General features: G+C 39.0%; 1 protein-coding gene across 2 annotated transcripts; it reads right to left on the reverse strand.

Annotated features, from left to right (window-relative positions):
* Positions 1-40,470: 40,470 nt before the first annotated feature.
* TRIQK (triple QxxK/R motif containing) lies at positions 40,471-98,060 on the reverse strand. 2 transcript variants are annotated; one of them, XM_054295963.1, is made up of 5 exons: positions 97,985-98,028; positions 95,949-96,044; positions 80,043-80,123; positions 52,704-52,789; positions 40,471-42,771 (listed from the first exon to the last, which is right to left on the reverse strand). In XM_054295963.1, the coding sequence occupies exons 3-5, from the start codon at positions 80,101-80,103 to the stop codon at positions 42,658-42,660; spliced, it is 261 nt and encodes an 86-aa protein (XP_054151938.1). In that variant the 5' UTR covers positions 80,104-80,123; positions 95,949-96,044; positions 97,985-98,028; the 3' UTR covers positions 40,471-42,657. The 2 variants fall into 2 exon arrangements, with proteins under 2 accessions (XP_054151938.1, XP_054151930.1); XM_054295955.1 differs by lacking the exon at positions 95,949-96,044 and having other exon boundaries at positions 97,985-98,060.
* Positions 98,061-144,179: the final 46,119 nt, after the last annotated feature.

Consider the following 144,179-nt stretch of genomic DNA (forward strand, 5'->3'; position numbering starts at 1 on the left):
TACAAAATCCAGGGTTTTCATTATTGTCCCTAGAAAACAGTGAGTAATACCACCATTGTCCTCCAGATCAAGCTGAAAGATGAAAGTAGTTTTGCAGTTCACTCATCATTAAATTTTTTTATGTCATGGAAAGATAGGTTGCTCTATTTAGCTCAACATGCAGAGCAAGCCTCTCACAAACCCTGCTGTAGGTAGAAGTTGAAGTCTAAAGAATACAAAATGCTTTAGATTTGTATCTATTTTGCAATATATAGTATTTTTTTTCCTAAGGACTGTGTTAGAGAGACATGCTGTAAAAATCCAGAGATGCTGCCAGCAATTAGGCAGTTGGGCGACCTAGAAATCTTCTCTGTTACACTTGTGTTTGCTTGCCAGTTCTTCATGTTCTGTCCTGAAAGACTGTTTTGTTTTTGTTTACACAGCTCTTGTAGGCAGAATGAGTAAACCTTTTTTCCCTGCATTTGCCAGGTTTCACTGATACAGTATTGGCTTCTCAGTTTAGAGGCTTTGGATGGGCATTTCAGAATATTTGGTTTGACCAGAAATCAATTTTCATGTCACCTAAAAGAAAATGTCTTTTTAGTGCTGAAAGTATTTGGAACCATCAGTCGGGTAAAGCTGACGATGAAGTTTACATGTGGTTTAGAAAAGAGATCCAGATGTAAACCTCAGTTAATCTGAGTCAGGATCAGTAAGGCACCTGCTGAAAGGAAACTCCCTGTGGAAAAAAAAAACACCTTTCCCAAAAATATCCCAAATTTCCCATCTCCCTCCTTCCTTCTCCCACTACCTTTTCACTGTAGGTGTTATGTCTGTTCTGCTGAGATATTTATAATCTCCCCGTTCAAAGCCCTCCTTTGGGGTTCTCAGGCTGAGCAAGGAAACAAGGCAATGGGAGCTCTCAAAGGAGAAGCAATTTTATTTGCTGCCTGAAATATTTTGGCAGAGACTCATTAAGCATGCATGGGAAGAGCTTAGGCAACTGCCTGAGATGTTTGTGTTATCTTCTGCTGACACTGTCCTAGTATGTGGTCCTCAGTGAAGACAACAGTTCAAAATTCAATAATTTTTCTTACTTCTTGGAGTAGCAATGATTAAAATTGTACATTTTTGACATATGGAGCACTTTCTCACTTGCTATTGTCTGAAATGATAAGAAAACAAAAGGGAAATGATTATGGGCTTTATTTCTAATTTCTAATTCCAGAATAACTATTCTGGAAATTTCTATTTCTAATTTCCAGAATAACAGTGTGTTCAGAGTAAGGGGAGGAAGTTTCAGAAACTTACAAATTCCAAACATATATTTAAAAAATACATTAATTTTTCTCTCAATCAACAAATATTAAAGCAAAATGTAAAAAGAAATAGTTACTAAAAGTATACATATAAGTATAGCAGAGGAAGTATAAATTTAAACAATTATAAAAAGCAGAACTCATATAGCAAGTTTCACTGGAAGATCCTCAAAATATATTAAAGATTAAAAAGCTTAAGACTTCAGTTGCAGTATGTTCTTACACTGAATATTCAGAAAACTTAGTTCTACTATTTAGAATAATATACACAATAAAAATAATGTGATGCTGCTACAGAAATGTTAACACTTTCCTTATCAGAGCTTGTAATTTAACATACTCTGCTAAAGAGTACATTTTTATAGCCACCTAGAGCTATCACCAGAATTAACAGAAGGATCAGAACAGGTTTTTTGACATTAGATGTTTCATTTCATATCACTTCTTACAGATTCTGTCCACTATTGAACATTTTTAGACATTTCCAGCTCCAAAATGCTCTGAACTTCCTTCTCTACTCTGAAAATTTCTGCAAGTCTGAAAACAAATGAAAATAAACTATTTCACATTTTTAAAGTGGAATAGATTTTATTTTGTAGCAGATTAAAATTAAATACTCCAAAGATAGTACTTAATTTGCCACAAGCAACCTACATGACTATATTCAAGACACTGAGTCTATTTCTCTGTGTTCCTATAGATAGCAAAAGATACTTCTATATTTGCCAACTGCAGTGCTTTATGCATATACTTAGCTGTCATCTCACAGTTCTTCTGAAACCCATGAAAACCTGGAAAGACACTGAATGCATAAATGCTAACTCTCCATTTCCTTTTGCAACCATTTTCAAAATGCACACAATCCATATCCAAAAAACTTAAGGCTGGAAAGAGGACATGCTCTAGGCACTAGTTTTAGAGGAACTTGCCAAGTGGGCCATAAATTTTACAGCATATAAGAAGCAGAAGCCTGCAAATAGCAGGCAAATGCTTGCTCAGTTTAAGACCAAATTTATTTTTTTTATTTCCAGATGTAATCTTTCACACTGCTGTGTGTACCTCCAAGACATATGAGTACAACCCTTGCACCCAGCACAACTGAGGCTTCCCTCATACTGCAGTCATCCATCCATCCATCCATCCATCCATCCATCCATCCATCCATCCCTACCAGCAGGACCCAATCTGTGCAAGCTGCCTTCTTCCACACAAGGATGTGCACTGCTTTGAAGCAGTTCATCACCTGGGTAAATAATGCAGCTGTTTGTTTTGACAGCTAAAAGCCGTCACTGTATCACTGACATGCCACTGAAGATGTCAGAAGCCAGGCCATTTCACTGTGCTGAAGTGCTTTTCCTTTTATTGCCAGGCCTATAACGAGATTATTGAAATGATTCAACAATAGTCAAGCTGCAGTTATAGATACTTGTTGAAAGTAAATAATAAAAGCATTTTATCAGAATTGCTGTCATTTTCCTGTTGAGGGATACATCTGTTTCATAAGTACATTTTTATGTGTGCCTGCCTTATGTGAACCTGCTCTAATTTAGTTACACTGATAGGTACAGTTGTAGCTTTCTTTCTAACAATATTAACAGATGAATAGGGCAGTCATTTTCAGACAGCAATTTGCACAGCTACAGTCAAAGTGGATTGCATTGAGACTGCAACCTAGCAAGAACTACAATTTTATTATTATTGTTGTTGTTACTTTGCTGTTAGGTTGGTTTTTTCTTTTTTTTTCCCCTTCTTTTTTCCTTCTTTTTTTTTCTTTTTAAGCAGGCTACTTGTTTGGTATGCATTAATTTTAGACAAAAATCCATTGCAAGGAAAACTAAATGGGGATCAAAAACAGTCTTCTGAGACCACCAGTGGTAAAGTGCAGCCTATGGATAGGAAAAGGTACAGACAATATCACCTTTCCTAGTCCCAAATAATGTCCAGAAATGCAAGTCCTGATCACTCAGTGCAGCTGTCTGAAAGACATGGAAACAGTCAGGGACATTCTTAGCAGATGACAGCTAAGGAGAACTGCAAAGCAAGTGGATGCAACATTGCATTTCTAAGGAGAGGAATCTGTACCTGTACTTGGAGATACAGGGAAAACACATGCAGTTTTGAAAAGCAAGTGCTTTTGTACTCAGATCTAAACCTCTGAGCTATCCACTTGATAAGTCTAGGTGCTGCTGTTCAAAATAGCAATCCTACAAATCCTGCCCAAGCACCTAAAGGCAACTAACCTTCTACCCAGAAGCATCTGTCCACATTTGCTGCCAAGAATCAACTTGACTACTTCCAATCAGTTTTAACTGACAACAGTCTGAAACCTACGAAGTTCCACCCAGAGTCAGTGACCCTACAGGAGAAAGACACCTGAACCAACATTTCCCCTACCTAAAGAAGTGGGGTTCAAGAGCATGGGTTCCCCTTTCTGCTTGACTTCCTGGCTAACTTGCCAAAACACTGCCAAGTGTCCTGGGCACGGGTGGCCTGGGGCTGCCAGGATCTCTTACCTCAACTTTCTAGATCCTTTAAGCATCGAACCTGTGGTCCTGCAAACATAAAGATAACTCTATCTAATTCCATGTTTATGTACTATAGGTTTTCAGACCTCTCCCTTCCAGGGCAAGTAGGAAAGCCTTGTTCTTTGAACACACACAAGGAAGGCCCATAGAGCTTTTCTCCCTGTGCTTTCCTCACAGTAAGCTTGTCAGGGAAGAAGACATTTCACCCAAGTCTTCACCTACACACATTACTCCATCGTGCAATGTTGCATCAGGCAGCAGCATCCACCTTGCATCTCCTTCCAATGGTGAACAAGGCAATGAGTGATAATGAACAGCTCTAGGAGATTATCTGCCTCTCCTCTTCAGTGAAGGAGTGGTTACAGTGACACCCCTGCCCCACCACCCCACCCCTCCTGTGTGATGAGGCACAAGGAGAAAGATGGGCATAAAAAACCTATTTTTTATTGTTAAACAAATAATTACTTCTTCCTGAGTTCAGAGGCTCTAAAGGCTAAATTCATTGGAAATTAAAATGAGTCAATGAGCCAATAAACAGTAAGATAAAACAAACACTGAATTAACAGCTTTTCAGCATACAAATTTCCACTGCTATGAGTTTATAGACATCAGTGTTTAACTTTCTTCTCTCTAATTTTCTAGATGCCTATTCTTAGCTAGCAAAATCTGTGAAGTGGGGAATTCTGTTGAAGCCCTCTTTCCTTTAATTTGCAAGGAAAGAAGAACAAGAGCCCAGTCAGCCTCCAGAGACAGTGGATTCTGAACAATATTGCAACTTGGCAATAATTAAATCCTTTCATCCTCTTTAATGTTTGCACCTGACAGTTAAATTCAGAAACTCTCAATTACTGGAACCTAGAAATATCAAAGAGTGCTTCAATATTGATTGCTACTACTACTCCAAGAATATCTATTGGGAGAAACATGGGCATAGGCTACCCATCTTCTCCTCTGCTCCCAAGAGATATGGGGCAGTAAAATCTTACAGGGTGAAGGAAATTGCATCATTGCAAAGCCAGCTTGAACTGTGTCAGAAAAGTTTCTTTTATCAACTTTTATTTTTCAATATGCTTTGTTTTGCTTAGAAAAATACTGCTTTCCCTCACATTTATCTCCATCCTCTTCTCATTTTAAATAATTTCAGAAGAAGAAGGTTAAGCAATCAACAGCCCTGAGGGACCACCTAAGTCAAAGGTTACCTTCAGGGGTATTTTCCTTAAATTTATTTCTATAAAAATATGCAATGGAAACAAGTTATCTATTCCACAACAGAGAGGAAGGGAGAGCTGCAGCTGCATGAGCTCAGAGACCTGGCATGATGCAGGCTCTAGAGGAAACCCCCCCACAAACCCCACTCCAGAGCATGGAGGAAGAAATGAGCTCCTCCCTGCTCCTGGGAGTCCTGCCTCTGCTTGACTTCACAGGAGCTGGCAGGAGCACTGATGGGAGCTTCCACAGAGACAGAACTTCTCCCCAGGATATGAGAATCAGCACAGTGCTGTTAAACACATCCTGAAAATCTGCCACGTCTCATGAAAAAAAAAAAAAATTGGAGGTGGTTTTCCCTTCTCCTCTGCAGAGGGAAGCTCCTCACACTGTTTGTATTACATCCAAATACCTTCTTCAAACAAAATATTTCCCTTGTGAAGCAGTGCAGCCAAAAACCTGGAGGAAACCTTGGTACAACTTTTCCTCTGAGATGACAGTCCTTACTGGGAAAAATAAGAGCACAGTTCTGTGACTGGGGAAGACACTGACATCAGCAATGTGGGGTGTTCGATTAAGAAAGGGAAAATATAGTTGAAATCCTATTGTTTCTAAATTAAAATATGATCTTTTTGCTGCTTGGCCTATTTTAAAGAACTGAAGTCACACTCAAATTTTTTATGTACACACATGTATAGATAAATAGTTAATTTATATAAATATATTATATATGTTAAGCATTAAAAGCCTGACTTATTGTGGAAGTTTGTTTATTTTACCCAGAAAAAAACCAGATAAAGATACTTGAGGATCTTTGCCCTTGAGGGCATTTTTCTTCTCAGTCATACAAGGATCAGCACAAGGAATCTTGGATAATACCAGAGGTTCCTGGACTGCACAGTTGCATAAAAGGTAGGTTACCTTTCTTGTTTCATTGCATTATTTGTTGTCACTTGTGTTGATAAAGATACCCCCATCTTTTTCTTCCTAGTTACTTCTCAAAGCTTTGCTCCTCAGCATTTAAAAAGAAAATTTCAGTAAGCCAATAAAGATAATTTGCTGTGCTTTAGAAATCCAGCTTAATTGGGGTCCCTGTTTACAATTGTTGTACAGACAGCTGCTTGTTGTCCTTTTCTAACTAAAGTGATAAGACTGAAAAGACAAATTTGGAAGCTTTCTACCCTTCTTTTAAGTCATCTGGCCTGTGAGCTGCAGAACCAGCAAAGCCCTAAATATTACTTCCCAGCAACCCACACTTACATTCACATCCAGCACAGATCTTCCCACTATACCTTCAGCTCCTCCTTCAAGTCCTCCCACTTGCTGGGTCTCATCCCCATCAGAGGGACAAATCAGTAGCAGCTTGTGTGGTGGCTTTTTGTGGAACAGGCATCCAGCAGTGTGCGGAGGAAAACGCATCTGTTCCTCCACTGGTGCAGCTACACAGCACACAGCTGCTGGACTCATCCTGCAGACACACTCTCAGTTGAGGAATTAATTTTGGCTATCCACTTCTATCCACTTAGTAAATGTTCATTGTTCTGGTATATTTACATCTTTGAAGTCAGTTTTGGTAGAAAGTAGTAAATAGGCTCAAAAAGATAGGAAAGATGAGAGGACTAAGATTTTGTGATTGCTTAAATCTTTTCACATAGAGCTAAAAATGACTACTCTCAAAAAACATCCTTTAAAATATATTTCATCCACCAAGCATTCCATGCAAGTGGTTAATGTGCCACAAGGAACAGAAAATCTGGAAAAAGATGTTTTCAGACTAGTTTTCTTGGGCCCAGCGTCTATTTTTTTCATTTCCACATTAAACAAAAAAGCCAGTCATATGTAGGTTAATAAAGTGAACACAAGGGAGATGTACCTCTAAATTGGAGCCAGACGGTGAATAACAGAGCAGGAATGTACTTAAACCTCGGTACCAGCTCGTGACAAGGTCTGCTCTCTGTCTTAGCCCGTGGATTTTGGAAAAAAGCTTCAGGAGCTAAGAGAAAAACTTTCAAGCTGACAAATACTCCTTGGCTGGAAAAGGCTCCTGTTTTAATTCAGCACAGATGTGACTTTTAATGAAAGCATTATGGCTTTGCAGCTGCATGGATGATACAAACCTTTTTAAAGGAATAAATGACTCAAAATGCTTTATTTTCACTGCACCATTATGCTTGACCTTTTGCTGGGGTACAACCCTAAAAACAGCTACAATGCTGTTTATGCTTACCTGCCTGTCATCCAGCCTAATCTTGGGAGAAATGGGGCAGCCTGACTCCTGCTAGATGAGAAAAGAGAACAGCCCCTACCTCCCATGTGGGATTTAACACTTTGCAGGATTAGGTGTCTGGTGAGTATAGACACCAAAGGTAAACAAAAAGGAAAAAATCTAAAGGCACCAGACAGGGAACTGCAAAGAAATACTGGGTCACATTAGCACAGAGTCACCAGATAACTGAAAACTAGGTCAATGTGAGGAACACTGGGAGCTTTTGCTGCAGCAGTCATTCTCCAGAAATTAAGCTGGATCCAAGGGCTGGCTATTTGGCTCGTATTCAGACACCTGCTTCACACAGGCACAGGGGTAAATTGTAAACCTAATTTCTTTCCTTTGTTTCATGTCTTAATTCTGCTGGGCAAGAGACAAGACAGACACCTGTGTAATAAACTTTTTTTTCTATTTAGTCAGGTAGCATCTTCTTTATCTCACCTAGCTTCTGTCTGATTAGAGTCCAGTAGTTTCCTTGCACGCAGCAGCATCTCTGGGGGTAAATTAACCACACACCTTACAACAGGATAAATCAGCTCCTAGAGAGAGGCTGTCTCTCTCCACCTATAGAAGCTCAGACCAGACAGCTTTCAGATAGCCATTAAGGTGCAGCAAATCCCACCCTTATTATATACAACCCCACTGTGTAATTAAAAAAATAATACTGAAGTCAAGCATATCTTTCCATCTCACAGAGCAAGCGCTGTTGCTCTGAACATACAATCTAAGGTTAATTTTAGGTAAAACCTTTCAGTCCATCTTCTTTCCTGCTACTATTTCGGTACATTTATTTCAGATTTGTTCCCCTACAAGGAAGAAATCAACCCCCTGTGGTCAACATTTTCTTTCACCCAAAATGCCCTATATTGACACTGCACTAGTCTGGCCCTGAATCACCAGAGCACTTATCCTTTTATTTAAAGACTGCTGAATCAAGGCCAGAGGTACCATCCTGTGCTCAGCAGTGAACTAATAAGCCAAATATTGTGGACTCAAGTTCAACATGCTGAAAAATTCACATTTATCAACTTGGATTCCTGGAAGTCTCCACATTTCTGAAAAAAATTTGGACTTTCACTGATTATACTCTCTGGAGGTTATACTGATTATACTCTCATACTGGAGGTACAATATGTTGCATCTTCTTACCTACTCAGTAAAGTTTTAAAAGTATTTACCAATGCTCCAGTAAATCATTGGTACAACAGCCTCCAATAATTGACCCATAAAATGTGTGTAATATGCAGAGCATATGGAAATAAAGAAAGCATTGTAAGAGACCAGTTCATTTTTAGGGTAGCTAGAAAAGGAAATAAGGAAACCCTGGACAGCTGATGAGAGAGCCTAAACAATTCTGTTTAAAGGGAGAAAGTTAAAAGTTATTATTCTTTAGCAAATCATCCTGAATGAATTTCATCATTCTTGATTCAAATGTGGTTTTTTGACACTTTAATTATAAAGAAACCATTCCTGAACTATACAATATGAACAGAGATGCCATAAGTTTAAGTAAAATGCTATTACCAGCTCATTTTGCAAAATTCACAACCTCATTCAAATTAAACAGCATTTCTCTACAACAGATGAAATGAATATTACAAAAATGAAATTGTATGCATGGGTTCAGGAATATTTTAACTATTTTATACTTTCTATACATATGCATGCATGCGTGTGTGTGTGTGTATGTGGCTGTCAAGAGTGGCATGCTGGCAACTTGCAGTTTAATAAGTATATTTTTTTCCCCACAGTAAGATATACTCTTATGTTCTTGTAAATTAGAAACATTCATTACAGCAGTATAATGAAGCAATGTTCATTAAAACAGGATATGTAGGTAACACATTTCTATTACCACATTACAGCATCCACTTAACTAAAATACAGACGACTCTATGAATTCACCTAATTTTTTCTGCTTGTATTCTCCTGCTCTTCATTTATTATTGAGCTACCACATTTATATACATTTGGACAAATTTGCTCCAGAATAAAGCACAACCAATCTGCACAATACAATGTTTACCTCTCACCCCTTGTCTTTTTTTTCCTTCTCTTCCCTTTTCTAGTCACAAATCATTTTCACGAGCTCTGACTGATTAGTTGTCAGTTTTCTCCCCATTTAAAATTCAACAAAAAACCGAAGTTGAGGTCAGTTTGTTTTTCTTTAATAAACACATGCTTCTAAATAATGCAGGGTAAGCAGTTACTTCAGATATTACATAACACTGTAGCTCAATTGATAATATTTTCAGCCTGTAAATCACTTTCTAAATTTGTATGACAAGCACAGTTCATATGACATTTAAGCTAGTGACTTGCTTTACAAATTTATGGACTCTTCTCTTCCTGTAATGCTAGAAAAACAGGAAGCTTTAGTGCTAAAGTATTTTGATTCCCAAATGTTGCAAATTCTGTTCACACTTGCAGGATCTCTGTCCCTCTGCCATGCAGTGAATATTCAGGCAGCAAAAGGGCAGGCAGAGGGTACAAAACATAAGAGGAGGCAAACTCTAAGAAGCCCTTTTCAACACTAGCCAGAAGTGAATTGGAGGCCTTTGCTCTACCACATATAAAGAAAAAAAAAAAAAAAGAAAAACAAAAGCAAAAACCTTAAAAAAAGTCTTTCCTTAGGGAACAGAGCAGACATTTGTAGAACCTCTTTTCTTATAAGGTGTCCTCAACTCAATATTAGCTGAGGGAGAAAAGCAAGACGATAGCTGCAAACAGAAGCAAAAGCACAGCAACAAATCTAATGTCCCATATTACCTCATTTCTCCATTTTCACACTCAGGGTTGACAAACATGCAAATTTTAAAAACTTGTCTGGTTACACTGAAGGTAAATATGGTGATATTTTTGTCCCATTGGCATTAAGGCAGCTTAGGCTTTCCCTGAGTTACTCAATTCCTTACTGTACCTCCTTTGTCCAGCTCTATTAAAATACAGCACATGCAGAAGCATATTAATTCAAATTGCACAGTTGTATATACACAGACTGACCTGATTTATAAGAACAGTCTTCAGTAAGTACTTAACACCTTGAATCTCCAGCTCAGCTGCACTCAAATAACATATATTGGACTCAATTCTCACCTCAGCTTGCTCAAATACAAAACTCCCTGTGGTTTGGGGGGCTGGTGGCTAATCAAATGCCAACCAATTAATGAAAAATAAGAGGTAAGATATTAGCTACACTGAAAACCACCAGCCAGCACAACAGGAAACAGGGCTGAGTGAAATTATAATTTCAGAATGCTGTTAATTATTTGCAACTGAAGAAGGAAAACCAGTCTTGTGGTTATGAACCTGTAATAGGACTTGGGACCAGACAAGTGACTTGCTTCTTGGTTGTGTAGAAGTTTCTCTGAATAACTTTGTGTTGGCCAATTTCTCTCCCATATCATTTTCTTATATGTGACATGATAATACCTTTCTGCTTCTCTGTCCTCTTTCCTCACCTTCACCCATAGAAACAGTGGCATGGGAGGTACCCTCTCCTAAGTGCCTCTTACATTTTTTTTGTAAAAAAATACCCCATGGGGTTTAGGTTAAAGGAATATGAAGTGCAAAATTTTACAGTAAGATTTTTTTTTTTAATGTCTGTTAGACTCACTAGAGAAAAATGCTGAGGTCTCAGTGAAACTATATCTATATGCTATTCATAAAACACAAATTTTATGCATATTAAGATAGTACATATTTCAACACTATTCAACCTTACCATATCACAAGTCCTAAGCTTGATTGAAGAAATGCTATTTTTCAGCAACATTGAACTGCACAAAACCTTCTGCAAAATAAATAGAATCAGCTATGAATTAAACATTATTCAACCTTAAACAAGTCTGCATATAAAATTTTACTATTAAATCAATAAAAATTTCCATTTTTTATTAAACAATATAGTCAGCATTTTTCTCTAAGCAAGACTGTCTTTTGGTGAGGTTCTAGGGCTTATATTATGCAAAACATCAAAGTCCAGGGCCCATGTCATGAATATATATACCTTTTCTTCCAGAAACCTCAGCAATTATAAAACTTGCCTAATTTTTTTTTTTATTCTGCACTGAAATACATTAATTGAATGGATGATAAGCATGCTTGTTAAACCACAGGGGGTTGAGTGACCAGATAAAAGCCTTTTTTTACCCTTATCAGGAGGCCATACCAATTGATTGAAAGACTTAGTTATCTGCCCACAAATATAATCAATGAAGTTTAAATTTAATATTACATAAGACAAAAAAATGCAGAACTGCTAGAGTACACAGGAAAAATAAAAGGTTTTTAAATAGTTTTCCTCTTTTTCAGCAGTCTGTACAGTGTGACACATCCCAACACATTGACTACATTAATGCATGTATGCCTTAATAGATCAATACCCAGAACACACTTGCTCATAATTCATTACAGATGGTTCTCTGCTAATTATTTACATTTTGCTGTATGGAGGCTATGCTGCTTACTGCTTTGATGATACTTTGAGTTACTGTTTTGATGACTCCAAATAACTTTGAAGACTTCAAGGTGATGCTGTGTTCCACTTACAAGGCTTGTCTTGCTCTTATATATGTGCTTTGCATGCAAATTGGAAGATTTCTATTTACAGGCCAGACACTAAGTGAAAAACAATCTGTATCAGATAATCTAAAGAAGATAGTAACCTATGCTTCTCATCCATTGCTTCTATACTTGACCAGTCAATAATTAAAAATCTAAAAATTATTTCTCTTCTTGCAATGTTTGTGTTGCTTTCTTAAGTCTTGTGAATAACTATATTCAATATCTATTCCAAGTTTTTCAGGAATAAATCTCACTTATTGTCATCCTCTGTCAATTAGTTTTCTCCATTTTATTAAAATATTTATTATAAAAATCTTATTTTTAATAAGAAAAGATACTTTTGAGGGAGAAAATTATATTATTTAATGTAATTGAAGAGAGCAATGCTATATTTCTGATTCCAAGCATGTACATTTTTTAATATACCATTTTCATTGTTTAGCTAGAAATATGAAGTCAATTTGAATTTACACATTCTTTTCTGATAATGATGAATTATATAAATCAGAAGAGCAAAACACTTCAGAAGCGGTCTTGTAGGAATGAAAGAAAATACTTTTTTAGTTTAAAGGTGGAAAAAGGCTTCTGCAAAAACTTCCAAATTACTTTGTTCCTCTGAGTCACTTTAATCCTTTGCAGAGAATATCTTCTGGAGTGACCTCCTTGAACCTTTGTGACCAAGGCAATAAAACACCAAAAGACCTAGAGATTAGAAAAGAGAGTCTTGAAACTAAAAAGGGTGTTCCTCAGGGCTATAAGTTACACCAACAGAGTGAGAATGAATCCCAGTGGGAAGGGAAGATCCTGTATCCCTATCATTAATTATCTGCTTCGTAATCTACTCCCATCATAATTGCAATACTTTCCAAATGCAGCTCTCCTTTCTCATGCCTGCAGCAATGCACATTGTTCCCTGTCTGACAAAACCAGTCTTTGTTTGGGAATCACAAGCTATGTAAACTGCAGACTTGTATTTAGGAAAAGAATCAGATCTTTGTGGTGTTTACACTACACATTTCTCTTCAGTGTTTTATCCACATGATTTGCCCACAGAACCTCACTGATATTCCGATAGCATAATTTAAGAAATATTGATTTACATGTCTAAAGGCTGCTTTGTTCTTTGCACAGCTTTACTCACCCCATGTGTCTTCATTATTTGCTCGTTCTTCTCTATTATGCTTGTTCTTTCCTGTTATTTAAAAGTATTATTCTGGGGTACAACTGAGGACACCAAAACCTTGCTCAGAAGAAGCCAGGAGAATGATTTGGACCACAGACAAGCACAGTGCATGTGTTTAAGAGGAGGAATGTGTTTAATCCTGCAGCTCATACAAGCCGCCTGCACCGCGCACTCGGAGCACTGTCCACCCGTCTGGCACGAGCTGCACTCCTGCACAAACCTGGCAGAGGCACCACAGCCTGGCCCCCACCCACTGCCGACCACCCCACGCCTCGCTGCCCCTGGAGGCACCCAGTGCTGTGCCCGCATTTGCAGGAGACCACCCTGGTCTTGCCAGGGCTGCTCTGGCTCTGTTACTGCTCGTGCGCTGATAACAGAGCATCTCTCCCAGACGTGGTCCTGGGCCTTGAGAAATACAGGAAAGAAAGCTCTCAATGAAGACAATAAGATATGAAAGGCATGCCTGCAATTTCACAACAATGTCAAATTTAATATTTATGCCAATATTCTATATGGCCATATATAGTGTAGACAAATTTGAGACGCTTTCATAATTTTTTTCTCATGTTTTTTTCCTTTCCCAAAGAGTGCAAAATTACTGGAACATACACACTCCTTCAGTTGGCAATGCTATTTTTGCTAAGGCTAACTATCAAGTATAATTCAGCAATGGCTCAGCTGTTAATGAAATATAAGAAAGAACATTTAAAAAAAGAACAAGGCCTATGGTTTATGAAAGGATTTGTGGGAATTGGGGAACAATTACTATTCACTAAGACACTTGTTTTGCCAGCTGTATACATATATTGTATCTCCAAGAAGACCCCTAATCCACAAAACTGAAACAGTCTTTCAGGAAAGGCAATTGTTTTGTGAGGTACATTGTTACAAAGGCAAGCAAGATAATCAAGAACTGATCATTTATAATTGTATCTTTTAGTAATAGATATACTGGCTTGAATCTGGAATGTTTCTAAATTATATTTTAGTTATTCAATGTCCTTTTTGCTTCTTTGTTTTGAATTTTTTTTAATAACTTGGGACATATTTTATCTTTAAAGTTTGCTGTTTAATTTTCTAATACTTTTAAAACACAGAAGAGAGGTGGCAATAAAGTAATCATTTTACATTAAGCATCAGGAGAGGAGTAATGAAGTGGAATCACAGTGTTCAAGTCCTTCATTTACAAAACACTCTTTTATCCCAAGCACCTGCATCTGTCCCCAGGCTAAGGGAGTATTTTGACTTAGAATGTTAGAAGCTGTAGTACATTATCACTTCAGATCACCTACAGCCAACTGATTCTGGGTGCCAATTAATGTTATTACCACCTAATCAAATGCTACTTAATGCAAACTGTGGGCTATACCCTTGGCTTTGTGTACAGCCTGAGATTCACAGCTGAAAAGAAACCATTTGCCAAGGGCAGTTTACAACAACTGCAAATATTACACTAATTTCTAAACCAAGACAAAGAATTAGAAAAAATTATATGTATTTCAAGAGGGACATCTTATTATAATTACTTTCAAAATATTATATGCAAAGGTCATATTGTCAAGAGTATCACAGGTTTAGAGGTTTCAAAAGCATAAAGCTAAGTAGGACTCACTCCCTGTTCTGTAGGAATATTCCCAAAACTGGAGTGGGGGAAGGGTGGACTAGGTAATCTCCAGAGACACCTTCCAACCTCAGCTGTTCTGTGATTCTCTAATAATTAACCTTCCAGGTGGTGGGCATGCAACTGTGATATACAACCAGCTATGGTACACAGCCTTGTGCCCTCTCACAGCCATGTGAATGGCTGCTCGCATACCAAATCCAAGGCATCTCCCTTTTCACCTTCATCTTCCTGAGAAAACATCTTAATCAGCAGCTTGTAGTCTAAGGTGGCATTTTCTGAATTTCTCCTATCTTCTCTGCAGGTGTTACTACAGTATAAATGGTAAATGAATGACACAGCAAGCTTGGGCTTCCTGTGCTCAGGAGAAAGCCCAAACACAAAAGGATTAGCTGTAGCTTTGCTACACTCATGTTATCATATGAAACACCAAAATATGCACTGCAACATGTTTTGGAACTCAGGAACTGAGGAAAAACTTTCCTGGGTGATGCCAGAACCACCGAATCTCCTTGTTTTTTTGTCCCAGGAACTGCCAACAGCTCGCCTCCAGATCCCATAAGGTCCTCAGACACTTGCAGCTGTCTCCTGGGAGTTTGCTGGCAGAGTGTCATATCCCTGCAAATGAACAAAGAGGAAACTAAACACAATACAATATTTCCTTGCAGTTATTCTCCAACTCCTGACGCTGACAAAGAAAACAGCAGCACCAACTCTCTCCACAAGTATAAGCACTGGTTAGCATGGTCTTTTCCACCAGATCAAAGTTCACAAAACAGAACATGTACAAGCCTCCTCCTATAAATTCTGATGTGGCAAAACCTGCAGTAGTATATGACAAAAAGAGCTAGTCAAGCTTTCACTTTCCCAGTACAAATTCATGCAAAAGTTCTGACAAAACTTTCTGACAGCCTTTGTCCTATTCTTTGTCCTGACAAGGAATGACATAAAAACACAAGATCTAAACCCTAGTGCATGTTTGGCTAATTTATCAGGATTGCTCACATACTCGGTTTTGATCCAGATCAAATGTGTACTGTGCAGCCACCACCTTCCTGCAAAGGGGAGTAAGTGCTCCTCACATTCCCAGCAAAGACCATCCTATCAACATGCTTTCAGGATTTTGTGTGTCAGAAGAAACAGCACACTTCTCCTCTTCTGACTCAATTTCAGAAAATCTTGCACACAGATTGAAATTTTCTGATATCTTCCCAGAATGCCATTCAATTTGCATGGGAGCTGGGCTTCAGTAGCTGGGCCTGTAAAATGTGTTGGGTTAGCTGCAATCCATTCACAGAATATGTGATCACTGTCTGATACATTATTTGAAACCCTGCCAAAACATACTTGAGAAATAAGTTATCTCACAAATTATTTCTGAAGAATGTCTTTTCTATTATAATTAAAAGCCCACTTTATATACACTAGGCATCTTATTTCCTTAATTATTATCAAACAGTTCCTGAATGGTTTATGCATTCATCCTCAAACACCCCAGCCCGTTATTCCCCACTGGAACTTAACATATGCTGAATAATAATTATATGAATATCTAAATGACAAATATTCTTTTCCAATATCTGTTTGCTGACCAAACTTTTCATTATCAATTAGGCAAGACTAAAGAAGGCAGAAAAGAGCAGTGTCATCCAGCAGATATGCTCTATGTGCTCTGTGATGCCTTGAGTATAGGCACACTTTGAACAATCCTGTAGCTGATTTACACTTGACATCATTGCCAAGGGTTCTCCAGCTGGAAGGGCAAAGTGCACCAGTAGACCACATTGGGTCCCCAGGCCTTGCAGAATTCATTCTTCAAGTTGTGTTTGATTCAAGTTCATCATGCCCAGACCTTAACTGCTGCCACCCTCTTAGTCTGTGTGATCATCTTTGCTTGCCTTTCAGATCCAGAGTGAGAAATTTCTCTCAGAGTTGATCACAACTCAGTTTTGATGCCTACTGCTTTTATTCTTCTCTTTACAACTATTTTCTAGTGAAATATACACACAACCATATGCATTCAAACAAAATTATCATTATTCTCTTTTGACGAAATGCCAAAAAACTTTAAAATTAATGGCATCCAATCCCTTAATAACACGTTTCTGCAATCCCTTAATAACACTTTTCTGCAAACTTGAATATGGCAAAGAAACACTCTGAGTTTTCTGGTTTAAGTATTTGAATTTTATTACTGTATCACACATGACAACAATCTTAACAGACCAGGAAAACAATATTTTATTATATAATAACTTTGTTTATTAACAAATTAAATTATTTTTTGTAAAGCTTCATGCATCTATCAGAAATCCTAAGATTCTGTGCTTGAAATGGCATAGAAATATCGGAATTATAGTCTTAACAAAAGAGAAAGGCAATAAAAGTCTGGGATCTCTGTGTACTCCAAACTCATATCTAATTCTCAGTCTAACTTCATGAGGTCAGTGCCTTGATTCTAATTCTCAAAGAAGATAGCAGGTAAAGTCATTGCCATATTAATAGCTGTTTCCAACTCAGACACCACCAAAGTAGCTGCAACTCCATGTGCTAAAGTTTACTGTAAATGGTTGCAACCATAATGAAGGCTATTGAAATTTGGAAGTAGAATATTTTAAGAGGTGGAATCTGTGAAACTAACTCCTGGAAATAGGTCAGAAAAATGCAAAGTGCAACTATTTTGGAATGGGATTTCATATTCAAGGTCCTTTTGACTTAAGCCTGCTTTTGCTGCAATGCTTCCCAATAATTTAAGTGGTATAATTGTAAAATATTTGTACCAGTAAAACACAGTCAAACTGAGAAAAATGTGAAAGTAAAAAAGGGGTTTTATCTGGCCAGTTTTTGAACAAACAATAAGTTTGTTAATGCAAATTGCAGACTGAAGTGTAAAGATTTCTGTAGTTTTGGCTTTTAGTCATCGGGGCTTTTTTAAATTTTGTTTGTTTCTTATTGAATTTTTTTAGGCTCTTTTTCTAGCCTATTAAAGAAGTGTGGTCTTGCTGTAATTACAAATGAAATTTTAACTCTCACTTTGATGAAAGAGCACAGCCAGTTCTTTTTGAAGTGATATAAAAGACAAGTCCCTGTAAAAGAAAGGAGTCGTATTTTGATGTAAGAAAAATGTTGGCTACAGAGTTTCTTCAGAGAATGCTCAAAAGCAAACAAAAGTTGCTTGGGAGTTAGATTAATTTTAATGAGCTTCTAGGAACATTTATGACATATCTACCCCAGTGACCACAGGTGGATATCCCTGCTGGGTAACACTTGGCTGCTCCTGAATAAAACAGCAGAGAGCAAACAAACAGAAGAGACAAAGGAAAAAGGAAGATATTTGTGTCAGGCTACACTTAATGAACACCTGCACTTCACAGGCATGGGTAACTATTTACCACCTTCTTCTCTCCAGATAAATATCTACTAAGAAATTAGTCCTCTTTCTGTATCAGTGACAAATTAAATGAAATCCTTGAAGACTGCTTGAAGGCAAACTGCGCATAGGTTAATTTTCCTTTTTTGTATGCCAGGAAAATAATCATCAAGGGAGCACGTAATTAAAAAGGACTCAACCCTTTGAGCACAGTCATGCTTGTTTCTTCATAACAGAATGACTATTGACCTGGACATGAAGAATGAAATTAAACAGAGCTTCCAACCTTAGTGGTCCAGCTGCTTGGCATCAGAGCACCCTAGCAGGTATCCATCAGAAAATCACCTGTGTAAACTTCGAACTAGCCACAGTAAGAGAAACCACAAGGTGTTATTACATATGGAAGAAAGGTCTCAACATCCTTTGCATCACTGCCAGTTTGGGAACTTTGCCCATTTGTCTGGGTCCGCCTCCCTCCCTCTCATTTGCAATGGTGACTTATGCACTGGGGGACTGGGCTTGTGCAACATATTTATGAGCCCCAGACAAGTCACCCAAACAGGGCAGCAGCCTGAATGCAAGCTGTGTATGTGGTCCATGTGCCACAGCTAACAGGGGAAAACAGCTAACAAACACCAAGAATGCCCAAAAGCTAATTTCACAGATAGTGTAGAAGGGCAGCAAAAAAAGCAGTACATTCTAGATAGTGCTAAATAAAAGTCCTGATCAAAGAATGGGAAGCAACCACTCTCCACTGTATACTGCAAGCAAACTAGTGGCAATTCAACAAGGGGAAGCCGTAAGTTCCTCCAAAGCTGCCCAGAGCAGAAGCTGAAATGCTGGCATGTCCAGCACACTATTGTTCACAGACTGACATCCGTCCCCAGCTGCATGCGCCATCCTGCCCATCAGGAGTGTCTGTAAAACACCAGTGTCCTTGTGGTGTGACAAATGTGTATGCCAATACAGGACAGCGTGTTTTTCAAAGATGCTCAAGGACTGACAGGAATCTTGAATAGCTGAAGAGTTAATTTTAAAGGCTAGATGTAGAAGTCATCTTATTGAAATTTACTTAGGTATCCAATACAAATTAGCCACCTGAGCACATCCAGAAATTTTATTCCCACTTAGTTTGAAATCCTGACCACTGATTGGATGTCATTTCCTCTGGAGAGGACTGTTCATGTTCAATGAGCATAAATGGAAATTAAACATTGCCCAGAATAGCCATGGAGGGCCAGATGGTTTAGACTTGTTTTTGATTTAGACACTTGCATTTAGGTACTCAAGTATGGATGTCTTAATATCAGACTGAACAGTCCTGAACTTCTGGCCTGGCCCAGGACAATATTGTCTTCATGGGTTGAGGAAAAGGCACGTCCACAATAAACTTCTTCAAGATCTGCAATATCAAGCAGAAGTGTGTGCAGGAGTTTTTTGGCTCCTGACTAATCCAAATGGGTCATTTTCAGACTTTCTACTTTGTGGGCAAAGAGCAGCTCACAGCAAAATCATAGAGCAGTTCTTCCTCAGGTATTAATCCCTTATTACTTTTTGTTTTGCCTTTAAAATATTCTAGAGGAAATAATTTCATTTAAGTAATATTAGCACTTCTTTCCTTCTATTTATCTCGGTCCCCTCTTTATTTCTGCTACACCATAAATGATAGTATTTTTGCATCACCTTCTCTCTCTTCTTGTTTCATGGCCTCAAATAATTCTTTTTATAAGTGGTTACACAATCTTCTGCTGCACTGACCTAGATCTGAAGAAAACAGACTTTGTATTCCATATTTTAAATGCTAAACAAGGAGAAAAAGGATGAAAGTTCCATTGGCAAAAGATTTTTCACTCAGATCCTATATTGTATGTACTGAGGGTTTTGCATTCAAAAATTTTGGATACACAGTAAGAAAAAAATACTTAGAGAAAGTAGCAGTACTGGTATTATTGCATTAATGTCAAAACAAATGTTCCACGCTCTGATAGCAAGCAAGTCAATCCATCATCAAGGGTCAATTGCTTTTGCTAAAGGTGGCTTAGTTGTCATTAAAACAAATACACTGTTGTGACAAAAGCATCATAGGAATTATGCTCTGTGCCCCTTACAAAAGGAGCCTTGACATCCTACAACAAAACTGGACCTTTGGTACAAAAGGCCAAAAGCTTCAAATACTCTGTGTATGACAGAAGAGAACAGGAGAGGTCAAAGTGCACCTCCTGGTGTCTTATGTCCTCATAATAGCTGCTAGTGAAAAAATGGATTATCCTAGGAAATTGGCCATATCTACAAAGGCAGAGAAAGTACTCTCAGTGTTCTTTGCCAGCCTGTCAAGGGAAATCCTGACCACAAGTCCTCAGTGATTGAACAGCCAGGTACCCAAACTGCTTCACAGTCAACTTGGGACACCCCCTGTGCCTTGCCCAGTGTCCCAATTCTGACCGTGGCCAAACTCCAGTGCTACTGGGAAGTATATTACAGAATTTGAGATTCTGCCTCATTTGGGAGGTGTGGATTTGCAGATTCTTTCAAAAATATTGCAAGATGTTTATCTTACAGTGTGTTGATACCAAAAAGATCCCTGCCATACTGTAGTCTTCATAAACAAAACATATATTGTCTCAAACTAAAATAAGACAGTAATTCAATGCAGAAATTTATAGACAACATGTGACACTTGAATTAATCTTAAAGACTGCACTTACAGTCCCCCTTGGATTAAAGCTTTTCTAACACATCAGGAGAATCAAGCAAACAAAGTCTATGTTTCTGCACAGAGTATTTTATGTTCAATACTTCAATATTTATGTACAGCATTATTTACCCTACACAAAAATTCAGGTTTTGTGCTTTTCATTTATTCAACACTTTAGAATTGCTAATACCCATGGGTATATCACACCCACAGGTTTATTCCTCTGACAATGCTAACCTCAAGAAAACGAAATTTTACATTTTAAATTAAAGGTAGCTCTAATTTGCAATCGTAATGCACTGTAAGAGATTATTATACAGTATGTGTGCCAAAGGACTACCTTACGCTGGTAAGGTACACCATGGTGTATGCTGCTGTGAATGAATGTGACCCATGAGAATGAGGGAAAAGATACATCAAGTAGCTCCAGCTTCTGACTATAACAACTCCACACTGCTAAAGTAATTTTAGATGTGGTTGATAATCTGCCAGAACCCACCAATCTCTCCAGCCTGGCAAAAAAACATCACTCACACACTACTCACCTGCAAAAACAAACTATGTCTTTGTAACTATGCAGAAAAAGTGATGCCCCCAGAGTATCTCCCTTTTTGAATGGCCTTGGTGTTAACTCTTCTGTCGATGAACATTTTGTCAAGAGATCTTTCTGATTATATTGCATGAGCAGAAAATTCTCAGTGTACTAGTTATTCATATTCCTACTTAGCCTAGATCTATGCTGGGTGTCCATGTCAGTGATCCCTATTCAAAGAAGCCATTCTGAAACAAAGTTGCTAAGGGTCTTCCCAGACAATTAACAACTGAAATGCTAGCCTGCTAAACTACCATTGTTTAATTCTACACCCACACCAGGGAAGCTCCTGGTTCATCACTATCCTCTTCCTTCAGAGCTAGGAGCAAGAGACCCCCAAAGAAGATGGTTGTACCATCTCCTGTACAGACTCGTGTACTGCCAGAGGTGTAAAAAGGCAAGGTTCACTCAGGATGATGCTGCACTATCTTATTTAGAGTTGCCTAATATATATCAAGCCTAAATTGCTCCCTGAATCCCAAAGATCACTCCCACAACCCTGCTACAGCACACAGTAGTTAATAAATCTTCAGAGTGCTACCATTTCTCAAGGTGTCGTTTGTTGTCCTTAACGCAGCAGGAATAACAGAGTTCATGTTCCTTGACAGCCTTAAGTGTCCTGCAGGAAGAGACTGCCCATCCCTCATAAACAACCACAAGGGTTCACAGGATTTGCGGCCTGAAACGGGCCAGATGCTCCCTCTGAGCACTTCCAGAGGTCAGAGCCAGCGGTGCCAAGGGTCCTCTTACACTCGTTATGTGTATTGGCTGGTCTTATATCAGAAGAGTGTCTTAAAAAGCCTGTATGAAAACAGACCCCTTTGCCTTCGGGCATTGTTTGCTGCCAGTGATCGCAGCATCAGAGTTACTCTCCCTGATGTGGTCTATCGAGTATTTCCTGCTTAAAACTAATAAGCTGTGAGAGTGTTATTTGTGCCCCCACCTCCCACTTTTTCTAATTTTCACTGCAAACACAGCTTATTTACACTCTGTCTCTTTTAAAAATCAAGTGTCAACCAAGTGCTAAACTGCTGCTATTTGCCAACGTTTCATTAACACCTTATTAACTTCCAACAGCTGAAGGTGACTGGACCCTCACCTCTGTTTATTTCCTCAAAGTAACAGTTAAGTGAAGCATCAGGATGGAGGCACCCCTGCAAATATGACTGAAAACAAATATGCGTGCGGAATATAATCAGGCACAACTTCAGCCAGATCTGCTAACTGACACATCTAGTTAATTTTATGCACCGTCACATACTATCAAGTTTGGAGCTCAGATTTTTATTAGAGATGATAATAAAGATCTCTGCTTTTCTCCCCTAGTCCATATCAGAAACGGGCTAAAACAGAAATACAAACTTTGCCCAAATTAGGCCACGAGTAGTTTGCTATTTCAGTTTAAATACCAGGTACAAAGGTGTGATCCTCTTGTCATGTAAATCAGCATAGCTCCACTGATTCCCATAAAAACGGTAGTGGTTTACACAGCTGAGCCTCCCCCCTGTGTATATTCTTCTATATTGAATTCCAGTCCATGTAGATATAACTGTAAAAGAAAGGAGGGGAGAAAAGAAAAGGCAAGCCCCAACAAACAGGACTCCCAGAACAGGAGGATGGGAAACATCCTCCTTCAGAGGTATATCTGAATAAAAGGAATTAAATCTTCAGCTTTCCCCAATTACTTTGCCCTAACCTTCCTCTCCTAACACCCACTTCTGTGTCCTTATTTAATTTTGAAAGGAAAGGGGCAGGAGAGCTTAGATATGTATGTTTGCTATATCTCTCTCTTTCTCTGTTTTTCAAACCACAAAAAAAATCTTTCCTACCGGTATTTTTTTTTTTTTTTTGATCTCACCCTTCTAGACTATAATTTTGCACACCTGGAAAAAGTAACTGATTTGCTGGAAAGCAATATAGATATTTTTGTTCCTCTGCCCAAACATGCAGGGTCACTGAGCTCCAGTGATGCTGGAGGAACTGGAGCAGTTATGGTTGCTCTCCAGTTCATACTTTTATTTTTGAACGGCATATTGTTTTCTACAACTGCATCACATAAATATTAACTCTGGGAGCTCAGCTGTCAGAGGGTTAGTTATCACTTTTCATTGTCCAAAGAGGAAGAATGCAGATGTTTGCAATAAACTAAAGAGGGGGAAGTCTCTTCTATGAATAAGCATTCAAGAACTTGAACTAATTGACAATAAAATTTTCATGCATATAGTAAAAAAAAAATCACTTTCTGAAATAATCACTGGAAAAGCTGGTAAATCACAAAGCAGCTAAGGTGAGAAGAGTAAAAGGAAAGGAACTGGCCAGTATTCAGTCAGAAGTCTAAAGTCCACAAGTACAAAGAATCATATGGGTGATTAATAAAACATGGATAAAATAAAATGGATAAAATGACATTTAAAAAAAAATGGATAAAATGGGATGCTGGTGTCACTAACAAAAGTAATGTATGTAGTTATTTCAAGGGTGGATCATTGAATTATAGTTCTCATCTCAAAATATTGTGTTAAACTAGAACATTTAAAAATATTTGCAAGCTCATAACATGAAAATTAATGTAGCTTATCTGATTTTTTTATTTTGCATCTATCCAGGAACACTCACAGGTTTTACTAGTTTTGGTATAAGCTAGTGGATAACTTTTAATCTTTTATTCTCTTAGTGTTCACTTTGTTTATGCTTAGTGTTACACAGAGACTTGTGTTCAAGGATTTCAAAAAGTCTGCAGGGTGGTATTTTTTACTTGAGGATTGAAATGAATGCTTTGCTCTCAGATCTCTGCAAGTACATTGGACCGAATTTTGGTCTCATTATCACCAATTTAAATCTGGAATAGTTCCACTACTCTCTCGAATGTTACTCCCAATACATGCTGATTTAACTGAGTTCACAAGCTGGTCCATTGACCTAAGTGGTGTCAGTGGGAATGTACTGTGAAGAAAATTTGATCTACTAAATTCAAATCCTCGAGGTGTTGTTCTAGCAGCCAAGTTGTTTAGAAAGAAAACACTGAACTTGAATGTTGACCCTTCATCCCAGCTGGATCTCCACGTAAACTGTGCTCCTGCTGTAGCCTTTTAAATAGATCAGCAATTTACATTTTAAATAGATCAGCAATTCAAATTAGTGAAATGCCAGAATGTAGGTGGTGTGTAGTGAGGAGATTTAGCACTACCTGAAATTTCACCAGTGTTCAGCAGCATAACTCTGCACATTTTCTGAGAGCAGGGACTGGATGGGCTGTGAGAATTTGGTGATTGCATGTCTGTATGCAGGGATGGCAGAGGTGGCTGTTAGATAAGGGGCAAGCAGAGATGGACATAGTGTCCCAGATTGTCACCAGACCTCGACTGGTGATAGCAGGTGGGATGAAGCATGTACCTTGCTGGGGAGAAACATGCTGAAGAAGCATTTTGGACAACTGTGGGAGGCACAACCATGTTCTGGCCTGGCATGATTTGCTTTTGTGGATGTGTTCCACAGGTATTAAGAGTGTGGGGAATGGAGTATATGGAGCAGGCATGCCACAAGATGATGGCTCTGTGCTCCAATTTGTACTCCTTCAAATGCCCAAATGTTTCCAAGAATAGGAAGCATTTGCTCCTGGGAGTTCTGGGATCTACTTAAACGGATGTGGGTGCCTCTAGGTTTAAATTACAGCGGCCTATAGGTTTTTATATCATATTCTTGAATTTTAGTGCCACAGTAGGTGGTCAAAATCACACCAAAGATAAATGACTGGTTGTGAGAGCACTACATAAACAGAAGTATATGGAAAGGCCAGCGTAAAAGTGTAGCTTTGCGCTGTTTTCTTCTGAAGGTCCCTGCCCACGTCAGTCTGTGTCACACAGTGGCTCATCAGGCCCTGCAGACAGAGATCTGCCTTCCCACAGAGCCACACACACAGCAACAGTCCGTGAAGGCCAAACATGCTCTCCGTACAGTAATCCTGTGAGATTGCTTTTAAGGTAGAAGCAGCCATTTCTTCTGAATTAGTGATGGGAAAAAATACAAGCATCACAGAATGAGATTTTAATGAGATGTTTTGTTTGCTTGCTTCTTTTTGCAGCGCTTCCTAATTTATTTGTCCCTCTCTTCTCATATTTAACCATTGCTGCTGGGCGGTGAAAAGCCTTGGAGCTACATTATGTGCACCTTTGACCTTCAGCACTAATCTTACTGTGAATGGGTCAGATGATTTGGGGCTGATGAAATGCTGCTGCAGTTCTCAAGCCCAAATAATTTTCCCCTCAAAGAAATGGTGAAGCTTCGGTACTTACGCTCATCTACATCCCTTCCTTCACACACACAAAGAGAGTTTAATTGCTGCCACCAATTAAAGGCTGCAGAGGCACGCAGCCCTCACGCCCCACTGCGCTAGGTCCGTCTGTCCTTGTGTCGAGGAATTCCACCGCATTCTATCGGCCTCCCTCACGGCCTGACACACGGGCAGAGCAGTGTCACACACCTCCGCGCCTGCCTCGAAAAGCATCTGCGCCAATCACAGCACAATTATTCTTAGTCCCTCCAGCTCTGGCATTTGTTCACCTCACACCAGGAGGAAGAATAGGGGGCATTTGCTTGGGATAAACACGAATGACTGTGGGAGATCCTCTCAGGAGCAGCTCTGTCAACGAGGACATTTGCCTCCTTGACAGCCCCACGCAGCCTGTCGGCTTGGCTGCTCTCTCCACAAGAGAAATGGCAGCATTTCAGGCTCTTAAGGGTGTGATTGATGGGTGTTGTCGGTCCCTACCTGTCAGCTCATTGCACTGACAGGAGTGAGATCCCCCAGGGGAGGCAGCCTTACACCATCCAGCCCAGCCGTCCTGCTCAGCAGGCCCCGCTGTCCCCGTGCAGCGCTTTGGCAGGTGGCAATCTGCCTGGCAGGACGGGGGAAGGGCAGATGAAGAGCTGGGAGCGCAGCTTTTGCTGGCAAGGGCAGTGACATCTCTCTCACAAGTACCTGGAGACGCTGGAGCGGGGCTGCCAGAGCAGCTGAGCAGGCTGGCTGCTGCAGAGCGCTGGTTCAGCCTGGGGTTAGGGCAGATCCTGCTGCTGCAGCTGCAGCTGAGGGGACGTCAGTGGGAGAAACTTGTGGGATGCTGGCACGACTCCATGGCTTTGCATGTGCAACATTAAACACGTGCAGAGGGTTTGCAGAATGTGCTCCTGAGCCCAAGGGATGACAGAGGTGATAGAACCATTTACCCCCGCCTGGAGGAATCCCCCACAGATGCCCGTGGCAGAGCTGGCACACGTAGGTGTGAATTCCTCACCCCTCAGGAGCGAGGCTCAATGTCATCTGACTGTTTCTCTGGTTTTGCATCTAACTACATAAAAGAGGCTGGTCAGAAAAATAACTCACCCTAGGAACCAGGAGCTTTTTTGTTTTTCTGTTTTGTGTTTGACAAGCAGGAGGTTTAGGGCTATTTTTCAACTTCGACGTTTAAAGAGGATCTTTTCATCCACAAGAATATACAAAACCTCAGACCATTCAGCCAGTGTTAACAGGAACAAAGCAACCGCAAGAAAATCCAGCTGCCTTTCAGCTGTCCATTCCCTTTCTAGCCGTCCCCTTCTCTTCCCCACCCTCTGCCCCTCCAAACCAGCAGTGGTTAACCTTGAGCAGCTTGACCTGCCTCTCCCTGCACCTGGCTCAATCAGCACCGATGCTCGGGCCAGGAAACCCCAGTGGGGCCATCCAAAGCCCAGTGAAGTCAGTGGAAATACTCCCACTGGCTTCAGGGGAGGCTGCAGCAAGCCCAGCTTGAAGCAGAGCCATCTTTCTTTAAACCTTTTGCTCGGCAGTTCGGAGCCCGCAATGTCTATGCATTAATACTTTTGGGGACTTGCTGTGGTGCCTGCAAGGCAAGCACTGACGTCACAGCTGGATTTCTCCTTTCAGCTGGTGCCTCGGATAACAGCCTCACAGCTTCCCTTTCCCCTCCAAATCAAAGGCAGCGGCTGCAGCTGCACAGACCAGCGAGTCTGTTTAGTTTCTGTGGGCCAACAGCCACCAGCTGTAGAGGCTGCTGTGCTTTTTGCTGGATGGGAGCTTTTAATTCCAATAGACAATGTGTACAAATATTTCCCATACCAAAATTGTTCCATATCTTCCTAAGTTAATTAAATGCTAATTTTCTAATGAGGTGGCAACAATGGCAACAACCTGTTATCAACATGCTAGCTAGTGCCCATACCCATCCGGTGCACACAGAACCCTTGTGCTGTTATTAAACTCATTCCTATATTAATTAATTACTTTTGCAGCTGTATTATTCTGAAGCTGGACACAAATGTGGATAGCAATTAAATGAAAAAGAACATTTACATCATTTGTAGATTCCAGGGTTGCTTTGTGGAATTTATTATTTCACAGTGTTGTTATAGAAACCCCTCATGTGTTTTCATGTCTGCTGTATGCTAGTTTAGCAAGAAATGGTGAAAGGAAAACTCAGGATGAAAATGCTATTTGTTGTGGTCTAAACCCAGCCAGCAGCCAAGTCCCACACAGCTGCTAGCTCACTCCCCCACCAGCAGGATCAGGGAAAGAATCCAAGGACAAAAGGTAGAAAACCCATGGGTTGAGATAAAGACAGTGTAACAGGGAAAGCAAAAGCCATGAACACAAGTAAAGTAAAGCAAGGAATTAATTCACTTCTTCCCATGGGCATGCAGGTGTTCAGCCATCTCCAGGAGAGCTGGGGCCCATCACATATAATAGTCACTTGGGAAGACAAATGCCATCAATCCCAACATCCCCCCTTCCTCCTTCTTCTGACTACTTTGTGTACTGAGCGTGATGCCACATGGTCTGGAACAACCCTTTGGTCATTTGGGGTCACCTGTCCTGGCTGTGTCTCCTCCCAGCCTCCCATGCACTCCCAACTTCCTCACCGTTATGGCAGTACAAGAAGCAGAAAAGGCTTTGGTTCTGGGTGAGCCCTGCTCAGCAATAACAAAAACATCTCTATATGATCAGCCCTGTGTTCAGCACAAATCCAAAACATAGCCCTATACCAGCCACTGTGAAGAAAATTAACTCTACCCCAGCCAAAACCAGCACGCTCTTCAATATACATTCAGCATAAATTAAGGTGTAGAAGTTTCCTGAGTTGTGCAACAAGAATGAAATCTTGGAGTTCAGATGGAAGAGTGTGGATGTATCTGTCACGGCTTTATACTCAGAGGACTTAGGTGCTTACAACCTGGCAGAGTTGGAATTTATGTGCTTACATCCAAAAGAGAGATTCTGCTGTCTGCTTCAGGAGGTTTCCAATCTCTAAGCTCAGCTGCCAGTACAAAAGCTTCCCAGGCATCTTGAATTTGGGTCATACTCAACAGCTTTTTGGTGTTAAAAAGATCAAATTGCCCAGCAACCACTTCAGGCAGACCACCTTAGTTCAGACACAAAAATATGTTCTTCTGTTTATCTTCCTTCAGGGCTGGTTTGAGCACTCCAAGAATTTCTACCAAGGAGCTCTGAAATTGGATTTTTCATAAAACACAATGGCAGCTATTGATTTCTTTTGAAATATGGCTGCTGGAGTCCTCCCCTGGTCTAAGCTACTGTAGTATTTAAATGGGATATCAGAGATGCAGCTCAATGCCTTACTATGCCCAGTCAGAACTCATAGAACCACAGAGGGTCCTGAGTTGAATGTGACCCTCAAGGATCATCAAGTCCAACTCCAGATCCTGCACAGGACCATCTCCAACAGTCACACTTTCTGCTCAACAGCATTGTCCAAACAATTCTTGAACTCTGTCAGGCTTGGTGCTGTGACCACTTTCCCAGGGAACCTGTTCCAGTGCCCAACCACTTTCTGGGTGAAGAATTTTTTCCTGATGTCCAACCCAATCTTCCCATGACACAAATTCAGGCCGTTCTCTCAGGTCCTGTCACTGGTCATGAGAGAGAGATCAGTGCCTGCCCCTCCTCTTCCTCTCACGAGGGAGTTGCAGACTGCAATGAGGTCTTCCCTCAGCCTCCTCTTCTCCAGGCTGAACAGACCAAGTGACCTCAGCTGCTCCTCATGCACCTTCCCCTCAAGACCCTTCACCATCCTTGCTGCCCTCCTTAGCAGCACCTCCTCCCTCTCTAATAGTTTATTATCTTTGTTCTCTTGTGGTACTCCAAACTGTCCCCAGGATTCAAGGTGAGGCCACCCCAGTGCAGTAGGACAATCCCTCCCTTGCCTGGCTGACGACGCTGTGCGTGATGCACCCCAGGACAGGGTTGGCCCTCCTGGATGCTGGGCCACTGTCAACTCATATTCAACTTTTCACTGACCAGGACTCCCAGAGGAACATACTCCTCTTGGGATATACTCTAGTGAGAGAAGATTTCATCTCCCTAGAAGTCATTGTGAGATTTTCATCCCTTCTCATAGAAAAAGATTGGTAATTTTCATCAGGACCACAATTAAGAGATCCAACAGGTGCTCCACTTTTGACAGACCTGGCACCTACCGCCATCAAGAGAGCATTCAGATGGTGGGGAAACGGACAAGTCCTCTTAATGGCATTGAAATTAAAAGCCTGTTGAAAATTCCAAAGTGGAGAAGGGCATGGGATTTCAGACAGAGTCCTGACTTCCACATATGTGTGTCCTGTCATCAAGTATGCTCCACACTCCAGCACTTCCATGTGCTGTTCATGGGCCCTGGACACCCAATCAAGGATCAGGGAGTGAGAAATTGCATATATCAGTGGTAGAGTGTTGTGATGGCTAAAACCTGCACTGGTTCTGAATCCTCTTAAATCCTGGAATTTGTATTTGGGAAGCTCCAAATATTTTTTTGCCAGTGCCCAGCATGCTACAAAAGTACAGAGGACAAACTTTTCACCCCCGGTTGCAAAACAGACTATGTTTATAATGACTAACAGATTTTATTAGGAATAAATTTTATGCACTATGTTTAGATAATGAGGTAATGCACTTCCACATAGAACATGTTACAGCCATTCTCTTAATGGTATGAATTTCATCACAATGAACAGCAGGTGAGATGCACCTGTAAAACATTTATTTGAGGGCTTCACACAGCCGGGAAAGTGCATGGGCTTCACAAAGCCGGTGTCCTACAAAGGAATAATAAAGTCTGCCAGGAAAATTAAGACATAATGTAAAATTCATGTTAAATCAGTTTAAAACAACTTGTTTGCTGAACTCAGACAAATACCTCTGAATTGTTTTCATTACATTTACTACTACCTAGTTAAGTAAAAAAAACCAGAAAGCTGATAGCAAACTGTGTTTACTATCTATCACACTAAGGAATAGGCAGACAATTGCCTCCTCTGTATTCCTGTGTGCTGTATTCTTTTCTACTCCTAACGTGGATAGAAAAATTCTTAGTATTCACCCTAGTAGTTGATGACAATGACAGTAATAATAATGATGATGATCATGATGATAATAGGGAAATAATTTACATTGAAATAAAATGTTTCCATTAAATAATTCCACAAACTTTGCAAAATGATGCAGTGGGACCACTTTACTCAGTTACTGAGATGCAGCCACCTCTGGAGTGAATCACAACATCTGCTCAAATATGGGTAAGGTCAATCCTCTATGACAGATCAGGAGAAGGAATAAGTACTATTATGTAACAATGAAAGGGAAAGTATTTGAGTTCAGGTTTGTAGGAAAACAACAGCTAAAATCCCTTTGCTTTTGCTTCAGAGAAAAGTCCTACAAGGTGTTTAGTAATTATTATGTTTTTGAGTTTTACTTCAACGTAACGGCAAAATCCGAAGCTGTGCAGTGATCCCTACACTATACTGGAGGAAGGAAAAAACCTGGCTGTGACATACCAGCAATGTAACTTCCCTGGCTGTCAAACATATCCTGAGGAGGTTTCAGGAGGAAGCCTGTTGGCATCATGCACTGAATGAAGTGAACTGCTTTTTAAGATGACTCCTTTCATCCCAACCTATCACTTTCATCTTAATGAATTTGGTATTATTCAGCACAGTGGATTTAATTAAAGATATTTAAAGTATTTAAATTATTAATGTTTTAATAATTAGAAATAAGTATTTTAATCAGTGACTGAATAATGTATATTATTAAATTCATATTTTTTTTGCAAATAATGGACTAGGTTTATTCATTTCTCTGTATTTTGCAATTCAGCACTATTCAGAAGTTGCAACTCCATTATACTGGCTTGTTGCAAAATATAGTGAGTGCAAAACATCTTATTTAATGCAGCCCAAGAAAACACACATATATGTGGGAAAAAGAATATGACACAGTCTACTAGAGCTCTGCTAAAATCTCAGTGGTGATTGGATACAGTGGTGTGAAAAACACTGGAAAAAAACAGATCACAAGTCATAAACAACAAGGTTATAATTATGCCAGAGAAAATTTACAACTTTTATACCATTAGAGATAGGACAAGATGTAATGACATTAAATTGGAAATGGATAGGTTTTGATATTAGAAAAAAAAATTCTTTACTGTGAGGGTGGCACTCTGAGATATTGGAACAGGTTTCCCAGAGAAGTTGTGGATGTCCCATCACTGGAGGTGTTCTAGGCCAGGTTGGATGGGGCTCTGAGCAACCTGGTCTAGTGGAAGGTGACCCTGCTTAGGTCAGGGGGATGTGATCTAGATGATCTTTAAGGTTCCTTACAGCCCAAATCACCCTATACTTCTATGTGCCCAGAGTCCTACTCAGGACATGCTTAACGTGTATTCATCCCTCATAGAAGCAACAAACATGGGCTGGCCTGGGAGCAGCCCTTCAGAGACCACACACCCAAGCACACCCACAAGTAAATTTAATATTGCCATGGCATGAAGTGGGTCAGACGGGTTGTTGCAAAAGTCGCCTGTGGTTCACCTGTGGTTCACTGTGGACTGGGAGCAGACATCCTGGGGGATGGTGGCCCTTTGGTGGCATATTCACATGTCTGCAACTCCAGACTGCCTTCTGCTCTACAGAGACTTCTGGTGTGCCCAGTTGTTCACTGCACACTCAGGATCAGCTGAGAATCAGCCTTTAACCAAACCAACCTCTAAATTCTCATCATTTCTGACCAGATTGGATTGGATTTAGACACCAACCTCCTGACAATTCAGCAAATCTAGGTTCTGTGTCCCCTGTGGCTTCTGCTCACCCTGCCATGAGCATTCCTGACTTGGTTTTGTCTCCAGGGTATTGCTTGCTCAGGTCCACTGCAGAGACCAGCCCTGCCAATACTAAAAGTGCCTGTAAGGCTGATGCAGCAGCAGGGAACACATCTGCTGCACTGGCCCTGCAGGGACTCTCATCTCCCAGAGCAGGCAATACCATTGGGAGAAGTGTGTCATGATGGCATAACCATGAACACACTTCTGCCTTCCCCAAAACAAGCTGCCCTGCCAGAGGCACTGCACCCATCTCTGTGCCAGCCACAGTGAATCAAGCCACTATCTGCGTGGGCTTTTTTCCCACTTTAATGCAGCTGCCGTATAGGCAAAAAACAAGTCATTAGGAACATAGCAGTATTAGTCAAATCAACTTTGTTTTTCAGAGGGATGAAAAGCAGTGATAAAGTTCACAAGTAGGGAGTGTCAGTGGGTGGGAGTATTACACAGTTTTCCAGGCTATTTTCTTCCCTGTGAGCAAATTTTCATTCTTGCAGAGACCTCCTGCATAATTGCTGCTGGAGGTCACACAAGGTTTGTTTTTCCCAAGCTCCCAAGCAGAGTGAACTGGCCAAAAGCTTGGGATTCAGATGGAGAGGAAGTGCTGCTCCTCCAGGCCATGGCACTGCTGTGGATTTGAGGCTCTGGAAGAAGAGCGTGCTCTGCTTGCTGGTTGCTTTCGTTTCAATACCATCTATTCAGCCACATCAATGATTATTCCTCCACTGGGACATAGATGGCCCAAAGCTTTTTCCACTGGACTTTTCATAGAGGAACAACAGTGTCTTTCCCGAAATACTTTATTCCAGTTCCACCTCCAAGGACAGCTGTGATATCTGCCTTCAAATAATTAAGACTAGCATAAAGTAGAGGTTTTTACAGACTATCCTATTTTTCCTCCTCATTAGCCTGCCAACTTCATCTCTCAGCCCATGCTGAGGTCAAGAAACACCTTGTGAGAGGACCAACATATTACAAAATCTCTCACAGAGTCTCTGTATTCCTCAAGATTTCTGAGACACAGAAGAACTTGACAGAGCATGAATATGTTGCTGGTGGATCTGATTTGATATTTGGCTGTGAGGGATGTAATGGTGGGGTATCTATATAAGGTATAATTTAATGAACTGAGAGCTTTATTTCTGCAGGTCTCTAAACCAGAGCACTGAGGTAGCCTGGTGTTTTGTAATCCTGTTTTACTCAATTAAAGTCTTCCTGTTGGCTGGGTGGAAAGATGTGTTACCCTATGACTACTACATGATGAAAGGAGACATCAGGAGCATACATGACTCTTTCCTCAGACTCCATCAGAGCTAGGGCCCCTTGTAGTTCCTCTGGAAGAGAATTAGCATACTTCTTATTGAAATATTTTTGGGGTTTGGTTGTTTGGTGGTTTTTTTTTGTTTTTTTGGGGGGTTTTTTTGGTTTTTTTTTTGTTTTGTTTTGTTTTTGTGGTGTGTGGTTTTTTTCTCTCATATCCAGCTGCATCAATTTCCTGACTTCAAGAATCAAATTGTTGAGTTACCTGTAATGTGCATAGGCTTCTGTGAAGCTTTACAAAGGAATCTTTGCTGTTAGGCTAAGAATGGTTTATCGTAGCACCTGCAGTTTCCTCTAATCCTGAATTGTTAATGAACTGAACAACTTTTCCTCCTTCTTAGTATGAGAAACACTTCTCATGATTTTACTCATCAAAAGACTGCATTGGGGTCCTCTCATAAGTTTTCTTGGGTTTCTGCCATTGGAGGAGGGAGTCCATAAGCAGCAGCATCTGGCAGAACATCTGCATCTAGTCCCTGCTGACATCTCAAGATCTGTCTGCCCAGGCTCTCTCCTCCCTTGATACAGAACTTGACACATCGTGTACCCCACTGCCAGAAAACCTCAGCAAATATTTCTCTCTCTAAGGGAGGCTGTGTCAGTTTTCCAGTGTGTTCATCCTGTGTTACCTCATTGCTCACCTGATGGAAGACTACTCAGACCCTTTTCAAACTGCTTAGGCTCTCTGGAAGGAACCTGATGAAGAACCTTGATCTGAGCAAGCTAGAAAGCCTGATCTAGGTGCAGAGATCAAATCTAGCCTTCTCCAGACCAATGATCAAGGAGTTTTAATTTTTCACAAATGATAGGAAACCTCAGAAACTAAGACAAATGTCAATGAGAGGATGTGACCAATCTGTTCCTCAAGGCTTTGCAAGGAAGCACAAGGAAGTGGTGAAGGTCCCCATGCCAGCTCTGTAGCTGTTTGGTTGAAATCCAGTTATATTTTTTCCCTGTTATTCTACATCACTTTGAGTTATACATTATTGTAAATACTCCCTGGTAGACCCTTTCAAAGCAATTGAATAACTCAATGTTTAACAAAGGTAGATTAATTTTCTTGTTTAAGTTTTGGGAAATACAAGATCATTTTTCATTCTGAGTTGGCAATGACAATCCTTAAACCAGTGGTGGAATAGGGGGAATAATAGCTTTGTGGAAATTATTCTAGAGATCTGTACTGTAAGGAATGGTGGATCAATGAAATCTTCCTTTCTATATTTGTTTTCTGTTTTAAATTGAACATGTTTGATGCCTATGCACAACTCCTGTGCTGCAGGAATGATTCCTATTTCTAAATGTCCTTGCTCATGGGGAATATTTTTTCTTTGTAAAGAGGTATAAAACAGAATCTATCTTTTTCTGTATATAGGAATTAACTTAGTAAAAGATATCTCTTCTGTGTACAGGAGCCTAATATAGTGTAGAAGAAATGCTTGCCACTGTGGCTTTGAGGGTGCTACATCCACAAGCCAAGTGGGCTGTCTCAGATGGGCTCCCTCTCCATCACCCCATAATACTGACATAAGTCCAGTCACAGCCTTGTGTACATGAGAGGTTGAATAATGCATGGCAACAGTCTCTTGAGCATTTATTTTAGTCCTTTCATTTGGCCTTCAGGCATTTCCCACTCCATCCTGATATCAACTTGAAAATTTCCTAGGACAGAAGGTAAAACCCACTGAAGGAAAAATTTCAAAGCCATTACTTTTATTGGAGTCATACATCTGATATTTCTGTGGAGAATTTACCAAATTTCATCATCACAGTCTCCGGAAAAAGTCATACATATTACAAATAATTCTTATTTTGAGGTAGCCCTTAACCAAAGGGATGTAATTACCACTCTGTAACATTTCAGATAAGAAGCTATATTTGACCAAACTGTATCACTGAAAAATAAAGGCCACTCTTCTATTAATTAAAGACAGCTGATTTATGAGAGGCAGTTAATGAGAAAATAAAAAATTCAGATGTATTCTCATGAATAACACAGTCATGTTTGCAACTTATTTTAATGTGAACTCAAAAACCTCCATGCATAAGTGCAAGGGCTGTCAAATATAATTCACAAGAACAGGCTGCTCTTCAAAATAAACATCTATACAGTGTACTGGGAGAATGCCTCCACGTATATTGACTAACTTTAAATTAATTTGTGGCTTTGGTAATGATCTTAAAAAGCACTCTACTCTCTTTTCTGTTTAGTGCATCCTGTTATTACTGGAGAAGCAGAGATTGAGTGGAACAAAGGCAAAGTACTGCCTGAGAAGAGCAGTTCAAGAAAGGCTATGATTAATGAACACATAAACATGAACATGGTCACCTGCTGTCATGAGCTCTTTAGGGCAGCAAAAACCCATGATAGTGTTGTTAAAACAGCCCTGCCTTAAGTAGACAAGCATAGCACCTTAGCTCATCTTGAAGGAAGTCATCAAAAGGGAAGCAGGGAAAAACCTGAGTTTCACCATGCTTGTGGCTCTAAAAGTTCCTCAGGCAGGAAAGACTAAATAAAGCTGCCCTGAATTCACAATTTGCTGTCCTCACCAAAACACAAAAAGTTTTACTACATTACACAGCAATAGTGACTTGAGGCCTCTTCAGCTCCAGCCAGGTGAGAGCAGGGGAGATGGCAGGTCACTCCCCAGCCCCTCCTTGCAAAAGGATAAGGGCTCATACTACCAAAGGGCAGTAGGCATCAGTGTGGCATTCTTTGACTGGAAACGAGTCCCACAGACAGTAAGCAAAACAACTATGCAGAACAGTTTCAAAAGAACAACAAATGACAATTTATCTGGCACCTTCCTGAGAACCTAATAAATAAAAGTGAATTTACTTGTGGTAACAAATCAGGCATCAGTAATTGTAGGAGATTCACCCTACAATGCTCTATTCTTTTTGTAGCCTGTCCAAAGCAACCCAGGACTGCAGTCCTATTCTAAACAACCAGCAGCTACCCACTGAGCAGGAGAGATGCTTTAGGAGTGCAGAATCAGCAAAAGGGCTCCCCTGCCATTTCCCTCCACATCCTCCCTCTCTGCTAATAGTCACAGGAGAAGGTGTCTCTAGAAAAATGTGGACATTGCCAGTATCAGAACATTCACATTTAACTCTGTAACAGACACACAAAGCTACTCTGTCTTAGCATAACACGACTTTTATACAAATGAAGGCAGCAGCAACTACTCTGACCTATGCTTTGTGTAAATCCCCAAACCCTGTTTCTTTCTTACTTAAATAAATGACCCATTGATCCAAGAAGAAGCTGCTTTGCTCCAGACACCTTTATCTCCTTGTAGCCCTTTTATCATCCTATGAAAAAGAAGAAGTTGTGGTAGCTCTGACTTAGCTCTTCTTGAGCAACATGAGTTGTGAGGTGGTTGGCTCCTGGAAGAACTGGCCATTTTGCTTTGATTTTCGTCCAGTCTTGTTTCTGGAGGACGTGCAATAGAACTATGACATCTTTTTGTCACCAAGCTCCATACTCACCTCCCGTGGCTGCACTATTTTATATTTCTACAGTATCTTTGTGAAATGGCAAAAAGAGTACTAAAGATCTTTATGCTGCTCAGTTTTTCCAGGGTACAGCAAAGCCCTTTGTAGCTCATATTTGTAACTGATGTGGACATACACTTTTTAGGGAGAGTTTGGGCAAGGCATGAACTGTGGTCCAGGGTGGACAGCTTTTCTATGCTGTGTGTAGCTATGGAGAATAAGACAACAGAATCAAGCCCATTGATTGACTAGTCAGGTATTTATTTGTTTTTAACATGCAAAACCAGTACGACAATCACAGAAGCTAGAAAAAATGTAGCACTGAAAAAAGTATTCATGCAGAATGAGTATTGTACTTGAACTATCCTCCACAATCATCAGTCAGTCTGTCCCAATATTTATAGTTCATCATTACAACTGCCAAAACTGGCAACCACAAGGATTGTTGTCTCAATTAAGGACAGTAAACAGATTGTCCCATTTTTTTTAATGAAAAAATCTAAAATGTAATACTTCACAGTTTAACATGTTTATTCATTTAAACGAGCTAAAAAATAGTGGTGTGACATCTGCTTGAGAGACACTGGTACCTAACATTTTGGCTGTCTCCCCACTAATTTGATTGTGATTAAGGGGAGATAAAAGGATGAGTAGAGGATTCTGTCAATTAAATGAATTGATGAATTGCAAAAAAAAAAAAAAAATCACTCTTGGAAATGTGTATAAAGAAATTAATCTACAAAAATGCATTACCACAAACTAAGAGGATGATGGAAAAAAGTACTGCAAAATATCTCCACTGGCTCTTTCAGGAAAAAATATTGTAAGCATAAGATCACAGATAATCTTTGCCAATTTATTCATCTCATGGCTTCACTTCCCAAAGTGCAGGCATAATCCACTGTAAAATCTTTTAGGATGCAGTTCCAACATCGCATTTCTGCTGTCTTATTGATGTGCCATACTGTTATTTTCTTAGTCATAAGCACCACTAATTACTATGCTACTGTAAGTAGAACTTGAAATGCAATCAAGATCTGTAGTATCTCTTTTGTTGGCACTCTAACTCGCCTACTCTGCTTTTCAAGTACAGTTCTCTACAGAGGATTGTCCTGAATGCATTTGACCTTCACAAGTGGCTCAGTTGTGCCTTATAGGGATGACAATCCCTTATCAATCATCACTCTGCTGGGAACTTCTAGCAGCATCTTCCTTCTGAAAATGGCAGCATACAAAACTTGGCCCTAAGTCAGCAGATGAGCCTTTTCCATGGTAGTAAGCTTCATGGAAGAGGCATGAACCGTTTTGTAGGGCTTTCACTGTGCTTTCCTTTAGTAGAATTGTTTAAAACCTGTGTTTTCAAACAAAACTTTTAGGTCAGCTGCTCTAGAGGACACCTAAGTAAACAGATGAGTTTGCTCTTGTTGTAGCTACTTGCAGTTATGTATTGCAGCACAATCTCCCAGTCTACATGTCCTGCTACAGCTGGTCTGATGCATGGAAGGAGCTGATTCTGAATCACATGGTGTCTGTATGATATGCAACAGAGAACATTAACTACCGCATTCTTCAAGAAAAGTTTAAATGTTTCTCTAGGGTCTATTAGGGAAATGCTTAACATGCCTCCTAAGCTTCCAGTAAAATATGTTTATGGACTCTAGCTAATAGAGCTAGAGCCTTTCCTTGGCAATGTTCACTAGAAGCACTAGTAGAAATACTAGACTGAGCTTTCTGTCCTGAGATGGTCTACATGCTGGTTCTGCTTTTGAAGAATCAAAGAGAAAAGGAAAACCACCTAGGAAGATTTACAGAACAAAATCACTTCTGGAAGACTGTTATGCCTTCCTAGGCAGAGATTATTCCAGACAGGACATCTGCTCCCACCCACAGCACAAAGACTCAGTATAGGCATCTCCTCCACAACCTCTGCTAGAAAGAAATTCAATTTACGACAGGATGTACTCCATTAATACTGATGTCTACCTTTTCCTTCAGGTGGATATTTTTGAAAAAACTCATTAAGCCAGGTGTGCTGTGTAAATGATTTGATCAGCAATCCTTCTTTGAAACAAGCATATAAAAATACTAATTTTATAATAAAAAAGTCTTGTACAACTGAAGTGATAGAGCTGCATGGATCAACTCCAGAAAGAGATCTGATCTATTAGTATTGGGTAGGATGTCAAAGGAAGTTCTCTTCATTGTCTTTTATGCATTCATAGGCCACATTTAGTTTTATATGAGTTTAGCGGCTAGAACTGCCTAAAGTAATCCAGATATTCTAAAACTGACATCAGTGCTTACTTTTGAACATTGTGCTGTTTAGATTGCTTTAATGTCCTTTCAAATGTATACATAGTTCAATGTGGTCAACATTAATAAGAGAACTAAATAAAAAAAAATCATTTATTAATAAAATAGACACCAAGCAACTCATACAACGATAGATGGTCCAAAATCCAAAAGGCATATTTCAATCTCAGATATAATTAAGGGCAAAATAAGCCAAATGTCCCATTAGGAATTATTGTACACTTAAGAGATGTGTATTTGCTGCAATATTTACCACATATTTCTACATACACTGAACAGAAACTCTACCTACAAAAAAGATGGACTTTTTACAAAAGCATGTAGTGACAGCACAAGAGAGAGTTGATTCATACTAAAAGGAAGTAAGTCTAGATTAGATATTAAGAAAAAATTATTTATTCTGAGGGTGGCGAGGCACTGGAACAGGTTGCTCAGGGAAGCTGTGGGTGCCCCATTCCTGGAGGTGTTTGACACCAGGACGGGGCTTTGAGCAATGTGCTCTAATGGAAGGTGTCTCTGTCCATGGCAGAGGTATTGAAAATAGATGATCTTTTTGCATTCCTTCTAACCCAAACCATTCAATGATTTCATGATTCTATGATCTTTCATGCAAATGAAAAGACCTAATCCAAACAAAGCAAATAGACAAACAGCAAACTGTGGGCAATAAGGACTCATAAGTCACACATCAGTGAAGCTGATAGAATCACATATACAAGCACTTCAGATTTGGTCTGATTCACAGTTTTAGGAAATGGAATATTCCTGTTGTAGGAACTTCATGTTCACAAATTTGGCAGTAAGTAAGTAACTGCTTGCCTTTTAACACAACCAATTGAGAGAGCAGGTTATGAGAGAAAGAGAGAGCAGATCATTGAGAAGGATGACCTGCATGAAGGAAATAACTACGTATCTTTCTCAGGCCATACATGACCCAGAGAGCTATGTGCTGACATTAAGGAAGCAATCCTTCCAGCATGTTATAGAACATGAAAACTGCTAGTGTAAAGTAACAGGAGAGGAGTAACAGGAGAGGTCTGCAGCTTCTGTGACATGTGGTTGGGTGCTGGTGGAGTGAAAGGCATGTCACATGCAAGGAGACAGCTTGTGATATGCTTTTCCCTTCACTGGAAGTTGGGCCATGTGTCAGATAACGCTTCACCATAAATTCAACATGTTGCAAGGTGTTTGGTCAAGTATGCGATTAGTAGCGGACTGTAAGTCATATGCATACAGAAATGTTAGGATTTTGTGTCTGTAAGAGTCATACATAGAAAATGAGATATATTTGCATATATAATTTTCTCTTTCATATATTCTTCGGGAGACTGTTGTACTCTGAATTTCTAGAGTCGTTGTTTTGCATGGCATAAAGTGAATGAACACTATGACACATATGATGTGGATCCTTGGGGACTCATAATGTATATGGTCATAGTTACTATATGGTTTAAAAATTAACTGTATTGATCCAAGTTTCTTAAGTGCTGATAATGAGACTGTGTCAATTTAAAAGAAATATATTTTCCATTATAATATTTGCGGTGATTTGTATCCCTTTGTATTCAAAATCACTATAAGAAATCTTAGCCAGGCATCTCAGGAACAAGACAGTAAATACCTCAGTTGCAATTAAATCTAACATTCAGCTCTGAAATTTATGTCAAAGGCAAAACCAAGCTTCAGAATTATGAAAACTTTTCTGAAAGTCAGCCTGTCTAAATTTCCTTGTGACATTCAGCACCAGTGGCTTTACACATTCTTGATATCAAACAGAATGGGAACTGAATCTCAGTCAGAGAAAGACTGACCACACTTTTAAGAGGATCAAAACTCAGTCTTTACATCCACAAGCTCAGTTATATGCCAAACTCAAAGCAGAACAGGATAAAGCCAGAATTTTAAAGCTCCCTGCAGCTGCTCTGACACACCAAATTCTTCAAGTGGCTTTTGGCTATGAAAAGAAAAAAATGCTATCTACAGCGCCTCATTTGAAAGGTACTTTGCAAGAACTGAAGGATGTAATGGAGCCAAGATTTACGAGTTATTAGTATGCCAGGAGAAAAAATGTTTTCTTATTACTTACAGCTTCTCACATTAGTTAGATGATTAAAATGATTGTATAGCTGGAAAGGAATGTTTTTATACAACATGCCCCTAATAGGTAGAGCAAGTTGATACCAAAACCATCAGGAAGAGCATAATTAAAACACAATTTTGACTTTATATTAATAGTAGACCAATACACTAATTAAAACCAATATCAACTAAACTTTCTATTTACACTAGTTCAGACAGCACAGGAGGCAAAGAACTGTGTTTCAAAAGCATATGTGAATGTTAGAGCTTCTGTCATCCAGGTGCCATTTCTAACAGAACACATGTGTGCTGAACAGTTGGCAAAAGAATGAAAAAGATTACTGCAGATATATGGGCACACAGAATCTGGAATGACAGAAAATTAAGTCCATATAGAAGGTGACAGACTGCTTGTAAGAAGATATTCTTTTCCTACAATTTCTTCCATCTTCATGCATGCGCACACATGCACAAGAAAGATTAAAAAGGAGAGAAAGGATGAGGGTGTTTTGATATATTATAAACACAAATGAAGAAAAGACTTTTTATTTGGTATTTCTGCTTTCTTTTCAGAAAGGAACAGAAAACTAATTTGGTTATTAGGAAGCTCTGATTCCTAAATTTGGTCAAGGCAGACACTCCTGTGAAGTCAGCATCAATACCCATGATAATAGTAGCACCTGTCTTTTGACATCAAAGTTTTCTGCCTGAGAAAAACATAATGTAAACAATAAACTTCATGTATTGTACTGTTGCTCCTGGCTTTGATGTTAGACAAATACACTTGGCCAGGCATAAGTGTTCTTATGTTGGAGACCTGGAATGTGACTGACGTAGTGCAAAACTTTCTTATGAATTTGGACTGAAGAAATGGCATCATTTACTGTCTTACAGTGAAGGGACTGTGTGTTCCTATGTAGACTTGTTGAAGCTGAGGAAATCTTGATGATAGATTCATTGCATCTGCTAGTTTTCATCTGGATCCAGATCAAGGTCCACTTCATTGGAAACATTAAGATAAAAAAAAGCATAGAAAGCCAACAAAAATACCAGTATAGCTGCAAGGACAAGGGCAACTTCCTGTAGAAATAAAAGAAAACAAAAACCTGTTAGAAATAATAACATATTTTCAGATTAATCAGGATTAAATGTTATTTCTCTTCTACAATGCACATCAAAATAACATCAGACATAATATAATTCCATAAGGCATTGATACTTTATTGATTTCTCTATTGTGGTTACCATTCCAAGTGTTGTAGAATCCATTCACTCACCATTTGGTGAGTCTGATACCATCAGAAAGAGGATATTTAGCTTAAAAATCTTTAGTCTTACCTAGAAATAGGAGCTTTATATTTTTTTATTATTCAGTTCCTTCTTTTTTAAGGAAAAGACAGAATTCACAAACCACAGTTTTGAACACAAATTTAAGTTATGAATTTACACTGTGAATTTTGATGTTTTCTAGCAATATGTTACTGCTTTTTGCCAACAAATTTGTAATTTTTTAATGAAGCAAACACAGTATGGTGGAAGTCAATGAAAATTGCTACCTCTACCTCCCAACCTCCTGGCATGCAGTACAACATGGAACTACATACTCCCTCAGAATTGGATGAAACTTTTAAGCTCTGCAATAAGGCAAAAGCACAACAATTTGCACTTGCCTCTCTTCCCATAAAATATTGCAACTTGCTGCATCTTCCTTAATTAACATAAAAGAGACTTCCAAAGTATACATGATTTATAGCAGCTTTCAGAAACAGAAAAATGTTTTTATACTACATATTATACTCATTATGTGACTGCCTATCATCTTAAGGCTGGACTCTGTAAAAATGCAATTATAGTACAATCATCCTCTTAATATTTCTTCTATTTCCTGTATTTCTTTCATTTTTATTTCATTCAAAGACACCATATTACTAATTTTTAATTTTTTATTTTTTGTAAGGCACAGCACACTTTCTATAGTTGACCCTCATTTTGCTAGACAATGAAAGATGAAAGATAAATTTGAGAAAAATCCTTATGTCCCTTTAGCTCTCAGGAAGTATGACTCTATAGCTAACAACTTCTACTGCTTGACTCCTGATCATCATGATGAACTTTTAAAATTGTGCACTCAAGATGCTCCAAAGGTTAGTTTGTACCTCCAAATCTCACTCTCTCTCTAAGGAAAGAAGCAGAACTTCCTCTCCAATTCTCAGCCTCACATTAAGCCACAAAACAATTACATTAGAATGATCCCAATGTACATTTAAAATGAGAGAAGAAAAAAAGTTCAGTGATTTTATAATAATTGATCTGAATTGGTACAGAACATGTCACATAAAACCTATTCTGTCAGTGAGACTGAAAGGAGATGCCTACACTGAACCAAGACAACAAGACACCCTTTACTGTCCAAGCGAAAAATCTGCCCATCTTGTGTCCTCTAAGAGAGGCCAGGTGAATTCTTCCCAAAAATTACCATTTCTTCCCTTAGACTAGAAGGGAGTGCAGATGGTACCTCTTGTGTGCACTGTGGGATTAATCCTACCCAGCATCTCTAGGTCGGTGGTGGCTTTGTGACCAGCATTGTGTTCACTGACATGAAGGAGTTAAAACTGTGCATTTCATTTTTTAAAGTCTAGCCCATAATCTGGCATTCTTCTATAGAGCAGCATTTAATTTGCATTTACATGAATGCATTATATAGTTTATCAGAATGTTGGATCAATAATTCAACATATGCCATCTAATAAATTTTGAAATACTACTGCCTAGTTGGCATATGTTCTATAGGAGCATATTCTTTATTCTATAGAAAACTTTGCTTTCTATTTTATATGGATGATTGAGATGTATTTTAAATTTGTTTTACCACATTAAAATTGCTCCTGCAAATTTGCTGAGGCTGTTGGCTACAGATTTCAACTACATTTCCCTCTTAGAATTGTACCATCCTCTGAACTTCATCCTCCTGATTTCATGATTTGATTTTTAAAGAGTACATCTAATTCACTCATATGTTAAAGGAAAGTGATTTTTGCTTTGTTGCAGTTGCAACACGTCAGTATCTCACAAAAGGGCATGGCAGCATCAGACAGGTTTCATTTATTTCCTTGTATCCACAGCTGTGCTCCCAGACCCATCTGGCCACACAGCTACTAATCTTAAGAGGATGTAATAAACAAGTGACATACAACTGCAGGCTCCATCTGCTCAGGAGAGTGGACAACAAAACCGCACAATGCAGGCACCGTTCACACTTGACACAGAGAGCAAATTCATTCCAATTTTAAAAAGTTTTTTCTGTGTTTGGATGCCACACTTCCCACGCTTTCTGCTTTACAATAGGTTTACCTTTCCCCTCCCTCCTCCCCAGTATCCCTTATGAAATGCTGTGAGTAGCAGCAGCAAATTTTCAGGAACCTTTGCATTAAAAATTTTTTTCAAAGGAAGTGGAATTGGGAAAATCTTGAGTTTTGCTTTCAGGCTGCCCAGTAACTGCTTGACAGAAGCTGTTCTTTAATTCCTCTGCCTAAGTTTCACAGTGAGTAACACTGTGATAACAGTACTATTTTCCCTGCACAGCCATCAGGAACTGTGTGGGTGCATCAGTATTTATTATCCCTGGGAATGAAAAGTCTTACTAAAACTCCAGGTTCGAGAGTTATGCAAGAACCTTAGTTTTGAATTGCTGAAAAAGGCAGAGTAACAAAAATATAAAATAAATGACCTTACAAAGGACATCTGGCACACAGCTAGGGATTTGCCGTCTCTTAAGAATTGCATCCAGGTTATGGACTTTTATAAACATAAATTTTGCAAGGTAAATAGCAAATGAGATGCTGCACCACTGTACTGTATTTGCAACAACAGATATATATTGTCATTTTAATTTGTTTTATACTTTTCAGGCTTTGCTATTTGTATTTTAAGTCATGCATAGAAATGAAATGTTAAAATACTCCCTGCTTGGCATATACAGCTCCCTTTCTCTTGCACTTTATGGATCATCCCCATCATCCTCTGCAAAATCCATTTACTCAAAGGATTTTACCATGAATAATTAAAGAATAGAGAAAAAGTTCTATAGAAACAAACTTAAAATGATCAGAGGGCATTTTCTCATTTTTTTTTTCTTTTATATCATGGTACAGAACACTAGGAAACAACATTACTACTCTCAAATCCCAAAGTACAGTCGTAGAAGCCTTTAAAAAGGAACAGAATTTTCTATTTTATTCTCTTACATGTAGAATAGCATATGTAGAACCCTACTGATTTCAGTTTGGTTAAGTTTTCCAGAAACTTTTCATAAAGGAAATGCATACCATTACAGCACGATGTAGATTTAATTCTCCTATCATTTTTTGTTAGTTTCATGTCTCTCAAGCCAAAATGCTTGGATTATGTCCTCAAATTCACCTAATGGAGCAAGTGGCAGAGCTGGGATCTAAACAAGATTAATCAGGAGAGGGGGTGAGGAAAAAATGTTGGCTATGATAACAAAAATCTGGACACTATGTATGGCAGCATCATATCCTACTCATATAGAGAAATATCATACTTCCAGGAAATGTCATGGGGGTTTTACATGTTTTTTAATTGTCCTTCAAATAGAATCAGACCATTTTTACCTGAAACCTGCTTAAAATTAAGTGAAAGAGTAGCACAAATTGTTCTCTTTGAATTGCTAAATTCTCCCTAGTTCTTTCTGAAGAGATGAAAAGAAGATCATGCTGACCAAGGACACTTGTGCAAATAAATGTATAGGAACTCACAATCTTTTTACCTCATATAGTTTTTAACTGAAGACTTTAGGTGGATATTCACTGCAACCATGTTTTAGAGTTTCAATAAAATTGTATTTATAAATGAATGTTTACTTCCTTAATGCAAGACATTCTACAGCTAACAGAAGGCAACAAAAGTAATTTATGAACTTTAATCCACACTTTTAGGTTCTAATTTTTTACTGTGAAAACTTCAGATGGAAGAAAGATCATTGTTGTCACAAATAATGAGAACAAGGTACTATTAGAAACTCATCAAAAACACCTGGCTCTATGCCTACAAAACAACAGGATTCATTTTAAAACAGCTGGATGCAAAATAGTGTGTACAGGTATCAAAGATGCATACAGTACTTTAAAGTGGAGTACTCTGCCTTGAAAAACTGTGATTCTAAGAAGGTCTTCAGATTTCATGGGTAACTACTCCCTCAGTGTGATTTCTGGATGCACAAAGGTGGAGGGATTTCCAGCAGGGAGATGACCAGTATTTATTTTACCACAGAGAAGAATGAGAGGTAGTTTGGTTACAGCATGTAATTATATACACCTTTAAGTAAAGCATCTTTTTAAGTAAAGCATTTCACTGTGTGGGGTCCTTTTATCCTGTTTACAAGAAACTTTCAAGGCCCAGCTGCAGTTAGGTAAGTTCAGTCTTGAACTAACATGCCATTTTCTAGGAGCACGAATGATTGAACATCCTTCAGGAAAATATGGACTTCCATATCTGTGAGTACTTAATCAGCTGATCTCCCTCAAAAAAATATGTTTTTATTTAGCAATTGGAAAGAATACTTCAACTTTGGCTTGTGTGAAAAGAAGGACTTGGCTGCCAGGAGTCGGCCGGCAAACTCAGCTCTCCTAGCTGCTCCTCTCCTTCAGGGCCCTAGGAAAACTCAGATTACTCCAATGGACAGTGCTACATTCTGAACCACACAAGTATCAGGTTATTAAAAGTAATAGCACCCTATGTTTAACTGCTCAGACTTTTTTATATAGCATCAAAAGTTTTCTGATGTTGACATTTTCCTCCAATTGTATTGATTTTGTTTCCAGGATTTGAGGTTTTGCTGTTGTTGATTATTCTTTGAAGTGCTACAGACTGGTCCTAAGCAGAGACATAAGAAGGTTTGAGAAAGATGGTCTACTGCTCCAAGCTGGTACAGAAAAATCCTCCTAAGATTTTGGTGGGTGCAACATCTTCACATCTCAAACCACCATGATTACAATACTTATGTGTTCAGGTGAGGTAAGGATCTGATTTTGTTCTTCTCTTTTTACTTGTTGTCTCCCCTCCCTTTGATTTCAAGGTCAGGGATCAAAGCCTGACTAAAGGGATAGCTGGGAATATCACACTTTATCCACTGCTGGCACATTAATCTGCTCTGCATTTTGTGAGACACATAAGTTGGTTTGAAGACCCAGTATTTTGGCCAATAAAAAGTGCTTGGACTTTGCAGAAAGCATTGGGATGAAATTTTATGATCTGTAACATACAAAAGGGCACATCAAATTATCTAATAGTCTCTTGTGGCCTTAATTTCTACAAAGCTATGAAACTGTATCTTGAAAAATGTAGTTCACTAATTTAGCAGATTATGAATAGCATGAAATTGGAGAATATCTTTTGCTAAAATACACCAGGAATGTGTTGTTATCTATTCCTATCTAACTTGTTCCAGATGAAAGAAACTCTCCATAGTGAGGTATCTAACTACACAACAGATTAAGCAGATATGCAAAAGAATAGACAGACAGTAACCTCTCACTCTGTTTAGGAAACATTTTTTCCTTAGCTGAATCGATGTACTGTGTTGCTAATAATTCTCTGTGGAGTGATATTCTGCAGTCAATAATGTCTTTACAGGTACATTGCAAATACTACTGTTAAGATTTGTGCCTACCTTTCAAGAAGAGAGAAAACTTCATCACTTGTTCCGTGGACTACTAATTTGTTCTTGCAGCCTGTGAAAAAAATCTCTCCCCAAGAACTCCCATAACTTTTGGTCTCTGCATACTAAACTCCAGCTATCTGGGGGTCAAGCTTCCACACTTCCCAAACCATTTTCTGCTTGTCACCCTCCTGCTGGCATGTTTTCCTCACCCAATGAGAGCAGATCTAGCACCAGTGGTGGAAAGGCCTTCCTGCTCCCCTTGGTAAGGATGAACAGCTGGGCTTCCAGCAGGACAAGCCCCATGCAGGGGGCTGACAAAATGACCCAGAGAAAGCTCAGAGGCTCCCTTTTTGGTACTGCTACAAAGGATTTTGTCTTATCCAAACACCAGGAGACATATAGCACATTGCTTTCTCTTGAAGCTGTTTCTTGAGACTGGGTCCTGCTTTTCCAAGTGACACAATATATTTTGGCACTGTCTACATTAGTGTCACACATACAAACAGAGCCAGTACAATAGCTCTGCTACAAAATTTAATCTTTAAACACGTTTAAAGAGCAAATATGACACACCAAGTACTAGCATGGTCACCCTGCTTGAACTAACTTTGGATAGTTATTAGTACTCAGCTGCTTCTCTGACATTATCAACACAGATAAAAATCCCTCATTGGGGAAATTAAAAAGTACTAAATGCCAGTGACTGAAAGAAACTTTGTTACTTTAAACCTTGCATTAAAATGACAAGGCAATCAAAGTTTGACAAGACAAGCTAATTAGTATGCCAGCGATGAAATGTGAAGAATCTCCAGGGGATTGGTTCTGAAAAGTTTTATGTCATTTATAGGGCCTTTTTTTAAGCTAATGTTGTCAGCTCTCGTGGTGAAATACACAACAGTTGAATTTCATTATCCTCATTGAAATTAAGGACTAAAATCCCTTCGCTATTTTCTAGTCCTCTTTTTTTTCTGCCCTAAATACTACATTAAGTCTTAGTTTACAGCCAGGCATGTAATTTCTTCAGGACACTAATGCAAAACAACCCTAGAGTTATCAATGACATAAAAGAGCCTATTGTTTTAAGTGGCTGTATGGTGCTTATTGTGTTAGCTTATTGTGTGTATGTATTTCACAGAACTACAAACATATTCCCCTTTCCCAGAAAGTTTATACTTTTAGATTTATCCTTCCTCTACAATATTTTTATTAGCTTGAACTTAGCTTTTTTTATAATAAAAGGTTAATTTATTTTGAAATGCTGCATACTGCATCATGTACTGAATAAATACGCATATAGACAAAGTACATGCCAAATACACATATGTGTCTGGTTTCTTCTCAAAGATTTACAAGAACTTTGGACATTTCTATTTACAGTGCCTACTTATTACAATGCATTGTAGTTATGTCACCTTTTTTTTTTCTCAACACAGATTTAAGTTAATCAATTGCTACATCACAGAATTAGGGCCTACATAATAAAAAAAGACTAAAATCTCAGCCTTTGGAAGGTGAGTCATGTTACTTATTAGCATTACTCATCCCAGGGAAAAGGAGGAGCTCTTAAGAGACAGTGGGGAGTAGAAATGGTTTTCTGCTTGGGGTGGCAGGTGAATTCCCTGCTGACCTACCTCACCTCTCCAGGTGCCCTTAAACAACAGATATGAGACCCTGGAATCTGAGGACCAGGGAGATGAGAATGTGGATGAAGATCCATCCAGGTTAGAGGGGTTGCCTAGGGCAGGGCGACCTACCCTGCACATCAAAACCTCCTCAATTAAGAAAAAAATAAGGGTAATAGTCATTGGTGACTCCCTTTTGAGAGGAATGGAGGGCCCAATATGCCAACTGGACCCAGCTCATAGGGACGTGTGTGAGCCTCTGGAAAATCACCAACAAACCTCCCAGCTTGGCATGGCCCACTGACCATTGCCCGCTGGTTTGCCAGGTGGACACATACAAAGTCCCAGCAAGACTAAGGATGATCAAGCGGGACCTCAAGGCATTGAGACAACTGGTCAAGGGATCTGAAGAACAAATTGTGTTCTCATCTGTTCTGCCAGCTGCTGTCACAGCAAACATAAGTTGTCAAGAATTATTTCAAAAATTATCCAGAAAACAAGAGAGGAGGATTTCGGATAGGTGTGGAGGATGGATGTAAAAAGATGGCACTTGGCAGCTGGAGGATCTTAACGCCGGACTGAGCAAAACAAGTCGTGCTCCAGAGAGGGGTTATGGGGCTTCACAATGAAGCAGCCTCTCCAGGGGTAAAGGAGATTTCCCTACAGATGCTCCAGGAGCATCTACTGCAAATGGTGAAGTTCTGCTTCTGGAGGGATTGAGCAGGGAGAAGAGCTGTCACTGTGAGGTGGGAAGAAGTGCACTTTTACCCCAAGACAATAAATACACTTCGCTTCCATGCTGAGCACTCTGGGCTCTGTAAGCAGAAGTGCAGAGTTTACAGAAATTGCCCACGTTCTGGTAGAAGTATTGTAACATTTACTAAGCCTGAAGTTGTTGGCATTAAGCAGGCTCAGTGAGAAGGATGCATTTAAAAGCCCTGCCTTCCTTCCCCTACAGGCAGATCCCCAAAGGGAAAGGTGCCCAACTTACCTTCCTTTTTGCTTCAGTTCTGTCAGTTTTTCTCAGCAATTTGGAAACAAAAGAAATTACTGTGATGTATTTGGGAATGATCCAGATTTTTTTTTAAGGTCCAGAAGCACAAAAAATATTACAGCCAGAAGAAAATATGTAATTTTTTTTTTTTTTTTTAAGGCAGAAGCAGAATTGTGAACCTCAGACATCACACAGTGCAACTAGCAGAACCCCAGAAACACATCCACTCAGGACCAGGAGAGCACATGTGCACCTTAATGGCAAAAGTCCTTTATTCGTTAATCCTCAATTCTTCATTATTTATATTATTACACATATGCTTTCCCATTCACCCTCATTTTTAGGAAAGAATTACTTAAGAAAATAAGGAAATGAAACAGGTTTTGAAGGACTAAATCTCATACTCTTCTCACTTGTGAAAGACATGCAAAAAATGTGTTCATTTTAAAAGAATTAGGCTGTACACTAAGCCTCCAAGTAGAACATCACTTTTAAAAGGTCATGCCATTGAAAGAAAAATGAAAAGAAAAAGGAAAATTTAATAAGAAAGGAAGGAAAAGGAACTCAAAAGGTTAATAATTTATCCTTTAAACAAAAAAGGCAATCTACTTTTTCTCATTAAAACCTGACACACAGCACTAACTGAGGAGATTATGTTGTGAAAACATACTGCATCACACGGTAATGCTTGATCGAGATCAGCAATCAGGAGCAAAAAGAAAGCACTGTTTCGTGATTATAATAGCAAATTCTGGAAGACAACCAAATACATCATCTGGCAGCCTAACAGCTGTTACAGCTTGGTAGTAATACCTTGGCATTTGCTATAAGCTATAACTTGAAAAAATTGATTTCTCATCTGCCAGAAACAAGAAAATGTTCTCCTTTTAACATTTCTGAAGTTTCTTTTACTAGAATACCCAGATAATGGATCTACTTTTTTATTTTCCTCAGGTTTTACTCTTGCTGTTAAGTTACTAGTGTATCAGTTAGATTAAAAAAAAAACAATTTGAGGAAAAAAATACTGGAGGCAACATAAATAATGTGTGTTCAGACAGATCCTGTTTTGATGACATACTGGGTAGTAGATAACAGAGAATATTTCTAATTGTCCTCCTTGCTCATATTCACAGCTGTGATCCAAAGTAATTGTTATACTTCATACCTGCCTGAAAAGGGAACACTTTCAAAATAAAATTTAGTACCTTTCCATATGCTTTCCTTTGCTCTTAGTTAAGCCTTCTTTTTCCAAGTCAGAAATACTTCACAAGGATGCAGACTGAGACAATAATGCTGAGAATTAACAATACTTAACAAACCCACTCTTTAATTACTACTAGCATAGGATGAGAAGAGGAACATGAGAAATGTTTTTTGTAATTTGTCTAACTATATGAAATAGTAAAGAATTTGTTCTGTGTGTAGACAGGCTCCCTGAAACCATCAGTTTTCTAACCACACAGTACTTTAAACCTTAAAGTAAACATGCATCATAACAAGGACACAGACTATGTAAAATCTTTCAGCACTTCAAATATTCAAGTCATTTTAGGGTTAAGTAAAAGCAGTTAATCATAAATATTTCAGATTCTAGTATTCTACTTAGATTTTCAAGTGTCATAAACAATATCTCTCAGAAATCAATATTCACACAGTACATCTATGGGGAAAAGAAACAAACACAAAGGTGGTTTGAGCTATCAAAGAAGTCTCTACCTTTACACCTAGTGCAGTTTTCTTGGCCTCTGCTTTTAATCTTGTAGCTCTTAACATAGGCCTGGTTTTCTTATAATCTTGCTTCCCTAGAGTAAAAAAGCATATTCAGTGAAAACAATGTAAAAACAATACAAAGAATATGAGCATTTATTGCAGTTGAAAAGTTAGATTCAACATATTAAAAACACCTCACAGTCCAGCATTTTAAACAACAGCTACTCTGTCACACAGGGATTCAATCTGTGCAACAGCCACACTTAACACAGACAGTGACAGAAACAAGATCTGACAAATCAGTGTAGAACCTGTTACTCCACAGTGACATCGAAATACATCTATGGATAGATATCCACTACTACAATGTTTAATAAATTGTTCCATAGGAATCAGTTAGCAAATAAGTTGATTAAAGGGAGATTATACTTTTCCCTCTCATTGAAATCAGAACAAAAATTTCCATTAGAATTTTTCTTGCTTAGTCATCTCTAATGCACATATAAATATGGAAGACAAGACATTCTGGTAAATGTAAAGGTTTGTAATTCTGAACTGGAACATTATTTGCAGGTATCAGAACTCAGAGATATGGAGATCAGTCTAAGTAAGTGATAATAAAATCATTGCTTGACAACATCTGCTTGTAGAAACAAGTTACACAAAATCTTCTAGATTAACTTTCTTCAAGTTACTGGAACTATCTCTTGAAGACACAAAGAGTGCAGCCCAGGGCTTGATCACACTGAGTCCATATGAACTGAGTTCAGAGGAGGACATGTAAGCATCCAGAAATGGTAGAAATGGTATAAATCATTTCTCTCAACTTAATAATAAAGCATAAAAAACCTGATATCTCTCAGGGATTTTTCTGCTGTCTGAAAGGCCTGTTAGTGTTCCATCATGAACTATTAACCATAGCTTCTTTAGGTTAACAGAAGTCAAGGTACAGATACAGTCACAAAAGGAGAAGAAAAAGAAGAATCTGTGAAGAAACTGCTTGCTCAGAGGCATACAGCCTCCGTACAACTGCTTTGGCTTTTTAAAAAAGTCCTTTTTATTTTTTCCCTCCTAATGCATACCTATCTTTTTTTCCTTTATGCCTAATTCCAAAGCTAAACCATAATGCTTAAAGTAGTGTTTGGCCTTTTTCAAATCACTAAGTTCACCTATTTGTACATTAGCTTTCATTACTGTTACAGTCAAATAGTTTAACCTTTCCTTTATAACTTTGTCCAGTGGTTTGTACACAAAAATCCCATTTATCCAAGCAGATGTGATTTTATATTCATAATCAATAATGCAAACTTCTCATTTTATGGCCACCTTGAAAACTGGGATATTATTGTGCAGTGATGAAATACTGAAATGTGTCTCTTTCTAGTAATATACTGGATTCATGGAAACCCACTTCTGGCTTTGTCTGCTCCTTGTATTACCCTGCTCATACTCAATACAGAGATGGTCTGTGTGCCATAACATGAATCCTGAACTCACATTACAAATTTGCCTTCATTATATCATCTCTCCTCAGCCCTACGGATTATATATTGGGAAGGTCTCCATACTGTTCTTTGGTCAGATATTATTCATTATAGACTTGAAATAACTTAAAAATACTCAATAACAAATGGAAAAATAACTGAAACCATATGTATTAGGAATTAAAAAAAGGCAGCATATATCCAAGCAAACTCAGAAGACAGAGTGAAGAAAGGATGACAGAAAGATGATTTATGTCATAGGCTCCAAAATATTCATCCAGTCAATACATCTTACTAGCAGGAAAGGACCACTGCACCATTATTTTTCAGAAGTCAGTAATATCTGATAATAGGATGCATCAGGAGTACAGTAATCTTTTAGAACAGCTGGAGAAAGACTTGCAGAAACCACAGAAATGGCTAAGTCATGAGATTACATCAGCCAAAGAAACAATGTTTTTCTTCTCCCTAAAGTCTCACATTCATACTTTTGCCATGAAATAGTTAAAAGATCTTTCAGAATTTCCATTACAAATGGCAGGAGTTTATTACTCATAAAAATACACTCCAGGCTGAAACTTGGCATAGACACACCCCAGCCTTGAATTTTTTGTTTGTTTGTTGGGAGCCAACTTTCATAAGTGATGCAGCTGTTCTTACTTACTTGTGAACAAACTATAGAAATGTATCAATCTGAAATGTTTAAGCATGAAAAATATCTCCATTTAGAACTATATAACTGACAAGCACTAAGTTCAATCTCAGTTCTCATAATTCACGTTTGCTGCTCTTCCATCAGGGGTAAATGAAACAAGACAGTCAGAAATTTCCCTTCCAGTGATGCAACAGCATTAGATAATGAAAATTAGAAAGCCTGATAAAGTCCACCAGGAATGGGACAAAAGTCAGCTAGTAAAACCCACCTCCCTTTCCTTCCATTGCCCATTCTCCCTCCTCTTCTCCACAGCTCAAGTGTGAAGGTGACGTGAGCAGGGGCAAATATTGCACAGCAGACCCAGTTTGTGAAATACATGTACTGGCAGAACCATGTTTATTCATCCAAAGCTTACTGGTGCTCTTTCACTTGGTTTCTGGCACCCTGCTATTCCTTTTTCCAGTATTATGGCTACAGCTAAGACTGAATTCTATTTACCTAGAGAATACTTCCAGATTTATATTAAGTCTGATATGAACAACTAACCCTCCTGTAACAACCAGGCTATTTCAGTGATGACTCTAGAACTGGTAGTTCTCCAAACCCATGCACCTGCCATTAATTTACCACTCTCCCTGCTAAATGTACTAGCCAAAAGGAAAAAAATACAGTAGGGAAACAGTCTGAGTCCATCAAGTGCAAAAGTTTAGAAAGGGCATCTGTGGACTTCTTTGTAATGAAAACCAGATTCAGCAATCATACTAAAAGACTCTTAAAACGTGAACTTTCTGAGGCCTTGGGAAAGACATCTGCACTACAGGACTACAAAGAACAATGAAATGCAAAGCTCCTGTCACGTGAATACTGATCATTACCACCTGGAAAACAAGCAGAAAAAAGTAATACAGGCTCCCTACAGCCTCCCTTCTTTTGGGCTTGCAAATTCAGCCAGTTGGGATAAATATATTCACACTCTCAATGTCTTCTAGTTTTATCTCACTTATCCTGCAAGCTGTCTTGTACATTTATCTGTCAGAGTCATCAGTTTAAGCTATTTCTTCTTCTCAGGAAGTGATCATCAAAGCCAGTTGAGACAGACTCATCAGACAAAGCCCCATTTGTCTGCTTTATCTGATGCCTATCTGAGACACCAAGTTTTCCTGATGGAATATACGAAGGCAAGAAGAAGCCAAAAAGATACCACTGGAAAATTTCCAGACCAAATCTTACTTTTCATATTAAACATAATCCTTACCTCCTTGACTAGTCATTATTGTTATCAATTTGTCATCTCTTCCCTCAAACTCCAAACTCTAGTGCCAGCTTCCCTAAACTTTTTTTATAACTACCATTATTTATTTGTTTATTTTTAAACAAATGCATTACTTCTTTCCTTTTTCAGGTCCACCACTTCCTTTCTATTTTTAAGGCCAAAGACTTTAAGTACTCCATGATAAGGCAACTATTTTTACTGACTGCAGTTCTCTGCTTGTCCTGCTTCCTGACAGTGCCTCCAAAGACCATCCACCTTCCCATCCAGTGCCTGAAGAATCCTTTGCCTGTCAGAAACTCTACAGAGCTTGCCTGGCACCTCCTCCCTTCCTTCCATCCTTCTTTTCCACTCCTTTGGTGGCAAAGTGACCTCAGTGGCACCTGAAGTGAGCTGTGCCATGTTTACAGATCCTGTTTGGAAAACTTTCCTGGGATAGAAATGACGACTATTTTACTAGCTGTAGGATTAGAACAGTGTGAAGATAAGGGAGCTTTTTAGCTACTAAAACAGCTATATTGTGAAAAATTACAAAGGGTGCCTCCTTCAGAGTGGATATCAGAGATTCATACAATATGCAAAGTGAGTTTGTTTCTCTTCATGTAACTAGGAATAAAAATCTATGAATTTTACAAGATTTTTTAAATTTAACTCTGCTTACAAGGGAAATTGAGATCCCATAATATATTATGATCAGAGATGACCTGATCTTGTATATTCAGTATTCTTTTTAATTAAAACCTCCAATGGCATGACGATAAATGCAAAAAACCCCTAAGTAATATGTATAAATTAGGCAAGTTATTTAAGTTCTGGATTAATTTTGTTGTGCATACTATCTGGCAGTGTCACAGAAATATTGCACAACACTGTCCCTCTGCATACATACCAAGCTCCTTTATACATGCAACCGAGAATGCAGGATGTTGAGCACTGTATTACAGAAAACTGACCACATTTAGGATTGTGTTTAAAGATGCTGCTGTTTAAGACACAACCTGAAAAAAATCTACAGAATAACTTCACGAGGAAAAAAAAACTTGTATTTCCAACCCTTCTAGATATTTACTCTTTCATTCTAACAATAGCTCATTACTGGAATTGAATAACAGACTAAAGACTGCCTCTCTGCTTTTCAATTCATCAGGCTTAAGCAGAAACACGACTGCATCTTTGGCCTTTGTTGATGCTGCTGTCCAAGCTTATTATCATATGAATATCTAGTTATTGTTTTATAAATGTTCACATTTCAGGAGCTCCCTGCTTTCTTTTCTCTCAGCAGACTTTACAATATCCACCTTCATTATCATCATGTGGCAGCATTGCTCTTCGCCTGCATTTGCTACTTTAAAAATTAATGCACTGCTATTTTCTGAATACTGTACTGCGTAAGCTGCTTATGAGTACATTATGCTATCAAGCAAGCACATGCAGAAAAGCTTCCTAAACTGTTATTCTTTCAATGAAAATACAGCTGGTTCTGCTTCAAAGGCACTTCTTTTCACCTGCAAATGGACTTGCTTCTACACTTATTCCTCAATTCATTGTCTTTTATTTGTGTCTGCAAATCTTTAATTGCCTTTAATTAGAAAGAAGTAAATTCAAGCTTTAATCTTGCAAATACATTCAATCATAATTCTGTCTGGGATGAATACCAAGTTCTATTCACTGAATGATCTTTATAACAAAGGTATATAAATTTATTGTCCGTTTATATAGACCACATCAATTAAGCCACAATGGAAAACCAAATAGATAAGAGTCAAAATATTTGAAATGAGAAATGTGCAATCTAAATTTAATTACTCAGACAAATAATTTGAAGATGAGTTATTTACAGCATGCCAAAAAACCTGACAGATAGTTAAATTTTTTAATCACGCTACAGATTTAAAATTCCTTTCAACACTTTCAGTATAATTTGTAACAACCAACAAACTGCTGTCCTGAATCTTTCTGTGCTGGTATTATAGTCATACTCAGAACATTAGTAAGATGTTTTCCGTACATTAGCAATCCATTTCATATGTTAAAGTACTGCTTAAGGATCAATAAAACTACAACTAGAGGGTAAATTTTAGTTACCAGTAGCAGTTTAACTAAAGTACTTTACTGTAACTGATACTGAAAACCATACTAAAATACATACATATCTAATTAGAAACTAAAGACAGATTGTGGCAAGACTTACTGACAAACTGCAAGTGTGAAATCACACACCTAGTTAAGCCGAAATCAATTGGTTTATCGTGATTATTGATATGAATTAGTGAAGGTTCCAGAAACCCTCCATAAAACCCCACAGAACAAACAGAACAAGAAAATGGACTTCTGGTCTTTTCAGGGTTTGACTTCAAGCATCCCATCCTTTTACCTGCAGTAATAGAGGTAAGGGAGAATTAGATCTCATTAGCATGAAAAAAGGCCCAGGATGGAGGAAGGTTCAGTCACGCCATCCTCCACAATCTCCCTATATGCAAGACACAGAATATCACACCCATTACACCTGAGTTCAGTTCTAGGTAATTGCTAGTTTAGGTCTCTCTTTAACTCCCACAGAGCGACTTCTCCAAAGAGCGAGTGACAGCAGCCTAGCACAACCTAAAGAGCTCCCTGGTGCTGCCTGTTTCACTGTCAAGAACAACTAGAGATGTTCAGAATCCAAGTCAGGTGGGTTGGCTTAAACTCTAAGGTTAAGGAGAATAAATATGAACCAGGGAAACAGTTCTAAGCAATAAACAGAGAAGAAGAACCAGTTCCTACATGACTTTATCTTGATTCAAGACATTAAAAACACAGCCAAATTACCTTTGAAGTAATTATCTTTGGTATTATTAGTACTATAGAGCATTGAAGGGACTGTGAATTGCATTGAAAACGACAGCCTGAATTCCATCCCTGCCCAGCTATGAGGTACTGGTTCCCAAGCCAGTTAGCTATGCCTGTGCTACAGAGCCCCTGCACTCTGTACCATAATTAGCACACCGCCTCTTCAGAACCGCTCCCCTGTACCAGCTATGGTCCTGCTTTAAGCTACAGTCTCAGGAGACAGGCTAGAAGACATTCCTGGGGGTCATATGATCCATCCCTCTGCTCAGAACAGAGCCAGTTTTTAAACTGCATTCAACCTGAAAGTCAGCTCCAGTGCGTCTGGGAGCAAGTCTAGCTGAGCTTATCCAGCTGAGTTTTTAGTATTTCCAAAGGTAGAGATTCCACAACTTCCCTAAGAAACTTTTCCCAACATTGGGTCATCCTTTTAGTAAAAATATTTTTCACCTACCTACTAAGAATATTCTCTAACTTGCCTTTTGTCCTACCATTGCGCACCTTTGAGAAAAGTTAGGCTTCACCCTGCCTGTGGCCTTAATCTATTAAGTACTTGTAAACAGCAGTAACATCTCAGCTTTCTCTTCCTAAAGCTGTAAAGACAGGTCTCTCAGCCTCTTCTTGTACATGCTGCACTCCAGATGGACATCCTGACCCTTCACTAGATGTATGTCCACGTCCTCCGTGTTTTCTTCTGCATTTGCATGGCACTTGCCTCTTTCAACTATCAGGGAATCAATTCCGTAAAACCAGCTGAATGGCTGACAGCTGAGAGAATTTAGCCATAAAATCATGTTGCCTGAAGTACCTTAATGCCACCATTGCAATGGAACTAAAGTGCACCCAAGGAATTCAGCAGGGTCTGCAAACAGCAAGTCAATGGACTAAAAGGTTCAAATCAGTTTGCACTACCATCAATTCCCTAATTTTAGAGTAGTTTGTGTTTTAGTAGGAGTAAAGGCAAGCATTTATTTTCTTACATGCCCTGGGATGTAAGAAAAACTGAGTATGAGATCAAAAACTGAGCTCTATCATCTCATACATAGCAGTACAACTTTTCCTTAAGTGCCTTTCTAAATGCCAGCAAGTTAGGTGTCTGGCATGGGGAAAGAAGTGTTTTCTAAAGTGCTTTGTAACACCATTGAAAACCACAGAAGCACCTACACACCTGCCTCCTAAAGTGCACGAACAAGTATTTAATTCTATGATCTTTGAGAGATTTTAATTCAGTCATTGTATACTCACTGAATAATAGAATTTATTTCAACCCTGTGAAACTCTGTGAAACTCTACTCTCACAGAACACATCTTCAACATGCCTGCTTCATTCTGAAAATAACTATTTATTTAGAATGTTGAGGAAACTCAGAAAAACAAGGTTCCATGGGAATTTCAAGCCTAACTTCAGTAAAAATCAGTTGGCAAACCACACAGCAGTAACAGTTTTATAACCTCTATCTGAGAATTGGCAACACAGCCCTAGCTCACACCTATGGAAACAAGATCAAGCTCTCAAGTATTTATTATTGTGTTTTGTGTTATGAGCGTCACACAGATAAATTCAATGACCATTCTTTTCCTGAGAAGCAGAAGTAAGATTTTCTTCTTTTTAATTGCTGTGATTCCAAAGGGAGTTTTTAGAGTCTTAGGTTAACAGGAAGATTTTTATATGTCTTATACCTACACAAGACTGTGTCTGTACTAAGAAAAAGCATGAAAACCCCCCACAACCTCTCTATTTTATTCAGGTTTAATGGCAGCTCAAATCACTGACCATTTTTCAATCTTGAGAGACGGAACAGCTTGACACTAATAATACATTTGCAAAGGACACATCATCATTTAACACAACATTAAGTGCTCAGGGACAACTTTTTACTGTAGACACAATGTGCTCTGAGCTCAGGGTTGACATTTAATGCTACGAAGATAATCCAACCAGTCATTCATGAGGGGTAAATTAATTTTCAAGCAACTATATTTCAGCTTTAAGCCAACAAGAAGGATGCATTAAAATGAATAACTTCGTTTTATGCTGCATGCAAGATTTAAAAACTCCAAAATATACTGCATTCTTAAGTACATCAAAATATACCCATTTAATTATTGCTATCTTTCCCTGATTCCAAACCAGAAGTCTGGTAATATTTGTTAAATATAGTATTCTGACTAGAAGCAGAAAATCCCTCAAATTTTCTATGAGTTGCCATGAAAAGCAGCTTTTCATTAAAAATTGGTTTACATTTAAAATTTTATTAGCCGTACTTTGATTGTAACAAGTAATTAAGAACATATATAAATTAGCACCTATTCTGATACTTAAGGAATATTTTAAAAATCTATATAAATATTTAAGAAAATAAATTCAGGAAACCAATTATTAATAATGTACAGTCAACAAACGAAAACAATAAATCAGCTAATTATTCAGGAAATTTGTTTTCAATACCTGCAGAAATACTCAATTAACTGTAAGACTATAATGAAAGATCTGAAGAACAACACTAAAATTATTGATGCTTACTACTACTATTTGATAGGCAGTCCTTTTTAATGCCTTTCAGTGCTAAACTATCTGTTGCAATCCTGTGCTTAAGTCCAACATGTGCATACCTACAGCCATTAAACAGTACTGGCTCCAAGTAAAAGGAGCCTCCACACACAGGATGCAGCTCTTCAGTTAACCTCTCCAACAATCTTGTTAGCATTTCCTACTCAAACAGACAACTATGAAAACATTAAATACCTTTCTTAAAAATAAATGAACACAATTGATTTGAAACAGATCAACTGAAACTGGGTGGGCATTTAGCTTCTTTCTTCTCCACCTACATAATATATACATACATTACTATCTACATGTTGTTTTGAGTACATTTGTACAACTTTGCTATGGAACAACTGCTTGCAGTTACACTTGCATATAAGCAACCACATTTTAGTATGAATTCTGAAAATGCAGAAAGCAAACCAAAACTACTACTGCAGAGACTATTTATAAGAGGACATAGTAACAAGTCAAGAGAGAATGGTCCCAAAATTGAAAGAGAGTAGGTTTAGATTAGATATTAGAAAAAAAAAAAATCTCTGTTGTGAGGGTGGTGAGGCTGGAAAAGATTGCCCAGAGAAGTTGTGGATACCCCATCCCTGGAAGTGTCTAAGGTCAGGTTGGATAGAGCACTGAGTAACCTCATCTGGTGAGATGTATCTCTGCCCATGGCAGATGAGATACATCTCATGGCAGGGCTCACAACAAGATAAGGTCCCTTGCAACACAAACCCCTCTATGATTCTGTGAAGTATTCACTATCAATGAAATTAAAAGCCACATTTTTATCAAACAGTTGATGAGATGATTTTTGGGGACCAGAAACTATTGTACTGTTTCTTTGATTATAAGAGGTGTGGAAAAGGCAGCATAAGGTGTGGTAGGAGAGACACGCAGAATACAATGAGTCTTCCTGCCTCTGATTCAGGCTGCACCCGGCTGCAATTTGGCTTACAATGACTTTATTAATGGGTGGCTGCAAACAGAGGAAATGTGATATAGCCCCCTCAAAAGTGGAAGCAGATCTTCTTGGTATCTTTTATCTTTTGTTACACATTCAATCACATTCAATCACACTGTAGAGTCACAGTCTGCCTGTGACTCTACTCACTGTTATAAAGCCTTTCTCCAAGATTATTGCATAAGCATTTCTTACCCTTAGTTTGTAGGTTGAATATTTATGCCACAGTTAAGAAACTTGCCCTTCTTCTGTTGTATTTTATTTTATTTTTCCAAGACATTTCCCTGATTTCTAAAATTTAGTTTGAATTTACCTCTCATACTGATATAATTCGCAGACTAAAATCATCGTCCCACTGCCAATTAAAATACTGGGTCCAGGCCACTCTGGATCCACTAGTAACTACTGAGAACAGCTTTCATATTAGTTTGGTACCCATCTTGCAGTAGCTTAATATTCATATATCTCTAGTTTTTTACCAGAATACATTGACAAGGTCAAGGTAAAAGGCACGTCTTCCTCTTCCCCATCAATGCTAAGTTTGCTACTCTATCAGAGAAGAAAACTGAACTGATTTGACAAAACACATTGGCTGTTGCTGATCTCCCTGTTGGACTGTGGATCCTTACAAGAAACTGTCCCTACTTTGAAGAGCTTACTGTGAAGGATGAGGAAGCTGCTATCAATAATTTATGAATATTATATGTTCCATCTGTCTGCTTGTTACTGTGATGTTGGCTTTATAATTACCAGAGGTTAGCTCCAATAAACACTGGCCTGTGCTTAGGCAGGAAGGTAGGAAAATACTACTCATAGTTCTCTATTGACAGCACTTAAAGACAAAAAAGGAAAATACAGAGACTGAAAACCAAGTCACCCTATTCAGTTGCCCCACAATCAAGTACATCTATGTAACAGATGTTCCACAAAATATCTTCTCTGCTCTTCTTATCTCTGCAACTCCAGAGACAGAAATTTCTACCATTGTCTTATATTAATTACTGTCTTTTGACCTTGAACAGAACAGAAACAACTAAAATCACTAAATCAATAAAGGAGAAGTCAGATACTCACTGGGTTATGTTTTTAGGAAAAAAATCAACATATATATGATTCTATATGTATATGATTCTAGCACCAGGATCAAAAGGATCCTGGTCAAAAGGATGTCGCCTTCCTTCATTCCTCACTGAATAAAATCTGTTCAGCAGCCCTAGCCTATATGAACTGTCAAGAAATTCTTCCAGACCACATCTCTGGCATTAAGCAAGACCAAATCAACCAGTGCCTGAAAAATTTCTTCACTACCAGTAATTTTAAACTTCTTCCTAATTACTCTGGTGTGTATTGTGCTACTGCCAGACAACACTACTAAGTCATTCCAAAAATGGTTACTGAATAAGCACCACATTACCGAGTACTGTAGCAACACTGTTAAACCTTCTGGCTGAAGAGTCACTGGTATTTCAGGAGAGGAGGCTGTCTCTCTGCTGCAGCTGATAACACACTACCTGACATGTCTAACCTTATTAGGTGACTGGGGCCAGTCCCTGGGGCATGACCCAGGGACTGTGTCATGAGGGACTGTGGCACCACAGGAACCTGGAGTCATCCCTTCTCCCATGTCTGATGCTTCTCCACAAGCACCCTCCAAGGAGGCACAGACATCCCCAACAATACCTCACTAACCTTTCTGCTGCGGGGCTTTGCTTAAAGGAAGGATGGTGACAACTCGTCCAGGAAGGGAATGACACAATTTGTGACCCACAGCTTCTTTTTCCCAACAGGAACAGAGAGGTCTTGGAGGTGGTATGGAAAACCTGAGCAACTCAGGGAACAGATGAGGCCACATGAAACATAAAGAGGACTTTCACTGCAAATACCACATCACATCTGTTTCTACCAGCTTCAGTTTTCTGTTCTCACACACAACAGGATGGCACTATTTGAACAGTATTAAAGAACGTATCTGATTTTATGAGAAGCAAACAAAGCCTTCCAGTAAACAAAGATTAACAAAGTCAGATGATGAACCAGAGACAGAGCACCAGAGACAGTACAGCTCAGGAGAAGCCAGGGCCACTTCTCTGTTACACCTGCTTTGTTGGGCAGAAATCCCTTTAAACGTTAACCTGAGACTTCGCTGCCAAGTTTACATTAATTCACCACTGGTCACAACTTGCTAAAGAAAATCTTCCCAGGTCTGAACCAAACAAAGCCTGGACTGGAGCTAGAAGTTGTGGGGAACAGACTAAATTTATCGATTTAGTACAAGGGATAGGATTCATGTTGTTCACCCAGAAGCAGAAGACCTGCAAGAGCTGAGGGGGCTACCCTATGAATAATCACAACCATGCTTGGAAAGTGAAAGGAAGAAAACATCTGAGTAAGGAGACCTGCAAGAAGTCAGACACCACAAGAATAGCAAAACTGTGATCCTGAATACCTTAACTTCTGATCCAGTGTCTTATCCAGTGGATAATGCTCTTCTCAGAATTGAAAATAAATAGAATGCTCTCTGCCAAGATGCAGATTCATTTCTTACTAGTAAGTCATATCATTCTGGACCAGCTGTATATAACAAATCCATCCCAAAATACAAAGTGTAATTTATTAATTCTGCTTAAGGAAAAGGTTTCCAGTAATGCTGCCAGCATTTGCAGTTCTCACTTCAATGAAGCACATTGCAAAGGACGCTTCGTCAGACCTACATATCACTGTCACTCCAGAAGTCAATGCACTGACAGTCGTAGCAGAGGTGGATGTCACAGGATACTGGGAAAGTGATTATGCAAGATAGAAAAGCAGATTTTTGGAATCTCACTCCAGCAATGCAGAAATCAGAAGCTTTTAATGGAATTAGGCAAGAAGGGAACATCTCTTATACACATCACCATTATCCCTTGGGATCCTAAAATTACTTGTGAGGAATAATCTCTACAACTCACTCATAATTTTAGCATGCCTAAGAACTACATATCTTCAGTTCACCCATAATTTAAACTTCTTTCCTTCAACAGAAACACCACCTGACAGGTCTTAACTAAAAGTGAATGACAGCCATAGCAGCTTACTTAAAAGTGTAAAGGAAATGCATATTTATGAGCACCTAGAATAATGGTTTATGGACCTGACAACTAAAGGTGTAATAATGTCTTGAAGGCATATTAGGAGACAGAATTTTACCTTCAAGAGCCAAACCAGATTTCTGTCAGTGATGAGATGGGTGTTAAGATAATAGGACAGAGGAGCCTATCTAACTTTTAAATTTAATTTTTCAGACCTTCAACTCCGTCCTTTTACCTTTCTGAAGGCTCACAGAAAAGGAACTACACGTGTGTGTATAGTTAAACAATGGCATCTTACTCCTAACTTTGGGACTGGACTTACTGCCTGACAGGTGAATGTCTGGAATCCTTCACAAATACTGCAGTTTAAAATACACAGTGAAGAATAGCTAGGCTTCACTTCAAACCTTCTCTTTGGAAATACAATTTTGTCAAGTAACCTATATGTTTCATTTTTTTCAATAACCGATATCACAGTGATGGTAATGATTTTATCAGAAACCTTTTGATTTTGTTTCACCATTTGCATCAGGATCACTGCTCTGTTGATATTTTAATGAATAAAATCAGTTGGTTTCAGTAATAGCCTTACTTTGAACATCACTATATTATAAATTATTTAAATGGTGAAAGGCATGTATTAGGGCAATCTACTCAAAGAATCAAGGCTTGCTCCCAGTATCCTTTTTTCCAAACCTTTAGTCCACAGGATGATCTTTTAAGTATGATGTCTCTTGTAGGAAACAAACAAAAGATGGAAAGACTGTTTAGGAAAAAATTCTACCATCTGCAAAACTATTTGATTAGATCAGATAAAGCATGGAGCTGTCTTCTATTCCTGAGTCTTTCATAAAACTACTGTATGACCTTGGGAAATCTCTTTTCCTTGCAAGACTTTGGTACTCATCAAAAACTCTTGAGATCATAGTCTAATGGTATAATAGAAGTAAAAACACACATGAATGTTATCTATTGGAGATGATTCTCTGATGGCTTACATTAAATTATTTTTAAAGATTTTAAAATTACATTTACAAATATAAAGAGAAATAATTAAACAAGTACCTGAAAAAGTAACTGAATCTGCTACTGACCCTTAAATTCAATTTCTTATTCATTAAAAATGTGTGTTAAATATTTATAAACCCATGGACAAAGCAGTCTCAGTTTCTGGAATTAAAAGCATACAAAATTAAACAGAATTAAACAGATAACTAACTTTTAGCTATGTTTGGTTCCTCACAAACTGTATGTGGACACTGCTCTGATCACAAAGGTCCTATGTGCCACCCCCTGCATTCCCCTGATGAAGTCCCTCTGTCCAGAGTCACCTAGTGTGGTCTAGCATGTGACACAAGACACAGAACATCAGCCATGCACCATTAGGTGGCCAGTGACAGTCTTAGTTCAACTCCTGTGAGAGAGCCCTGATGCAAACCATCAGCACAGAGGAACCCCCATCTCCCAGGTGGGCTCCCAGCAGACAGGACAGGCAGTGTCCTGTGCAGATGAGAGTTTATTTGTAAACTCTCTGAGTGGTCCTCTATTGACATTCCTCAATCTGGCTGATTCTGTTCTTTAAACACACCAGAAAGGACACCTTCATTATATATAACATGCAGAGTGAAAAATAGTCAATGTATTTCTTTTACAAAGTAATTTTTCAGTTCTTTGCAACCTAGAGGTTTGTCTCACATTTGGAATGAAACGTTTCTGTGAATGTCTCATTTTGCAGATAGATAGGTAGGTACAAGAACACATAACAACAACAAAAAAGCCACACCCCCTCCCTATGGTCAGTTTTTCAACAGCTCCATTCTTCAGAAGAAAAGAGACACAACGTCACTTTCAGTAACAACACGGTCCTTGTGACAGACATGCCTTTCCTAGAGCCAAAAAAAAGCCACTGAATCTCATTATGTCAGTTCTAAGAATTTAGCAAAGGGTTTTTGCAAATGCAGAGCAGACAACACTAAATTATTAAAACAGTATTACTACAACATTTGAGTTCAAACACTGCTCAAATGGCAGCCCTAGTTGACACACCACTGTGTTAGTGACCAACAGTCCCCAGACATACATGTGTCTTCATCACTTTCCATTCCAGGTGTTTACTCTGCTATAACCCAGTCTAGCCAATATATCAACCTATTCCAAGATTTACTGAGAACAGAGCTCTTCCTATGTCCTCCACACTGGTGTACACTTCCAAGATATGAGCAATTCTGTGGGGAAGATTCCAGTAACTGCTGCACACCTGCATGAATTTCTTTCAAACTGTGATAAACTAAGTTAAAATAATACTTGGCAAATTGCTGGCTTTGCATATGCTGTGTAACAAACAGGTGGAGAAAGAAAACTCCGCCTAAAGAAAGCACCTCAGTCAGTGATATATGCAGTGGAGATAGAACATATTACCATGCCCTTATGCCACCATCTTTGGCACCTGCTGTAAACTGTTTGAAAATCTTCCTTTTTACTTACTAAATAAAATATGTTCTTAGGTTCCTTGACAACCTACATACACTATGTGTTTTTCTTTTCTGTCACTCCCTGGAGATGAGCTAATTGCTAGAAGTATGTGGTTATGAGCTCCTTTTAGTTTCCTACTGAGATTTTTGTGACAAAATACCCGTGTCACATCCTGCCACTGGGACATGCTGTAACAGCTAGGACCAATGGGTAACACAAGAAAGTCCTGTCTAAGATGTACAACTGGGGATCCCCTGATAAACTGCACACTATACTTACCACTAGACTATTAGGTACTGCACTTCTGTAATACAAAGAACAAAAAGTGCAGCAACACCAAACATACACTCAACAATTTATTAAAAAGTCCCCAAAACAAACAGAAAAAAATGATGCTGTGGAAATATCGTGATAGCTTCACCACACTGTGTTGAGAACACAGGCACTAAAACACAAAGTTTAGTGTTATGATTAAAATGTGTTCCTTCTCCCTTATCTCTCTCCTTTCAGCATGAATTTCATGTTCTCTCCAAAGGAAAAAGAAAAAAAAAAAAGGAAAAACCAGTGAAATTCAAGATTATGTTGTCAGCTCTCCTGAAATCTTGATTTTGGTAAAAATATTCAGTATTAATTTTTCCACAAGTAAAACTTCAGTTAGAAAGTTATGGTAATCCTTCCAAATGCATTCTCTTGCTATAAATATCTATGAAAGCTGCTCCACTTCACAGTGAAACTTTGTCCATATGGAACATATGACTAGGAAGGACTTGGTGAACTACTGAAATCCAGTGCTTTGCTAGAGAAGGCACATGTATCATTCTGTTTTCTTTAAAACTGATTATAGAAAATGATGAGTTGGAAAACAAGTTAGAACTTTTAGTTTGGGAGGTTTTTTTTTGGGGGGGGGGGGGGTTTAGTTGTTTTATCTTATATTTTTTTCTTTAGTCTACCAATAGGACATTACCCAAGAAGTTCAATCTCCTATTGGTAAGAAACTGCCTTCTGTTTCCTGTTATGTTTCTTTATGAACAATTTATACAGTTATGGACTGAATATATATGGACTGTGTCTTTCCCATGTGTTTACTTGGGAAGTTCCAAAAGGAACCATATTTGTCTTAATTTGTGTTCAGCTCTTCTAAACAAGGCTCTTCTTGGTCTTTCCTAGTAGTTCTTTCAGCATTTCTTCACTTCCAATTCATCTTTCTTAAACACAGATGAGCAAAACAGTACTCAATACTTCAAACTCAGAGTCCACAGTAACCTATTTAATGGCTTCAATATCTTTTATCATTACTTTAAATACATACAAGGATGAAGTACACTTTTTTCAAGACCATGAGTAATCACTAGGAGCAAGGGAACCTTTCCACTAAGATTTCCAGCCAATGATTTGATATCACTGGTTGTGAACTTGCTGGTCATCAACGTCCACAGTTGATACCACTTTGACCATAAACAAAAAATGGTGAAGAAACATAATTAGCTTTTCCAGCACCAAAATGTTATTAATTTTATCTTCAGACTTATGGATTGGATTTTGCTCCCAGTTATAAGGATAAGCATCTGAAATAACTGCTAAATTCAGTAGTGTGATACCTGTCCCAAATTTCTACCACGAGAAAATCCAACCTTCCTACTCATGGTCTCTTGACTGTAGGAAGTGTTTCTCCGCAGACTAAAAATTACCTGAAAGGTAGCTGAATAAAGCAAAAAAAAAAAAAAAATTAACATTAAACTATACTTTTAATTTCTCTTTTTTCATCTGGGACAGAAATAAGATGAGGAAGACAACCCTCTGTGGGATACATTTTTTCTGCTTTTGTAAGAACTAAAATGTTTTATTTTCCCTCTCCGAGGAATACATGAAAGCATTTCCTTCTTTGTCTTTTCATGATGATTACTCATTAGAATTTGATAATTTTCTCTACACGAACATGAGTTATATTTTTTTCTTCCATTAAATCATTTGGATAGAAGATCTTCCATGGAATATATATGCTACAAGGTCTGTGGTTTTCAAAGCTGTCTATCAAGACACACAGAGCCTCGTGTATCACAGACATGAGTCTTTCTTGTAACTTTACCAATCTTTTCCATCTGGTATTGTACTTAACAGGTGGATTTTCTGAGACACTTCACACTATGAAGTATGTTAAGGATTGTACCTTCAGTTCTATTTGATTTGCAATTTATTCAATGTTTCTCTCTGTGCATTCTAGTTTGCACAGTCCTCATCTATTCCAGAAAAGACAGAGAGGACAGCAGCCAATCTTTTCTGCAAAAGTATTTCTTCAGAGACAACCCCACTAGTTGGGGGTTGCCATTTCCCTCCACCTCTTTCCACTGCTTAGCAGGCAAAACACCACTGCACTACACCTGAATGTTATGGAAAAGGCTATGCCAAAAACAGGACTGCATTCAGGTTTTGTTATGCCTTCCACATGTAGGAAAGGCAACATCATTGCTTACTGAAGACAGTGTAAAATACCTCTAAAAATATGTGGATTTAACCTATTGTAGTTGTAATTCATAAAGTAACACAGCCTGTAGGCCTGATCTGACCTACAGAGGCCACTGGATTGAGATCAAAACTGATTCTGAGAAAGTGAGGGAAATTAACACAGGGCAGAAATCCTTTTTACGCTTCCTAATCTGTTCAATCTGCATGTTATATGGAATAACAACTCTTCCTAAACTCAGCTGACATGTGGCTCAGCTTTGCAAAGTGTTCAACAGCAATACTGGCTTATGGCACTTGCTGGCCTGAGTTTTGCCACACCAGTTCCTGCAGCGTGCTGTCCTGGCTTTGATGTGTATTAGCTGGTGCAAGCAGCCAGATGATGAAGCAGATCAGGGAATTCACTCAACCTCACAAACTACTCAACACATGTTTTACTTAAAGCTGGATCAAAATGGCATACAAACAGCTCTGCCATCCCAGAGGATGGTATACTATACACTGTGACATGGTGGTAGGAACAAGGAGAGAGAGGTAGGCATTGTTAAAGGTCACTTTGTAATGTTGAACTGTACCCTCTGAATATCAGGTTGCAGGTGCACCAATATATTTGGACAACGGGAACTGGAATTAAAGGGTATGCTCACTCCAATTGTTACAACAGTCTCTGACACATGTGTCCACTGTCACTCTCTCCCAAGTAATTCTACATGTGGCTTAAGAAGGAACTGAAAATTGCCTGGAGCAATTTTCTATAAGCAGAGTGCAAGCAGCCCCTCTGTTTTAGGGATAAAAGAGTTTAAGGTTATTCGACCTCTGTGCCAGAAAGCAGTACAATTCTTGCTTAACCTACAAGCGCAGAAATGAATCATCAGCCCAAAACTCTCACCATTCACCTGTTAGAACAGAAGCCTGTAGAGATTATTCTTACACATCTCCACTCAGTGCCTGCAAAAGGCCCTGCTTACATTCTACTTTAACTTCAAACTTCTCCCTGCTCTTCAGTTCATAGTGACTGCAGATCCCTCAGGCCAGGTCTACACTGACAGCTCAGACTCGTTCTGCCTGTAATGTGAACTAGTAAGGCGCAAGCAGGAGATGCATTGCCACAGTACACAGCATCATGGCCAGGTTAATTAGTGCTGATAAGAGATAGATCAAGTCAAGGACTGTGCTCAAGAGGCCCAAAGCTGAAGGGTTTAATGCACAGTGTGAGCTCAGACTTACTCAAAACAGCTTCACTAAATCTGGGCCTCTTACCAGTATGCTGTAACCTTGAGCTGAAGGGACTAGTCTATTGCTGAGACACTGTTTCACTCCATATGCTAGTTCATTATCCAGCTCCTCTCTGTTTTGACTGCCAACAAATAATGATGTTTTTCAACACTTCTCCACTAGGAACTGAATGCACAAACATCGCATCATAAATGCCACCCAGCATCTGCCAGGCAGTTACCATCTTCCCGTGACTATCACCTAGGCTGAACCTGAGCAAGTGATTTACTGACAATCTGTGTCACATCCTCTTACCTATCACACCCTAGATCATCCAAACACCAATGCTTATGAATGGCCCACAGGTATTCGGTTAAAATATCACAAGAAATTATTTCTAACAAAAAACCTCCTTATGTATTCTAAAATTATTGTTACTTAGGTTATGTAAAACCAAATATTGCAACTGAAAATATCAGTTTTGGTACAAATCTTACATCACCAATGCAAATATGCTGATAATGATAAGATATTCACAGAAAATAAATGAACGAAAAGCCAGGCTTTTTCACTTTGCCTATTTAACAGGCAGTCAAAATTCTTGAAAATACTATTGCTTACTCTATGAGTTATTCTAGAACAGTATCAGTAGCTTAGCTGAGCAAAATCCCTCAGCTGGTCCCATAGTGAATAGGGTATCTATGTAACTGAGATAATGACAAGGACCAGATTTCAAGTAAAGTATTTCAAAAATTAAGCAACAGATTAGTGACTTGCTTTATATTATCTGCAAATTTATTAAGCGAAACCAGAGTGCTCAATCAGGGGAAATTATTTGTTTTCCCACATTCCACTTATTGTAGAGCTCTTCGTTCACTTCACGGTGCTTTTCTGTACTGATTCAACATACTACACAAATGAAATATCTGAAAATAACTTTGAATGTGTGAATACTTTCAATAGTGCTTATTTTAATCAGCCTTAACCATCAAATAAAAGGTAGTCACATTATGTTTGAGATTTCTGTGACTGTAATTCAAATCAAGCAAATGCCTTTTCTTATTTTCATTCTAGCAGTTTGAGCTTCCTAAGACCATTCTCCTTCTGCCCTCTAAGTTCTTTTCTTATCCAACACTTTAAGCCTGCAAGCAATATGTAGAGCTGAGCAGACAATCCCATAAATAGTTCAAGACCTTGAAAAGTACAATGCAGCCCGTTCCTAATTTTCTTCCAAAATAAGGCACAATACAAGCAAAAGCTTCCACTGAAAAGAAAAATATTTTTAATACAATCCTGTTACAGAAATCCATGACAGCACGCAATTAATGGACTGCATGATACCAATCACTAATGTGATTCATTACATTCAATTCATTACAAAAGCCAGATGACTATTCTGTGGTCATGCTTTTCCTGAACATGGACATCTAACACATTCTTTCAAGGCCATAAATAGGTGCAATACCTGATGAACTGTGTAACGCATGTGGTCACATCCTGAAGCATGAAATACAAAAATCCCTTCAGTTAAACCTCTTGACTTGATCCAAGGTGACTCTTATGTCTTTCTTCTTAGACCACTGCCCCTGCAAAGCTTGTCAGACTCTGCTGCCTTCATTCCTGCTAGCCCAGACAGGGAGGAGCAGCAGAGACCACCACCTTCCATGGTAGGACAATGGCTGGATCAAAACTTAACTGCACCCAAAAAACCCAGAGCCACTTTTCATAGCATTGTAGCTAAAGAAATGCAGTTACAACTATGAATTATGTTCACCTTAAATATCTATTAAGCACATCCTGAGAGATGTATCTGTGCTGAGCATTTCATTCTCATGCCTGCTTCACTGCTTTGTTATGATGAAATGAGAGGAAATCCAATTTGTAGTTCACTGCCCAACTCTCCTTGCATTTATATTAATGCAATAGCACCTACAAATATAAGCACATGCACCACACACAGAAAATGTGCATATGTGAACACTGTACACAACGAAAAATTATGTCTGGGATTTTTTAGAAATGGGTGCCTAAAATTAGATTTACATATTCACACTGAGATGAGAGTACTTTGAAGTCCAGCTTTTACACATGAGCTAAGATTTTCAAAGCCTGGTGAAAGAATTTCTAAAAATGTTAAACTGCTCTGCCTCTGAATGCAATATATACATGCTTACATGTGTCTGTCTATAGTGAAAATGTTATGTATTTTGTAAAGGATTATAAGAGTTTTTTCTCGGTTGACTTTGACTACAGAAATGAATTCATTGAAGAATTGAATGAAGGTGAGAGTAAGTACAAACACAAATATATAACATTGCAACAGCCCTGTAGACACTGCACACCTTACAGGAATTGCAAATGCTTTAAGTAACACCATGCTGAAAGCCAGTTCAGCAACTGGAAACATGTCAAATTTCACTCTCATTTACACCTATACCAATTTGTAGCAACTCCATTGAGTGAAACAGTGATATTGTTGATGAGATTAAAATAAGAGCAGTCTATGAGCCTCCATCTGTATATGAGTACTAAACAAGTGTAGTCTGAACATATAGTAAAAGTAGTATAATCAAACAAGCTCAAAGAAACTTTGCTTGTTTGTGGAGAAGGGATGGGAGCCAAGAGTTTAGATACACAACCCTTCTCCTTAGCTTCTCTTCAAGGTGTGTGAACACATTTCCACAGTCCTCTGGATCTGCAGCCACCCCTCCCACTCCTGCTCAGACTGAGTCTATGTCTGCCCAACAAATGAAAACTAAATAATATCCTCACATATGTAAGTACATATCCAGATCTGCCATCACCTTCTATGCTCTCAGCCAAGGCAATAAAACACAGCTCTGCAGCTTTGGACTTACAAAATATGTGATCACAAGCTGCATGTGCTTAAAATTCGTCATCAGCCTTCACAGAACATATTTAAAAACATCCCAATCATCACAAAATGTGGATTAAATTAGTATAGCCAGACTAGGCTTTGCTTCACAGCAGTGTTTTCCTCAGCTGCTCCTGCTTCAGTTTCCATAAAGTGATTCCACTGGCATAAAATTAAAATCAAAACAGCACTAACTGACCAAAGGATATAGTTCTTTTTTTTGTGACACCAAATTCATTCTTCATAAAATCTCCTCCCAAGAAAAAGGAACTACACATGGTATCAGTGGCCTATTGCTGTGAAGTATACAACTCAAATTCCAAAACGTGCCAACAGTCACACATAATAGCAAAAGGAATGGGTTTTTTTCCTACTTTTCTTTATTATGTGCTTAGTAATAGATTTTTATTAGAAAAATTCAAGACAGCAAATGTAATGTTCCATATGCAAAAAAAAAAGTACACCAGAACTGCTATTTCTGGTTTTCTTTTTTTGTCCAATATAAATAAACAGTAGAAGACTTTCTGAGTAGCCAATATTTGTTTCCCCTCCTTTCCTTTCCCACAGTAAAGAGGTGACTGACATTAAAAAAAGGGGAAAAAACTATGACTAGTTAAAAAAATAGACTGGAGAAGTTTTATTCCATTGACATCTGTCCTGCTACATCTTTGCTTATAGCAGAGGAGAGCAATCTCAATGATGTAGATGTTGCCTTCTGGTTCCATCCCTTTTCTTAACAGACAAAAGATAGGGGAATTGCTGTTTTGTGAGAAACAGGGAAATTTTGAAATTTTCACTACACATTCAAAAATGTCCAAACATTTTTTGCTGTTGCTATTATTTCAGAAATTATATCTAAAATTTTCATTCTGATAAGCATTTCCTGATCCAAAACAACCACATTTCATGTCAAAGTATGCAACATATTTCAAATAAAAGTATCAAAATGTAACATTTTCCCTGTTTTAAAGCTGAAAAGGAAGGCTGATAGTGGCCAGGTTTTTTTGAGTATGCAATGGCACTACTCAGGACAAGGAAGATAGAGGCACACTACGTTCATAAAAACACAGAGAAGGTAAACGGTAAAAGAAAACAGAAAAGTTGAAGTGGTAAGAGTAAGGACAACTCTTTAGTAGTAGGGTAGGTAGAAATGGCAATCTGCCACAAGAAGGGCTTCTCTCTGGAGACAAGAAAACAGGTCCATGCTCCAGCTGGTAGCTGGAGGTGGAACTCAGAGATGTTCGGGCCACCACTAGTCCCCAAGCTCCTCTCCATCTCAGAGCTACAGTGACATCACGGCCTCAGCCCTAGGATGAGGCACCTTTCTTCTGGACAAGTCAGTGTTCTCCACACCACAGACATATGTCACAGCATATGTCATAGCTGAGACATTCACGGTACACAGAGCATCACCATGCAATGTCAGAAGGCTTTTAGCATCTGCCCATACAGACTAACATCATATCACTTCAGAGGGCTACAAGTGTCTGCCCTTCCTGTTCTTTAGGCCAACCTTTTATACTTTCACCTTACATGCATTGTACCTGTGTGCCTTCTGTTCCCTTTGGTGACTGGTCAGTGCAGCTCAGCACTCCATGGCTCATTGCTGTCAACGCTGTTCACCTGCTTCTCACAGCTGCAGCCCACTGGGGATGAGGCTGGCTGCAGCCACACTCCCAAATACCACAAACTGTGTGCCTACATACCTACAAAGGCCCAGCTTTACCCACAAAGTTTTATCTGTTAGTTCAGGTGGGCACTGCTCTTTCTCCTCCTGCGCTGCCACAGCAGGACTCAGGACTCCTACCCAGTCCCCTTCCCTGCCCCATGGCTCCCCATGTGTGATGCCAATGAACACCACCTCCATCACCAAGTCACCGCTCTCGCTCTACCAAAGTGAGTAGCTTTGTGCTTTCCAAAGTAAAAAGAGAACACATTTTCATTCATAACTTACTCCTTCCCAGGGGATGTGAGGAGCCTTATTTGCTCCAAAGAACCCCCGGGCTATGCCTGTATAAGCTCCAGCTCCAGATCAAGCTGGCAAGTCAGGAGATATAGAACAGACAATAGGCAGACCTTTGAGTCTACAAATTGAAGGTTGAATGATTGGCAAACAACCTCTCCTCATGAAAAATTATGCTACAGCAACACAATAGTAATGGGAGCCAAAAGTATGTCTATTCCTGATTTGTAGACCAGGTTTTAGTTATGCTATAATCCTCTCAGTATGCCTGCTTAGGATCCCACAATCACACAAGTCATGAACACTACCCACAAATCCTGCAGCTTCCATGCCGAGCAAGTGACACACCAGATGAAGAAGGATGGAAAATATACATGTGGAATTGTTCTGGGAACTTAAAGCACACATAACAGTAAACAAAGCAAATATGGTACAAAACCTGTTGCTATTTTCACAGCATTTGTGGAGCTAAGCTGCATAAATGCAGAAGGATGCATACTGCCTCACACCTTTCCTCAGATTCCAGCAAATTAAGCACAGCAGCACAAACAGCAGCAGGGAGAAGGAAACGCTCTGCAGAAGAGCTTCCCGTTTGCTGCTGCACTACAGGTACATATTTGGGTATGTGAGTGAGAGATGAGCAAGAAGTGTTAAAATTACTTTTCTTCACGGTTTCTTCTACAGCCTTGGCTGCTCATGGAGATTTGAACAGGGAGAGATCCCTTGGTGCCATCCTCCCTCCTCAGGTACAGCTAAAGCCAGTTTGAAAAGGTTGCTGTGGTTGTCCCCTGTCCACCTGGGGCAAGGCTTCACAAAGCCATTGCCACTTTGGTCTGAAATAACTAGAAGACTGTCTCTGCTCCCCACTGAGAAGGCAGTGCCACTGTCAGATACTGGAGCACTAGCTTAAGTGGCACTACAGACAAATTTTGGCTGGTGTCAGGAGAGATGGCTGAAAGCCAGCTGACAGGGAAGAACAGTATCAATCCCTGTGCTGGGGGAATCCTCTGAAAATGCTACTGAAGCAAACAGCAACTGCTAGTGGCACAGAGGCAAACAAAACATGAGTGATCCTGTTCTCATGGAGAAGAGAAAAAGGCAAACGGCTGAACTGAAGTAATCAACATGAACTTGAACCATGGCACAGGGCAAACATGTGGCATGCCGTATGGAAACTCAGAACAAAACAGAAAGCTTGGAACAAAATGAAATTAAAAATCTGCTTCTATTTCGAATTACTCCACTAAACGTCTAACTGAAAATTGTGTTGGAAGTTGATATGACTTTGTGACATGTTGTTCCTTGAAGGCTGCCATTTTCCATCAAAAAAAAGGTATGAAAAACATTTCAATCTGGTTACCTTCTATCCAGCAAGGCTAGAAAACATTAAGTTGTAAGCTAAAAAATAACATCACACCATTAGTCAGCACGAAATAGCTGTTCAGCCAGCATCTATCATAATGTTTTCAACAATTCATAGATACCAAATGCCTGGAAGAGAAGGCCAGTAATCACTCCAAGCATGGATTTTGAGCTTTAAATGCATTCGATGAATTAATTTTTTTTAAAGACAGGCCCTGTGCAGCCTCACTTTGCTTACTGTTTCTAGATATAATCTACCTTAGAAAAGGTGACCAAATGTCCATCTCCAAAACAATTGAGCCTGGGTGCTCTGTGTTCTGAGGGATCATCTGTTGAACAGCTTAACACTAAAACATCCCTGCAAAAGTACCTAAGTGTCAAATCTAAGTCTTAAAGAATGACTGCATTTAAAACAAAATCTTTCTGTGTAATTTCTAATAAGTATTTGAATGAAATCAGGCCAAGGAGAATCAGAAAGATTTAAAATGAAGAATCTAGAGCATCTCTCCTGTGAGGAAAGACTGAGAGATCTGAGAGTACTTACCTAGGAGAAAAGAGTAGGTTCAAAGAGGATTTCATCAGTGTATAGAAATACTTGACGGGAGGGTGCAAAGAGGACAGAGCCAGGCTCTTCTCAGTGGTGCTCTGTCACAGGACTAGCAATGGGCACACACAGAAACACATAAGAAAAAAACCTTCTACTTTGAGGATAGTCAAATACAGGAAGAGAGGTTGTGGAACTCCTATACTTGGAGATATTTAAAAAACATCTGAACACTGATCTGGACAATCAGCTCTAGGTGGCCCTGCTTAAGCAGGGCAGATGGATGAGATGGCCTCCACTGGTCTCTGTCAACCTCAACCATCCTGTGACTAATGGATGAATTATTACCAGTTATGCAAAACTATATAAGAACAAAAAAATCAAGCAGTAATGACAAAAAAACCCCACTAAAACCCAGAAAACAACAGCCCTTTTATATTCATTAGGGCAATATTGGATTGTATTTGTCAGTAATACACCTATTTGTCCTATAATACACCTAATGGCATAATGAGACTAGAGGGCTCACTCCACCAAGCTCAGCTACCAGGCCAAAAGACAGCCCAAAATGGTTACACATAAAACTCAAACACACCTGCAAAACTTGAGTTTTAAATCATATCCACACATTTTCAAACTCACCCTCTTACATCAATTAAGTTCAGAGAACTGATTTCCATTGGCAAACGCTATAGTGGTATCAGTGAATGACCAGAGTAGGAGCTGAAACAACCATTATCAGAGCAAAAGGCAGAGCACTGTCTATTCATGCTCTCTGTTCTCTAAGGAGTATTACAATCACAGAAACACCTCCTAAGTTATGTAGTTTATTTGCCTGCCAGCATGAGATTCTTCCCTACAATAATTTTTAACACTTGTTTTCACCAACTTAAGAGCAATGTGTCTAAAGAAAATGAGTTTACTATGAATGCACCCCCATAACCCTAGCTCTTTCACCTTGAGAATGTACATTGTAAACAACCTTTTTTCCCCCAGACACTTGTTGTTTTCTGCATATTTAAACAGATGTGTGGGCTTAGCAACTGCAAAACAAAGTCATTTACTTAAATAACTGTGTACAGATTAAAGTATTTCATTTTATATATAAACTTTCAAAATACTGTGACTCTTTTATATTATTTAACATACAGAGACAGAATCCTCATACATGGATTTCAAAAATAACTCACCTTTGTATTTAAGCAAAGAAAGAGGGATTTGCATTTGCAATGTATCTACATGAAGGTACATGTGTGCATGTACATATTTTGTATACATTTATCTAAATAAGTATTAGTCAAGGATAGAAAAAGTCCTAAGGAAAAAAATTACCATGTTTAATACATCCATTAGTGTGAGAAATTAAAGATAAACAGGAGAATCAGGAAAGTTCCAACAGGTCAGAAACATTGTGAAGCCACTTTGCTGCAGAATTTCCCTAGTGTTTCCAAACACACAGCATATACTTTATCTGAAGTCACTCAAAATACTGTCTTCAGAAAGCTGAATGACTTACTCAACAGCATTTATAAAATGAAGATTTAAAGAGGAATGCTATGTTTTGTTACTAGTGGGCCTTGCTGGGAAAAAAAAAAGTTATGTTTTTATTTTAGGCACACAAACTTTTCTTTCAAACTCTTACCTATTTGTTTCCTGTACTGGTCAACAGGAGTCCTTGATGCGGAGGCATCTTTTCTACCCATTGTTTTCAATCCAAAAATCACTGTCAGTATCAAAAAAAAAAAAAACAAAACAAAAAAAAACAAAAAAAAAAAAACAAACAAAAAAACCAAAACAAAAACCACAACATTATTCCTAAATAAATTACTAACAAAATCAATTGCTTATAACATCAGAAAAATGGTAACAAGCAACATTTACATGATTACACACAAAGACATAAGCCTTCCCAGAGTACAATGAGACACTGGAGTTAATCATCACTATTCTGAAGACTATTAGATACATTCTAAACATACCTTTTTCTCCATTGCATGAGTTATTAACATTACAGAATGCCTGTTAGTTTGAATGAAAATAAAGAAAAAAGAAAGGATTTAAACTGATTGCACTGTAATTCAGCATTTGGTACCACTGTAATTCAGCATTTGGGACCACCAATTATATTCCTATATAATTTATTTATTTAATAAACCAGAGAATGAATGTAGTATTGTGAGCTGTTTCCATTATTGAAAATACATTTACACCACACTTAGGAGTCGGAGGCAGGATTAGGCTGTGTGCATCCACAGGTGAAATTGCTCAGGAAAACCACCTGCAGACAAGCAGATACCTAAAATACAGCAACCCCACTCTCTCTTATTTTCCTGCCATGGGCTCTAGATATCTGTGAATGAATAGGAAATGGAGAACAAAAGCTGAAAGCTGGGGCTGTATGCATTTTTCACCTCTAAGGCATGGTATTGATAGTTTAAATTACCTTCATTGCATTTCAGTAACAAGCAGCCAGATTCTTGAATGGGATTCTCATGTTGCACAGCCATGTTGCACACATCCTCACAAGGAGGTGACACTAGGACTGCACAAGGAACTGCATAATCATCCATACAAAGATGTTCCTTCTGGTATACTGGCGTTTCCACACCATTCTTGTAACTGAACAAGCATAATCTGAACACTGCTCTAGTAAATTCCTGATGTATCTTTTACCATGCAAAACCTTATGGTTTTATATTCATCCCTCACAGAGCTGCCTCTCAAGTGGCAGATACTACAAACACACTCATTTCACCTCTTTTTCCCTGGTTATGAAATAACTGGCTGTTTCAGTAATGCTTATTGCTCAAAACACTGGGATCGAACCATTTTAGCTGGGCTGGAGACATTACTCACCACAGTGATGATAAGCCCCACCATCTGACTGCCTCTACAACACAAGAGTCCCAACATAAACACCCACACTCATGAGAGGCCTGATGTTTTCAAGAAGTGTCAGATTTACTGTTCAAGCACTGAAGATGCACAGCAGCCAACCCCTGCCTTTTCCCAACTGGCCCTGGTGAGAAGCATGCCAAGGGCAAACTTCAGCTGAATCATCCTGGGTAGCCACAAACCATGTGCAGATTGTGCACATTTGGCCATGGAGTTATCTGCAAGAGTTGTACTTTTCTGTTAGGCATAACCAGCTGTGCTACAGCAAGACAAGAGTCCCTGGTTGCTGCCAAGGCACACTTTCTGGGAAGTGCAACCCTGGAAGGCACCGAGATGCCAAATCACGGCCCAAAAAGCATGCCATGGCACTGCTGAACACTACTGCCAGCATCCCAAATTTATTTTCTCCATAGCCTCAAACATGATTTAAAATATAGCCACAGAAATGATGCCCACTAGTTATTTGTGCATTTTAACACCACAAAGTTTATTATTTTATTTTTATCTGTTCTTCTATTATGCTTCACAGGATTGGGTTGTATTTCATAACATTCACATCATAATAATTAGAATGGAAAAATAAAAGTACAATTTGAACTTTCAGTTAACTGAGGAGGTAACAGATACATTTTTACACTGCAAAACTAGATCTTGGCTTTTTTATGCCACTGCTAAGAGACTGTTTTGACTTGCCTTTTGCAATTTCCATAGTATACTAATGGTTTATAACAAAACATCAGCTGTGAAAGATGTTTGCAGTTTTAGCAATGCCAATACAACAGAAGAAGAAAACACAGGCAAAGATTATTTCCTGACTTAAAATAAGCCACAGAGATACTGGCGTTTGCCTGTGTGGCTCAGTGTCACCAACTCTGGCATCTAGAACCTCGAGTCCTCTTTGTTCTTCAAGGGGATGCAATCATCATCATTCATTCCCACTGCTTTGATGGTTACATAGCAAATGCCTGAGAAACCCATGGAGACATTGGCACACAGAGCCCAGTGTCTAATAAGACAGCTATTTGCATAGAAGATCAGCCACAATTTAGAATGTGTTGTGATAGATGTGGAAAGGGAATAACAGATCTATACTAGCTTGTTTGAAACTGAGATTGTTTTCACAATTTAATTCCTTGGGGACTATGGCTCATCACCTTCTCTTGTAAAGAATCCCACATTCTTGGGCAACTTGCCATGAGGTAGATTTAAACTAAAATATGGATTAATAAGAGGTAATATTTATAATTTATGAACCTTGCTGTAGGAGTGGTTTTCAATGCAACTTTCTAACCATTCTTTGATTTAAAAAAAGCCTGAAACCTTTGCTGAGTTACAAAAGTAATCTTCCCCATTTAAAATAGGAGTGGTCATCCTACAATAATTGGTCATCTTTACTGCAAAAGAAATTTACACTCAGGTCTCTGACCCTTTTGCTGCTTCTGACAGCAGCAAATGGAGGATCTTCTGGAGATTCCTCCTGTATTTCTTTGCCAAACCAAAGGGGAAGGCAGCGCATCATGCTGCATCATGCATCCCAAGCCTTCAAATCCCTAAAGTTTTAATGACCACACAACCATTTAAAAAACCATGTAAAGGAGCTTATCACTGCTTTTACTGAAAATACTTGACAAGTAATTTCAGATAATATGAAAGCAATGTGAGCTGTCCTCAACTTCCAAGCTTTTATAAAAGATGGTCTCAAGAAAACAAAGTGAGGCCCCAGTGATTTTTTGTTTACTTCTGCTTCAGAGATGCTACAAGATCAAAAGACATCTTTGTTTTTGTGGTACCCTTCACAATTTTTTTCACCCCCTTTGGCTTTCCCTCTAGTAATTCACCTTTGAAAATTACCCATTCTGAAAAACTGAAAACTCTTCTTTTACTCTTAAGCAGTGGCTGATAAATTGCTTGTTATAACCTCTAACTGTCAATAGCATTTGGTGAGATAAAAACCAGTCCTAAACTTCCACTCAAGGTCTGGCTACACTTTAAATCCCAATTCACTGTTCTTGATGCATACATAGCATTTTCTGCACCAGTTTAAAAAAATTGAAGAAATTACATTAATTAAATAGAAACTTACTATAAATGACTTTAGATATACTAATAAAAAATAAGAATAGGATCTATAGAGATTGCACTTTGTACATTATTGGTGCAATACAAATGATTAATAACAATGATAAGCCTTAAAATGTATATCAGTGCACACTCACAAGACATGCATATCTGCATGTGTACAAACTTTCCCAGCATGATATCTGACAGCATGTCTGCACTCTCCCACAAGGTTGCCTAAATATTAACAGTGGGAACATTAAAGAAATAATCAATGAAATTACTGGTTTTGTAGCTGAGATATAGTTAGTCAGCTGAGAGAAAAGAAATATAACTTCAGGACAGGAAAGAACCACTACAGAATGTAAAGCTACTGAACCAAGTCTTTGGCATCTGTATATATGCAGAAGTTCCTCATCTTTAATTGCAAATAGATATCCACCTTAAACATAATTCTTTTTTTATTTGTTTTGTTGGATGTAATGCAGGTTGATCATCTGAACTCATAAATTGATTCTTCTTAAACATGATTCAAAGATGCCATGAAAACTTACTGATATCATTGAAGGAACTGGTCTTCTCTGAGTTAACTCCATAGCTGATAGTTTAATAACTAATGGATAGTAAAATATTTGCAAGTTACAAGAAAGCAAAAATAGCCTTTTATCTACCTCAGGTAAAATTCAAGGAGCACATCAGATCATCTGGAAACATCAAGTTATCTCAAAGAACTGGTAGCACTACATTTAAAGTGGGAAGCCATCTGCACATAGGTATTTTGGAAATTGTTGCTGCTGGTTATTATAATTGGCTTTTTTGTTATTGTACTGCTGAAGTACAGTAACTAAGGTCTGTCTACACAGCAGTGGAAGCAGCCTAGAGCTGCTAAAATAATGTAGATTTATTATTTAACCATACTGTAGCCAAGAAAAAGAATTAAAAAATCTTTACTACTATTACTAGCCTTAAAAAACAAAACTTCGACAAACAAAATACATTCATGTTCTCTTGGTAAGCCTTACAGTAGTGCTCCATTCCTCTGGAAAGTCTCTCTCAAAGAAGAATGAGACTATTATTTCCAAGGAAAGAGTCCCCTGCCCATGCTGCTTCTTGCAGAATCTATCTCTGCTTTATCTGGGGATTTATTTATTCTTCTGTTAATAAAAGAAATGCAATACTTCTTTGCTTAATTTAACCTTGAAAGCAGCAAAGGTGATTTAAATTTAATTAAATTTAGGAAAATTAATCAAAACCACAGGATCCATAACTCCAGTCAGAACAGATATTAAAATAATTTCAACATTCTACACAAGGAGAAGAAACACTGTATCACATCCCAAGATTCAAACCATAAAGGAACTACAACTTTTACTCAGACATATATGAGGCTGTTTCATAGTTTCATGTAAACACTAGGAACAAAACACACATTGTTACTTCCAATTAGTACTCTCTGCACTACAGGGAAAGGAGATGCTCTGTTGTTTTTTAGCTATACAACACCTACAAACTGCATGAAATAAGCTCTGCATTTATTTAACAAAAGTAATAAACAGGTAATAGTTCATAGGAATTTTGAGCATATCCTCAGGAACATCTCCAAATCCTAAAGCAATATATTCTGAAAAACTAATTTAATCAACAACCCAGATTAGTCCCTAAATTTCAGGAACATAACTCAGACACACAAGCTACACAGGAGGTTATCTCCTCTCCCTTTGCAATGGGCAAAGAAAGAAATGCAATAGTTAAGAGCCCAAATCACCTCTGGCAATCTTGCTTTCTTGTTATGTTCCTAATTCTCTTCAGATTGCTTAAAATTTGGTGGGATTATTTACACCCAAATATGTGCATTTTCTCACCTAGTGAAGAGTCCACATAATTTTGCTAAACATGGAATGTTTTTAAACATCTGAAGAGTTGAAAAGATTATCCTTAAATGTACTCACAGCTAGGAAAAGAGTGAACATTTCAAGGGTGGCAAAACCTGAATAAGATTTTTTTAAAAGGACTTCATATTTATGTAAAATTGCTTTCTTAAGCAAAAATAGGCTATTAAAAATGTTAAAAGGTTCCTTCCATTCCCAGAAGAGTATAGTTTGCCTCTGCTTCTACAGGATGAAAATGCAGTAGGCCAAAACACACTTATAAAAGCACTACTTACCCAGAAGAGATCTATTTTGCAATGGGTATTATTCTTACTATAAAAAATAGGAAATTTTGCAGAAGAATATTCCTAACTGTAGTGATTCTATACACCTTACATTTTATTTTCATTATTAGGTTGTTATGCTTTCAGAAGAAGATTCCCTACTTACTTCAGAGATGTGTAGAGCTATAGCATGTGTGAAACATATATTCTATTTAATATGAAGATAGATCTTCATCTGAATGAATTTAAAATTCCTAATGTCCAAAGAGGAACTTTCCCCCCCTCATTTTTATTAATCTATGATAGCACTGATGTGTCAAGAAAATATCCTTAAAGAATTTCATGAAGGGGAAAAAGCACACACATAGTTCACTTCTGCCTTGCCAGACAATTCAAAATGCAGTACTTCACAGAGAAAAGAGCAATCTCCACTAAAGGGAAAATTACACAATAATGGACACCATATTTCAGAGAAACATTCTTCAAAATAATGGAATCTGTCTAAACATTTTCTGGGGGAAAGAGAAGGACATGGGACTATGGTAGAAATCAGAGCTGAAATGGATAGAAGAATGGACACCCAGACCACCCCATTGCCCAGAGGCAGATCCACCAAGGATGGATACAGCTTCCATGGGCGCACCTGCAGACGCTGTACAGACACCTCTGTGGCGCGAGGTGTAGGGAGGATGTCACCACCATCACCCCACAAAACAGAGTGAAGCACAGCTCTCTGCCTCAAGAGTCAGAAGTTCATAGAGTCAAGAGCAACAATGAGAAACAATTATTTGCTCTGTCTCAGTAATTGACATGTCAGCAGAGGACACTTCTGCAGTTCAGTTAAATCCCAGGTTTACTCCCTCTTTGATCCCCATCACCTACCCCTTCAGCACTCATTTCCTTTGATGAAGTAGGGACTAACTTAAATAACAGTATAAAGCTAGAGGTTAAAGACCTTAAATTTCAAAATCAGCTAAGTCTGCCTAAGCACTTCACTTGCAGTAAGTTACAAAGTTGCCATTCTCAAATGCAATTGTCCCATATGGTTTTACCGAAGTCTTACTCCAAAGTCTCAGAGACTGTTTTGCCCTCCTAGGTGTTACAGCAAGGGAAGAGTGACTTCTTTCCCTTCTTCAAATGAGAAATTAAGCCCTCTGTTCTCCCCTCTTTAGTTGTGGGAACTGACAAAAGTTCTATTTTTCCTAAATGCTACTTCTTTCCTGGGACTGCCACAAGCCATGGCCTTGCTATAAGCCTGAATGCTTCAATTACACACACTTGTTAATTTCTCATTTGTAGAGTTTTAAGCTTAGGCTCATTTTTGATGGAAATTAAATTCTGATTTCTTCCTCCAGTGAGAAGAAGTATTTAGGGATTATCCTTCCCTTTAGTATATCCATCTTAAACTACAGTTCTCAACCATCCAGAGAACAGTGATTCACAAAGTTTTCAGTATTGCAAAATGGGGTAGTGACCTTTATTGAAAATAAATCTTGTAACTTCTAAAGTTATTAATACACACAAAAAATTTGGAACAGGTAGCAATTTCATATTTATCATGCTTTTATTTCTATGTTGCCTCTCTTTTCACTTGCCTTACCTTAAGACTACTAAAACCAAAATATTTCAGAGCAAATTATTTAAAAGCTGAAATAGTTTTTTAAAGTAATATATCAGAACAAGACAGTTTGAAACTGCTGTAATTTTTTCTTTCTTTTCATGCTCACACTATTTATAAAAAACCCAAACTTTTTAAACCATGTGAGGTTAAGTCTCCACCTAATTTTTCTCCATTAATTCTAACATTGATATCCACTTGCCTTGAATATGCCTATCATTCAAGCAGAAACGCAACTCTTGGCAAATAAAATTATCTTGATAACTGAAAACCAGAAGAAAAAATAGTCACAAATACATCATGCAGGCACAAAGCTGGCAGGCACACAAATGTGCCCTTCTCTAACATATTTCACTGTATTATCACACCATATCCCATCATATGACTTCAAGTCATAGTAATTGCCAGAACTGGACACCATGTTTATGGCCAAATGAGTGCTTCCCTTCTTACCCTGAGCAAGCCTGAAAAAGTTGAAAGCACTCTACAAATGACAGCAGCAAATAATACTTGAGTCCACATAAACCTAATCATAACACTTCAGCAAAACCAAATTATTAGTTCCATTACTAAACCTGGTGTACAACAAGACTTAAAGGATAATCTTGGAGGCCCAAGGGCCTGCCACCAGAGCTGTAACGCCTCGGCCCTGGAGAGGCTGAAGCAGGCAATGAGGAACTCCTCTCTAAGATTAGGGTCAGAAGTGCCTCCCTCCCACAGGCCTCTGCAGGGACATGGTAACGTCTCAAGTTCTATTGGTTTGTACAGCTGTTCCACCCCAGTTCAACCCCGTTCTCACCTATCTGTGAGAACTGGCCCCAGTTTGCTGCAGTCTCCCACTCCTATTTCCCTACTGGTTCCCCGGGTTGGCTGCCCCCCCCAACCCCACCCCATTCACCTGGTCCTTGATGCTCAGATCGACCCCTTTCCCCCATATAAAACCCTGTGCCCTCAGTCCACGTTTGTCTTTGTCCCTGGACTCCCTCTGAAGTAATAAGAAGCATTCAGATCTCCAAAGAAAGACCTGTCCTTCACCACTTCCATCAGCCATGGTGGCAAGCATGCTCTGGGCCCCGAAAGTGCTGCTCGCTCTCAGAAGAGCCCATTGAAGCTCACCACTTCAGGTAATCTCTCCATCCAGCATTCAGAACAAATGCACATTTTTTTTCCTTTCTCTGAAGCTACTGCAGCTCAATAAGTATTAAAAAGGCTGATCTATGAATGAAGAAAAATAGTTTTATGGCAATTTTTTTTTGTTTCACATGCTGTATTGAGCATTCAGGAAATCAATTCAGCTTTAAAAAAAAACAACAGCAACATCTAATCTAGTCACCAGGCAAAAGAATGAAGTATAAGGAGTTTTAATTTGGTGGGTTTTGTACTTACGTTTTCCTCCATTACTCAACAGGTCATTAAAGACAGAGCAGTCACAGAATCAGTCAGGTTAGAAGAGACCACAGTGGGTCACCTGGTCCAACATCCCTGACTGAGGAGGGTCTTCCTGCAACACATGGCATAGAACTGCATCCAGATGCAGATCTTCCCCATAAAGATCAGAACACAAAGCTGGCCTGCATTTCATCAGCCTTAACACAATGTATCTTTTTTGTACTTTCTTTCTTTTAAATTGAGATAAAAACCAGTAAATAACCAGTAGCTAACTTAAGTGTTAACAGAAAAAATGTAAAATTCAGCCCAACAACACTTAATAATGAGCTTAATAGTCAGCCTTAGTGAATAGAGACCCATAGATGTTAACAGCAGCATTTTCAAAACCAAGTCCTACTTGGTGTTCAAGGATTAGGCCATACGTGGGTGAGAAGTTTAATATGGCTTAAATAACATCAGCTCAGTAGTTTCCCAAGTTGTTCAAAACAATAGCCCAAGCACACTCTCTGCAGATTTTATCTAAATTGCTCAAGACTTGGCTCTCCTGAAAACTACCTAGAGATCCCATTAAAGACAATGATTTTTAAGATAGAGAATAAAGTAATAGCTTACATGATACCATCTCTTTGGGAGCTTTATGTTGTATTTGGGCAAAAATGGGAGTGTAAGATCATTGATATCTATCTACAATCTGAACCTTGAACAAAGATTGAATTAAATGAATGGATCAAAATCAGGCTAAAACCTTTATATGCACCAAATGAAAAAATAAGCTTTGATGATCATCAGAAAACCTGGTAAACTGTTTCCTTGCCTCATTTTAAGGCAGAGAAATTTGTGGAGTGCAGCTGGGAAGAAAGGCAGCAAAATGAAAACCCATCAACCAGCAGAAAACTATCAGCTGAAATAGAAAGTCATGTGAACAGCTGAAGATCTTGGATGAAACCATTTGTGCAAATGCCTGTTTGGGCTCTTTTCATGGCTCTTCCCACTAAGGGGAACCGGGTGGGAGCAGACTACAGCCCCATCTCTTTCCTCTGCTCCTGAACAGCATGCAGGTCATAAGGAAGAGATTTCGCTTCAGGGTTCATTGTCCAGAAGAATGCCAAAAGAAAAGATGACACTGAGACAGAAACACTAAAAAAAGTATTCCTTTTGTTTTGAGTCATTCAGTATGAATGAAATTTTATTTACCATAAAACTAGTATTAAAATACAAAATTAACATTTTTTTATGGGTGGCTGCTTTAGAAGATGGCTCATTTTTTAAGATCCTGAATTCTAATGCATTAAAGGTTGGCCTTTTCTAGCCTAAAAGATACCTCTGATGAGAGATTCCCATACGTCAAACTAGTTACAAACAAAAGAGTTTTGAGACTGCTAAAAGACATAATTTGAAAAGCAGTTTGTGAGCATTTCTTACGGAATCTAGCCTGAGATAAAATGGCAGATGACAATCCACTCCATTTGCTCAAATTTCCCGAGTGCATCTCTCTAAGCACTAGGGAGTCCTTGGGTGACAGGATAAGGGGTTTGCACATGCCCTTGGCTAGAGTCAAAGCAGGATGTGTGCTTCTGCCATAAGGTTTTATTAGGAGAAGGTGATTGCACTGCCTGAAATCTAGCCTTGTAAATGACATACAACAATGAAAAACCTTCTAGAGCATACAGTTAAATGAGTTCAGATCGATTTTCTTAAGAACACACCAGCATCACAAGAAATGGCAGGTCTGTTCCCTTCTTGCTACAATTGCCCAGTCTGGCCACTACTGTGTCAACAGCAGTACAGCTCTGTAAGTAACTATAAAAGTTTAAGGAGAGCTGGGTCAACTCTGAAAATGAAGCTAAATTGCCTCCTCTTTTACCTTTCAGAAGACTTTATCCCATGCACTCAGCTTTGCAGCTGTGCCAGTTGTTTCCACACTGACCTATAGATTTATTTTAATAAGGTTAGTAAATTAAATGTGTAATAGTATAGTACAAGGGAAACACCCTTCCAGCTCTTCACTACTTCCAGCAATGTGTGTAAATGTGAAGGCTCAAAACCAGGAAAGAGACAAGTTTGGTAAGAGAGTCATCACCCTGGGCTTTTTCCTACACACATTACTCCCTTCCCTTCAAGGTCCCCTCAAGGTAGAGTACATATTCTATAGTGCCCTTCTATGGTCAGGATACAGAATTGAACCAAGCTTATACAATATACATGACTTGTGTGCAATAAATGACAGAATACAAATGCTTTGAATTCCTTACTCTGCATATATGGCTATGTTTTAGTACAGCATCCACATTTACATCATAATTTCCATGGGTCTATATAAACATGCATGAAGATTAACAGGCACTCTTCCCATGCAGAACTGTAAGAATTCACCCAGAAGCCTTGCTCTGTAAATTATTTCAGATGTATTTTAATGAAGCCATAAAAGATATTAGCAAGTGTGCCAGAAACTTTAGTTTTAAATTATTATGATCTGTTTCTCTAACAGAAGTTATTAGTATTATTTAACCCCACTGGTGTACTTAAAATGAAAATAGTTTCAAGTTTTTTTCAATAGGTTTTGTCTCTATAATATTTTTTCCAGAACACCCTTCCTGTTTAGCCTTCTGGTCTCTAGCTTTGTATACAGAGAAAGACACCAAAATAACCCAGGCTTTAATATTATCCTATCTTTCAGAATAAAAAGTAAGCATCAATCTAACAATGCTTTATTAACCTTTTCATTCCAAATTACAGGAAGATTCATTCATAAATTAAATAGCATGTAAAAAATTCCAAGGAAAGCAACATCCACCCTTGCTTTTACCATTTCATGATTTCAGAACAAAAAAAAAACCCAGTAAACTATTAGCTGCTGCAATTCTTAGCAGCACCATTAAACTAATACTCAAATTTGTTGAAGAAACCATATTCTTTAAAGCTTTTCATGCTGCATATATATATATATATATATATATATATATACAACAAAACAGAAACAATGCTTTTCATGTCTTCTGCAAAGGGAAGAAATGACAAATTCAAACAGATTCAGGATAGCCTTGCCTGGGACACTAAACAGTAGGTATGCAGGAGGGCCTCTGCAGCAACCAGGTGGGAGGGAGAGCTAACAGAGCTGGCCAAGATAAGGCAGATGTGTGGTCAGAAACACCATGGCAAGCGTGCACCCAATCTCAAACCCACCTCCCAAGGGCAGTTCTACGAACAGAACTAAGTCTGTTCAGGACCTTCATCATGCTTTCAAATTTTTCAGGACATGTTTTCCATCAAAATAAAACTAGATGCAACGTTCCCACACTGGTCTTATTATTCAAACTATGCTTCTACCTCTTCTAGGCAGCACGTTCTTGACACTGCCCTGCACTTGAATCCCCTTTGTCTACAGGACCTTCCTCACAAACCTCTCAGTCTTTCCTCAGCCACACCTCTAGAAGATAAGAATTTTCCATTCTGCATACACATCCAGCATTCCTTGCTCCTTGGCATATGCACATGAACTACATTCTAACAGACTCATGTTAACATGATCTCAGCCGTGCTCTAAACTTCATCCTTTCTTCAGCAATCCAGCAATCACTGAACTATTCATCCTTTGCCACTCTGCTTGTATGTTTACACACAGACAACTGACCAAAACAACAAGCACATCACACCTGATGCGAATGCTGGGACAAGTCCCCACAGGCTCTCAACCATTGCCAGTGGCCTCCCAGCCATTACTTCTGAGTGCTGGCAGCTCAGCAGCTCTTTATCCATTTTACTGTTACTGTACAGTTTGAATTTTAGAATTCATTTTAGTTGCATAACAATAAATCAAGGACCTAACCAAATGTTAGCTATATAAATAGTGTGCTTTCACTTTGACAGCCAAGACACAAAAACAAAGCAAGTAATCCATTGCTTCAGGTTAACAATTTCCTTTTGGCAAGAGTCTAAGTAATACAAATCTGGTCTAGCAGCAAAGTAAGTGATGCAATCTTAATTGGAGGCAGTGTAACTAGCTCCTCACACAATGAGAACACCACACTACGTACTAAACAATTTCTATAGCGTATATGTTACATGAGAGATCTATGGTTTTTAATATAATCTTTTAGGCATGATCACTTCTAAAAGCAGACAAAAGTCAGAGTTTAAGCAGAGGTGGTGATATGGTAAAGCCAAGCTTGGAAATATCCTCCACACTGACTTGATACAATGACAAATTGAAAATATAGGTAATTTCAAAAAAAAAGTTTTAAACATACTCAACTCAAAACCACAGAGGAGTCTCTTCAACAAGCCCTGGGTATCTGAGAGGCTTTAAGATGTTGCTGACCCAGGTGCTTAATCTCCTGCCACAGTTTAGGAGGCTGTATGGAAGGACAACAAAGGGGGATATGTTCTGTGCCCAGGTCTCAGGATCTGATTCCCAGCCTCCACATCAGCACACAGCCCCCTAAAAGGAATGTGAGCTCAGGTGAGGGAAATGAACTGAGGTGCAGGTATTGCTCCTCCATACAGACTGCAATCTCAGGGGTGGGGAGAAGCGACCAGCTGGCACCATCTTTAACTACAGCATTTAAGGCTTCTAGAGTACATCTGTCAGAGCCATTTGTGAATAAATTTCAGCATAAGAGTTTGTAGAATTGAGAACTTCATACGTAAAGATTACAATGAAAACACAATAGATAAAAGCACAAAAAGCTACACAGGCTGATTGATAATGTAAATGTTAGAGGGAATCATCATGGGTAAACGTAACCTTTTCTTCATTAACACCACACACCACAGCCAGGGAGAAAACAACTGAGACTTCGAAACCTACTACACTTGCAAGCCAATCTGTTTCCCCAATATAAAAAACAGCTCTTGACATAAAAGGTTATTACTTTGTTTCACTATTTATTTTAACAGAAATACATGAGAACTAATTTAGCTTTCTAGCTAGAGGCAAAAAACTACAGAAAATGCAACCCCATTTTTAATTTGTTGTCTTACCTAAAACTAGAAATAACAGCATTAAAAAGTTTGTGTAGAAAATTGTGTGCTTCAGCTTGTCCTCTGGATTTTAACTTTCCAACTATCATTCCCAACACTAACCTACTGCCATCATTTGCTCTTTTCCCCTCTCATATTTGTCCTTTCTGCCCGTGACTTCTCCACCATAAGTTTCTGCTGTCAGAACAGTCTTTCCTTATTTATTCATTTTACCAGCTCAACGTCTAGCCCTGGATTCCTACTGCAGCCTTCCTTTCTTATCTCCAATCCTTCTTTACAAACCCTTCTGGGTTTACATTGGCTAATTCATCAGCCTTTCTTCCCAAATCTGCCTCTTTTTTGATTGTAAATCACACTCAGTGAAGGATGATGACAAGAACAATCACAACGTATGAATGAACAATATTCTGATGACGCATGTATTATATTTAAAACTGCAAAAAATCTCGGGACACAATAAGCTGTATTGTGCAAAGCTCCACTGTATCACTGCAGTGTGTGTTTAGAAAGCCAGAATCAAACTTAAAAAAAATCACTAATGATGACTTTTGCCCTGTGGCTAAAAAAACGCAAAACAAATGAGAAACAAAGGAATTAGCACTGTCCCTGTCAGGAATGCCTCAAGTATTTACTCAACTCACTGATTACAGGGGTGTCTGTGCACAGCTAGTGATATAAAAGCACCTGGAATTCCATGACATTTTCCCATGACCTTCAAACAAAATTCTAAAGAATAAAAATGTATCAGGAATCATAGGCTGTTGCAGATAATTCTGCAATATTAAAGCTGCATTAATGCAAGTTCTATCTGAAAACACAAATGCAAGAACACACACTGCAAACAGACATTGTTCTTCCACAGCCACACCAGTGACCATCTATGTTTGTCATTACAGGCAACAACAGCTGCTTACTCTACAGCAAACACATTTTTCCTAGAACTACCTTTCTTTCCTGTTTTCTTTTCAAAAGGAAAAAAAATTGTTACCTGCTTACTTTGTGTGTCAAAAAATACTTCAAGAATAAACCTGATAATTAAAGAGTTATAACAGACACTGTTTCTTCATCTCTTCTACCAACCATGCCACAAGGTTTATGTTTTACAAATACTGCACTGATATATAGGATCATCAGGTTAATTAACTAAAAGCAGTTTCACTGTGCCTATGATTGATCAACTATGGGACTATTAAAACATTAAAAATGTTAATCTTTGTAATAATCTCCTGAAATTTTTTTATATTAATTTAAACCATGGATCATTTTCATATTTAATCATTGCAGACTTCACTTGGAATGAGGATAGCCATTCACTGAAAAGCACTTCATTTTTTATTTTGAAAAATGATCAGCTAGTATTTATTTTGTAAATCTCTTCACATATTTTCCTCAAGCAAAGTAAACCTGCAAGCAAATGAAAAAATCCACAAGAGCAGAAAAATTTAAGGCAGAGTTTGGGTCAGAAAACATTGACTCTCACACTCCTGTTTCCCAGGAGTAACTGCATTACAAGAGTTGCACTGTATGAGAGTCAGAGGACTGGGGGAGACTCCTACTGCAAATGGAAATGACTGCCTTCTTTGTCTACATCTTACAATCACCTATGTTGCATTCTCTTCGCATATCTCCTAACATGTAAACATAATAACTCACTTTTTCTTCACAAGTACTTAACAGAGTGATTTTTAATAAGCAATCCAATTCTGGAACATTAGCCCAGCTCGTATCCTCTCCTGTAATTCACAGCTTGCCTTGCTTAATGCAAAATTTATATTAATATGGAAATATCCCAAAGAAAGAAACCCAACAACTTCCTAGTCATGATAAAAACTCACAGAAACTCTAAAATTCTAACTGTGATTAACAGTAACTATTCTTCATGGTATCAATTTTAATCTTGAAAAGTATTTATCTAACTAAAACTAATTCATGGTCTAGAGAAACAAATTTCACAGAAAAATTTAAGAACAGTATCTACACTGCACTGCAAAAATAGAATCCAAAGAAAACACCTTTTGTCTTGTTTTCTGGATGTTCTCTGGAGCTACTGCCATAAAGTATACACTGAGCTTCAGGTGTGCTTTAGACTGGGCGGCAAGAATTTGGCTGAAATATTTGAATTAAGTAAATCTTAACAATAGCCTGAGAGGTACCAGAGGTTAATATTAGCTTACATGACTAGACTTCTTTCTGTATTTTTGACCAATAGTGAGGTAGAAGATTTTCAAACTGGCACACAAACTGGCTTCCTAATCTGAAGAGGCTGCAGAGTCTAACAGCTACGAAATCCAGAATGGGCAGAAGTGAGTGTAGCAACTTCCAATGCACATAAACTTACTCTGCATAGTTCAAATTCATGGAAAAAAGACCACAGCTAACCAAGCAAAAATCAGTAATAAAGGCATTGCCTTTACTCCCGATTTTATGAAGAAAGTATTTATCTCCTTGTGTATTACCTTTCACTAAAGTATGCTCTTAAGGAACAATGTATGGAAAAATCCTGGTCATTCAAAGTGATACAGTAATAAACTCTGGAACTCAATTGCTTGTACCTGAAATGGAACATATAGTCCTGTTTATATGACTTTATAAAAGCCACATACACGTCCTTGTATAAAATTCAGTGTAAGACTTAAAGCTAAACACATAAGGAAGTCTATCACTGTTGAAAGGCAGCTCTGCTTTAGTAATCTGATTTGAAGTAATCTTTCAAAACCTAGATGTCTGAAGAGATCCCACATTTGCATTGAGAAAGTATTTTCTGTATTGTTTTTGCAAATACAAAATACTACTTTAAGCACAGTAAATTAGTTGTAGGACATTGTGGTAATCTCTTCTTGGTTACATAAATTCACAGAATTCCCAAGGCTGCTGATGGACCTTCTGAGGTCATCTACTTGTGCTCATCTATTCCTGCTCAAGCAGGTTTTGCTGGAAGACTTAGTCATAAATGATATCTGAAGTAGACTTACATCTTTCCAACTTTCACAATGACATATTATTCCTGGAGAATAAATTGTATTAATGAATGATGAAAGACAATCATGTCAACAAAAAAACTGGCCAAATTTTTCTTTAGGTGAGCAGAGAAGCTATTTTCTGAACAATGGCTTGTCTCCAGCCAGTTTTGTACCAAAGAGTGAAGTGATTCAGCCAAGGGTGACGTGCCAAAATGCAGTCAGTCCCCCATTAAGAAATGGATCAATTTTCCCCGCATTTGTAGAATTTAGTCTATCTTTTAAACATTTTATACAGTTTTCCACTACAGAAATACATCTTTAATAGCAAGTACGCTTCCATTCTGATTAGCTCTTTGGGAACGAGCCTGGGCCCCACAGGAAGGAGCTCAAAACCTATGACATGCAATTGAATTGCTGAGTGTGAAGGTGTGTGCTGCATATACAGCCCAATTACACCATAGGCTCTTTCAGAGGGGGTTTCTGATACTACTATCATCTGTCCTTGTAACTGTGTGGGCTGATGGAAGGTGGAGCAGCTTGAGAGCCACATCAACAGTGTGGCAGAGAATCCCCTGCCAACACTTCACATTTAGAAGCTTTCGCAGCTCACATATTCTCACATATTTTTGTCCAGGATTTTCTGAGCACAGCCATGACCAGAGCCCTCTGCAGAGAACACAAAGACGTCCAATGTACCCGGAACACATCACGCCTATAAGGCAAACACAGCCAGCTCAACACTGCGGGTTGGATCAGATTTACTGCACACCCACAGCCAGCCGAACACATCCAGCAGCACTACACGGCCCGGTCTCACTGCACGTGGGCAGTCAGCACACACACAGCAGCGGATTGTCCAGCTCCAGACACCCTAAAACCTCAGACAAGACAGAGTTTCGCACAAACACCCAACAAAAGGCCGGCAGCCTGTGAGCAGTCGCGCTCACGATGGAAAACCGTGAGCTATCCTCCCATGGAGGCACTGCAGGCTTCGGCCAGCTCGGCTCCGCTGCATGCCTGGGCCAGCCTCGATCACGGCCCCGCCGAGAACACCTCAGTGAGGGGTTTGTTTCCCTTCAGTTTGGCTGCCTAGTCAGGGTCGTACTTCTTCGAGCACGGAAAAGCAGCCCTGGCAGTGGAGGGGGCCCGGCACGATGAAACGGAACACTAAAGGGCACCGCAGGACAACGCAGCACGGCAGCCATCCCGCCCACGCCCAATATGGCAGCCGCACGGCCGACCCTCTCCCACCCCAGTCCCTCCCGCTGGCGCTCCGGGGGCGGGGCCGCCCGGATTGACAGCGCGCTCCGGCCAATCGCGGGGCCGCGCGCTTCCCGCCGGCCAATGGCACGGCGGGCCCGCGGCGGTCAGCGGGCCGGCCGCGCGCGCGGCCGGCGCTCGCGCTCCCTGCCCGTGGGCCAATGGCGGCGCCCCCGCGGCGCGGGAGGGGCCGGGGCCGGGGCCAGGGCAGCCCCGCTCGGGCCCGCCGGCCGCGGCCGCTCGCCCGCCCGCCCCGGGACGCGGCGCGGTACCTCGGGCCGAGCGGCACAGCTCCGCCTCCTCCCTCCTCCCTCGCCGGGGCGACTTCCTGTGCTAGCGGGGCTCCCGCCACCTCCTGCCCGAGCGTCCCCGCCTCCCAGGCCCGCCCGCTGTGTCCCGGCCCCGCGGCGCTTGCGGCGGCTCCAGCTCCCCTGTGGCACTCGGTGTGTCGCAGGGTTTCCCAGGCACGGTGCTGGGTTCCTCCAGACTTGTAGAGCGAAAAGCAATTAGCCACTTTCACATTGTACAATCACAGGATGGTTTGGGTTGGAAGGGACCATAAAAAATCATCTAGTTCCAGCACCCCATCATCACAAGCCAAGTGGGAACTTAGATTAAAAGTCCTAAAAACAAAACACATGGGAAATTATGAACTCCCAACAGGTAATTCTGCGGATACCTTGAGATGGTGCTGGGTCTTCTGCAACAGATAATTCTTTTATTTCTGTGCAAGAAGCAAGCCTCTGACTCTCAACAGTTTACTGATTAATGTTGAAAGTGCATGCCTTGGTTCTTGCGAAATGGCACTTGATGACCAAGTGTTGCACTCCCTTGTAAGGAAAGATACACAGAAAAAGAAATACTCGAATTTGTTTACCTCTGCAACTTTGGAAGTGAAAGCCATACACAGGTGAACTTTCCCATCTTTCTAGATTATATGCATATGCAGTGGAAAATGAGCTTGCAGAGAAATTATTACTCAGAGTGTGTGTCCTGCATGCATACCAAACCACAGTTTTCTCCAGCCATTTCTATAGCAAGATTAATAGATGCTTTAAATGATACAGCTTCCATAGAAGAATAGCCTGTCCTGATTTTGAGTCATGAGACAAAATACCTTTTTTGTAGCCTTTTCTTTTGTCAAGAAATCTCACACTGAAGATGTTTAGCTGCTTCGAATGTGTCAATTCACTGGACACAACATTACGTATTCTTCCTGAGAAATCTTGTCCCTCTCTGGAATTGGAGTTGCCACAACCACCGTGGGCACCTTCTGATTTTTCAGTGTTCAGATTTTTCAACAATAATTTTATTTCATCCGTACTCCTAATCGTAGGGCAGAAACTCTATATGTGTGAAATATTTTAATATTTCATTTTGATTCCATGATTGTTCTAATATGATTTACTTAAACCCAAGTCATGATTATGCTCATGGATTTTTGCATATGGTATTACGAAAAAAATAGCAATCATATTCAAACAGGCATTACATGGGATTTTTGACTGTAGAATCACAGCCAGAAAAATTCCACTAAGAAATATCAGGATTAGTGTTCTTGGCTACATTATTTTGTATTATCTGAACCACTGCTGAGGACTTTGTCCATGTGAGTCTTAGTAGCAAAATACATCTGGTTCTAGTTCAGTTTCACCTAATTTGACCTAATCACAATATTCATTTCACTACTCAATTGTTCTTCTAAGTAATAAACTGTGTATGCCCAGCAGCCTCAATACTTAATCTGTAAAAAAACATAAGAAATTATGACTTCATGAAAAAGAGCTCTATAAGCACTGAGATGTTTTCATCATTTTAGTTTCACTTTTTCACGTCTTCATTCTTAATCCTCATTTTATGGGAAAATTGTTTGTTTCCCACTGCAATATTTTTCTGCAAGAAAAAAATTATGATTCACAGCGGTCAGAATGGAATGGTCAGAAGGGCGGTGACTTTTAGACAATGAAGTGCTACTGACAAGCTTGCTGTGTTTTGTGGGATTAGAAGCAGCGTGGGTGGAGTATATGTGTCCTAGGATATTTTTAATCTGTTTCTCACAGGTAGTAATAGAAGTACCATTACTGTTATGTGACTGCAACTGCTATGTATGTGAATCAGAGAGGATTTTTTGTTGATCTTGCCACACCCATCAGTTTGCTGTCAAATCCCTGGATCAGATCAGTGTAAAACTCCAAATGTATTTTTAAATTACATAGTTTTATCTCACAATTTTTTAAAGGAAATATATCAGCCATTGTTTTGAGTTACTGCCTTCTCCTGGTTTTCCTCCTGTTTTCATTCTTTCATGAGATCTTTGGCTTCTTCTGACAATTTGACAAGAATCTGTCCCTTTTTGTCCTCATCATATGCAGTGATTTTTAAGTTTCTGATTTGTGAAACTTTTCTTAACAGAAGCATAGTAGAGCCCGTTGAAAATAGGTTTCCTTTTTTATTTATCTTTTGCAAAGCTCCAAGAAGCCATTCCTGAGCTTTTAGAGTTTACTTAGTTTAGGTAAAAGGTTGGGAAATGAAGCTCAACATCTTTGTTGCAAGCTGACAACAGAGACTAAATTAACATACAGGAAACTATCTCCCTGAAGTGCAACAACTTGTCTGCTGTCTAACCTGATGTTTCCTATTGTATGTCTAAACACCAGGTTAAGTTCAAAGGTATGAAATAATGTTCTTAATTATTTTTGTTCTATTAATTTTGCTATCACCAAGTAAGAGTTTTTCCCCATCACTTAAACTGAAGTGTAGCCAGTATTGCCACTAAAACAGCTATTTGATTTGGGCTACTATTCAGTCTAACATTGAAACTTTCAGGTAATACCTTACTTCAGACCTTCTACAAGGTACAGTATTCCCCATCTAACCACAAAGTTAAAACTCTCTTCATGCTCCTGTCACTCCTAACAATGTAATTTCTGGTGTTTTTGACAGATACAGTCTTCATCTCATATCCAACCAGAACTGCTACTGAAAGAAATAATCACCTTAGCTAATCCCATTATCCATGTAATTCCTTACTTTGCATCTCTCCAATGTCTCCCTATGCTGGCTCTGTACACACTATGCCTTCATTTTCAAATCCTTTCTTCCTATCTTATCTTGTTTTCACTTAGCTTTTGTATGTCATTTCTCACCTCTGCCTAATAAAGAATTCTGAATTCTGCTGCTTTTTTCTTTGGTTGGTTGGTTTTTTTTTTTTTAATACCCGTTTTGCTTTCCTCATGTGTCACTGTTTCTCTCAAATCTATCCAAAAGAGAGCTACTGTAACTTCATGCTGCTGGTGTGCTGTGCCTACTCCTATCATGCTTGACACCACTATCCCTAAAATCAGGCATTCCTAAAATCCCTGCAGCACAGCCCCAGACAACTGTCCTTACCCAGGCTTCCTGCAAGGATAGGAGAGTTGTGGAGCCCATCCTCTCTCCTTCCAGCCTTCCAGCTGAAAATCTCACCATGATGTCAGTCATGATAGATGGTGCATTTTGTGACACAGGCAGGCTGCCATTAGGACAAACCCATTTCACTGAACCCTCTGATGGTAATGACTTTCAGTGACAGACTGACCTAGGCTGGTCAAGTCAGTGTGCTGGAGGTGAAAGGCTTCGTATTCCATTACCAGGACTCTGAGCCATCAAGTCTGCTCCATCCCACCCCTACTTAATCTGTATTGATAGACTTGGTAGCATTTTCCTAAATGCTGTCATCCATACAGATGTCTGCCGTTGTTTGGTTGATGCGGTCAATCAATACTACATTAAATGTTACCTTCAGTTTACCCTTAGTTGTCTAAAGTAGATGTGATGTTTTCATTATTTATACAACTATGCCATTAAATTATGCATTCCAGATTAAAAGAATAAAAGACTTGTTTACATTATTATTGCTCTGGCATCAATTTTTGGATTTCTGTGTAAAGAAATTAATCTCCTATCGGAGGGGGAAATGGGGACTGACAAGCTCTAGCTCCTGTTGCCTCTGGGACGTAATTATGCTTGCAAATACAAAACCAGAAAAAATCATAAGCTTAACACAGTAGACACTCTTGAAAGTTTCATCTCAGCATGAAGCTATGTTTTAATTATTATTTTTGTCTGCATTGTTCAAATCGACAGTGCACCAGCTAGAGTAAGTGCTCATCCTAGTTAATTCTTCATGAGACTTATGTCACTGGAAGATGCATTTAAATTATTTCCTTTTGCTTTCCTTAAGCTGGCATGGAGTAAGTGGTTATCTATAAACATTCCACAAAGGTTTTACTACTTTAGGGCCAGATCCAAAGCCTGTTGAGTCAATAGGAAGCATCAAAGGTCTTTGGAACAGGCCCTATTACAAGACACAAGTAAGCTGTGATTTGTTTGGGAACCTTGAAGAATAAAAAAGGAAAAACTCCTTTTTTGTATTCTACAATATGAACACATCTCTCTATATGATAGAGATTTTCTCTTCTTATGAAGCAAATTTGGATGCTTAGACATCCCCACTTACCTCAAAAAAATCATATATGTGATTTATACATATAAATGTATATAATAAATATATAAATATATATAATAAATATAAATGTATATAATAAATATAAATGTATATAATAAATATAATAAATATATATAATAAATAAATATGTAAAAATAGATATAAGTTTTGCTAAGATTTCTTATCACTAGGAGTTTCCATCAGCTCTCACATAATTTTTACAGGTGTCTGCTGCAGTCTGCCTAATTTATCAAAATGCTTTCCAAAACACAGATGATAGGAATGCATGATTTATTAAAAAAATTATCCCATCAGTGACAAATTCAGAATTAAAGCATGCCATTAATCCTGGAAGTTACTTTCTTATCCAACAAGTAAGCATGTGCTTTGTCAAAGCTTTGCATTGGCAAACTGCATTGAATCATTTGGAAGCAGTGACCATAATAGTTTCAAAACATTAGTTTTTGGAATAAAGCTTTTCACCTTTCCAAGTATCACTTGTAATTTTTTGTTTGGCTTAATTTAAAAATGATTTAATGATTCCAGACCAGCAGTGGATTCTTAACACTCTTTTAATTCCATCCCCAATGTTATTTGCCATTGGCCAATATTTTTGTTCTCATTTTTTTATAAAAAATGAGTTTCTCCTCCTAACTGGAGCTTTGGCAAAAACCTTAAAGCCTCCGTGGCTCACTCTCATTCCCAGAAAAACCTTATTAAAGCGTGTCTTCAATAATAGCTATTTTTTGGGTTCACTGTTTCTTAATATCTTTAATGTGTGCTCTATTGATTTTTTACTAGAAAAGTCACCCTTTACCATTTCTTCCCACAAACACAAGTGGACTGACAAAATTCTGTAAAAAAGTCTAATAACAAAATTCACAATTAGAAATCAGGTCTTTTAGCTTGGCAGCCTCTGCCTGCTTATGGCTTGTGCTGTGACTACAGGCCACTGAAGTGTGAGAGCAGCTTCAGGAGTGTCCTCTTTGCCATTTTTGCTGCTGGTCCTTTTCCGTGGTTGGGAGGGATGACAGCAGAAGTGGTGGCAAGAGCTCTTCAGCCATGCAGGCACCAGCTCACTCGCTGTGGGTCTGGCATGCTGTTCCTGGCAAGGCTGCCCATCCCAACACCTTTTCCCTTTGGTAATGATTGACACAAGACAGAAGGATCCTTCCTAGAAAGATCCTGGCATCACCTGTGAGGGAAAACAGATGGGATTTTTACACAGCCTGAATTCAAGAATAATGTGGATGCTTTTTCTGTCAGCACTTCAAACCACTAAAGTTAGTACAGAGACAACCCGTGTTTCCTGGCTGGCCACGAGTCCAAAGATGTAAGGTGATGAGGTCCTGAATTCCCCTTTACTGAGATGTGGCTTTGTGGGTGTCATTCTCCCCTGTGTCTAAATGTTTTCAAACCCAGAGTTCAGACACTGAATCTTAACAGCAGAGTGGTAGACAGCATTCATGGAGAGCATCCCCCTTCTCCTCCTTGCTTTGCAGTGGTTGAACAAGATTAGAGCAATAAGAAGCTGTAATTTCTCAAACCTTACAAATGATGGCCAAGCACTGTTCCAGTTAACTGAGACAATACTGAACCAAAGTGATGCAGCTTTTCACTGCAATGTTTTACCCTATCTGCTATATATTGAGGTTCTTCTTGATGCTGCCTTGCTTTAATAGCTGCAGGGATTTTATTTTTTTTAAATAAGACATATATCAGAATGATCAAAATGTAAGCTAAAATTACCTCAGAAAGATATCCAAGATTAGTACAGCCGAAGTGAGCCATCTTTTCAATATCTTTATTCAAATAAAACATGTACCAAAATGAAGGGCAGCCAGATCTGACTGGAATTACTTCAACACATTTTGTAAATATATCGTTACTAATACTGATAGTACTAATGAGATGTTGAATTATGCCTTATATAAATATACAGCAAGAAAGATGGTTTTGCCTAAAAATGTCTAAAAATGAACTTTGTATAACACTATGAGCTAGTGTCCAACGACTAAAAAGTGGGTCATTTCAAAGGGGGTCATTAGCTTTCAAGGAGCTGTAAAAAGATGTCAACACCAGTGTAGGATAAAATACGAAAAAACACCCCATTGCATAATAAGAAGCTATTTCTTAAACATCAGGTGTAAAAACATTCTTGAGTAGCTGAAAATAACTGGAAAATTCATGGTTCAAACCCAATCTGTATTTATAAATAAAAAACTGGTTTCTCAAAAGATCTGGAATTAGGATTAACTTTCTACTGTGAGACCTTTTCCAGGATAATTGAATTCTGTAGTGACAAAGAGAGAGTACATGCAGATAATTAATTAGCAATAATTCAGCATGGAGAATTAATACTTACTCTACATAATAAGGTGAAAGGTAGTATAGCTGAAAAACACTATTATTCTTAATTATGAATATTTTTGTGCATATTATTTTTTCATCCAGTATCAAATATTTTCATTCTTATTGAAATATTAATTCCTGAGTTATATGCAAAATTTCTCATCCTGCAAACATTTATGTATATGTTTTATATTACACAATCTCATGCTAAGTTAAGAAAAGTTCTAGCTTCTAGGGACTTCAGTTTTCAAGCATTTCTTTTAAAAATCAATTTAAAATAAAAAGTTTTTCCTTCTTAACAGACTGAACATTTTGATGTTAACAGAATAAATAATAAATTAATGTGACAGGAATTGAATAAGTATGAAGACTGAAATGCTGCATTTACAGCTTTAACATGTTTTGAGAAAAATCTGATCAAAGCCATTTTATGAACAGAAATTTTCTATTTCCCTTTTGGGGTAAATTGTCTTTACTGGGGAATGAGGTGTACTGCTGGGAGCAGATAATCTTTTTTTTAAAATCTGTTTTTCTGGAATGAGTGCTTTACATTTTCAGATTCATAGCCTGAATCTGAAAAATCTTTTTCTAACCCTAAGTGATCATGCAAGTGATATCATAAAAAGTAACTTTTTATATAAGTTTTAATCACATATATTTCAAATCTCAAGTAGGCTGTTCAGACAAAACACTGTTTAGAAGACCCTATTATACCATGCAGTAGTGTGTGATGAGGAGATGCTACATTTATTTTAGGAGAGAAAGAAATCTGTATTTCATTTGTTACACTGCTAACTTCACTTTAGGTAATTGCATTCAGCTTTATTATTGCCCAGAGCAATAACTGATTGTTAGTTATTGAAGTCTGAAATGATTTTTCTCATTTCCCAGGGGAATCTGGAGATTAACATGGTGCACAGCAGTAACTAATAGATATAATCTAGTCATAATGTAGCCCTATAATGTGTTATTTACTTGTTGAGAACATGGATGTTGAACATTTTAACATTTCCTCAAGAAGTGTTGCAGATTTTACTCATGATATGTGAGCTTTAAATGGGTACTACTCTTATTTTCACAACAGTTGCAATGCTAGCAACCATTAGAAGGTATATAAAACATTGGGATCACACACCTGTACTTACCCAGCTGCACAGGAACTTGAACACATTTTATCCTCAATTTCTAAAATGTACACACATGACTTAAAAATAAACTCTGATAAGTAAATTTCATCAACAAAAGGTGCTCTTTAATTTGGCTTGGAATACTGTGGAAAGGTGATTACATTGGGACAGAGAAAGATTTTTATGGAGCACAGCTTGCTTTACTTGCTCTCTTCAGAATTATTTGTATTCATTTCAGTTCCAGTGTGTGTGCAGCCTGGAGTATTTTAAGTAGCTGTGTGCGTTGTTTTATGAATGTCTTGTGCTACTCTGTAGCCAAAAGACATTGAGGGTGTGCAGTCACAAGCAAAATGTCCCTGGATGTATTCTGGAAGCATCAAATGTTTTAAAGTTGGGATTGAGATGCCTGAACTTAGGCATCTAATGCTATTTTGCTTGCTGTGGTGTGTTAAGAGCCTGCCCCCAGAACAGTCATATAAGGCACAGAGCCTGTAGGATTTTTTGCCTTTGGAAGCAGCCAAGTGAAGTACCTTAGGGCATATCAGGTGTCCTGTGACGCACCTTTGTAGTCCACAAACTAGTCCTCTGAAAATCTCCTGCATTTATTCAGTGCCAACAACAAAGGACCCCAAACTAACTCTGAGGTTTTTTTTAAGGCAGTAAAATAAAACTTGAACAGCAATTGCTTCAAACTCATCTGTTCTGTGTCTTCTTTTGAACCACATTCAGAAATAGGGTCTTAGAGAAAGAAGAAGAAACTGTTCTGTAAACTTGGGTTCGTTCTGGCTTTCTTAAAATGCTGTTTTGAGGTTACAGTAGAATGAACTGTTAATGTTACATAAACAAAACAATAATACAAAGTAAAGCAGTCTTAGCCTGATAATATATAATAACCATGCAAGTATAACCATACATTATACTCAAGTAAATAAAATACCAACTGTTGATTGTATAATAGTGGTAAACATGTTTTATTAAAGTAGATTTTCCTTTCCATCAAATATGAATGTTTTATGAAGGTTTCAAAGTATTCCTCATGGAAACATTAAGAAATCTGTTCTTCTCTCAGTCCTCGGGGGATTTGTGACTGTTATTCACATTAAATCTAATGAGAATTACTGACATAAATACCTGGTGCATCAAGAGGCATCCAGGCTCTTAATCCTTAGCGTCTTCATCATCCTTTCTGCACAAGCTCCACCTCTTCCCAGGTTGCTGCTTCCATTCCTAGTGCTCATTTGCTCAAACAAAAACATTCCTGCAAATGTGGGAGCGAGCACTTTCTTTAGTGAGGAAGACTGCTTGAGGAAAATCCCCCTCCTTGACAAACTGTAGTGTGTGCTTTCTTTTGTGCTAGAGACAGACCCCATTCTACACAGCAAAGATCTGGATGCCATTTCAAAGTTTTATTGGGATCTGTATTGAATGGGGAGGGAATCAGAGTTATTTCTGCTCTCTGGATTCAGCTCCAGACTGTTTATTGTCAGGGTGGGAGATGAAAGGCAAGAGAGAAGGAAGAAAGCAGTAAAGTGAGGACTACAGGAGAAAAGGAGGGGGAGTGGGAAAGGACAGGATGGGTCTGTGCTCTGATAAAAACAAAATATACAATTAAGAGTTCAAAGCCATTCCTTCCCAAACAGCAGCGAGAAAGAGCAAAATAAATTAAATACAAGCAATACCATCCTCCTTTGAAACACCAACACTTACTATACTCCCTCTCTCTCAAAACACAGAGCAAACACCCAGATCTGTGTCCTAGCATTAAATGTCCCTTTAAAGCTTACAATAGCTGTTCAACATGAGTTGTTCAACTGACAGTATCCCCTCTATCTCAAAGCACAATCCAGAAGGAAGGTGCTTCTTTTTTTGAAACCTTCCAATGCCAGCCTAGCTTCACTGCTTCGTTTGCATCTGCACAAACTATAAATAAAAACACTTAAAGACAAATTACTGGGTTCCAGTGGGTAATCTTACATATTATGCTTTGATGGATCACTGCTGATAACGTACTAAAAACGTCACATTTCCCACTAATGCCGTGTATCAGGTAACTCCTGCTCTGGACCATCGAGAGGGCCACATACATAATTACTAACAGATTATGGCTTGAAATTTTTTAAAAGGATTTCAGTCAAAATTGAAATTACTTAATCTCTCCAAATCTTGTAGGGCCATTCATTTTCCTGTATCTTCATTCTGATCTATTTCTTCATTGTGCTATGTTCTCTGCTAGTTCTTTTTCCTCTCCCCAGTCACCTCCATTAAATTCTTCTCTCCATTTTGTCCCTGCACTTGCATATTGTAGATAGGTGGTATTAAAGAAACTTTCAAACTTCTGATGCTGGCTGTTACAGCATTACTTCTGCCCTCACTAATCCCAGCTCTCACACATTGTCCCTTTTAAATTATGAGAGGTTTTTTTTTAATAGGACTTTTTTCCCCAATAAGTAAAAAAATCTATACAGAACTAGAAGATTTTGAGAACTTGTCATACAATAGCTTACCTCATACATTTACTTTCTCTAATTGTTGTCCTCATAAATTTTTCCTATATCTACACCTATGTTTGTCTAGCTAGTTCAGAACAGCAGCTCTCAGTCTTTAATTAGAGCCCTCTTTTCTATTCTGATTTACAAATCCACCATTATATATTTGTCATAGCCCCCTGCACACCAATTTTGAGTTCTCTTCTGAAGACACTCTTCTGCAAGATTCATCAGCTGTGTTCTGGAAGAATTAGGTGAATATGGAAGAGACAAGGAAAAGCTTTGGATACTCATGTAAATAAGATATATTTTTTATGGCAGTGGAATAGAAGACTTGAAGTTTGTTAGGATATATCTCCAGGAAATGGAAATGGCTGGTAGGAAAACATTTAAGCCAGATGATAAAGCTAGTCAAATAGGAAAAGGAGTATGGTAATACTTTTATGGAAGAGTAATACAATGCTAAAATTTACCATAGATAACTTCTATTTTTTTACTAAGAAGTTTTCTAACCATTTGAGAGTGGAAGGACTGGAGTAACTTTCAATGAAAGCATTTATAACAAGACATCTGGCCCTTTTAAAGACAGGCACTAAGAAAAGGACCTGGTGTGGTGCTTGGATATCCAGGACTTAGTGATCCAGGGATTTTTATTGTTCCTTGTTTTTTTTTTCACTGACCTTGAAAATGTATCTGTGAATTGTTAGATCTCTTTCTTGGGTGCTGTATGAACAATTACCTCTGTTGTATGGCCTTGTGCTGGTGTCTTCCAGTTTATTCAAAGTGCTGATAACATTTCCTCCTCTGAACACATCTACCTGATAAGACTGAAGTAATATTTTTCTATTTCAAGTGCATTAGAAAAATAGACTTAATTTAGTGGTCTTTGTTAACTTCATTACTAAGCAATGTAGGAATCAAAATGCACGGTTCTTGCTAATGTCTTAAAGATCTGACACTCTAACTTGGTAAAACCAATTTTATTGAAGCTCCAACAAACTGTTAGATAAATATGTCAATACTGTACATACCCTCTTTGGCTTGCAACCATGTACCTGTTTTGGACAGATTAACTCAGCAAATAAGGCAAGTAAGTGCACATTAACTGTATTGACTGTCAAGGGAATAACATATCAAGTACATACACAAAAAATAGATTATATTTTCAATAAAGAAACCAGGACCTATTAAAATCAGTTTCTAAAATTAACTGTTTCAGAGCTTACTGCTGTTTGATACTCTCTGACTGTGTGTTAAGAGTTAAGAGCAATTATTGGTTCCTGCATTTCCAGAAGACCCTTCATTAGGAAAAGTGTTTTCTTTCAGAGGTGATGGAAGTCTCCACCATTCTGCTTGTCCATCAAAGGCTGATAAGCAGGTCATCAGCTGCTAAACCTGCTTGTGCAGAATGGGAGAAAGTCCTATTGAATTGTTTACAGTTCCTTAATATATTAGTAATTTTTGCTGCAGTTCTAATTTCTCAGAAATTGTTTCATTATCTCCTCACATCATTTTCCCAGACCATTCTTCAGGGTTTGCACTGAAATATCTCTGTGTGTTTCCTAACATACTCCAAATGGACACCTACAGTCAAGACCTTTATAAGAACAGTCATAAAAATTTCCCTAGACCTTGAGACACAAATTCTAACTCCCTATCTGATACAAAGCCTTTGGTATGGTCTTCCATTGAACAGCTCAGGACAATAAGATATTTTGATGGTGGTGGTAGGGAAGCCACTGCGATATTCTGGTAATATCTTACATATTGGTAAGCTTTATTAGTAATTAGTGGTGAGTTTGGCAAGGTAAGAGCCACCACAGCAGGATACAAGTGCTTCCAGGGTAGAAATATCACTGTCCCTGGGTACATGTGGTAGGCACTCTGAGCCATTTATACACAGGCTGTTACATAGTCTTCCTCCTGTGTTTTACCTCTTAGGCTGCACTATTTGTTTAAAGCAGGAGATTTCAGTTCTTATGACTACAATTTTTAATTGACCACTTTACAAATAAAAATGAACTACACAAAAATTATGTTTTTTCCACACTGTAAGGGATTATTAAATGACCTTGTCAACTCAAAGAGGATAACAGAACCCAATGTTTTTCAGTTAGATTTTTTTCCCTGTTGAAAATTGCCTGTTGTTTTTATTGTTGTAAAAACTGGTCCACTGAACTTAGCACAGCCTCTGAGGTCTCAGTTAGAATCCTGTGATTAATGAGGTAGCCATTAATGTCAGTAGATTGAACAACTGAAATCTGATTATATTAAAGTGCTTCCCAAACATTAGGGTCACATTAACAGTTTATTGAAACAAGCTGATAAAATTTAAAATGGTCATCCAATTCCCGAGGGTTCCTAATTGTTGCATGATAAATCACTCTGTAGAGAAATCTATTACAATGTTCCAAATGTGAAAATGTAATTTACTGTACCATTAGTGGGGTGTTTGAAGCACATCAGTTCTTTCATGGGGGAGTTTTGCCACAATAAGACAAAACTCTGTATATGGAGGGTTTTTTCTTTTAGATTGAGATAATGCACGGGCCTTGAGCTGCTTAAATTATATAAGAAACATGAGCCCTCTCATGGAAACTAATCATCTGGCAATGACTTGCAAGTCTATTGCAAAAAGTACAGCATGAATGAGCATTCATCTATGTTTATGGTATTAATCTACTTACAAGCATATTTTTGCAGAGATTAAAAAGTTTTCATGGCTCAGTTATGGTGGCTTCTTACAGAGGAAGAATCAACTGAAAATTCACACATTTCTGGTTGCAGAACTTCAGATGCTGAAAAAATTTTTGCACGGAGGGTCTGAGTTATTCAAACCAATATCCGCCGGATCTGGGTCTCTCTTGACAGTGTTTTTCCTTTCAATGTCAGAAAATTCCCACACACACCTGTATTTACATCTTTCTTTCCCCAGTTTATTTATTGTATTTTATTACTCTCAGTCTGTGCCTGGATAGAATTTGAGTTTCAGAGATTAGTACACTTATTTCATTGTGTGCATGTAAATAAGTAGCTGAATGATGACCATCTCAGAATGCCCTAATTTAGTCTCTAGTTCGGTGGTAACCCCAATCAAGCAGTCACAATAACCTTAACTTCCGGCGAGAATGAAAAGTGGTTTAGTACTGAGCAGAACTATTTTAAAAGAAGGAAAAGTATCTCAGCTTCATCCTTTTCATGAAAGGAGAGCTAAGATATTGTAAAAATGAGGGATAGAATGAGAGAAAAATCATCCAGTCATAGAATGGTTTGGGCTGGAAGGGACCTTAAAGGTCATCCAGTTCCAACCCCTCTGTCATGGGTGAAAACACCTTCCATGAGATCAAGTTGTTCAAAGCTCCTTCCAACCTGGCCTTAAGCCCTTCCAAGGATGGGGCATCTATAACTCCTCCAGGTAACCTGTTGCAGTGCCTCACCACCCTCACAGTGAAGAAGCTTTTCCTATGATCTAATCCAAACCCTCCCTACTCTGTTTCTTTTTCATTTGAAGCCCATTCCCCCCTGTCCTGTCCTGTTTCTGTAAAATGTCCCTCTCCATTTTTCTTGTAGGCTTCCTTCAGATACTGAAAGGCTGCAACTAGGTCTCGCTGAAATCCTCTCTTCTCCAGCCAGAACAATCCCAATTCTCTCAGCCTTTTCTCATAGGAGATGTGCTCCATCCCTCTGATCATCTTGGTGACCTCCTCTGGACTTACTCCAGCAGATCCGTGTCCTTCCTGTGCTGGGGACTCCGGGTTGGACCTTACCAATGCAGAGCAGAGCAGAGGGGCAGAATCCCCTCCCTGCTCCCCATGCAGCTTTGGGTGCAGCCCAGGAGACAATTGCCTTCCTGGGCTGTGAGTGCCCGTGGCTGGGTCATGTCCAGCCTCTCACACACCAGCACCCCCAGTCTTCCTCAGCAGGGCTGCTCTCAGCATCCCCAGCCTGTGATGACACCACGGCTTGCCCCAGCCCAGGCGTGGCACCAAATGTTGGTTAAAAATGTTGGCATTTGTACTTAACATCCTCCAGTAGGTACCTGGCTTTATTCGAGTGTGCTGTTCTACCTGTGACAAAATTTGATTCACATTGCATGTGAATTCAAAAAACTGATGGCAGGATGTGAAGTTATTAGTACTGCTTGCAGCTTGGTAGCATCTGGGAGCCTCAGCTGCACAGCAGAGTTCTGTGTACAAGGAGAGGCACAAGCAGAGGACAAAAATCCCCATGTTTCAGTAAGTTTCAGAGGATGAAAAAATATATGGCAGATGGATGTAAGGAAGTGAAATGGAACATTAAAACAAGCTGCAGTCTTAGCATTGTGTGCTGTAGGTTTCACACACACAAAAAAAAAAAATGGAGAATTCTAGGCTGGCTGTGCAGAGAATAATAAGGTGCAGCTTTGTGAAAATTTGCTTTTCCCAGAGAAAGCACATCTGAAAGAGGAATTAATGCCACTTCTTTTTTATACAGTGCCTCAGTGGTCAGAATAGTCTCATGGGAAATTCAAATGCAATTTTCCAGGCTTAGTAGTGTAGAAGTTGGATTGAAGAGGATACAGAAAAAAATTTTGAACAGGAAAAACTCAAGATTTTTGAAACAGAAGAGACGAGAAGGAAGTACAGTTAAAGTTGAAGAGCAGTCTTTTAAAATTGGAAAAACGTTTAGATTTATATTCAGATGAAAGAGAATGATGAGATTAACCAAAAGCTGAGAGTAAGAGTGACTCTCAGGTCACTGTCTTATTGGGGCTTAGGAGAGATCAATCAGTGGAAGTAAAACAAAATATATAGTTCAGCTGTGGAACTCATTGCTACATGATTGTAAAAACTAAAAAGTGGTGCATTTTTGTTCAGGTGTTTTGTTGTTAGTTTTTTTTTCAAAAGAAATTATACTTTTATGTAAGATTGGTTCATTCATACCTATTAAACATGACTGACCCAATGGGACTTTCAACTTAAGTCAGTGAACAATGGTGTATTTAATTTTTTTTTTCTTCTCACCTGCTTATTACTTTGATTTCAGATAGAAGCCCTGTGCAAAAAGAGTCCCTAAAGATGATGAACATACCAGTTTTTCTAGGATGCTGATGAAAATACCAGGCATTCAAGGGCCCTTTTGAAACCACTGGAATGAGTCTGCCTGATCTTTCTGAGAGACTGAAGCCTGCCCAGACTTTGAGCTGAGTCTGACAGGACCAAACACATTTCCTTTTCAACTTCTCAGATCTTCCTGTGTCGTGATGGAGCTCAGGCATCCAGCTGCCTTTCCCCAGTCACTAAGCTCAGGATTGAAACCGTGTGAGATTCAGATCACTGTATTAGATCTGCTTCCTCTTCTCTGGGCTGTGCAGCTCCTTGTTGTCTCCATTCACTTTCAGTCCTTCCATTAACTTTGCTCCTTTCAGCTGATCAGTCAGTGTACTACTTTGGGGGGTTGGGATTTTTTATTGGGGTTTTTTTTGTGGTTTTTTTAGGGGGTGGTTTGTTTGGTTGATATTGTTGGTTTGCTTTTTTGTTTGTTGGTTTCTTGATGAAGAAATAGGATGGAAAATTGTAAGAGAATATGCAGAGATGACATTAAATGCTTCACCTGGGGAAGGAGAAAACAAAGACAAGGCAAGCCAAGAAAAGGAGACAAATAGAGGGATGTAGATCAGCATGCTTCTGGGTCAAGTTCAACTGTTACTATGAAGTCATTCCACTGTAGTTCTGATTCACTTTGGAAAGTCCAGCATAGTTTGAATGAGGTTGGAAAATTAGTACCTGTAAAATGTGTAAGAGTGACAGGAGCTAGATTACATGGCAGGGAGAAGCTTCTGCTTTTTTCTTCTCATCCTTGTGCATTTCTTCTCTCTGTCTTCTGTAGTCTGACACATGGGATGAAGGATTTAAGAAAGAAGTAGAGCAGAACATGTGAAAATTGTCTGGTGCCACAGCCATACCAGCACCAGCACCAGAAGTAGGGAAGAAAACAAGGAGAAGGTTAAAGTCTCAATTGAGAGTGTCAAGAGAGTGAACTGGGGGGCTTATTTTGGGTGTAAATTTGCCTTATGCCTATATATGGAGCAATACAACATGCATTCAGACACACTATTACACTTGAAGTTTCCATTTTTACTGGAAGCATTTGAAGACGCACAATGACAAAATTTGCATGGTCCACCTACAGTGTGGCTTGAGAATCCTCCACCAGTTTATCCTCTGTGCACAGCTAGTGCGTGCCTAGACTGGAACCTCTTCCAGACCTCCTCACCATTGAAGCTATAATGTGGACTTAGACTACTGGAGCTACTCAAGGCCCCAGCAAATCAAACCTCAGCCCTACCTACCCTGTGCCACACTGATGTATGGTAATCACAGAATCACAGAATGGATGATGTTGGTCCAACCTCCCTGCTCAAGCAAAGTCATCCCAGAGCACATGGAATGAATTGCAGCCAGAAGTTTCGTGAGTATCTCCAGTCAGGGAGACTCCACAGCCTGTCTGGACAATCTGTTCCAATGCTCAGTCACCTACAGAGTAAAGTTCTTCATCATATTCAGGTGGAACTTTCTGTGCATCAGTTTCTGCCCATTGCCTCTTGTCCTATTGCTTGGCACCACTGAGAAGATCCTGGCTCCACCCTCTTCACACTTTCCCTTGAAATACTTAGATATGTATTGATGAGGTCCCATTTCAGTTGTCTCTTCCTAAGGCTGAACAGACCTAGCTCCCTCTCTTTCATGTCTCTGTAAACCCACATGGGTCAGAACACAACACAGAGAAAGTGAACAAACACATTGATGAGATGAACTGGTAGAACGGCTGAGCCCAGTCGGTGTCACCAATGGAAGTAACAGTGCTCAGCATTTTGGAGGACAAGTTGGAAGATCCAGCCACCATCCCTTATCTCTGACCAATTTTTTTTAAGAATTGGGAAGAGAGCTGAGGAACTGCCTCATCTAGCACAAACATAGAGTTTCATTGTGCTAGGTTGCCTTGCTGGTTAGTATGAAGCAAAGCAATGTAGAGTCCCCAGGCAGGTGCAAAGGAGAGCCCTGTCACAGACATCTTTTCATAAAAATCCTTTCTTTAGGATTTTCCCTTCTGGGAAGCTGAGGCCCCAGAAAAAGAATGTAAACAATGGTTATCTGCTGCTGTGGAATGCAATAGGTGCACCTGTGATTGGCCCATGTTGGATGTGTATAATTAATGGCCAATCAAGGACCGAGCTCTCTCTGCGACAAAGTCGGAGAGAGGTCCTTTGTTATCATTCTTTTCTATTCTATTCTTAGCTTAGCTAGCCTTCTGAGAACCTTTCCTGCCTTTTCTTTTTAGTATAGTCACAATGTAGCATATATATAATAATATAATAAATCAAGTCTTCTGATCATGGAATCAACATTCTCGCCTCTCTCTTCACCTGCAAACCCTTGTGACCACCGTCACAGAGCCCCTTTATTGCCAAAACAAGGCCTTTTTAAGCAGTTAGCTGGTTACCAGTTTACACAATTTTAAGGCACAACAAGCCCAAGTCATCCAACCACGCTACAGCACGATGTGAACATGCGGCAGTCACACAGCTCATCTCTCACATCTCTCATGTCTCTCATGTCTCTCATGTCTCTGTACCCCATTCCAGCAGTTATTCTCCCATAGTTCCCTTCTAACTCTAAGCAGCAGGCCTGAGCCGTGATTTAAAGGCCCTTTTTTAATAAGGCTTTACCTATATGCAACAGTTACCTGAGAGGCAAAGGTCTGCCTCTCAGACCAAAGGGGTGCTGCTGGCATATGCATTATACTCACTGCATTACTGAAGAATTGGCAATAAATAAATAAATAAATAAATAAATAAGAAAATAGACTAATAACAAATTGATAAATTAGCAGACTGTTTCCATGACAGTGACTGATTTTCTAGACCATATGATATTAATTCACTGCACAGCTATTAGTTTGGGAGGCACGGGGCTGTACGTCACTCACATGCTTTCACTCCCCTTTTTTATTCTTAAGGAGTTGGCTGACTTTGAATTGAAGACTGCAGAGTCATGGTGGCTGTGGATGTGCCCCCACAGAGTTTTTAAAATACACTGTTTTACTGGGGAAAGGTTCTTCAGATGTAACTTGTCTGTCAATTTTTCTCTAATTATTGTTATTGCTGCAATCTATGAATGATATATATGAATTTCTGTGGATTTATAATAACTATGGATTTTTAGGTTTTGGCATTAGAAATGTGAATGTTGCCATAATGTGCAGTTCAGCTCTTCTGAAGTTGCTGAAGGGTTTGCATGCTGGTTTGGAAGAACTGCTTGCACACATCATATTGCAAATTGGTGCTTTAAATGGTTGGCAGTAGAGGTTTTTTGTGATACCCTCTGTGTGAAATTGCCTTCCTGGTTTTGGTAAACTCAACTGAAGTCAATAGAACTACTGCAGAGATGAATTTGGGCCTTTGTATTTTGTTTATTCTAGAAAAAGAAAAAAGAAAATATATTACCTTTATGGAATAAGAAAACATGCATAGTATTTACCTGAAAGCTCTGAAAAGCTTTTTCATAAATGCATTTCACAAAAATACTACTTATTATTAGCACAGTTAAATAAGTGTTTTGGATGTACAGTAGGAGTTTCTTAGCTCAAACGTGATTTACCTTATCAGCTATAATGGCTACCAGGATAAATGCATATTTTGCTGTAAGTTAAATTGCATATTATTAATATTTTTATAACAGTTTACATTTATATAGCATCTTTCATCCCAAATACCATAGTGTATTATGTATGTGAATAATCCCATTGAACTGGTGTGAATAGTCCATTGAAACCAGGACTATGCACACAAGCAAGGCTATTCACATGAATTAGAGCTATAGAGTCTGGTCTTCATTATATAACACATTTTTTTCTCCACAAAATTGTCACTCACCATACATGTTAGTTTTAAATAAATTAATTGCAGAGGAGGTGAGATTGTAAATGCTACTTCTTTCAATATATTTTCAGAAATTTACATATATGAATAAGGGCAGGAGGCCAAATAATTTAATCTTTCATATATTAACATAATAGTTTAGTGCTGATTTAAAATGAAGTTGTCTCTTGCTAATGGCTCATCCCAAAACAACCTGCTACAAATAAGGAGCTTAATCCCAGAAGTTTTTACTTCAGGAAGTAGGTTTTAATCATGTTAAGGATCTTATTTCATTCAGTGAGTTTGCTCATGAGTTAAGATTCTAGGATCAATATCAAGGCCAGATAAACAAGTGGCTAATATCATTGATTGCTCTTTGGTTTATATTAAGCAAACATTTTACACTGAAACAGCAATTTGAGGAATCAAAATTGGGTGACAAACACTTTCAGTTCTACTTTTCATTTTTGTGTGTTAGACATGTTCAGAAAGCAAACTTTTTGTGAGATTTGGAATTGATATGATATTTAATCAGCTCTAATTAAACAATATACCAGCAGTACAGTTCCCTGAGAGAGTAATAAATTTGGCTGTTTCCGGCGAAAGGATTCTTGCTCTGCTCTGCCCGACTTTGTTTGTTCCTGCCTTCTCAGCCCACCCTGCCCTATGTCTATGCCTTTGTGGAGCCGTACATTGACCATGTCAAGGACCAATCTGGCTGAAAACTTACCAACTAATTTTTTTTTTGAGCCAGTTTATCCCCACTTTTTGTCCGGATGAAGTCCATGACTGTCTCAATAGCTGTTGCAGCATCAGAGAGAGGGTGATGCTCCTCTTAAAGTACAAAATGGGGGATGACCTTTCTTCAAAATTGCCCATGAAACTACAGCATTAGGGCTGAGATCATCAGGGGCCTGAGCATTGGAAAGGCTTTAACACTTAGTGACAGTTGGTTTTCCCTCACACACAAACAGAATGAGGTGTCTTGGAAAGTTATCTCAGGACACAGAGGTAGCAGTGGTGGTATTCAGGAGAAAATGGCAACTTAAGCTTGTATGGACTCTCAAGAGGTTCTTATCCACCTCTCTTATCCGCCCAGGACAGCCAGGGTTAAAATTTGAGAAACTGTCTGGCAAAATGTGAAGATCAGAAAAGGGGTGTGAAGATCAGAAAATGGTTCTTGAACCTTGGCAAGGTTCTGGTAGCAGAGGGGCTACTGGGGTGACTTCTATGAGAAGCTGCCAGAAGCTTCTCCCATGTTCAACAGAGCCAGTGGAAGACAGACCAGCCACAGGCCAGTGCTAGGCCTGTCAGCAACACCGGCAGCACCTCTGGGATGATGTATTCAAGAAGGAGGGGAAAGTTGCTGCACAGTTGCATCCAGAGAGAGAGACAGAGTGAGAATATGTGAGACCAACATCTCTGCAGTCACCAGGGTCAGTGGAGAAGGTGGGAGAGAAGCTGCTGGAGGTGCCAGAGCAGAAATTTCCCTTCAGACTGTGGCACAAACCATGGTGAAACAGCTGTGCCCCTGCAGCCCATGGAGGTCCACAGGAATGCAGAGATCCACCTACAACCCCCATCGCAGTGGATTCCTGAAAGGGTCTGTGACCACAGGGAAAGCAGGAGGATTCTTGAAAGAGACTGAATTTCTGAATTTCAGAATTCAGAAAAGAATCCTGAAAGGATTCCTGAAAAAAGAGTCCTGAAAGAGACTTTTCAGGATTCCTGAAAGATTCCTGAAAAGTCCTGGCAGGACCTGTGGCCCCATGGTGAGAGCAGCCCATGTGAAGAACATTTGCTGAGAGGACTTGTGACCCTACAGGGAACCAACACTAGAGCAGCCTGTTCTTGAAGGACTGTACCCTGTGGAAGGGACCCACTCTGAAGCAGTTTGTGAAGAACTATAGCCCATGGGATGAATTTACATTAGAGAAGTTTGTGGAGGACTCCTGTGGGGGAATTCCATGCTGGAGCAGAAGCAGAGTGTGAGGAGTTGTTTCTCTGATGAGGAAGGAGTGAGAGACAACCTGTGATAAACCTCCATTCCCTATCCCCTTGCACTGGCAAGGGAAAGGAGGGAGAGAGAACTGGGAGAAGCCTAGGAAGAAGAGAAGTGTGAGGGGAAGATACAGTTTTATTTATAAGATACAGTTTTATTTCTCATCCTGCTGTGATTTGATTGGTAATTAATTCAGTTAACTTCTCTAAGTCTGCTTTGCCTGTGAGAGTAACTGGTGAATGATCTTTCTCTGCCCTTATCTCAATTCATCAGCCTTTTATTATATTTTCTCTCCCCTGTCCTGCTGAGAGGCAGAGTGATGGAGCAGCTTGGATGGTCACCTGTCACTGAGCCTGGGTCAATTCATCACAACAGCACAGGGCCCAAGTCATTGGGGAGGCACAATCCTTCAGATCCCCATACTGCCTGTTGTGGAGCATTGGCCCCGTTGTTTTGGAATCTTACATGAGGTGCTAGCACATGGGCTTAGGAAGACAGGCACCTCCTTTTCTTATTTGCCATTACAGTGCAGTGCAATGCAAAACACCTCCGAGAGGGACACTAGAGGAGACCCACTCCAGAGGGGAGCACACCCTGGCAAATGAGGGACTTCCTTGCAGATGTGTGAGGTGATTGTGCTTACATTTTTGATTTACAGCAGGCAGAATGATGATGAGAAAAAACAGGAGAGCCCCATTCACCCACCAGTATGGTAAAACCAAGCGTATGGAATCATGGAATTATAGAATGGCTTGGGCTAGAAGGGACCATAAAGGTTATCTTGTTCCAGCCCCCTGCACCATGTGCAGGGACACCTTCCACTAGGCCAGGTTGCTCAAAGCCTACCACAACCTGGCCTTGAACACCTTCACGGATGGAGCATCTACATCTTCTCTGAGCAACCTCTCCCGGTGCCTCACCACCCTCACAGTAAAGAATTGCTTTCTAATATGTAATCTAAACCTATCCCCTTTCAGTTTAAAGCCATTCCCCCTTGTCCTGCCACTACATGCCATTGTCTAAAGCCCCTCTCCAGCCTTCTTATAGGTTTCCCTTTAGGTGCTGGAAGGTGTTATAAGGTCTCTCTGGAGCCTTTTCTTCTGCAGGCTGAACAAGCCCAGCTCTCTCAGCCTGTCCTCATGGGAGAGGTGCTCCAGCCCTCTGACCATCTTCCTCTGGACCATATTCCACTGTATGTATGAATACATACAGTGCAGTATGTATTTCCCAGCTAGACCCTAACATTTCCCAGCTAGATCCTAACCCTCCTGTCAGGAGGCAGGTCTGGGAATGAGCCCTAGATTAGGGTTTGCATGAGAGATCAGTGTTGCTGCTCTCCAGATTACCCAGGTGTTGGGCGCACAGCTGGTCAGTAAAGTTAAATTGCAATCTCATGCTGGCAGGTGTATGGGTGATACTCTTGGTGCCTAAGGAAGTGTGGGCACTTGGGGATTTAGTTGCTTTCCTGCTATTGAAGCTAAGCAGTTCAAGTGGCTGAGCAATGCTTGGAGTCCCTTTGCAGATGAGTCCTAAACTATTAGAGGAAGTGTGATTTATCTGTATATAATTGTGTGCGTGTGTGTGTGTGCGCGCGGGCGTGTGTATATATATATATAAAATATTCCATGTAAAGCTTCCTGTTTCCTGGTCTAGAGGTTCTGTTACCCCATGTCAAGTAAAGATCATAACCATAGGAAGTATATGAAACAAAAAATTCACTTTTAAGTTTTGTACCCATTATATGGCGTTGTTCATTAGTTCTGAATATCATAGGACCAAAACAGTCTGATCCTCTCTCAAAAAACAAAGATGCCCTCAAGGTCATTTAAGAATCTCTGAAGGTCTCATATGAAATCATAGTAAAGGATTTTTTTAGCAAAATTTTTAAGAAAGCATGTTTAATACTTTGTGGTTTTAAGTATTTATTGCAAATATTTCAGATTTTCTATACCTTTCATACTAATGTCATACTTAAAATAAATCACAATGTGTACTTCCTGTGATCTTTTCAGAACGCAATAAAGCAGATTGTTTTTAATGGCTGTTCCAGCAATGAAAAATATCTGTGTTAGGTGGAAACAACAAATTGATGCTTTTTCAATTCCTTTTAATGGCATGAGGATCTTTGCAACATGCTGTGAAAAATATTCTCTTAATGATAGGCCTGTGGCACAACTTAAGGAGTCATCAAGAAATAAATGCTCTGCTGTCTGGCTGGCAGCTTGGTGTCCCTTAATTGAAGTATTATAAGATTCTGTGCAGAGTAAAGCCTCCAGGGTTTTGTAGCTAAATGGCACGGACACCTCTGATGAGACATGCAGATGAAGATGTGTCAATACAATCTTCACCAATTTGCTGTAATAGCAGAGACTGATTAATTTTATAACCACGGGTGCTTCTATTAGCTAACCTAAGGAATGATTTAGACTTTATTAAGCGACTTATTTCTATCTTTTTCGAGAGACTTCTGCAGCATAGTTTATCTCCAACTGCTAGACAGCAACACTTTTTCTAATAAGGATTCTAAATTTATTATTTAAGGACAGATCATAAGCATAACTCAGTTATGTGCAGCTTAGTGGGGGCAAATCTTTGTGACTTGGCAAATCAGCTGTACTTAGGTTAGTGTTTCTCAAAAAATAAAGTGGCTTGATATCCTATGCAACTGAAATGGCAGCTCCTGTATACATTTTTAATGTACAAAAAAGGAATTTGAAGTAACTAAATCAAAAGTATGTGGCTCTATATTTTTATCTTTTTTTTTGCTAGACTATAAAACTATTTTAATATTTTATTATAATTGCTTATGGACATCTAGCATGATTTGGTTACCCGTAATCAACCAACACTTTATATTTTAGGGCTTTCTTCAATAAAATATGAACCACCACAGGACAATGCATTTCACAATTGCTTCACACAGTGCTGGCTGTGCAATCATGCTTTCTCTCAGGACTCCTGTACATTCTGGACACAGCAGACAGTCAGAAAAATGTCAAATCCATTTTTTGGATAGCAAAACCCCCAAATTGAGGGCTGTCATCAGTTTCCTTACCCATTCAGCAGGAAAACTGATGGCCATATTTTTTCCATCACAGAATGCCATCATGCCTCCCACTGAGGAACCTCTATGTCCTTCACTGCTGCCTCCTGACACAGCACTGTGTTGAAGGAGGTTTGTCCAATGAGTGGAGACAAGTCCTTCCTTATTCTTACTTACCAAGAATACTAGAGCATACTGACCTTATATTTTTTATTTTTCTGTTGGCTTTGTGCTATTTTCCAACTAGTCAGCCTCACAGACACTATTAAAGAATATGCTGTTTACAAAAGTCAAGTTCAAACATGTTAAATTATAGCCATCAGCATAGATATGGAGTAACCCTCTTCCAGACCATGGTCCAAAGTTTCACTCATGCCCTAATGGCAGAGAGCAGTTACTCTTTGCTCATCATGGTCCCAGGATCTCAACACAATTTAATTCAATCTTGTCCTCCTTTATTTACAGTCTGATTCTGGGATGGACACTCAGTGCATAAACTCATCTGGTACAAGGTAGGAGAGCTGCATGCACAGTCTGAGGTTCATATTTTTCCCCTACCAGAGGAAACATGAATGTGGGAGGGTGTTTCTCTGGATCAGGGATTTTTCCGGGTTTTGTGTTTTGATTTGTCTTTTTTTTGGTAAATGTGTGATTCATCATTTTTACATATTCATTTTTCAGTTGTGGCTGAATTCATAACACTATTTCAACATCTATTTGTTTGAAAATTTTTTATTACTTGCTTCATAATTTCATTTCTTTGACCAACTGTCGAAATTTTGAAATAGTAATACATTCCTCAGTGCTGAACAATAAATTTTACTTTTTTTTCTGCATATGTGCAACTTGCTTTAGTAGCAAGAGTCTCCAGAATCACAGTATTTCAGTAATTCATTCTTACTACTATCTGAAAGTTCAGTCTTCAAAATTACAGGAATCTCTACTTTTTGACTTGCCTGAGATCTTCTGAAAGTCAAATTATTTCTAACTTTGCCTCTTGTAGGTTCCATATACATTTTCCTCATGTGTCAGGTGCAAGTTTCATGCCAGCGGTTGTCTGATGTGGCATAGCAGATCCAAGTGCTTGTCACTGCAGACATGTTCAAAGAAATCATTCTCCAAAGGCTTGTGGGAGCCAAGGGCAACTTTCTTGTGAAGAACAGAAAAAGCATCCCTTTGGAATTGAAGCAAACATTGGTGATCACCTTTTATCATACTTGCTTTGCTTTTTCTTTCTTCCCTACATCCAGAGGCTTCATTTTTTTTGTCTTCTCTCCAAACTGGTTTCTCTATCATCCCTGCAATTTTAGAGCTTCTGATCAGAAGTGGAGCAGCATGTGAAATATGGCTGCTTTATTTCAAGCACGTATATGCCAGCTCTATCCAATCTGCTTCCCTCAGTACTTCAGGCTTGTTCCTTCTGCAAAGATAAATTAATAGTGCCACTGATTCAGGTTGCATTTGTGTAATAATGCATAAGAACCTGCTCTGATACTTACATTTCTCACTGAATGCTGCTCTGGCAGCTCCATGATACCCCGCCTACCAATTAGTTTTCCTTTGAGATGATCACGGGTAGTGAGATTCAGGCTGCTGAGAAGTATTTTGGCATTTACTGAAGATCCATTCCCTCATGCTTGAATTGGTAGCAGAGAGACACCTGTCAAGGGCACTACGACTGACAATTGTCTTAAAAAAGTATATTTATAATATATGCCTATGTGTATTTGCATTTACACATTAGTTACCAGAAATATGCTTTAAAAATAATGACGTATGGCTGGATCACTTTATAAATTAAAACACTGGCCTTTACTTCCCCTTATAGTTGAAGCAGTGTCTCTAGCACCCTGTCCCCTGCATCCTCCTGGAGAGACAGAAAGGAGAGCTAAGCTCAGATGGGTTCGTTGGCACCATATTACCCCATCCAGTGAAGTTCCCTAACCCTTGAATTGGTGCTGCACCTAACACTGATTGAATCACTAAACACTATTGATTTTGGCTTTCTAGAGAAGCCATTCATACAGCCTACAGTGTATAAAAGAGCTTCTATTCTCCCTGAAAATGATTTAGTATAAATAACTAAAATAAATGTCAGTGGGAGATCTGCGAACTTATTAAGCACAGGTAGACCTCTTGATGTGTTGCACACAGACTGAATGCGTACATGTACAGATTTAAATAACGATACATCTATTTTCAGTCCCAAGTTTGGCACAGGACCAGAATGGACCTCAGAGTGAGTGCAAATACCCCAGAAAAATTACATAATATGCATCTGCATAGGGAAACCCAGAGCTGAGGCACACCATGTCTATTAATCCTACCCCAGGGGCTACTAAAGGCTGGAGAATGCATACTCATAAATACAGACTGTGTCCCCTGGTCACTGGGGGGGTCCCTGGAGACTCGTTTGTACCCACTTTGGCAAGGTGGTTTTGTGTCTTTGAGGGTGACCAGAGCTGGGCAAAAAATTCTGCTTTATGGCTAGAAAGCACTGTCTTGTTAATGTCCTGCATGGACACGCTGCTTTCTTCGGCCATGTAATTTGGGTGCTGGTTGCTCCCAGTCCTGGCAGGTTTCTGATGCACCCAGGGGTTTGTTACCTCTCTCTCCTGTCTCGCTGAAGCAGGAATGTGTTGGTGAATGCTGGAAAGTAGGGACCCTGTGCCTTCCCCAGATTCCATCTCTGCCCACCACAGGGCATCCCAGCATCTCCTGGTCTTTAAATTAATGTCTTTTTTAGGCTTTTTAGAGGTGAAGCACAGAAAGTACAGTACAGTACCAGAAAGTACATGCCAGATTAAGGCATTTCAAGTTAACTCTGATTCATAGTCTGCTGCAGGCACTAAAAATCTCTCTATCATCTCTGATAGACTCTGGATTAGGCAAATACTAAGGCTCTATCAAAATATCAAATTCTGCATAAGTGTGCACACACACACACACACACACACACACACACAGGGTTCATAAAGTATATACATCTATGCATTGCTTAAAATTTTCGTACTAATATAGCATAATGCTAATTTATAGAGTGGATCCTTTGCTCTGTTGGATTTTGAAAAATAAAAACAAAATAAATCTTCCCTAAAAATGGACAAGATTTTTTTATGTTACATGTTCTTACAGCATGACAACCATTGAAAGAGCTTTTTAGTATGTTACATGGTTTAATAAAAATAACTTGTCTGGCAAGGTCTGAAAGCTTTTGCAGCTGCAGGGGCACTTCTTGGAAATAAATTTGTGTTTACACAGGTGCAGCCATATTTAACAAAATTTTTATATGCAATGCAAACAGCTGCCTGTCTGTTTTCTTTGGCAGAGCTCTTTCCAACTGAAACAATTTGTATCAAACATATCTCTCTGTGATACCTATATAAACAATAGACAAAATTCCTGTGAAAGGAAAAGGTTTTCAATAATGCAATTTTTAGATAAGTTGGAAAGCAGAAGCACTTTGATTAGAAAAGCTTGTTCCTTCACAAAATATTTTGCATTTGGGAAGGGTTCAGGAGTCCAAGGAGTCCCCCAGAAAGTATTAAACACTCTGTAGGAAAACTCAGTGTTTTATCGAGTTAAAGTCAAGCTGAAGGATTCTATGTTCAATAAAAGGCACTTGGCAAATTGGATATTTTGATGTACATTATATTATTCAACTTTTGTAATATTTTTATATAGAATGAAGTATTTCCCAAAATATTTAGCCATAACTCAATTTTCTTTTTTTCCTATACTTTAAATATTTTGTTATAATTTTTACATTGTATGAAATTTTTGTTCATTCAGAAAACTGTTATTTACTACAGTCTTAGTAACCCTGCACTTTTCACTTCTTTGCAAATAATCATGCTTTTCATGGGCTGACCTTTTGCCAGCTTGCTTTCTTTTGGTCAAAATTCTGTAGATTAACAGTCTGTGGAATTTAAATTGTGGTCTGGAGTTTGGGTTTCAAAGACACCTTCCTCAGCCTTCCCTCTCAGTGAGTATGAAAGTAAGATTTCTTCACTTAATTTATCTTGATGTTCACAACTTCTTCCACTATTTGTTCATGCAAAAATGTTTTCTGTTTAATTTGCAGCAAAAAATGCTAATGTTAATATATGATGCTATTGATTCAAATTACGTTCAAATATTTTTGAACACATACACAAAATACAGTTCTAACTTTAAATATCAGTCTATTTATTTGAGCAATGATGAGGAATAGTTTTATGTTCACAGATGAAGAACAAACTCACCAACAACATTATCTTCTCATGAATATTTTTTTTTCTTTTGTGACTATGCAGTACAGCAGGTGAACCCAAGCATGTGATATACTTGATCAGTCCTTTTACTTTATCAAAGAGTGAAGTGGAGAAGCTGACAATGCTTCTGGCAGCCTCACTACAACAGAAATCTTGTGTCTAGATAAAGATTTTCATAAATTATATATTTGTGTAACTCCACTGACTTCAACAGAAGATCCAGTGGGCTTTGTGCTGCACTTGCATTTGTGTGGAGCTGACACAGCTTCTGAGTGCTCAGAATGACAAATCTTTGTTAGCACTGCTGCAGCTTTGCAGAAAGCCCTTTATGAAATGCAGTTTAGCCTCCCAGCACCATGGGGCTTGTCACTCTCTCCCAGGCAGTGTGCTGGAAACATATTTTTAGTGAGGTCGCTTGTTTGTTCTTTCCCTGTGAATTTTCCCCTCAGTATAAATACAGTCCAACAAATGACCTTTTCTTAATCCTGTTCTGCACACAATATGCTCACACATCTCCACAAGATGGATTTACATATACCTATTATATCTCTATATCCCTATATAGAATGAGGCAGTTCTTCACCACTGCTCATAATTATGGCACAGAAGAAGATTCTGTGATTGTACATTTGCTACACTTTCTGAAATATTCTGGCCTTCTGTTTGAACTTCAACCTGATGAGCTGAGAACCCAGAAGACAGATTAAAGAAAGTTGTACTCTGTATCTAAAGGCTGCTTTATTTTCATATCACTACATTTGGTGTGAGAACCACCTAGAGAATGAAAATCCTTTTGGGGTATTAACCCTCTCTTTCCCATCTAAATAGCATTTAAATCATTAACTACAGTGTGATTATTTGTTTCTAGGCTTTAGAACCATGCTTCTATCATCAGGCATGCCTGCACGTTGGTAATTGTGCAAGCTTTGTGGTTTTTGAGCAATAGATTTACTAAGTAAATGAGGATTCCACATATCCCTTAAGCTCTTAAATTTACATCCTGAAAGATTTTACTACAGTGTTTTTAGCTGAGCTGGACTATAGGCTAAATTGGGAACACTGCTCACCAACAACCAAGGAGCTGGAAAATTCAGTATGTAAGTTCATGTTAACAATATTTTTACTAATAAATGAGCAATTAGATAGAAGCGGGCACTACATTAAACTGCAATTTAAAAGAAAAACTAATAAAAAATAGATGGAGCAAATTTCATCTTGATGGACAAATTTTTTTTCCACATTAACTTGGGATCATGTGTTCAAGAGCAATGATTTCACCAAAAGCAGAGCTGAGTCTGGGGCAGCTAACCAGAAGAGTTGAAATTGTACTCCTTTGCTTCAGTAAGTACAAACTACTGGTTCTTGCTACTGCTGAAGATTCTTCTAAGCAAGTTGCCTGTCTGCTGGAGCCTAACACCTTTATAAGCAATCCATTCCTGTATCTCTGTGAAACTATAGCTTGCTTTCCACCAAAATTCCCTCTCCAAGTGCATGACCACCACCTCTCTGTTCAACCTCAGCTTAAAAAAGTATTTACATGAACAAGTAATGGTATTAAGTATATGAAGAATGGTATAAAGTCTATTAAGAAGTCTCCTAAGTCTATTAAGAACCTCTTAGACAAAAAAAATTCTTTACAGAAGTAATTATTATTTGTTTCAGTTATTTCTTCATTTAAGTTACTTTAGATATACTTTATCTAAAACGCTCATAAGACTTGTTTTATTTCCTATATGGGCAGTTATTTTTCTATCCTGTCTCTATGTGATACAGCCCAGGTTTGTATGGACCCTGAAGGGTGAAGTGAAATGCTACAGAAGTGAAATCCTTAGCCTTGGATCTGACTGTGAGCAAGCGCAAAGAAGCTGAAGATGTACTTTAAAGGGGTAGCCACACTCTTAAAGTTTTAGTCATACAGGGTCCCTGAGAAAACAATTTATTTTACATAGATAGTCTAATGAAGACTTGCTAATGGGAGCCTCTCCTTGAAAGGAATTCTGGGGCAGCAACCCTGAAAATAAAAAACAAAACCTGTAACCATTAGTGCAAACTGTAAGTTTAGCAGGGCTGGGATAATGTGAAGATGCAGTAAATCAGGCACTAATATTAAAAAGATAATAATAAAAGCTATCTGAAACCAATCAGATAACTATGGTAACTAAGCTCAACTATGAGGCTTAACTGCATTCTTTGGTATAAATTGTTTCTTGAGTCATGTCTTCAGAACAAAGACCTGTAGTGGGCGATGGATGGGGGAGCCTTACTCATTCCTTTATCATTAGCTTGTAAATCACCCCTCTTCCCTTTCCTGCTTTCATCTTACTTCCTCTCCTTGAAGATCCGACATCAATTTCGGTCGTGCTGCTGTGTGACTGCCCCAAGAAACTCCATCTATATCTGTGCTTTAGCACCTGGGTTGGGCATCCTGGCAGAGCAACCTGGACAGGACTCCTGGAACACACACTTCCCTTGCAGGTAGGCACTTCGCCCTGCCCAGTACTGGTGAGGTCAGAATGTTGTCATTCCTTTACAAGCAAGAGCAAGTGTCCTTACCCCAGGTGCAGAAACGTAAAGTTGCTGGGAATTAGTCCTCCCAAGATAACGTGGGGGAGAAATGGGGTAAATATACTATTGTATCATTTAGACTAATCAAATACACAGTAAAATTGTTTTGCTTGTGATAATGCTAGTTGCAATAAATTATCATACAGGTACTAGGAAATAAAAGTGGCCAAGGACTATTTGCTAACTTTCAAGCAAGTGACACATCTCATATCCATATGACAAAATTTAATTCACATTGCCTTCTATTTCCCAAAATAGAACAGAAACAGTTTTGCCCAACATAATCCGTTTGGGAGCAATCCTAGTTCCTGTCAGTCTCCCTCAGTCCTCCTGCATACTTGTTCCTGACTAACATGTGCCACAACTGGATGGAAGAATGTGCTAACAATAAATACCTACAGACAGCCCTGCCCATAATTATGCCATGGCTATATTTTGCCATGATCACCCTGCCCAGCTTCCTGGCACTGTGTTCCATCAGTTCGAAGTTATTTTGAAGACAGTGCAATATTTTAATTTTGCTAGAGCTAAGGATTTATATAAATCCCAGATTTATATCAAAATCCAAGATTTATATCAATCCGTGCTTCATATCAAAAGTACTTAGGTCTCAGCACTCTCCAAAGGACTTTGGTGATTTTCAGAAGAATGTTATATCACAAAGACAATGAAGGAGTAGTAATTTTTTTTTAATACATTGGTTTATAAAGGAGTGCTGACAAGGAAGATACTGGGGCTTCTTCCTTCATTCTTGGCTGTGTCTCAAAAGAGTGAGAAGCAAAACAATCTAGCACCTTTTTTTTAATTGTCTCTGTATTTTTTAGGGTGAGAATAAAGATTACTATTCAGCACATGGCAACATCTCAAGTTCACGTTGGCAATAAAAGAAGTCCTGTATTCTAGGACTTTAATCTGAAGTCCTGCAAAGCAAAAGCCCTTCAGTAGCAAGGACAAAATCTGTTTGCCAAACAATATAATCTCATTGGTCAAGTGCTTCTTGGTTTTTCAAAGCTCTTGAGAAATCTGACATCTTTCATTCTTGAAGGTGTTCAAAGCTGTTCTCCTGAGCACAGAATTTATTTGGCTTTGTAATCAGCAGGTGTTTTGGCAAAAGCAGGCTTTTTAAGGAGCATTTGACCGTATTTTGTCCTTAGTCTGGATAGAGTCACATAGTTTGACAACAGGCACAACCTTCTCAGCATTCCAGGCAATTGACTTTAGAGCACAAGCTGGTGACTTCAGTTACAAGCCTCTGTTGCCATCCTCTTTTATTATGTAACCCAAGTTATATTATTGCATCCCTGGTCTGCCTGTGATCACTCTGCCACTTCATTGTTCTGGTCTTTTCTGTTTGAAACAGATGTTTAAAAACATTTGAATACGATATTTTAGTTTGTGGACTTCTTGTCATCATCCTGCAAATTTACAACAGTCAGCAATGTAAACATGTACTTGACAAACTCCAGCAGCTTGTAGACTTCAGAGTTCATCCACTCATTTCAGCAAGGCAGATGTTTCATTTTAATACTCTTCATACTATAGATTAGGATTATGCTTTTTCTTTCTTTTGCTTTCTTTATTTCTCTCTTTGAAAAGGGAATAAACCTGACATGCTACTAATGTCATTTCACACTGCGGGCCAGATGGCGAAAAATGCAAAGGCTGCAACTCTGTTTATGTATGGGAAAAAAAGGAATTTTGTTTCTGAAAGACTTTCAGCTCAATCATTTGTTACTTTAAACTAAACACTAGATGATGAATAAAGTAGGACTATCTGAACTTCAAAAAGGTCCTTGAGATTAAGTGCTTAACAGTGTAATGCATCTGGAGGAAGAGTATTACATTATTCCTGCTTGCTGCATTGGAAAGATGTTGGGAATGTTTTCACTGTAGTGGCTGCCTGCGAGCAGGGTGCTTGAAGACAACATTTGGCAGTGCCTTGGAAATTTCTGGAGATATAAATCATATTTCCATCACTTTTTATTATTATTAGTGAAAGATGGTACTTGAACAGACTGTCTGTGCTAAAATAGCTTGTTTTATCTGCCATTTCAAAGCAACAAAATTGTGTATTTACTGAGAATTGTGTAAAAATGTTTGCACAGCAATTCAGCATTATTTCAGGTAACTTTAGACTCTGAAACTTAGGGATGGGAAAGTTTTCACCCAGCAGGTTTCTCGTGATGTGCAGTTTATCATAGAATTCATCTAAAATTTGTGATTCTACATGATTTTTAGTGAAAGACTGAGAAAACAAACTGTGCTTTGATTTGTTTACTTTAAAGCAAATGTTTCAGAAGAGATCTCAGTTTGGAGATCAAACTGTTTTGGTTTGTTTTCCCACCCCACATCCGTGGTACAATTTTAGCACATTCTGAGTGTTGCAGTCCAGTTACCTCATTCTGGTGTTTGGATGGACAAGGTGATATTTTCCATGAAATGCCATTACTCTTCAAAAATAGAAGTGGTTCTCATGCATCACTGAATGCTCCAGTTTGCCAGAGAAAGTCAACCCTCACAAAATGGGGGGAACAGAAAGGAAGTAAATCCCAGGTACAGAATCCTATTCCATTTTAAATCTTTGCATCTAGGACAAAGTATTTCAGTTCTTGAGTTTCTATTTATTTTAAATTAAAATAGAGGAGACAGTTTGTTGTTTAGGGATTTTGTTTCTTTGTTTGGTTTTTTTGCTTGAGTGGGTCAGTGGTTGTGTTTGTTTGTTTGTTTGTTTGTTTGTTTTTGCTGTTGAGAATTTTACTTCCCTAGCTATCCTCAGTACTTTCCAAACAAAGTGAAGTTTGGAAGCAGGAGGAAATATTTTGAAAGTGAAGTTTGGACTAAGCAGGAGGAAATATTTTGTTCCTCTGTTTCATGAGGGGTTTTTTTCATGATTTTTCCTGTTACTGTGTCATCATGGTCTCTCTATGACACCAGGTTGTGTCTGGAAGAAGAAACGCCTATGTAGCTTTCTTCAAATGAGTTATGTCAGATTTTTAGAGGAAGGAATTAACTATGTAAAGGGGAACAACCTTTTGAGATTAAAATTGCCTGGATGAACCCAAGAAAAACTCAAATAGAAGAGCATTGACCATCCTGTGACCTCACAAAATTGCTTCCTTCACTCTTGGCTGAACACAGTGATGATATATCACAGTATGCATGAGAATCTGCCGGGATGTGTTAGTATATTAGACCCTGGTTAAGAATGAAAGGCAAAGATAGGGTAGGCATCTTTCCCCGTAACATTTCCCTGTGCTGTGCACATAAGTATTGTCCAGTGCCAAAGTGATCAGGAATAAAGGGAAAATACAGCAGAACTCTGAAAATAAGTTGTCAGCAGCCTTTTTTTTTTTGACAGTTCTACTGATTACAGTAGAAGGAAGCATCAAAGGAAATTAGTACAAGTCTTTGGTTAAGCCAGGTAAATACATGCATTAAAAATGCAACTTCAGGTGTGTGTTAATAAGATGAGACTTGAATTTAGGATATTATCAAATAAACCAAACAGCGTCTATTGTGGATGTAGTCCTAAAGGTCATGATCATAATAACAAAACACTCTTACTGCTTAAGAAATCTATTCTGTCTAGATAATAATATATGAGATATAAAAAAACCCTTATATTAATGCTGTTTATATTTTTGTCATTCAAAATGCAAATTACAATTTTGAAGTACGATGTAGATCAGAAGTAGATGAGGGACTAAAAGCTCCAACTGAACCTCATCAAATGCCTGCACTGTTTGAATGTGTCTGAATCTAATCCATCCTAATACTTTTTTGATTTTTGGCCAAATCCACATTAAAATAGAGACTTACTTAGATACAAGTGAACTTTTAATTTGAGTGACTGACTTCACAATTTTTCCAGCATTCATACTGCTAGAAATTCCCAAAGAATAATTTATCATAAAAGTTGTCCCCTATTGCAAACTACCATATCATATTGGAGACCATAACTTTGTTAGTCTCCAGTTTACATACAAAGCCCAGTCTACATCCACACAAGATTCAAGTGTGTGCTGAACTAAGCATGGCTAGAATTTTTGAAATAGATTTTGGAATAAATCTACTGTCAGTCTTCTTTCAGTCTTTTCATTAAGTCTATCAAAACTGAAAGGGAGGTATTTTGATATAGAAAGACTCCCTTACAGAAACAATACTGTGCAGTGTGAGTAGAAAAGTCTTATAAAATCTTTTTGTGTTACTTAATTAAAAGATGATGGGCAGAAGGGATAATAGGTTGTTTCTCAAATTCTAATGAATTTTATCACCATAATGATGATTACCAAATGTCTGTATTTGCAAAAGAACAGCAGTTCATAAATATCAAATTTGTGCTATTATTAACGTGCAGAATGTGCCAGTTTTTATCAATATAGGAATCTGGCAATTATCACTAAAGCCATTAATTAAAATTAAGAAGTAACTAAATAAGGAATAGGAATGCCACTTACTTCTTAACATCCAAAGAGCAGAAATATCTACCTATTATCCTTTTCAGGCATCTGACACTGTGACAATGGAATAGAAGGTTGTCACAGCATAATAGTCCTCAGCTGCTGGGTGGATGTGCGCTGAAACTGAGGCATTTATCAAAAACAAGTACCGGGGGAAGCTGGGAGGCATTCATCCTGGGACAGCACTCGGTTAATCAATGGTGTTTCTGTGCCAGCAGGTGACTGACGGGTGTGCTCTGTCCGTCAGGTGCCACACCTCAGGGAGCCCTGTGGTGATGTCCAGGGAAGGCGAGCACCCTCGCACCCTGCCTCCATGGGGGACCTGTGAGGTGTCTCAGCATGTCCCCCAAATCACCCTCTGCCTCACAGGGCACTTGGAGGACTGTGCACAGCAGGGCTGACACCTGTGAGTGTGAGCAGCCCGAGGGGTGGGGATGAGCCAGCACCAGGCATCCCTGGTTTCTCCACCTTTGCATTGGTAAAGTCGACTGAGAGGGGTGCAAGGCAGACAGGAGAAGGTCCGACACTGCAGGGCACAAGGGTGGAGGAGATCAGAGAACAGGAAAAGGGACTGTGCTTTCATTTCCAGCAGAGAACCTGTGGTGCAGCTGGATCCAGGCAGAAGAGCCAGAGGCTGAGCGTGGAACCACACCTGCACAGCCAGGGAGGAGGTTAGTGCACACCTCCATGAAAGCAGCCATCAAACCCCCATGGAGCACTCACTGCAGGCCAAATGAAGTCTGTGGGAAGGGGTGTTGCTGGGAAGGACCATACTTATGGTTATCAAGGCTTTATTACTCACTTGCAAGCCTCATCTGCACAGGACACAAAAGATTTTGAAGCAGACCCAGTCTGCCAAGGCAGTGAAGGAGGGGGTGAAAAGGGTACATCTTTTTGAGGCAAATACCAGTTACCTCTGTTTCTTAAGAGGCTTTCTGCTCTCCTGGCATTGTGTTATATATATCTTCAACCTCACTCGCTGCCCCCTCCTGTGTAAAATTTACACAAGCATTGAAAGATTGTGGAATACCCAAGGAAATAATTTTTCAGTCGATTGAGTTCTTAATGGAAAAACCTCCCTGAATGCTATCTTACAAATTAGAAGATCCCCTGCTTTCTAAATAGTTCAATTGAAATCAGCTTTTGTATTTATCCTTCGGGTCATTCAGGCTCAAATGTTGTTAGCTCTGAGTCAAAAAGTCAGATTTTTAAAGGGAAAATGTCAAGTCCTTTTAGGCTTCAACTGACCTTTTAAACCAGATTAGGGATTTGAAGCATTACACATGGATTTCTACATTTTATATCACAGTATTTAACAAATGATCAAATACAACTCCCAAGAATACTATTTTTACAAGCTTGACATTTCAGGCCTTAAAGGATGTTGCTGGTCTTTCTTTTACATAAAATTACCCTGGAGAAATTCAGGCTGTTTTCTGTTCCTTCATTTCTCTTTCATATGAGGGGAAGTTCTGTGCATTTCATTCCATGCTGTTGTTCTCTCTCTGGCATTGCAAGCAAGAAAATATCATGATGAAATCTTTGAGATATGCTCAAAGTGATTGCTACAATAAATTTACTTGGTGGGTGTCACATATGGTTAGAGCACAAATCAGACAGTTATGGATGCCAACAGGGCCCTAGGAATAGATCTGACCTTACTTTTGTGCCTGGACTGACAGATAATGCCACTAAAAATGCACTAAATCTCCCAAGGTAGAAATAATGGAAACCCTCATGTGATTCCAAGAGCTTCCCTCACACAGGAAGGGAAATGGATGCTAGAGTGAGATCACGGATGTGTGAGAGGGCACTCCTAAACTGAAGGAGCACGCTGGGTTGAGTGCTCAGAAATTGTAGATGCAGTGGGAACACGAGGAAGAGCCCCATTCTGAGCTGCTGTGGCCTGCAATGGGTCTCTGTCAGTCCTACATTCCCTGAGCTGGTCAGCTGGCATTGCGTGATGGTGATACCCACCGAGAAATGGAGACAAGGTAAATTTCCTTCCTCTTCTTGGTCAAGGGAGGGAGATCCTACTTCAGAGGTATCACATTAGAGGACTCAGCTCTGCTTTGCTGGCTGTTCAGCCTTTCTGCTTTCTTCTGAGGATGGCTCATTAAGTGCTAATCATGGTAGTGGAATTTTTATGTGGACTGTTTCTCTGATCGTAGTTGGAAATAGACCAGAAAATGGTCACATGGGCTAGCTAGGCATCAGACAGCAATAGGGTTCAGGTTTAAAATGCTCTGCATTAAACCAACAGCTCCTTCTATATTTGTAGTGGAGATAAGGTTTGTCATTTAGGCACATGGGTTTTTTTTGTTTGGGTATTTTTTTCCCAAAGCAGACCAAAACCTGTAGATTCCATGACAACCTTTACTGGAACCTCTGAAGTCAGTATTATTGTAGAGGACATCTCAAGGATTTTCGCATAGTCCCATTTTTGTTTAAGATCTCTCCTTGGTGACTTGACTCCAGACAAACAGAATGCAACATTCTGCTGCACACTGCAGTCCAAAAGGGTTAAATCACAAGAGTTTGTTACCAGTCAAGCACTCTCCTTCTCTTGATAAATAAAGGTTGTTAAAAGGGTAAATTTGTAGAAAAAGGGCATAGACTGCCTTCAAGTTTCAGCCCTGTGCTGGTAGCATTTAGTACAAGTGGGTTTGTATTTTATTTGCCTAATAGGCAGCTCCTGTGCACACCACAGTACCTGTATGGGTGTGGATAAGTAGAGGCTTGCAACATCAACACATTCTAAGTGCAGAGCTTACCTTCTGAAACAGAATTCCAAAGTTTCAATTGCAAAAATTATTGTTGTGTTGGAAAGGACTGAAGAAGTATTGTTATAGCCAAAAATAGTGCTGACTTTGAGTCTCTTCTGTAACTGCTAACTATAAAGTAAATGCCATACAATTGTGTACCTCTGTATGCTTTGGTATTTTCTGCCCTGTGACATTAGTACTGTCCTTACAGGATCAGAATAACTCACTTTTCCCATGTCCTACATCTGAAAGGGAAAACAAAAGAAGCAATCAGCAGCTCTGTGCCTGGGATACAAAATTACTGTAGGCTGAAGCTAACCTATTATAATGCTTTAAAGCAATTATTTACAGCCCTTAATGTTAGTTTTGCTGGTGATTTCACTACTTTCAGCTCTTCTTACTGATTGTTTAGAATTCTAAGATATTCAAAATTATATTTATAACACAGAAAAAAGCTTTTGTAGCTTATAGCCAGATGTAGAAAGTCATGACAACACCTATTGATAAAATTACCAAAGACATCTGACAAATGCCATTTTGTGATGCTATTGGGTTTTTTCCTAAAATAAAATAAGCAGCTATGCAGCTGTTTTAAAATATTTGTCAGACTTTATCAAAATCATTTACCTATCACCATATATTTGTTTCTTGTAATGGAAAATACCTGTAGTATGACAAGAAGATGAGGTTAATCTGAAGCAAATCAACATGATAGTTTCCCATTATTGGAACTCAAACAGGCTCGTCAACAAGGGATGACACAGAATAACAATGCTGCTGCTGTTACACAAATATGCATTCACAGAACAAAGAGCATTTTGAGATGCATTTTCCTTCTGATTTGACAACATTTTATAATGAAAACTAGGCAATTCTGTTAAAGCTCAGGAAGGCAAGCCCCTTTGAAATAACATGTTCTCCTTGGAGCTTCTGCTTTGCTCAAGTTTATCTCCTTTCCTTCCACCAAACAATACTTTTGTTGCTTTAGCCATTATTAGAAAGTCAGAATTAAGAAAGCCTTACCAGAAACATTTGGATTTGTCATGTGCTCCAGTGTTAATTGGGAGTTCTTGGTCTCTGATACAAAATTTGTATTTACTAAATTTATAAATTTTATAGGACTGATCTTCTGGTCATGTGTTTTTGCTTTGGAAGCAATTATACATGGATCCTTGTTGGACTCTCCATCAGACTATAGGCACCTTTTTTTATGCCAGTCAGCCCTGCATTAACAATTAGATGCTTGCTTGAGTTACACTGAATTTTTTGCAAGAAAATGCCCCTAAAAAAGAGGGATATTGCACCCCTAGCTCCCGCTCACAGTGTTCAGGACTTCTTTTCTCCATTAACCAGATGTGGCAAGAAAACAACACCACAAAACTGAAATGGCTAGTTACTAATTATTACATAATGGTTATTGCATCATGCTTTATCTTCAATTTGGAGAACATCCTGTCACAAGAGAGCTCTATAGTAGGTGACATGAGTCTGTGAACTTTGCCTAGAGGGCATCATTTTTTCAGAGTTACCAGGTAGGAGCACAATCAATTCAGGACAGGAAATCGAGGGCAGAGAAGAAAGTTTGACAATGTTAAAACCCCTAAAGTTTTGGACATTGTTGTTTGCTCGGTTTAAAAAAATTCAAAACTCTCAGCTCTTGCTTCACAGAATCTTCTCTCTTAAGTGTGCTGCAGGAATAGTTTTCAGCAAGTTACTCCAGGAACAGCCTGTCTAATGAGGAACTCAAAAGAGTTTCTAAAGCAAATGCATCACTGAACTTTACTGATGGAGCTCCTGGCAGAGCTCCTGGTAACCAGTCAGCCACAACCCTGTCTTTGCCATGCAACAAGGTGTGATGCAGAGGTTCCAAATCAGTGCCAGATGCAATAGTAGTCCTGGGACCATGTCAGTGTGCTGAAGCCAACTACAGGATTTCTGATTCATCATCCCAGCTGCTATCTGTGCTCAGTAGCAGCATGGACCAGGCTGGGAGGCTGTCCCTGACACAGAACCCCTTGCACTCTGTCACATACTGATCGTTCAATAACAATATCATTCAACAGTTTACAACTGGTGTTTCGTCTCATTCTTCACCTTCTTTCTGATTGCCCCAGTCTGAGAGGAAGTTAGTCTTTCTAAACTTCAAGAGCATCATCAGAAGTATCCCAAGTGCTGTGTCCTGCGTCCATCCTGCCCTTTGTTTGGGAACACGTGCCTGGAATAACAGCTGAAGTTTGAGAGGCTGGTAAAAGCTCATGACTTTCAGACAGCCAAGAGAGAAAGAGATAAGGTGCATATTAAATTAGAACTGTTTCCTTTTCTAATGCAGAAGATGTTCCTATGGTCTTATATCAGCAGAAAGGCAGCTACCATACTTTCAGAAGCACATGGTTGCCTTGCTGCCGTTTATCATCTGCCTTTACCAGACTAAATTAGCCAGAACAGGGAGATCTGGCAACTGTTCTCTAGGGTTCAGGCTGGTTTACCCCCACATGGACTCGGTTTTCACATCTCTTTGTACATGGCCTCTCCCTTCCAAGTCACTTCATCTTTCTGGTCTCTCCCTTTTCCTCTGCTTTGGGCGAAAGCAGCCTGTTTCCTTTATTCAGACTCCTGCTCAGTCCCCACGCTCCAGTCAGCAGCTCAGTGCTTCATGTCTGTGTCTTAGGGTGGTGCCAGGTTTCCCTCTCCATACATGGGTTTGGACATGAAACTCTTTTTTTGCCTGAGAATACTTTCCCTTGCCCTTTGCTTCCAGGCAAAAAGGCTTTTCTTTGCTAACTATTACTTTACATTTATATTGGGTCTATCTCCTCAGAGCACCCCAAAGCACTTTACATACTTTGTGCAGGAATCAGTGGAGGGTGAATGTATTGGGGCTCTCTTGTTATTTCTGTATTCTTAGTTACACTACTCTGTCATAGAAACTGACTTGGTGACTGACAAGGTTAATTCTGCTTTGCCTAATTCATTCCAGTAGAGAAGCCACGAGAAAGTACAGTTTAAGTGTGTAGAATGTTAGAGGGAGTATCAAGCACACTTCCTTCACTGTTTTAATCTTGCTCTAAGGGAATATATGAGAAGCATAGTTGATAGGAAAGAGTATTTACATAATTTAGATTACTCCAAAGCACTTCATTATAATACCTAGAAAGAGGGGAAAGGACAAGCATTTTGGAGATGGCTGTCTGGGCAGTAGAACCATCCTTATCCAATGATGCAAATCAATCCTTTCAACAGTCAGGGAAACCAGGGTTTGGGTGGTGTTCATCAGAAAAGTGGGGCATATATGAGAAAGGAATATGATTTTACATTTCCAAGTACATGACTCTATTATATTTCAGCCTTTCATTTTAAAAGCTACAAACAAGGTATGCAAAATAAGATGCTGTTCACGTTGTTTAATCAAAAAACACATACTGGTATAACTGTCATCTTACAAGAACAAAATATAATCTCATGTTTGAAGGATTTACGACCTTAAAACAACAGTTGTTTCCATGCTTATGTCAGAATAGGGGAGGAAGTATGATTATATCCAATCTTAAGAGATCAATACTTCACAGCAGTCAATTCAACAAGAAATATGGTATAATAGCTTTTATTTTGAAGGTAATTTTTGGAAGGGTAGCACACACTTGGGAGGGAGGAGATGCCATGTGGAAAATGAAGGCAGAGCAATCATAGGCTATGAACAGTGAATGTTTGCATTGACCATGTGCTTCCAGTTGGCTGACCCACTGACTTCAAATGACTTTGCGAAAGGACTTGGGTTTTGCACTCCATTTTTCTTTACAGTCCCTATCATACAGCATCTGTCCTGCTCTGGGAGCTCACAATGTGCAGCAGCCACCAGTGTGTCCCTTTTTATCACAGTCCATGATGCTGTCCTCAGGCTCCCCAGTGCCTGGTTAGCGTCTCCTGCACAGAGGATCACAGAACAGGTCAGATTGAAAATGCAAGCCATGCCACTGACAGTGGAAGCAATACTGCTTACAGCATGGGATTAAAGAAATTTTTCTTTCATCTGTTCAAAGTGCGGTGAATAAAAACCTGTTCATTCTCCAGAGGAAAGGGCATTAGGAAAGTCACACTCCTGGCATGAGCATTTCAATCAAAGGTCCTCTTCTTCCAAAATGCCTCTTGTTACTGCCTTGCTGAATCCATGAAAATTCTTCTTTTAGCTGGAGCTGCTGTAAAATAAGTTCTACATTTACACTGAATGCCATGGGCTTATTGACTGCAGTGGTCTCAGCAATTCAGCGTATCCTCAGCTTGACAATGTTTGTGCCTATCAGGACCCTGGACTTGTGAAGATTGCTATCTCTGGATAGCTGGTTCTACCACCCATAAAGCAGAGTAGGCATGTGACAGAAATGAATACTGGCAAAAAATCATGTGGTTCAACGCATCATGCTTTGTTACAATAAAAGACCATTCCATGAGGTACATTGCATGGTGGTGGAATTTTGTGGAAGATGATCGAGTTTGGCCTAACAGATTCTGCCCAGAGTTACACTCAGTTAACCCCATTTCTGCTGATGGTGATTGTAAGTTCACTGAGCTCTGCACCTCAGATGCCTGAGAAATTCAAGAGGTAATCAAGAGTGGCTTTGAGAGGAAAAACGGTGACCAGTTCTTCCCGGTTGGCTAAAAATCTTTTCACCAGAATGCACCTGAAATCCCTTTTTAAAAGTGTTATTCCCTGTACAACCAGGAATAAAGGCTGTTGTTGTACTAGCTGTAAAAGACCTCTGACCATCTATCATGGTCTTCTGATAGTGTCTCAGTTGTGCTTGCCCAAAAGAAAAACTAATTCTTACTGCATCCTAAAACATATAATCATAAAAAAAGAGTATTATTGCTTTTAGCTAGCAATAGCACTAGAAAGAGAATTAATGGAAGGTCTGTTTATGTAATCTCATTATTTGGTCTGTGTTTGTAAGGGGATTATTAAACAATTCTTCCACAGTTGTTGTTGCCTAGAATTTCTTTCCAATTTATCCAACAATTCTGAATACTCCAGCATTTCATCAATAACACTGCCAGGGATAGATAAACTTATGGTCATTCATTTTGATAACTTTATTTTTCTGAATCTGTGCTTCTTTCTGACCAATGTACCCCTATGTTGATAAAGAATTTAATGGAAAAAAAAATCCAAATGTTTGATAAGAATAGAGTGGAGCTCCTCTTCTATGTCATCCTCTCCAATGATTGCAGTATGGATACAAAAAAACTTCATACCATCATGGCATGGGCAGATTTTTAAGTATTTACTAGTATATTGATTTTGATGTCACTAAGGTTCCTCAAGGCAATTCAGCAAAGATTTTTCAAAGGCGGTATTTCACTACTCTTAAAACAACAAAATTAACCGGATAAATGAGGCCATGTCTTCCTTTGACCAGTTTAAAGAGCTTTCATTATCTTTCTGTGTCCAGATTGAACACAACCCTTCTTTGTAAAAATGAATACATACAATTATAGAATTGGACCTGACCTTTTGCAACAGAAGAGTACCAAAATGAACACTGTTTGTTCACATTCAATTCCCAGAGAGAAAAGTAAAGTGAAAATAGCAAGGAACTTCAAGCACCAAGGAGGCCTTCAGGCAATGGCATAGTCATTTGGAAGGTGAACAATGTCTGATTCACATTTTCATAAGGCTTAAGAATCTCAAAAACCTCAAAACAGCCTTGATCTAATACCACATTCAAGGATCTTTTTTCCTGTCTAGGTTAAGTGTAACCATGGTCTGAGAGCATTAGTCCAAGTGCACTATTCTATGAGTGCCAGTATATCCACCCAAGCATTCAAGAGTTTGTAATTATTGCATGATCCTCCCACTTCATGATCTGCAATGTGCTGTCCAATGTTAAGGCCAGATCATGCCAAATCCTTTCTGTTGAAACAAAATATGTCAGGAAGAAATATACTTTTAATTCAATATTTCAGATCAGAATACACTTACATTCTCCAAAACCTGGCTTTACACTTGGAGCAATTAATCCTGCTGGGCTACTCAGACCCCTCCACAACCCACCCAGGAGCAATCAGCTTGGACTGTTTGTACATGCAAGCACTTATCTTTGTAGGTCACATTTTAAAGCTTTGCAAATGATGAGCCAGTGTTGTTGGTGATTAGAGATCTCACGTGGCATCTTATTTTTGTCATGTAGAGATGGAGTTGGGTCAACCCACTTCTCTAGCCTCACCTGGCACCCTGTTTCCTGCTATGTGGAAAGTGCACATCTATTTAATGATCTGTGAGAGGCTGAAGGACCCCACGGAACACAGAACAATTGGGAATGGATTGCCACTGCAGGAGTCATTTCTCCAGCCAGTAACCTACTTTCTCTCCTGTGTCAAGAAGCCCTTGGGAAAGTAGAAAATAAAGCAAAATATCGCATGTCATCTGCATGTGTAGGACATCTGGTCCTTCCCAGGGAATATGTCCCCATGCACTCCTCCTCAGTGGCAACTGGAGGGAGCTGTGTCCCACCCAGTGGGGAGGAATAGGAGCCCCTGGGCAGGAGGAGCCATTTTAAAAAGCAACTAAGGAAACATTTGGCTTTTAAGTGCTCAGATCACTTGCCCTGGCAACATAGCTTCAAGCTCTTTCCCCTCACCTTCAATGACTTTCCCAGAGCTTTGTACCCAGTTGTGTCCTTGCATCAGCAGAGCAGCTCCTCCACCTTTCCCTTCTGCCCATGGGGGCTGCCACTTGGAGCCACAGTTCCATCCCGCTCGGACCCCTTCCAGCCTGGGCCTGATTCCTGGAGGCACAGGGCTGCCTGCTCCACTCTGGCTTGGGGAAGCTTTGTTCTACAGCTGTCCTTGGCTAATTGGCTCTCTGAGACCTGATATTCTCCAGGACTTTTTGCACAAACAGCCAGAAAGACTGAGGGGGACAGAAGGGGCCTCAGGGTGAAATAGTTGCTCTATTGAAGTAAGATGCAAAATTCTCTTTGACTTCAACAGGGTCAGAGTTTTACCCTGTAGCTTTAATTAGCTCGCATTGTTGTAAGTGTCCTGTGCTGCTACATGAGGAATGTAAAGTATGGTATGTTCAATAGTGATGTGTACATAAATGATTTAAGAGGATATAAAAGAGGAGTAATGCATTTAAAAGGCATGAAGTTACAGGAACTGGCTTGTTTAACCCCCTATGCTTCATAATAACACTGAATTCCATGTGAAGGCCCTCTAATTTAACAAAACAAACTGGTTCCCCCCAAAACAAGTATCTGTAAACCACTGGGAAAAGTGTCAGAGAAAAATGATCTCACAAAAAAAAAAAACACCATAAAGGGAGTCCACTTTCAAATCATTCAGTGTGTCCCTTCTAATAAAGACCTGAAGTTTTCATACAGATTTATGGATTTTAAGCAGGATAAGATGTCTGCCAGGAAGAGGAAGGAAGATAAATCTTAACCATCCTGCAAAGAGGAAAAGGATGCAGGGTATAGGATGTTTAGCATGCTGGAATGTAGTGGACATAGGAAAAGCATGTCAGGGTGTCACAAGTAGTACATAGTGGCAGACAGCTAATATGGCAGAGCAAGGGATATTTTTATAAGAGCCACAGTATGAAAACTGTCCTATGCAAATTCTGTGCCTGGAGTAATGAATAGCGTAAATTTTTTTTCCTCTTCTGAGAATTTCAATGGAATGGACACCTGGATTTCACAGAAAAGCCCCCACAGAGGAATTAAAAACAATGTTTTATTCATTTATGAAGCAGACTTTGTCTTGTGTGCAGATTTCATCATTTATTGTCTCTGGTATCTCAGAGAGGAACAAGCAGCTGGTTCCTCACTAGATGCTTCCACAGAGGATTTATTTTTTTTTTCCCCAGGAAATTATCAGTCTATTTGTACAGGAAAGAACCAGACAATGCTTCCATATTTCTGATTTCTCTTCTGAGTGAAGAGGGGCAGTCCAGTTTGGGAGGGTAGAACAGGGAAAGCCACATAATTTTCTGGTCCTTCCTCACTCACAGGCCTTCTGAGCGTTGGCACAGGGA

The sequence above is a fragment of the Melozone crissalis genome, unplaced genomic scaffold (genome assembly GCF_028551555.1).
Source record: "Melozone crissalis strain CALT ecotype California unplaced genomic scaffold, PUWL_Pcris_2 ptg000002l_1, whole genome shotgun sequence".
Taxonomy (NCBI): Eukaryota; Metazoa; Chordata; class Aves; order Passeriformes; family Passerellidae; genus Melozone; species Melozone crissalis.

Bases quoted from the DNA above. Each gene is read 5' to 3' on its own strand.
- TRIQK (XM_054295955.1), bottom strand. From the start codon at position 80,103: ATGGGTAGAAAAGATGCCTCCGCATCAAGGACTCCTGTTGACCAGTAC. The intron at 52,790-80,042 runs GTAAGAGTTTGA...TTTTTACTCTAG, and splicing joins CCAGTACAGGAAACAAATAG to GGAAGCAAGATTATAAGAAA. The intron at 42,772-52,703 runs GTAGAGACTTCT...TTATTTCTACAG, and splicing joins AAACTGCACTAGGTGTAAAG to GAAGTTGCCCTTGTCCTTGC.